This window comes from Rhamphochromis longiceps, linkage group LG3, assembly GCF_057381845.1.
Source record: "Rhamphochromis longiceps isolate RC_006_pf linkage group LG3, R_longiceps_female_GT1.1, whole genome shotgun sequence".
Classification (NCBI taxonomy): Eukaryota; Metazoa; Chordata; class Actinopteri; order Cichliformes; family Cichlidae; genus Rhamphochromis; species Rhamphochromis longiceps.
This window is the reverse complement of record NC_140559.1, coordinates 43,237,846-43,343,243: the sequence shown is the minus strand read 5'-3', so window position 1 is coordinate 43,343,243 and position 105,398 is coordinate 43,237,846. Positions and strand designations below refer to the sequence as shown.

At 39.5% G+C, this 105,398-nt stretch overlaps 2 protein-coding genes across 2 annotated transcripts; both read right to left on the bottom strand.

Moving 5' to 3' along the window:
• Nucleotides 1-7,087: 7,087 nt before the first annotated feature.
• On the bottom strand, nucleotides 7,088-91,350 carry LOC146674914 (Fc receptor-like protein 5). Its single transcript, XM_085401119.1, has 22 exons — nucleotides 91,223-91,350; nucleotides 85,804-85,967; nucleotides 84,605-84,871; nucleotides 81,787-82,065; nucleotides 78,417-78,683; nucleotides 77,184-77,447; nucleotides 72,146-72,436; nucleotides 71,768-72,043; nucleotides 71,313-71,621; nucleotides 70,042-70,296; nucleotides 16,429-16,728; nucleotides 13,514-13,786; nucleotides 12,723-12,959; nucleotides 11,419-11,526; nucleotides 11,244-11,259; nucleotides 11,073-11,164; nucleotides 10,793-10,840; nucleotides 10,013-10,028; nucleotides 9,343-9,434; nucleotides 8,647-8,694; nucleotides 8,463-8,525; nucleotides 7,088-7,113 (listed from the first exon to the last, which is right to left on the bottom strand). Exons 1-22 carry the CDS (start codon nucleotides 91,348-91,350, stop codon nucleotides 7,088-7,090), a joined length of 3,819 nt encoding a protein of 1,272 aa, XP_085257245.1.
• On the bottom strand, nucleotides 37,814-44,480 carry LOC146674915 (Fc receptor-like B). The gene is made up of 4 exons (XM_085385341.1): nucleotides 44,444-44,480; nucleotides 43,735-43,767; nucleotides 40,438-40,719; nucleotides 37,814-38,109 (listed from the first exon to the last, which is right to left on the bottom strand). The coding sequence occupies exons 1-4, from the start codon at nucleotides 44,478-44,480 to the stop codon at nucleotides 37,814-37,816; spliced, it is 648 nt and encodes a 215-aa protein (XP_085241467.1).
• Nucleotides 91,351-105,398: the final 14,048 nt, after the last annotated feature.

Here is a 105,398-nt window from a genome sequence, read left to right as displayed (position 1 = left end):
TTATCCCCACCATAGTCTTAGTACTTCATAGTATTTGTTTCTTAGTGGGGTTTTTTTTTTTTTGTTTGCTTAGGTTTCCTTGTTTAACCCCTGCAATCATCCAAATAAAGGATCGCTTTCTGTTTAAACCTGCAACACCTCGTCCACATCTGCTTTTGGGTCCTGTTTCAAAAAACACACCGGCGCACCCCGCCGTGACAGAAGTAAGTAGTAATGTAACTAAGTTACTAATTTAAAGTAACTTACCCAACACTGCAGATAACTGATCACAGGAACACAGAGACTTACCTGTGGGTCATCACAAAATCTCTGTTGAGATCACAAAAGTGTCAACTTACACTTTCCAGTCAACATAAATAAATAAGTGAGACTTAAACACTGTGTGATTCCACAAATGTTAATCTGTCCAAATGATTCAGTGATGTGTAGACTAATAGATCAGAAGATACTGTGGTGTATTACCTACAACATGACTGTAGACGGATCTTATCATAATTATTCCAGAAAGACTTTTACCTTTATTTTTACTCATGTTGCCATAGTAACTTTAACCTCCGAAGACCTGAACTCTTTCATAGCATTTTTTTTTCTCTTTGCTATTTGGGCTGATTGGGACCTGATGAATGTAAAAACAAAGAATTACTTTGTACTTGATTTTGCTGTACAAGGGCCTGATATCCACATATGGGGACATTCGATTGAAAATTTGATAGAGCAGTGGCAGAATAATGTGCTCGTGAGTGGATATCAGGTCCTGTGGAGTACTGTGGTCTAGACAAGACAAAATGTGATGTCCACATATGTGGACGCCACAGGTTAAATCTTGAAAGCATGCTGAGAAAATGCACAAAGCACTGCAACAAACCATTATTGAACTGTTCACTTATAACTGGACCAAGCTTCCAGTTCCTCTTTACACTTACTGAGGTTTGATAACAAGAATAAGACAACACCACATTCACACCAGAGTTTTTGAAGTGTTTTAGAGCAGTGGGTTGATGTGGATGGTGGTTTGTCCTTGTATATTATGTGCATGTGATCACAGCTCTGGGCCCTGTCCTCAGCCCTCCGTCTTCCTTCTGCTCTCTTTCAGGTGCTGTTTGTTTTCTGTGTCATTTCCTCTTTTTTCTTTTTTTAAATCTCTTTCCTTTTTCTAATTTCTTCTTCCTAATCTGGACCTCCCCACCTGTCAGCTCTGGCACTGTTACAGTAAAGATGTGTAACCTTTTTTAATTTTACTTTAATACCTGCAAATAGTTAATGTAGCAGTTAAAGCACAGTTTCTATAGTAAATGTTCTTCCTCATTTTAACTCTGCAGGCTGATGAAGGAAACAACAAAAGATCATTGAGGTTTGTTTCAGTGCAGAGATGGTGCAGATAAGACTGCAGCTCTGTGTGAACTTGCAGTTATACAAATAACAATGTTTACACAATATTTTCCATCATTCACGTCTTTTTGAGAAGTGATCCTTCCTGTCACAGTCTGATCTACAGGTCAGAGTCTAAACACTTTCTGCATATGTTCATGGTCTCAATCATTAAACCTTTACATCTTACTGACATGTTAATATTCTAAAGTATTTTCCTCATCGGGGTATGAAGAGGACAATAAAGTGCAGTGTGCTTTAGGACCTTATGTTTGCTGGATACTGATGGCTTAAAATAAGACACTGCTACACACAAAACTGTTGTCTCAAACCACAGGCTGCATTTCCTCTTTTGTATGTGGCCGAGACGAAAATGAGGCCGTTCAGTAGATTAAAAATAAACCTGTGGCAGAACAGACAGTAACCACCAACAACCCTTCACACACATATCGGCACTGTAGCTATTCTGTATTGTCATTTTTGCGGTTTGATCTTAATGCCTTTAAATTTAATACACAAACAGATGTCATGGTCCTCCAGTCCTCTCTGACTTCCTGTCAGTGCTGTTGTTGTTCCTCTCTCTCTCTCTCCTGCTGTCCTCTCCACCTGGGTGGTGCACCATTCCAGGTTCCTGCCTTTGGCCAAAGCAACTGCTGCTCATCATCCTCATCCGATGCTTAAGGTGGTGGCTGAGCTTTAGGCTTTGCTGGATTGTTGTACTTAGTTTAGTTACTGTAACCAAGACACAGAATAACTCCAGCTTTGTGTCGTTTTCATTGTAGCTGAAGTCCGGGACAAACTGTTCCTTTTCACCTCAACACGAAACGTGTAATATTTTCTCTGAATACGAGATGATTCAGTTTTTAGGGGACGGTTGGCAACTCTACTAATTAACCTTATGAACAAAATAAAGTCCAACATCAGTAACTTCATAGCACCCACCCAGCTGTAGAAACTCCATCGTGCTAGCTAGTACGCAGTACGAAAAGGTCAGCATAACGAAAATAAACTCCACCTAAACTTGGTTCATATCTGACCCAGATAGACTGCAGGTCATAACTTCTTACCTGAAGTTCAGTTCACACTTGGACCGGCGGCCGCCACGGGTCTCTGCTCCTCCTGCCTCACCTTAGTTAGTTTGTTGTCTTGTGTAGTTAGTGTGTAGTGTAGTTGTTGTTTTGTTTTGTGTGTCAGTTCTACTAGTGAACGTCACAGTTGCTGTCTTAAAGCCACCAAAGGCAGACTGCAGTGTAAATGCTGAGTGACACACCTGCTGTCAGACCTGCAGGATTTATCCCTGTGCTGTTCTCATCTGTGTTATAGTGACAGAAACTATTTTTTGGAGTTGCATAAATAATTTGTTCTCTTCTTATTTGATGCAGAACACCTGATTGTTCTGTAAACAGTTTTAAATGGTTATATAAAAAACGTCTGAGCCTTGGCTGCATTTTTAGGTAAATAGTACCATATAACTTTGTTGTTTGCAAAACTTGTGCATATTTTTTAAAAATGTACAATTTGTATTTGCATTTCAAGTTATGAAAATGATTCATTAAACATGCTTTTGGTTTTTACAGTCAAAAATATCACTTTGTCTGAATTTAGATAAATTGTGCTGATACATTATATCAAAATGGGTAAATAACAGATTGGCAAGATAAACAGTTTTTAAAGGTGAAATATAGAGGCCGAATCAAAAGTAGTCAAAAACGGCCAGTTATACCCTGGACCCCAGAGGGTTAAAGGCTAAAAGCAAAGTTGTCACCGAGTACTGTTTATATTTGTGTGTATTGCTGCAGCTTCTTTGAGTATTAGCTTGGTGCCTTTGGGTGAAATAATGGTAATATGACTGATCCATATGCTCACAAAGAATAGCCACTTGTTTCTGTGCTACCAAAAGTTCCCCGGCTTTCATTCAAAATGTGTTTATCGTCAGCACCGACACATTAAACTAGTTAAACATTATAAATGTGTTCAAGCTCACACTGAGGCCTGTGGGGCACAATCAGCCACTGAGACAGTTCACACATTTATATATATTTGTATATGGATATTTCATACTTTAAGGGTGCCTGTTTATTTAAGGAAGATGAACAAAGTACATTGGAATTGTACATAATAATATCATAGATGATAAATTAAATAGATTTTAAGTAGATGCTTGTGCATTCTTAAAGTCTCATATGTTGAATTGAACCATGTGATCTGTTCAAAGCCTCCCAGTCAGTGCTGTTCTCCATGACTGTCTGACTGTGCATGATGTTATCAGCACAAACACTTTAAAAGTGATCATTTAGGACTTCAGCAATAATACAGACAGCAATGTAGTTAGCAACAAAACAGTTAGTTTTAATGGGAATTAACTTAAAAAACAAACAAACATCAGTCTCCTATTTTCTATCACACAGGAAAGAAGCATCAATATCTGATAAGGCGTATTTATTTATTTATTTATTTATTTATTTTTTTGGGGGGGGGGGGGGGGGGGGGGGGTTTCAACAGGAGAAGAATATCTCTAACAAGTTTTGTTCACATCTTAATTTTTAAGTGAAATGTGCATTTTGAGTTTATACACCATGTATATAAGGCGACCGTCCTTTTGCAGTATTTTTGTGTGCTGCGTTTTTCTGTCTTAACAAAAGGGGAACAAATGTTTTTAAGTTCACCCAGGATGATTTGTTTTAATTTTCACATGGTCTTACTGAGGTAATGCGAAAAGACTATGTGCACCTTAGCATATGCTACTTCCGGTGGCACCCAAAATGCACACAGATGGAAGCAAAAGGTGAACTTAAATACAGCTTTAATGCTGGACGACAAAACAGAAAACTGGCTGAAGTAAAATACAAAATAAACTTACGCAGGCAGACAGAACACACAACATGAATGAGGGTAGATCGCAACACTTTTGCACTTTTGCAAATATGTAATGTCCTGATAAATCGAGCAGATATTTGAAGTTTACACAGCTACATTCTCGACTGAAAATATCTTAAACATTTATTTTGTGACCAAGAAAGAGTAATATTAAAACAAAGTAGCTGCCGCCATTGTTGGAAACTAGAATTGGCTGGGCCGCGCTATGAATTCTGGGTTAGATCGGGCCACAAAGAATACACCCGACCCATCCTTCCAATCTAGGGAAAAGGACACATTCGGAGGAGTCTTCGAGGTTGGACAGTCTTCGTTGCGTTGCTGTAACGTTATCTTCCTACAAATGCGGCCTGCAAAGGATGCAGCCCCTGAATTTGGACACATCAATGATACTGGAGACGGCTTCTTCTTGTTTTTGTGTTGAACACTAGCTGACCTGATCGTGACTAGTCAACGAATCGTGGCAACCCCAGTTGTTATTATTGGATGACTCTACACAGGTTTAGCTGAGAGGTCGGTGACAGAAAGTGATTATAGGGTTGTAGCTTACACCATCCCGATCATTGTGTTCTTATTTCTTAGAGCAAAAGAAGTGTCAGTCTGGACAAATGAACAGAAAAACTAAACAGAGGCAGATTCTGTTGGCATTGATATTTTTTATATTGTCATTTGTGCTAAAATATATAGATATAGAATCATCGCCTTTATCTGTCCTAATATGGCTATAATTATGAAGAAGGCAGACAGTCAGAGGATTTATTTTCAACCTTCTACTATTTCCTTTATCTGTGTCTGTGCTGACAAAATGTGCTTTCTTTATTTAGAGTGCAGCTTAGTCCAGAGATGAGCTATGTTATACATTAGGAAAGCACCATGTTCTGTTTCTTCTAAAGTGCAAGACTTCACACCTTTAAATGTTTGTTTGAGACATGACTTATTACAAGTTCCTGTTTTTATAGTTTAGCAAAGTGCTTGTTTCTGCTTTTCTGCATACCTCATACACACGGTTTAAGTTCATTGAAAGGTCGCGTGTCTATGTATGGTATAGCTGGAAACACACACACGCGTGCACACACACACACACACACACGCGCGTGCACACACACACACACACACACACACACACACACACACACGCACATGCAGTCTGAGCAGAAGAAAAGCTGCTCTGGAAACATGAGCAACAGTTTGACAGGTGACCAGAAAGATGGTGAAGCTCAGCAAACACGAAGCAATTTGATACCAGAACAAAAGAGAAATGTCTCCCAAGAACAGCAACGACTTCACAGTTTAAAGAAGAGCGATGATTCATAACCATCAAAGAGCAACTCAGAGGATAAACAGAAGAAAAGTGATTTGAGAGGAGAGTGATTCTCAGAGACGGTCACTGAACAGGAGACGTGACGACTTTCAGGACGCCTCACTGACATTCATTGATGCAGATGATGATTTGACTGTGACTAACCCGAAGATAACAGTTATATTTGTTCCCATTTATGATATTTTGACTCTAAATGATGTATTTTTTATTATCGTAAAGCATTTCTAAAACGAGTAACACTGAGATTTTATCCACTTCTGTCTGTAGTTTTGTGTCATGGTCACAAGTCTGTGAAAACAAAGTGAGTGTAATCTCTAAGAGTTCAAACTTAAGTGCAAATTAAAATATTTTGATGAAAATAAAACCATCAGAAATGTTTACATGAACCAAATCACAAAAATTGGAAGATGGAGGATGGAAAACATGGAAAACAATCAGGTACTGAGCAGAATTAATATGTGGAAATGTCACATCAGGTGTTCAGCATTAAAGGGGACATGAAACACTACATGTATAAATGCTGATGTACATCATGGAGCCCAGCTCTCAAAAACTGACACAGATGTAACTCTGACTGTGAGGCTTAATTTAAGAAATAAGTGCTTAGAGTTATAAAAAGATGTTCAGCGCCATCTTCTGTCAGTACAGAGCATCACATCACCAGGTCAGTTGGCTCGTTTCAGTCAAAGACTCACATCAGTTTATGTTAAGTAACTAATAGCAGAACCAATAACTCAGTGAAAATAAGGACACTTAAACTAAACATCAGTTTAATGGGGTCACTGTTGTGCTGCTGTCAGCTGCAACAATGAGTTTTATGTTAAAACGGAGGATATACTGTCTGCTTTCACCGTCTGTCTCTTTAGCAGTAAGAGGTTCTGCGCTGTTTGGTTAGCTGCACTGACACAGGAAAATCCAGCTGTTAGCTGTAATGTTCAGGTCTGTGAAGCACTTTATGAACGAGGACTTCATGAAGGAGAGTCTGTTTGACATGTTTTGTGAACTTTAAGTTCTTATTTCTTAAATCCAGTTTCACAGACAGTTACATCTGAGTCAGTGTTTGAGAGCAGGGCTCTAAGATGTAAATTATCATTTATACATGTGGTGTTTTTTAATGTCCACTATAAAGGACAAATGTAATTTCATGCATTTGAACCTGCTTTACATACAAGAACATGTTTGAGTAAATATTTAACTATTTTTCACGCAGAACCACTTAACAGTGTCCCAGCTGTAGATCTTCTGTTGTGAGCTGAGAAAAGAAGTGTTTCTATAATCTGCTGCAGAGGACTGTGGAAATGTTTGCTGCATAAATCAGCAGCTACAAACACTGAGAACCTGCCTGGATATCAGCATAAGGACGTGTGTGAGGGGTCACTGGCTGCCCCTGTGTCTGTCCCACCTGTGTTGGAGAACAATAAAGTTTATTATAAAAGCATTGTCTCCCCTTGATGCAAAGTGAAGTTCTGTTTTGTGTTTGAGTCTTTACAGGTGTGTAATGTTGCTGTACCTTATAGGATTTGTTTAGAAGGCGGAGACAGACTCTGTATCTGTGTGGACGAGGAAATCATCTGGTTTTACTTTCATGTAAACATCTGGCCTCAGACACATAACTTATCATTTGTAATTTGTTCTGTGTTGTAAAGATTTTTTTGCAAAACATGTGAAGCTGAAACACTTCTCTATCTTCTTCTGTATCAGTAAAAAAACATTAAGACCTCTCCTGGGAACTGACAGTGACTTGAAGAAGTATTCATACCCTTTGAACGTTTATACATTTTGTCACCTTACAACCGCCAACTTAAATGTTTTTATTAGGATGTTCTGTGATAGACCAACACAAATAGTGCAGAACTGTGAAGTGGTATGAAAATGATACATGGATTTCAAAATTTTAAGCAAATAAAACTCTGAAAAGTGTGGCATGCATTTGTTTTCAACCCACCTTCGTCAATACTTTGTAGAGACACTGCTCGCTGCATTTACAGCTGCAAGTCTTTACCAGCTTTGCACATCTACAGACTGAAATGTTTGCCAATTATTTGTTGCAAAATGGCTCAAGCTCAGCCAGACTGTGAACAGCAATTTTCCAATCTTGCCACAGATGCTCAGTGGGATTTAGGTCTGGACTTTGACTGAGCCATTCTAACACAAGAATATTCTTTGATCTAAACCAGGGGTCAGCTGGTGTCCTGCAGGTTTTAGAGATCACCCTGGGTTTGCAGTTGTAGCATGCTTTTTCCATTTTTGGATGATGGATTGAACAATACTCCTTGAGATGTTCAAAGCTTGGGATATTTTTTTTATTACCTAACCCTGCTTTAAACTTATCTCCAACTTTATCCCTGACCTGTCTGGTGAGTTCCTTGGTCTTCATGATGCTGTTTGTTCACTAATGTTCTCTAACAAACCACTGAGGCCTCCACAGAGCAGCTAAATAGGTGACTTCTGAAGGTAAATGAATGCACTGGATTTTAATGAGGGATATCAGAGTACAGGTGGCTGAAAACAAATGCACGCCACACCTTTCAGATTTTTACTTGTTTAAAATTTTGAAAACCATGTATCATTTTCATACCACTTCACAAATATGTTCTACGTTGTGTTGGTCTTTCACAGAAAATCTCAATTAAAAAAAGGTGTCAAAATGTGTAGAAGTGCAACAGGTATGAATACTTTTTCAAGGTACTGTAAGCTCATGCTTTGTTCAGATTGATCAGAACTAAATACACAGATTAAAAAAGATGAAAAGAACAAAATAATACATTTCAATAAATGTATTATTCAAATGGGGGGGAATAAATGTCCCCCCTCCCAGCCCCAAAATTAATTTCATACTAATTAAAAAAACTTTCCAAACCAGGTTTTCTTTTTATAAAATTAACTTTGGTGTACTCACTCTTAGTTCTAAGATCTTTAAACTCAATAAGAGAGGAGGTGACGTCATCGTATTCATCTGAACCTGCAATGTTCATATTTTTATTTACAGGATTGTAAAAACATATCACATGAAATTAGTTTCATTAAATCAAAAACAAGTTTCATCTCTAACTGCTCTGTGATTTCCAGCACATATACTGTACCATTTCTGTTTTTCACTTGTGTGACTGATTCATAGACGTCAGCAGTACCTAAAGAAAAAAACAAGCCAGGCTCACATTAATCATTTTATTACAGTTACACTAAAGATCAGAGCAAACACAGAAACACTGTGTGAGTCAAAACCAGGACTGTAAGATCTTTAAATGTTCTTTGAAAAACTGCTGAACACAAACTGAACCTGATAAATGTTCGTGTTAATGGAGGCTTAATAAAAGTCAGCATCCATCCATCCATTCGCTTCTGCTTATCCTTTTCAGGGGCGCTGGAGTCTATCCCAGCTGTCATAGGTCGAGAGGCAGGCTACACCCTTAATGTGTGTGTGTGTGTTAGTCCCCATAGGGAAATAGATCCTCTGCATTTAACCCATTCACCCAGTGAAGCAGTGGGCAGCCACCAATGCAGCGCCCGGGGAGCAGTGTGTAGGGACGGTACCTTGCTCAGGGGTACCTCAGCCGTTCAGTGGAGTTGAACTCCCAACCTTCCAATCATGGGGCCACCACTCTACCTACTGAGCTATCCCTGGACAGGTCGCCAGTCTGTCGCAGGGCTCACACACAGGGACAGACAACCATTCCCTCGCACATTCACACCTATGGGCAATTTAGATTGATCAATTAGCCTTTCCCCACTAAAAGTCAATATTAATAATGATAATAAAGATTGTTTTAAATGCTGACCATGTTGAAGAGAGCCGTACACATGAGTTTCATCCTGGTTGACTCCATGATTTGTGGAGGAGCCCGGACTGTGACTCTCAGACTGGATCGACCTAAAACAGGAAATAAACATAACCTGTCATGGTCCTCGGTCTTTTGTGTTTTTCATTATTATGATCTTGTGTTTGTTCTGTTTGTGTACTGGGGTTTAGACTTTTTAGTTCCTAGAGTTTGGTTTCTGTGTTCCCTCTGTTTAGTGTCTGTACCGTGTCTCTGTGCATTTCCTGTTTTATTGTGAAGATCCATGTCTTCTGTTAGTGTGTTCAGTTTATGTTTTCCCCTGTCTCGTCAGTTCGATTTGGTTCAGCTGTGTCTTCCTCCTGTTTGCTATTCCACGTTTCCCTCTGTGTGTATTTATAGTGTGTGTCCTCGTGTGCTTGTTGCTGGTTCGTCTGTGTTCTTTCCCTGCATCATTCTGTGTCGTCCCCAGTGTCTCCCTGCATCACCATTTTGCCTTTGCTGTTTCTGTTTGTTTCACCTCTTTATGAATAAAACTTATTTGCATCTCAGCTGCCTGCATCTTAGGTCCTAATTCTCAGCCTCCACTCATCTGCCACGGCAGACCTGACAACAATAAACTCAAAAGTAACTGATGTTTGTTTAAAATAATAATAAAAAGTATTTTACCAACCTGGTGAAGCAGGAATCTGTAAGATAAGATAAGAAAACTTTATTAATCTCAGAGGAAACCAAGCGGTCACAGTGGCTCAAAGACAGTAAGAACAGTAACTGACTAAACTAAATAATATAATATATCACAAAGTATGAATAATAATGCACACCACAAAAAGTAGAGAATTTCAATTCTGTTGTACCAGCTGCAAATGGCAGCATTTCATCGTGCAGTCGATGGATGTTAGTAGCAGCAGGTATAGAGTATTGCACATTGAGATATTTACAGACACCAGTGTGTGCATGTGTGCTTTCACATGATGATGTATGTTGTAGAGTCTGACAGCAGCTGGAAGGAAAGATCTCCTAAATCTCTCCTTCACACTGTGGGTGCAGCAGCCTGTCACTGCAGGAGCTGCTCAGTGCTGTCAGAGTGACCTGCGTGGGGTGGGAGGTGTTATCTAACAGGGGTTACAGCTGAGCCACCATCCTGTCACTGACTGCCTCCACTGGGTCATGAGGACGTCCCAGAACAGAGCTGGTCTTCTTCATCAGACTGTTCAGATTCTCTCATTTACAATTATTATGTTTAATTGTTTCACTGATATTTTGTGTCATCAGATCAGAATGAATGTTTGAATATTTAAAGTGAATGTAGTAAATAAACTCTGTAAAACTATCTAATAGTGAAATGTTCATATTTTATTTACAGGTTTGTTAAAACATGAAATTAGTTTCATTAAATCAAAAACAAGTTTCATCTCTAACTGCTCTGTGCTTTCCAGCACATATACTGTACCATTTCTGTTTTTCACTTGTGTGACTGATTCATAGACGTCAGCAGTACCTAAAGAAAAAAACAAGCCAGGCTCACATTAATCATTTTATTACAGTTACACTAAAGATCAGAGCAAACACAGAAACACTGTGTGAGTCAAAACCAGGACTGTAAGATCTTTAAATGTTATTTAAAAAACTCGTGAACGCAAACTGAACCTCTTAAATGTTCATGCTAATGGAGGCTTAATAAAAGTCAATATTAATAATGATAATATTATTTAAATGGTTTAAATACTGACCATGTTGAAGAGAGCCGTACTCATGAGTTTCATTCTGGTTGACTCCATGATTTGTGGAGGAGCCCGGACTGTGACTCTCAGACTGGATCGACCTAAAACAGGAAATAAACACAATAAACTCAAAAGTAACTGATGTTTGTTTCAAATAATAATAAAAAGTATTTTACCAACCTGGTGAAGCAGGAATCTGTGAAAGAGACAAATGTTATTACACATATTTGTCATGTATAAATTGTTCCACTGATATTTAGTGTCATGAGATCAGAATACATGTATATGTGTGAATAATTAAAGTGTATGTAGTAAATAAACTCTCTAATACAGCATGAAAAGAAGAGGCTCTTACACTTGAACTGTCTGCAGCGATACAACAAGAGCAGGAGAATAATAATGAGAGAGACTCCACAAACCAGTCCAACCATCAACCACACAGGAGATGAACTACGTCCAGTTACTGTAACAACAAACAATAATTAATTATTAATAAAGTATAAAACAAACACTGAGAGCACAAATCTCTGCTAAGGCAGCTCACTCTGTTGACAGTATTTGCTTTCAAAGAAAAAACATATTGTATTTTCAGTGTATTTTTTTGTTTGTACTGTGAGAAGTTTGTAGTTCAGTAAAAATAAGTCCAAAGGCAGATTTTTTCAACATGACAACAAGAGCAGATGTGAAATGTAAAAGTGAGGTCAGAGGTCAAACAAATTATAATTTAAATCTTTATACAGTATTTTCTATATGTTGACAAGACACAACACCTTTGTAAGAATCATAGTTTCTGTGTTATAAGGATTTCTTTTTAGTCATAAAGTTGACCTTGAAGACCTCGGTGGCTGTAAGCCAAATGTTAATGGATAGTTAACATGACTGCAGCTCGTCAGTAACCAGGCAGGTCTGCTGGGATCCTTTCTAGGAAAATAAGGTTTGTATGCTAACAGATTTTCCCCTTGTTTCAGTTTCTTCCTGCTTCAAGATTCGTTTTCATGCCATCATTCACCTCCAGTCAGACGCCTGCCACCTTGGATCATTACCCCCCTATTCACCACCACTGCTGCCCCTCGGAGCCTCTTCCTCACTTGCCTGCCTGCCCATCGTTCAGCAGTTTCCACAGACCTCTGCTTTATCCTTTACTACCACCTAGTCTGGACTCCAAGTAAGGCATTGTTGCAGCCACTTTATGAACACTCTCTGTCTTGTCACATTCTCTCAGATTTCCTGCCCTAACTGCTCTCTCCTCTCCCACAGATCTGCCGCCCTCACGCTGTTATGTCCGCTCCTCTGGCCTGTCTCTCTCACCTCAGTTAAGATGTTTTTGTAGGACTCGCTCATTAATTTTAAGTTCATTTATGTTTTGTTCTTGTTGACTGAGTCAAAGCTCACAATCTGTTGTGTTAAATAAATTATCCTTTGTTTGATAAAGAAACTTTCACTCATTACTTCCTCTGCTGTTTTCACCTGAGTCCCACACATGAGTCCTGAAACTCACTGATATTAAACCTGACAATATAGAGATATTACATAATAGTTTTATAAAAGTTCTGACAAAATAGATCCAGGTGGCTTCAAACATTAAAAGAGATAATATGATGTTATTTCTCAGTCATGAAACTCATTTACAGAAAGACACACTGTTTTGATCCTGCTCACCTTTAACTGACATCCAGCTCTGTGCTGACTCTCTTCCTGAGTACTGACACTTGTAGAAACCTTCATCAGACTTTGACACTGCAGAGATCTTCAGCTCCCCTCGGGGATCATTTTGAATAAGTTTGTCATTGTGATAGAAAAACACATTGGAAAGTATTTTTTGTGTTCTCAAACTGCAGCTCAGACTAACAGAAGCTCCCTCAGTCACAGGATGAACAGGACTCACCAGGATAGGACCATTACCATCATCTGTGAAACAATCACACACAATTGTTTCAGTCAGACCAGCTGGTGCACACTTTTAGAAAAAGCTGTGAGTCGTGTCTCATGATCTACATGCAGACCTGGTTTTCTGAGTGATTATGAGGACTGGAAATATAGTTGGGATGTTCCCTGCAGGAGTCAAATTATTGACGGTGACATTATTGAATGGTTGAAGGTGAAATTGTAAATGTTTGTATGTTTGTGTTATTTTGCATGACGTGTTTCCTAAATTTCTCTGAATTGAGACATTAAAGGTTCATCTAATGTGACGACAGAGATGTTGAGCTTTGTTGAGTTTTATTCTGACAGAGAAAATAAAAAATACTGTTGGCAAATTATGACAAACTGGATTATAAAAGGATGAAGAGAAATTAGACCAACAACCAAGAATATTTTGATGCTTTGTTGCCTGAAATTGTCTGAAATTCTCATTTTTGTTTGTTTTGCCACATAGAATTACTTCACATAGAGCAAAGCTGAGACAAATGTTCATGTGACGTCTAAATCATTCAGATCTAAGAAGTAAATGTATAATAACATACTCTGTACAGTGATGTTGACTGCACTGCTGAACTCTCCTGATCCAGACTCACACCAGTACACTCCAGTATCTGACTTTGATGTGTTGATGTCACATGTGGATCCAGTCATTCTCCTACAGTCAGAGAGTCGGCCGTCCTCAGAGAACTTCCTCACTCTCCACTCAGTGAAGTTTCCCTCACAGGTCAGTGAGACAGAGTCAGAGGTGAAGTGTTGCACTCTGTCAGGACTCACTGTGAGAGACGCTGCTGAATGAACATCTGGAAACAACATTCAGTGAAGACACAAAGCTCACAGATGTTAGGATTCAAAATATCACAGTGAAAATATTTGTTTCTTTGAAGCTTTTGAGATGATTACATTGATAGACTCAATGTAAAAGAATTAAAAGAAAAAAACCAAAAATATTTAAAATATTAAACAAAATACAAACAATATAAACACAAATCAGTGCCATGTTTAGATTTAAAGCCAAGCTGGTTATCAGTGGAGTTAATAAACATGTTTAATCTGTCAGCAGAATTCTTTCTAAAACTTTTCATATTATACTGGTTGAAGTTAAAGACAGATAATTATCAGGACTTTACCAGCTTTAATAGTTCAAAATGATAAAGTGTTTGTTTGGTGAGACAACACTGAGTCTGACAACAAGCCCTGAATCACACAGACAGTCAAATCAATGGAAAACAAAGGAGCCGAATACTGACATGTTTAAGATGATCTAACCCACATGCTTTATCTGCTGGCAGCTCATGTAGAGCTTGGTACACGTCATGTGACATCATGAGCTTTGAGTCATCACTCTCAGCATCATCCACCTGATACAGATCACTCTGAACACACTTCAGTCATTTGCTGTAATGTTTCTGTCATAATTCTGTGATATTGTCTGTTTCACAGATTCCTTCTACAGTGAGATATTTTGCAGCAGCAGGACCAAAACTAAAAACCTTTGAAGTATATTTTAATTGGTAGAACCTCAAAATCCCATCCTTTCGTGAACCTCGGGACCAAAAAATGGTCCCGCCCCAAAAGTGCTCTAAAAATGTTATATATCAATATTTTTTTCTACTTCAAATTAGTCAATCTTTTAAAACTACTTCTGCTTAAAATATCCATGTCAAGTTTTAATTATATTTTCATTGTTTTAACCCTTTAAATCCCAGTTTTATTACATGAGCGCCCTGTTTTTTTAGCCCCAAAAAACAAAAAAACTAAATATTTTCCAAAAAAAACATTTGAAGTAATATTTGTTTGTTATTATAATTAGGCCTTTAGATGGACTAAAGATTGGCACCAACAGTCATTTCGATCGCCTTTTATTTTTTTTTCCAGGAGCGCATTTCATAAAATGCACACTATCGACCACGCCCAAAAAGTGCTATAAAAAATTTATATATTAATATTTTATTCCACTTTAAATTAGCCAATCTTTTAGACCTACTTCTCCTTGAAATATTCATGTCAAGTTTTAATTACATTTCGCGGATTTTAACCCTTTATATCCCGGTTTCGTCACATGAGCGCACTGCTTTTTTTGCCCCAAAAACATAAAACATAAAACATAAAATATTTTCCAAAAAAAACATTTGAAGTAATATTTTATTGTTATTATAATTAGGCCTTTAGATGGACAAAAGATTGGCACGAACATTAATTTCGATCCGGTTTTAATTTTTTTTCCAGAAGCCAAAAATGTCCCCAGGCGGCGCTGCTGCTCCTGCTCCCCCGGGGAGGAGTGCCTCTGCCGCGGGTGTGTTTCGCGCAGCGCCGGAGCATATGGTTCGGTTCCCGTGTCTGCAGCACACACTTCCGCTACCACGTGAAAACAAATACGTCATTTCCTGTTGATTAAAAAAAAAAAAAAAAAAATCAAACGAACCTAAGGTCATAAAATGGTCCGGAACGAGCAGCGGGCCAAGCTGCTGCTGTGGTACGCGGGAAATTAGTGTGCCTTTTCCGGGTATCTGTCTCGAGCAGGCCGCTGGAGAACATGTGTATGTTCCAGCAGGCGTCACATGTGGAGCAAGGGCGCCACCCGGTGGACAAATAAAAAAATTACAACTCTAAGGCCTGTAGTCCAAAACGAAACCTAAGCTGGAAACCTGACGATCGATTTGACCGTAATTTTTCTGGCGTGAAAAATAGCGTTTATAATGGGTTTCAATGGGGCACAAATCGGCCACGAGGTTCGGTAGTGGATGTATGCCTTTTATTCAGCCATTTAAGCTCATTTAAAAAACTCAGACTGAAATTTTAAAATAAAATGGGAAAAAAATACATGTTTGAAAATTTGGCTATACTCCATTAAACACAGTGGAAATGGCGTGGAATTAAAAAACGCAAAGGCCACGAAATGGTCCCAGGTTCTACCAAGGGTTTTAAATGAACAATAACAGCAGCTGTTATTTGTGACGTCTTCTTCTAGCGTCCATCTGTAGTCAGTGTTTCTCTTGTATTTGTCAGAGCTGTTAACCTGCCTGCTGACATCTTTGTTTCTTCATTAACTATATTTGACTTTTTATCTGAGCACCTACCTGAGCACTAAACAAAGAGTCTTAACTGTGTAAATCCTGTCTGTGCACTAAGTAAAAATAATCAGTACAAACAGTAACATGAGTTTAAATATCAAAACATTTAAAATCTCATAGATGTCTTTTGTTTTTCATGTTATCTCATTAAATAAAAACTGAAAAATAAGAAAAGTAAACGAAGAAATTCAGTTTGGTTTGATCACAGAGAGAAAGGAAAACATTCAGTTCAGTTCTTCTTTTGGGGAGTTTTAATATAAACGGAGATAAATGATTGTCATGGAGATGAGATTTTAATGGTCTAAATGTTGTTGCATAAAAATGATGAGCTAACATGAGCTCATTGAAAGGACAGAGAGAAACAAACTGACCTGCAGACCAGACAAACTTTGGTTGACTGTGATCAGTGTGATACTCTGGGTCTCCTCTTCCAGCTCTGCACACATATCCTGCTGTGTGTGTCTGTCCATGAATGATGTAGGAGTTGTTTGCAGTCCTATTGCCATCAGGTAGCAGCTCATAACTGGAGGATTCCTCTGATAGATCAGGAACAGCTTTATACCAGTAGAAGCTCCATCCTGCAGACGGATGTTCAACCTCACAGTTCAGAGTTACTGAGGCTCCAGGACTCAGCCATGATGGAGACACAGTGAGGACAGGACGGGGTTCATCTGTTCAACAAAGATTTTCTCTCAGTGAACATGTAGTACAGTCTCTGAACAGTGAGCTCAGTTTATACAAAGAATAATAATCTCAGTCTATATGAACAGAAACACATTTTACAAAGTGTTCAAACAGCTTAAAGCAAACATGACTTACTGTCAGAAACTGTCAGTGTGACTGAATCACTCCACTCTGTTGTTTCATGCTGTGAACTTTTCATTCTGCCCTTACAGCGATAGTTTTCACTGTTGGATGATGAAGCAGATCTAATCCTGTATTCATTTAGATTTGGAGGTTTTCTGATGCTGTTTGTTTCCCACTCATAATCCCACTCAGTGTCTCCTCCATGGATCTCACATCTGACAGTGATCGTCTCTCCTCTGTATATCTCAGACCAGTTTGGATACAGAGTCACAACAGGCCTGTTTGAGACTGTTAATGTTCAAGAAAGTACAATAAAAACACATAAAAGACAAAAGGTTCAGTTACCATCAGATGTAGTGTTTTGTAGGAAGTTACATTTAAACTCACCAGTTGTGTCAATCCTGACTGACTGGCTCCACTCTGTGTAGTAAACTGGTTCTCCTCTTCCTCCTCTGCAGCTGTAGCGTCCTCCCTCTGAGACACTGATTTGTCCATTTGTCACAGGTTGATAAGATTTCCCATCTCTGTACCAGTAGTATTTCCATCCAGATGATGATGATGGGCTCACAGAGCAGGTCAGGGTCACACTGCCCCCTACTGGAACAGCTGTCCTATCAGCTCTCAGTTCAGCCTTTGGTTTGGCTGCAGTTCAGTTTAGAACAAGAACATAAAAGTAAAAATGACTGAATCAGAACAATTTAAAGATGGAAAAATGTAAATGATCAAATATCACAAAACCATAGTTGAGATAAAACAAACTGTGCCACACAAAATATTCTGTATTTCTGTTTTGATCAAAACAGTGAATTTGTTTTATTTACTTTTGTGTATTTTAATTTATTACGTACATGCACATTTCAAATAATTAATTTGAAGCTTGACTGAGTTTATTGATCAATAATGAGGAAGCAACCCAGGTCAATATGATCTGATTGTATTTTGAACATGTGAGAATTGCTCCTAAATGAGTGTGAGCACTTATCATTTCATTGGTGTTGTTTTTTACTTTTGTTTTTGGTGTATTGGGATTTGGTGAGTAACAGTTAGTTTTCTTTGGTGTCAGTTAGCACGTTATGTCCTTGTGTTCTTTACTAAATCTGATGTTGAAGCCTCTGATAGCTAAGATGAGACCTAGTAAGTGTGTTTTATATTCTTTTGCCGTGGAAGCTGACATTTCCTGTCGCACAGATGTCTTTAGACCACACTAATACGCACAGTCAACTCTACCGCTGACATTACAGGGAGCAGTTTGGATGTGATTTCCAGCTGAGCTGTTAGGAATGCTGGAATAAGACTCCAGTGTTTGTGTTGCAAAACAGATCAGGTTTATCAGCCGAGAGCAGATCTTAGAACTGAAATCTGAGACTGTTGAATCTTGACGGTGATCCACGCCTAGGAGATCTGAACTTCCACTGAAATCATCTGTTCCTGCTGGATCAACTCATATTCCAGAGATCAGGAAACTGACTCACACTTCTGAACTGTGATACGACTCCACCAGTCCACTGAGTCGACTCATATTGATCAAAGTTTGAAGAGCAGCTGAAAGAAAGCTGCCCTGTAGGAGCTAACACAGGTTAACTTGTAGTTCACACAGGTAAGAGTTCAAACTAACCTGAACTAGACAGAGAGAGAGATTTTTACATATTGTTGTTTAATTTTATTTAAATATTTTATTCTGGTTTTCAGATGCATAAATTAATGTAAACTGGAAACTGTTGTATATTTATGTGTCTTCTGTTTCCGACCTACAAGTTCAAAGTTCACCCTGGTCCTGGTATGTATTATTGGTTATTGGTTGTTATTTTATTTTAATTTTGTTTTATCTTTAGTGAAGTATTGAGTTTTCCCATGTACCATGAATGCACCGCTGCACTGCTCATGTTAACTTTCTTTCACTGCAGCTCTCTGCATGCTGCAAGGTAAATTTTTTTGTATATTGCACTGTGTTTAAAGGGTAAAAGAACCCCATGAAACATAGTTTTGAGCACTGATTTTGTTTTGCAGATGCACAAAACTGCTGTGGTGGGGTGGCTGTAGCTCAGAAGGGTTGGTGGTTCGATCCCTGGCTCCCCTAGTTTGCATGCCAAATATCATTGGGCAAGATACTTATGGCGTATGAATGCGTATGATTGATAGTTAGAAAGCACTTAAAGTATAGATAGTAATGCCTGTGTGAATGGGTGTCAGGCCCGGCCCTAACCAATCTGGCGCCCTAGGCAAGATTTTAGGTGGCGCCCCCCTACATCGGCAGTGTAGTGTATGTACTCAGAAGAAACCGAATAGCTTTGTCTTTGACCTTTTTTTTTTTTACTTAAAGAAAGCAAATTCACAATCAGAATAATTAACAAGATAAAAAAATATATGAATAAATAAATGAATACAAAAAATAAAAAATGAATATATGAAATACAATAAATTTTACATACATAAACACAATAAAACGTGTCAACAAGTTGGATAAAATAAATTAAAAATACAATATAAATAAGGCACTGCACAAAACAAGATATTAAATAAACCAGTATGACTTTAACAACTATATTACAAAAAAGGGGATCCTACAGAGTTCTCTAGTTGTGCTTTTTAATACTGCATTAACTAGAATGACTTACAAATTACTGTACACCACCCCCTCATCAACCTCACATCACCTGCTACAGCCTTACTCTCCTAGTCTTTCTTGCAGCAAAGTCATCTACAACATCATCATATGACAACTGATTTGAGACCACATGATTTATGCTTATGATGGAAAGTCCACTGAGACGTTCTTGCATCATAGTAGATCTCAGGTAGGTTTTAATGAGTTTGAGCTTAGAGAAGCTTCTTTCAGCAGCAGCCACTGTAACAGGAAGAGTGGCAAAGATTCTCAGAGCAACCCACATGTTGGGGTAAATTTCTGCCAGCTTCTTCTCATGCAGGAAGGTCAAGAGTTCCATGTTTGTCATGTTCTTTGATGGCAATGGTGGGAAATTCTGCATTTCCATTGCAAGCTCTGTGCCATTAATGTCCGGCTGGCTGTCATGGGTCAGAGTAGTACTCAGTGTTTGGCACTGCTGTAGCAGCTCTTCTATTTGTAAGTTGTGGAAATTGAGGAGTACTCCAAACTTGTCATTCACCTCTCCAAGGTTCTGAAATCTCTCATCAAGTGAAGAGATGGCTGTATCCACTACCACATTAAAAAATGTGGTTTCCATTTTTTTTAAGGGCATCTTGTATGGGCTCATCTGGAGACTCATAACCGAAGTGCCTTTTGGTGGTTCTCAATCGCTTTTGTTTGAGTTCAGCCTCCACATTCATTTCTTCACACATCTCCTTTGCCGTTGTCTGTGCATCAGAAAATCCAGTGTTTCTGTAGCTGGTGAGGGAATCTTTGGTTTTCTTCAGCAAGTCGACAGCCACATCTAGCTGCATGGAGGGCGACTGCACCGCTTGATGCTGCTGCAAAACTGGTGGGTTGTGCTGCTGAGGTGGAGGCAACAGGAAGACCGCTTGATGCTGCTGCATCATGGCTGGGTTGTGCTGCTGATGCTGCATCACTGGTGGGTTGTGCTGCTGAAGTGGAGGCAGCAGCGGTAGATGTGGTAGATGGCCCAGGGGTGGGATTTAGAAACTTCAACAGTGCATCTGAAGAGAGGAGTATGTGACACCACTGAGTATTAAAGTCTAATAATAAAAACATATGATTCCAGGAATAAAATGAAATGATATAATATAAATGAAAAACCAAAGAGATATATGTATGATGTTAACTGATATGCAAATTAGATTAGATTCAATTCATTGTCATCATTACAGTGAAATGCTGAATGGCAGAATGCAAAGTAACAGTATAATATCATATGAGAATGTTATTTTATGATTATCTTTGACCGAATCACAGCAGTGTTCATATTAAAAAACAGCATTCCCTCTCATGTGATATTGCTTAACATTAATGATGTGCACTTTAACAACTAGGCTTAGAACTATAATATATACAGGGGTGGAAAAGTGACTATTACCTGCAGGGTAAACGTTAGCTAACCAGAAGGCAATAACAATGTAAACAAAAAACACCTGCTTAAAAGATGAATACAAATGAGGAATGGTGGGAAAGGTGGGAGTACTGTAATTACCTAACGTTACATTATTATTTTCCATAACAATTTAGCCCCCTCCACAATATTAACTGACGTTAAAACAGTTAACTAGCTATTTATTGATTAGCAATTAGCTAATCATGTAACATTAGCTTAATGCTAAAAATTTAGGTTACTATCACATTCAGACAAATAATTTCATGTAGGCTAACGTTACCTACCTCTGTCTTTTTCTCGTTTCTCCTCCTCTTCTTTTCTCTTTTTTCTTCCCTGGGCACCTGACAGTTTTGGCCGTTTTGACATCTTGTGTTGATTTTTTGATGTGGTGACGTCCAAAAGGAACCATGATACGGGAAGGGAGGGGGCGCACCGTGCGGGGAGGGGGGGGGGGGGGGGGGGGGCGTAATGTTGTAACAAATAATATTTCTATTAAATAAGCTTTACTTTGCATTTTAATTAACGTGGGATTATTTTTTGTATTTAGAAATAATAGTAAATAATAAAATGTGCCATTAATAATAGCACCAACTTTTTTTTTTTTTTCAACATTTGTGGCACTGGCGTGGCGCCCCCTGATGGACGGCGCCCTTAGCATTTGCCTATACGGCCTATGCCACGGGCCGGCCCTGATGGGTGTGTTGTATAGAGCGCTTTGAGTACTCCAGGAGAGTAGAAAGAACCAGTCCATTTACCCTGTGGAACTTGCAATCCTGTAACGTGTTGAGCTACAGAGTTCATGTATTGTGTGAGCAATACATTAACTCCGGTGAGTCTCGAATTGTGCAAATTAAATTTGATTCACAGTCCGGTTTCTAATTTATAAAATTTATAAAACTTTATAAAACAGCTTCTATGTGATTGTAGAAGCTGTTAACGATGTCTTCGATGTGTTAGCCCTGTGAAAAGTGTGCTAGTGTACCCACATGTGCTACCTTTGCAGGTGCAAGTGTTGCATTTTGAGAAGAATTTGATTTTGAGGAAAGAAAAGCTAAATTTGAGTGAACAAAATGAATTGCTGTGTGCAAAAATGTATTTCAGTGTTTGCTGTTATCCACACACACACCAATGGCAGCCCCTTTTGCTCTGTTTTTGCATTTGCGTTTGCTCGCAATGTGTTGCTTGCGCTTCTCATTTCTGCCCAGCGCGTTCAGCTCTTTCTGTTAGTGGTGGGCGGATCGATCCAAATATCGATAGTATCGATCCCAAGTCGGCATCGGATCGATACTAGCCTGGTGAGATCGATTCTTTACTTTGAGTTCTGCTTGTTTGCTATGCTGTGCTTTCGATAAAAACGAAACAACCAGGTCACTGGACTCACCACTCCTGTGACAGCGGAGAGCACTTTGCTCCCTCTTCCCCCACTCTTATGTTTCGGTGTTGCACTGACACGTCATGTGACTTAGACACTTTGGGGGTTGTTAAGTTGTTTACATATTAATTATATTTTTTTGTTTTTGTTGTTGAGAATTTTAATTGTAATTTTTGTATTAGTTTATCAACAGTATTTGTTTTAATTTGTTTACTGGTTTGCCTGCACTTAAGATTAAAAAAAAAAAAAAAAGATCGCCACCACGGCAGACCCGATGGCATTTTCATGCTTTGCAGCATCATTTATTCTTACAATAATCACACAGTTGCTGTAACAGTACATTCAACGGCTGCAGCTCTCCCGCTGGCAGCCGGACACATCATAGGGTTGCCAACCGTCCCTTAAAAAACGGAATCGTCCCGTATTTCGAAACAAAAGTACACGTCCCGTATTGAGCTAATAAGGGACGCACTTTGTCCCGTAATACAGTGAGAATCAAAAGTAGTCTATAAATGTTTATGGAATTAACGCTTTGTTTGAAAACATAATTCCCAGCCCCTCTCCTGCTTTGTGACCAATGAGCTGACAGCACACTTACGAGTATGACAATTCAGATTACCGCTCATCTCATTGGTCGAGGAAAGGTCGCTTACGGAGAAAATACCGGAAGACAACAGATGACCACAACAAGAAGCATGGCCAACAGGGAAACAAACGCCGACACTGTGGTGCAAGTCTCGGACGACAGTACACCTAAAGCTGGGCAGACACTGTGCGATTTTTTCAGTCACGTTATTCAGCTCCTGCTCAAACTGCACGATTGACTCGCAGGGGTTAGAAGTTGGTAGGTCACGATGCAGGGTCTTACACTATACCGCCCGATGCTCTGATGCGACCCGAGTGCTCACACTGTGCCTCCATAACATGAAGGTTATAACAGAAAATCTGTCGCTCGCTCTCTCTGTCTTTCACTCACACAGACACACCACCACCATCAACTTTGCTAAATTGCTAATGAAAAACATGATCAGGCAGCTGTGAATGAGCAGCAGTGTAAATCCACCTATTTTCACGGTTGTTGTGGTCGTGAAAATTTTGTGAGGCCACATCGAAAAGGCTCGGATGAGCTTTCCAAAGTTCTACCAGTTGTGCCTCCATCGCTTGTGTCCAGATCACACGCCGCACAGCCGTGCTGCTCCGTCTTTTTCACCGACGTTTACCTGTTTGCGCGTGAGCAGTGTGAGCGGCTCACGAGCGATTGATGATCGGGAGCTGCTCGAAGTGTTAATCACTTCTCGTTACCCCACGTATACTACACGACGCACGATGAAGGCCAAAATCGGGCCGATCACCAAAACGGTCGCACGACTCATAAATCGTCTCAAAATGGGCCAAAAATCGCACAGTGTGAGCCCAGCATTAGAGCAGCAATGTTTGTTCGCCCAGAGAAAGAAAAAAAGGCTGCGAAAGTACAGGGAGGAATGGGAAAAGGAAAACACTGGGCTGGGAAAATGCACGATAACGCCTATAAAGCGCACTGCACTGTGCCGGAGCACTTTTTCCATAGGCATGCTTCTAGTGGTGGGCACATGAAGAACATGAGGGGCGTGAAAGCTCGGGGAACCCTTAACCAATTTCTTGTCCACCAGGCCACGGCAGAAGCAGATATGGTATGTAAACACTGGTTTGTTTTTTTAAACCCTCTGGTTAAGGTTAAAATGGGCATGTGCAGTGAATATCAGCGCTATGTGGCCAGAAGTGTGATAATATAATTTATTTTGTGTAATAAACAACTGCAAGGATAGATGATTACAACAAATAGATCACTAATACATAAAAGTAATACATAGATTAATAATGATGATGAGTTAAGATGCGTAATCATGGGAACAAACGGGAGCAAAAGCTGAAATAATGCCTCTACTGAAGCCAATTGTACTAAATGCTGTTACATGTTACATGAATATTTTTCATTCTATTGTTTTCTATTAATTTATATAATTTTAAGTTAAGCAGGACAGAGTTCTTTTAAAGAAAGATTTACTTATATTCTCAAAAGTTAAGCATGACAGGCTTCTGTTTAAGAAAGAGACCTGTTTTACTGTGTTAATGTTGTCATTGTGAGCTAAAAATAAATGGCTAAATGATCATTTGTTTCCCATATGGTCATATCACAAAGAATATGCATCTGCTTAAATCAAATTCAAGTCAAATGGTTAAAAAAATAATTTCACACACAAAAAAAAAGAGCTACAAAATTCACCACACTGGGAAGGGTGAACTGGGTTGCCCGGCCCTGGCCACGAGGTGTCCCTTATTTATTTTTCAGGGAGTTGGCAACCCTAACACATCACCACCACCTAGGGTTGCCAACTCCCTGAAAAATAAATAAGTGTGGTGAACATTAAAATGTCCTGTCATGTGATCAACTTACATGATACAGTCAGTCTGATGATATCACTCCACTCTGTTAACAAATAGTCCCTTCTGCCCCGGCAGCTGTATTCTCTTCTGTGAGACTCAGTAACTGTGATTCTGTAGGCACTGGATGTTGGAGGTGTGTTTAACTTGGCAGGAGTCCATTCATACGTCCACTGAGCTCTTTCACCTCCCTGAATCTCACATCTGACAGTGATTGTCTCACCGCTGTATATCTGAGTCCAGGATGGCTGCAGGGTCACAGTGGGCTTACTGGGAACTGTTCACATAAGAATGATCCAGTTAGAAGAGAAACATAAAAACTCTGCTGTTTATAACATAAGAGTAGAGTCATTACAAAACAGCTGATTCACAGAGAAACAAGTTAAACACAACAAAAAGTCACAACATAAAAGTTTCAAACTGTAACACAATATTTTCAGTAAAATGTAAAAGGTAAAGTCTTTACTTTGCACAGTTTTTGTTCAGATTCCAAAAAGTTACAGATTATTTTTCATGAGTTTACAGCAGATTAAGAAGACTGGAAGAAATCATCATTTGAGAAACATTTTCTAAAAGTTGTGATGAGGTCATCATGTGAAACTGGTGCAGTTGCTGATTTGGGACACACTTGTCACACTTGTAGTTATTGTATAACAAACAGGTTCTTGTGGCTCTGACTGATTTTCCATGAACTGAACCACAAACCACTGATCCACTAATGCATCTGTTCTACACTGGAGGTTCTTCTAGCTGTCGTATCATTAAACATATTATGACACTCATGAACACCTTTATTTTTCATTAATTAAAATAAATAAATAAATAAATAAACAAATGCCATTAACAACAATTACAGGAAAGAATCTAAGTGGAACCTGTAATGTAGCAGAACAGTCTCTAATAAAATGTCACGGCCAGGGGATCAGCAGGCCGCTGACTAGTAGTGTTCTCTCTCTCGCTCTCTCGCCAGGGCGGAACTCATGGTGGGTTCACGCCCTCGGCCCACGCCCCCTCTGAAGAGGAAACACCTGGGCCTCATCAGCGCAGCCAGCATTTAAGACAGGGAGTGGCTTCTACTCATCGCTGGATCGTTGTGTGTGACTCGTGTCAGTGCAGCCCGGCTCTGAGCAAGTTCTCTTTTGCTGCCCTGTGCAAAACGTCTAACGTGTGTTTCCTTCTGTACATAGATCCCCTGGACCCGACCCTCCATTCCCCGAGTGGATTCCCTTTTGTGTGAGTGTTTGGAGAGAGAGCCAGAAGAGGAGCAAGTGTCTTTTCCCTACCTGGATTTCCCCGGAGCCCTTTCCCTGTCACCGCTTTGTATATAGCACTATCCCCTGCACTGTTTGTATATACACCTGGTGGAACTGTAATAAATACTGACTGTGCCTCTGAGTCCTGCGTGTGAGTCCTCAAGCGAACCGTGACATAAAATGAGGTTATATTGTAGCCAAACCTGAAACGTCGAGGAATTAATGTAAAAATGCTAAAAACAAAGGAAGTAACTGATCTGCAGTGATAAACTCCACATGTGCAGCCATGAGGTCAAGATGGGAGCGACTGGGATTATTACATTTGGACTGAATTCTTTCATCAAACTAACAAAATATTTTCCAGATGTTTCACTGAGTGATTATTAAATATCTTTATAATGACACTAAAAGATATTTTAAACTACTTTTGATCCTAAACACAAAATAAACCTACAGTGCTGTTGAGTTGATGAAACATTGTTCAGTACAAATTAAAATATTTGAAATATGTCCAACTTACCTATTACTTTCAATGAGGTGCTGTCACTCCACTCTGTCCAGGAAGAGCTTCTTCTGCCCCGACAGCTGTATTCTCCACCATCAGACTCAGTAACTCTGTTGATTGTATATACACTGGATGTTTCAGGTATGTTTTTCTGGCCTCCTCTCCATTCATACATCCACTGAGCTCTTTCCCCTCCATGAATCTCACATCTGACAGTGACTGAGGTATCTTTGTATATTTCTCCTCCATATATCTGAGTGTAGGATGACTGCAGGGTCACAGTGGGCTTAGGAGGAGCTGTTCAAAGAGAAAATATCCCATCATCAGACTTATAGAAATATAAAACGATCATTGACGCTTTCCTGGTTTTATTGCTCTTGTTAGGGGTAATAACATTTTTTTCACCCCAGTGACAATTTGACTGAAAATCAACAATAAAAAGGTAATAAAAAAAAATCAGATTAAACCTTAAACCTAATTTGCTGATATTAAGAATCTACCAGCAAAGTGACGGAAACAACCAGGTGTGCACAAATCTGTGCGACTGAACATCAACACACAATATCATGTAAACAACTTCAGTCTCTCAGATTGTACATTGTAAAGTTTTATACTCAAACATCGCACTATTTACTTATTTCTACATCTTTACATTTGCATATTTATGAGCATATAATCCAGAGTTGTCGGTGGGCTGTTATTCTTCTGAATAACCTGAGACCTTACTTTCCTGTCAGGTATAAAATCCCTAACATATTATACACAATATCAGTTTTACTTTAACTGTTTTTAACAAATTTAATTTTTACTTTTCTTTTTCACTGTTGTAAATATAAAAGTTCCTGCGCCGTCTCATAGTGTAAGGCCCTATTTTCACTTTTTATCATGCTGCTCTAACACAATTTGCTTTGTGGATCAATAAAGTATCTATCTATCTATCTATCTATCTATCTATCTATCTATCTATCTATCTATCTATCTATCTATCTATCTATCTATCTATCTATCTATCTATCTATCTATCTATCTATCTATCTATCTATCTATCTATCTATCAGTATTGACCTGTTTAATATGTGTCCTATGTTGTAAACTGGCTGTGCTGGATTATTCACTCACATTAGGAACACCATGTAGAAAGAATTTAACGACTGTTACGCCCCTCAAAACAGAAACGCAAAACAACACGGGAAAAGTGTGTAACGCACGCAAAAACCACACAGCTGCTGCTGAATTGACGAGGTTTATTTTTACAAAGCTGAAAAAAAAGGAAAAGACTCGCAATAAACACAGCTGAGCCAGGAAGCTAAAAGCATCAGGCTCTCCAAGGCCAAAATAACAAACAAAAACTCTCCCCCTTCCTAGAAACAAAACACAGGGTAAAACTTCCCTGATCAAGAAAAGGAAGATGCAATGCCTGACCTCCCTGGCTGTCCACAAAACAGGAGAAAACTGGGTTAAACAAAAGTGGGTTAAACCACTGCCTGCTTCCACTCTGCTGAAAACTGGTGAAAAATCCGCATGTGCAACAACTGAGCTGAATAAACTGGGATCATTACATTTGTGTTTCATTTTTTATGAAATGTACTGAATATGTCTTTCAACTCCACATGCTTCTGTCACAGTCCTGGGTCTGTGAACCAGTGTTTTGATTTTGTATTACAGTGGTCTCTCCCTCGCTACAATGCAATTCACCTTTCGCGGCCTCGCCGGGACCGTGAGTCATTTGGTACCGGGCAGCGAGAGTTGAGGCTGGAGTGTGAAATTTATGGTTTGCAGAGTTTTTATTGTTAACTCGGTTTCCCTGGATCTTTTCCTGGTTGTTATGAGTAAATTATGAGCTTTGCCGGTGTCGCCCAAGAATACCCCGAGATTGCCACAACAGCACTAAAAACCCTGTTGCCATTTCCGACATCATAACTGTGTGAAGCGGAGTTTTCTGCAGTTACAGCTTCCAAAACCAAATTGCGGCGCAGACTGAGCAAAAGCAACACACTTCAGGTGTCACTGTCCCCCATTATGCCCAGGTGGGACCGGCTCGTTGCAGAGAAACAAGCACAGGGCTCTCACTGATTCAGCGTTATGGTGAATTATATATTTTCATGTACTTTATTTTTATCTTTTTGTAGTTTTGTCTCTTATTTTGAAAGAAATTTTTACGTGTTACCATAGCGATCAGCGAGCATCAGGGAGAGAGGAGGAGGATCTTACTCTCAATGTTGTTCGCGCATTTCAGGAGGACGCTGCTATTAAAGTTACACAAGTACACAGTGAATTCATGCTTATTATTAAATTTACAAAACACCACAGTTTTTGTCTTGGTCGTATCATTTTAATTTGATGTATTTATCCGTGACACCTTAAAGGTCGGTCCGTGAAAATACTGTCTGACATTATCCGGTCCGTAGCACAAGAAAGCCTGCGATAAAGGACCGCTGCTGTCCAGTACAGAATGCGTTCAGCTTGTCAAATTTACATAAATCTTTGATCGCTAGCAGTGTGACTCTGAAGTGCTGCACTGTATGTTTGTAAGTTTTCTCCCCAACAAACACAACACTGGCGACAAAACGTGTTGCACCGTCAAAGGCAACCGCGGGTGCCTTTGGTTTCATTCTTTAATTTTGGACTTATTTTTCTAGAAGGTTTGAACTTTGAGAGTTTAAACAAGAGAGAAAACTGTGAAAATGTTCGTGCCTGTCTGAGAAAAGTGAATAAGTGTGTAGTGAGGTGTTTAACAGCCTTAAAACATCTATAATAATTGTAAAAAATAAAGTTGGCTACTTCGCAGATTTCACCTATCGTGGATTACTTTTAGAATTTAACTCCCGACATAAACGAGGGGACACTGTATTTTCTTGTTCCCCAGTCAGTCGTGTCCAGGGTTGGGTATCGTCACTGATTTCTAGAAGTCGATTCGATTTGAATGTGGGAAATTTTGCCTCAGACAGTCAGAAATATTATAATTCTGATCACTTATCAGTACATATCCATATTTTTATATCTATAAAAGTTGAGACTTTATCAAAGGTGTGAGCATCACAGCAGATGCCTGCTCTCATTTACTGTTTTAGCTGGTTGGTGGCTGTTGAAATCTTGTGGTTTAACCTGAGATTCTGGCGTTTCGGGCAAAATACATTTATATTTAGAAAATCGATTCAGGATTTTATTGAATAAATATCACGTTATTCAAGCTAGAATCGATTTTAATCGGAAAATAGATAATCAAAACCCACCCTAGTCGTGTCTTTTGTCTCTCTGGTCTCTGTGCTCCGTGTTCCCTATGTTCAGTGTCTCGTCCGTGTTATACTTGCTGTTTTACTTTGACGGTCTCTTGTCCTTTGTCACTGTTTCTAGTTTTGCTTCACCCTGGTCTCGACTGTTCTCCCCTCATGTGTCTCATTCCCTCGTTTCACTCAGTGTATTTCAGACCCGTGTTTCTCTCTGTCAGTGTCACGTCGTCCCCTCACCATGCTGCGTGTTTCCGTGCTCCCTGAGATCAGTGTCACTCGTTGACAGGTTTCCCAGTGTTTTTGTTTTTAGTTCCCAGTTTTTTGTTTCATTTTGTTTTTGCAAGTTTTTTTCTTTTCGTGAAAATTATACCACTGCAATAAAGCAGCCTTTTAAGTTCATTGCTCTGATGATTGTTTTGCGTTTGTGTCCTACATCCTCCCTGCCACACAGCCGTATCATAACAGTTTCACTGTGAGTGATTGCTGTGGATTTTATGTAAAACTTTATGTTGCATCTTCAAAAAATAGAAATAAAATAACTGAGACTAACAATGAAGTATCGTTGACACTGGTTTACTGAACCTTCTTTTCAGTGCATGTACAGAACATGAGTATCCATTTTCTACTGCCTCCTACAGGACACACTCTTCTTCCACTTCCTTACAACATTAATGTAACACAGAACCACTACTGGCTCTCCTGGCATTACCATTGTAACGACACACTCATTCTTTTTCTTTCAGATGAATAACAGGAACTTAGGATGTAGGTATCTATGAATAATAACTATTATGCATACTCATATATTTATATAACCAACTAATTTCTTGCGATACCACACTTTAAAACTTGTTTTACGCTACTTTTGATACTAAAATGAGAAGAAAGCCTGCAGTTTTATTGAAAGACGTGATATTTTCTTGTTTTTGCATTCAACGTTGTGCAATAGAATTTTTTTTAAAAAAAAGGTGAAATATGCCCAACTTACATGACACAGTCAGTGTGATGATGTCACTCCACTGTGTTAACAAATACCCCAGAAACCACAGTACTGATGAAATTATTTTGTTTTGTTTTTGAAATTAAAATGAAAGAAATATGTTCAACTTACATAAGACAGTCAATGTAATGACATCACTCCACTCTGTCCAGAAAGAACCTCGTCTACCCCGGCAGCTGTATTCTCCTCTGTCAGACTCAGTAGCTGTGAAGATTTTGTAGTCATTGGATGTTGGAGGTGTGTTTAACTTGGCTGGACTCCATTCATACGTCCACTGAGCTCCTTCACCTCCCTGAATCTCACATCTGACAGTGACTGTCTCACCGCTGTATATCTGAGTCCAGGATGGCTGCAGGGTCACAGTGGGCTTAGGAGGAGCTGTTCAAATAAACAGATATCATTAGCAGACTGATAATTTGACTCGAAAATCAACAATAAAATGTTTTGTTTTTATTAAATAAATTAAACCAGGTAATTTACTGATCTTTATATTTGACTGTTTACTTATTTCTACATATTTGCATTTATTTATACATTTATGAACATGTAACCTATGAGCTGTAAGTTAGCTGTTGTTTGCAAACAATGCTGTTAAACCTCCAATATATCCAAATAATCACACAAAATTAAAAACAAAACCTGTTGTGTTGTTGCAATACAAAGAATTTTGTTGTGTTTTTGGATGAAACATTGTGCAGTATAAATTAAAATGTGTGAAACGTGTCCAACTTACATAATACTCTGAATGCGATGATGTCACTCCACTCTGTCCAGGAAAAGCTTCTTCTGCCCCGGCAGCTGTATTCTTCATTGTCAGACTCAGCAGCTCTGATGATTGTGTATTCACTGGATGTTTCAGGTATGTTAACCTGGCCTCGTCTCCATTCATACGTCCACTGAGCTCCTTCACCTCCCTGAATCTCACATCTGACAGTGACTGTCTCACCGCTGTATATCTGAGTCCAGGATGGCTGCAGGGTCACAGTGGGCTTACTGGGAACTGTTCACATAAGAATGATCCAGTTAGAAGAGAAACATGAAAACTCTGCTGTTTATAACGTAAGAGTAGAGTGACTGCAAAGCAAATGATTCACAGACAGTTTGAAGTCTGAAAATCAAAACAAAGTCACAATAAAACAATTTATAGCTTTCACACTGTAACACAATATTTTAATATAAAATGTATTAGAATTTACTTTGTAAAGTTATATTTTATTTATACTCCAAAACTCACAGTTTTTTCTGCTTTACATTTACTTTGAGGTTAAAATCAGCGTGAAGCTGGGAGCCAGTATGAAAAATGGGAGTGCTGGGATCCTATGTGATGTGTTTGAGCTCAAAGCCTGGCAGCTTAAATCTGTTTGGTCTGCAGTCATTCAGCTGATTGTTTGCTTAGACTGTTGCAGTAATCTAGGCAGGGGCACCGTAAGAGGAAGAAAAGTGATAAAAATTATTAACCTATCACCACAAAATAATGTTTGCTTCACACTGTACTTTTAAATGTTTATGTTTCATAGCGTTAGTTTTGTTTTTTTCAACAAAGAAGAGGCTAGAGCAGCACCTCTGCAGGACAAAGAGACTGTAGGATGGGTCTGTTAGAAGTAAGGACTGTTTTTTTTTTTAAATAGAAAAGTGAGACAGGTGGAAATTAAACTCAGAGGAAGTCTGCATGAAAAGCTTTTCTACTATTAGTCAACTTACTTCACTTCTAACAGAAAACAATGTGTTTGTGTGTTTTTTAGTCAACATGCAGTTAGTTGGTGCAGTCAGACCCTTTGTACATATATATGCTAAATCACTTATCTGCTAACCTGCTGGCAAGACAAACAGATCAAACCTCTGGCTCAGGCTTAGCTGTCCCACTGCCTCTGCACCCACACTCCTGAAATTGAACCAGCCCACTGATATCTGAAGGAGGAGGTGAGTCTTTTATGTCAAATGTGTCCAGTTGAGGGAGGCCCCTTGGGAATTGTATTTTTTTTTTCTGCACACTATTTATTTGGTAATCAAAGAGTAATTTGAAGGGCAAACTGTGCCAAAAGTTCAGGCAAAACAATCACAAAGGCCCAGTCTTAGTCTTAGCCTGTGTTTTAGTCTGCTTCTAGGAACAAATAGAAGCAACTTTTCAGCTGACCTTAGAGTTCTGTTTGGAGTTTGTTTATTTAAAAGATCAGAGAGCTACGAGGGAGTGAATCCATTCAGAGACTTAAAAACAAACAATTAAATAATCATTATAGCCTGACTGCTACCAAAATAAAGCATATTACACAAGAATGGATGAAATAAATGCATGAATTACTTTCTTAAAGTGAGCAGATGACATAACGAACGTCATTTTTGCAAATGCCCGAACCCTTTTACAACACAATTTATTTATTTCTCAAATGAGAAACTGTCATCAAAGATCACCTGCAGATTTTTTTCAAAGAGAGTTCTGAACTTTTTCAGAGGAACAAGGTTACACGAGCAAAACGAGGGTCTGAAGGTTCAAATAATACAATTTTTTTGATCGTTTACATTCAAAAAAATGAATTGCCAACCATGATTTTATGTCATCACAGCAGTCTAGCAAAACTTTTAAATAGACTGTAAAACTCATGTCATCTGTTGGAAGGGTGTTTTATAGGAGTTTGATGGGCAGCAAACATTAAAATCCCCAAGAGTTAGAATGCTGTCAAATCTTTATATGATTCCAAAGAAAAGGGTGGAAATAAAATCCTTGTTTAACTTGAGGGGATGATAAACAAGCACAGGAGGAGACAGATCCACCATAAATAATTATAGTTCAGAGCTGCCATAAATATCAGCAGTGAGGTGTTGGCATATAAAAGGGTTCAAATAGATGCAAGACCTCTGCTGTGACCAGGTTCCTGCAGGAAGCTGCCTGTGACTGTTGCAGGTGGTGAGAGCTTTCAGTCAGCTGAACGAATTAAAACCTTTTTGAATTCCACCAGGTCTCAGCACAGAGACACATTTTAATTTGTTTTACTTTGTTTAAAAATGTATATCCAAAGAATTACTTATGTTATAATTGCCACTATTTAATAGCATAATTACAAACAGTAATTTAAGAAGTAAGAAATGTCTTCTACACTATTTTATAGATAAGAAATTCAACATTAAAAATATAAAAATATTATAACATATAACAATATAACAAAATCTTTTTCATACTTCAGATGTTTAACTTTGAGTCTTTACTGTTAATTTTTATCAAAGCCATTTTTGCTACTTTTGATAATAAACAACAAATAAACAAAAAAGCCTTCGGTGTGTTACAATATAAATTAAAAACACATAGTGTGAGTGAAATATCTCCAACTTACGTTTTACATTCAGTGTGATGACATCACTCCACTCTGTCCAGGAGGAGCCTCTTGTGGCCCGACAGCTGTATCCTCCACCATCAGACTCACTAACACTGCTGATTGTGTATTCATTGGATGTTGGAGATGTGTTTAACTTGGCTAGACTCCATTCATACGTCCACTGAGCTCCTTCACCTCCCTGAATCTCACATCTGACAGTGACTGTCTCACCGCTGTATATCACACCGCTGTATATCTGAGGCCAAGGTGGCTGAAGGGTCACAGTGGGCTTAGGAGGAGCTGATCAAATAAACAGATATCATTAGCAGACTGATAATTTGACTTGAAAATCAACAATAAAATGTTTTGTTTTTATTAAATAAATTAAACCAGGTAATTTACTGATCTTTATATTTGATTGTTTACTTATTTCTACATATTTGCATTTATTTATACATTTATGAACATGTAACCTATGAGCTGTAAGTTAGCTGTTGTTTGCAAACAATGCTGTTAAACCTCCAATATATCCAAATAATCACACAAAATTAAAAACAAAACCTGTTGTGTTGTCGCAATACAAAGAATTTTGTTGTGTTTTTGGATGAAACATTGTAATTAAAATGTGTGAAACGTGTCCAACTTACATAATACTCTGAATGTGATGATGTCACTCCACTCTGTCCAGGAAAAGCTTCTTCTGCCCCGACAGCTGTATTCTTCATTGTCAGACTCAGTAGCTCTGATGATTCTGTATTCACTGGATGTATGACCTATGTTTACTTGGCCTCGTCTCCATTCATACATCCACTGAGCTCCTTCACCTCCATGAATCTCACATCTGACAGTGACTGTCTCACCGCTGTATATCTGAGTCCAGGATGGCTGCAGGGTCACAGTGGGCTTAGTGGGAACTGTTCACATAATAATGATCCAGTTAGAAGAGAAACATGAAAACTCTGCTCTTTATAACGTAAGAGTAGAGTGACTGCAAAGCAAATGATTCACAGACAGTTTGAAGTCTGAAAATCAAAACAAAGTCACAATAAAACAATTTATAGCTTTCACACTGTAACACAACATTTTAATATAAAATGTATTAGAATTTACTTTGTAAAGTTATATTTTATTTATACTCCAAAACTCACAGATTTTTCTGCTTTACATTTACTTTGAGGTTAAAATCAGCGTGAAGCTGGGAGCCAGTATGAAAAATGGGAGTGCTGGGATCCTATGTGATGTGTTTGAGCTCAAAGCCTGGCAGCTTAAATCTGTTTGGTCTGCAGTCATTCAGCTGATTGTTTGCTTAGACTGTTGCAGTAATCTAGGCAGGGGCACCGTAAGAGGAAGAAAAGTGATAAAAATTATTAACCTGTCACCACAAAATATTGTTTGCTTCACACTGTACTTTTAAATGTTTATGTTTCATAGCGTTAGTTTTGTTTTTTTCAACAAAGAAGACGCTAGAGCAGCACCTCTGCAGGACAAAGAGACTGTAGGATGGGTCTGTTAGAAGTAAGGACTGTTTTTTTTTAAATAGAAAAGTGAGACAGGTGGAAATTAAACTCAGAGGAAGTCTGCATGAAAAGCTTTCCTACTATTAGTCAACTTACTTCACTTCTAACAGAAAACAATGTGTTTGTGTGTTTTTTAGTCAACATGCAGTTAGTTGGTGCAGTCAGACCCTTTGTACATATATATGCTAAATCACTTATCTGCTAACCTGCTGGCAAGACAAACAGATCAAACCACTGGCTCAGGCTTAGCTGTCCCACTGCCTCTGCACCCACACTCCTGAAATTGAACCAGCCCACTGATATCTGAAGGAGGAGGTGAGTCTTTTATGTCAAATGTGTCCAGTTGAGGGAGGCCCCTTGGGAATTGTATTTTTTTTTTCTGCACACTATTTATTTGGTAATCAAAGAGTAATTTGAAGGGCAAACTGTGCCAAAAGTTCAGGCAAAACAATCACAAAGGCCCAGTCTTAGTCTTAGCCTGTGTTTTAGTCTGCTTCTAGGAACAAATAGAAGCAACTTTTCAGCTGACCTTAGAGTTCTGTTTGGAGTTTGTTTATTTAAAAGATCAGAGAGCTACGAGGGAGTAAATCCATTCAGAGACTTAAAAACAAACAATTAAATAATCATTATAGCCTGACTGCTACCAAAATAAAGCATATTACACAAGAATGGATGAAATAAATGCATGAATTACTTTCTTAAAGTGAGCAGATGACATAACGAACGTCATTTTTGCAAATGCCCGAACCCTTTTACAACACAATTTATTTATTTCTCAAATGAGAAACTGTCATCAAAGATCACCTGCAGATTTTTTTCAAAGAGAGTTCTGAACTTTTTCAGAGGAACAAGGTTACACGAGCAAAACGAGGGTCTGAAGGTTCAAATAATACAATTTTTTTGATCGTTTACATTCAAAAAAATGAATTGCCAACCATGATTTTATGTCATCACAGCAGTCTAGCAAAACTTTTAAATAGACTGTAAAACTCATGTCATCTGTTGGAAGGGTGTTTTATAGGAGTTTGATGGGCAGCAAACATTAAAATCCCCAAGAGTTAGAATGCTGTCAAATCTTTATATGATTCCAAAGAAAAGGGTGGAAATAAAATCCTTGTTTAACTTGAGGGGATGATAAACAAGCACAGGAGGAGACAGATCCACCATAAATAATTATAGTTCAGAGCTGCCATAAATATCAGCAGTGAGGTGTTGGCATATAAAAGGGTTCAAATAGATGCAAGACCTCTGCTGTGACCAGGTTCCTGCAGGAAGCTGCCTGTGACTGTTGCAGGTGGTGAGAGCTTTCAGTCAGCTGAACGAATTAAAACCTTTTTGAATTCCACCAGGTCTCAGCACAGAGACACATTTTAATTTGTTTTACTTTGTTTAAAAATGTATATCCAAAGAATTACTTATGTTATAATTGCCACTATTTAATAGCATAATTACAAACAGTAATTTAAGAAGTAAGAAATGTCTTCTACACTATTTTATAGATAAGAAATTCAACATTAAAAATATAAAAATATTATAACATATAACAATATAACAAAATCTTTTTCATACTTCAGATGTTTAACTTTGAGTCTTTACTGTTAATTTTTATCAAAGCCATTTTTGCTACTTTTGATAATAAACAACAAATAAACAAAAAAGCCTTCGGTGTGTTACAATATAAATTAAAAACACATAGTGTGAGTGAAATATCTCCAACTTACGTTTTACATTCAGTGTGATGACATCACTCCACTCTGTCCAGGAGGAGCCTCTTGTGGCCCGACAGCTGTATCCTCCACCATCAGACTCACTAACACTGCTGATTGTGTATTCATTGGATGTTGGAGATGTGTTTAACTTGGCTAGACTCCATTCATACGTCCACTGAGCTCCTTCACCTCCCTGAATCTCACATCTGACAGTGACTGTCTCACCGCTGTATATCACACCGCTGTATATCTGAGGCCAAGGTGGCTGAAGGGTCACAGTGGGCTTAGGAGGAGCTGATCAAATAAACAGATATCATTAGCAGACTGATAATTTGACTTGAAAATCAACAATAAAATGTTTTGTTTTTATTAAATAAATTAAACCAGGTAATTTACTGATCTTTATATTTGATTGTTTACTTATTTCTACATATTTGCATTTATTTATACATTTATGAACATGTAACCTATGAGCTGTAAGTTAGCTGTTGTTTGCAAACAATGCTGTTAAACCTCCAATATATCCAAATAATCACACAAAATTAAAAACAAAACCTGTTGTGTTGTCGCAATACAAAGAATTTTGTTGTGTTTTTGGATGAAACATTGTAATTAAAATGTGTGAAACGTGTCCAACTTACATAATACTCTGAATGCGATGATGTCACTCCACTCTGTCCAGGAAAAGCTTCTTCTGCCCCGGCAGCTGTATTCTTCATTGTCAGACTCAGCAGCGCTGCTGATTCTGTATTCACTGGATGTTTCAGGTATGTTAACCTGGCCTCGTCTCCATTCATACGTCCACTGAGCTCCTTCACCTCCCTGAATCTCACATCTGACAGTGACTGTCTCACCGCTGTATATCTGAGTCCAGGATGGCTGCAGGGTCACAGTGGGCTTAGTGGGAACTGTTCACATAAGAATGATCCAGTTAGAAGAGAAACATGAAAACTCTGCTCTTTATAACGTAAGAGTAGAGTGAATGCAAAGCAAATGATTCACAGACAGTTTGAAGTCTGAAAATCAAAACAAAGTCACAATAAAACAATTTATAGCTTTCACACTGTAACACAACATTTTAATATAAAATGTATTAGAATTTACTTTGTAAAGTTATATTTTATTTATACTCCAAAACTCACAGATTTTTCTGCTTTACATTTACTTTGAGGTTAAAATCAGCGTGAAGCTGGGAGCCAGTATGAAAAATGGGAGTGCTGGGATCCTATGTGATGTGTTTGAGCTCAAAGCCTGGCAGCTTAAATCTGTTTGGTCTGCAGTCATTCAGCTGATTGTTTGCTTAGACTGTTGCAGTAATCTAGGCAGGGGCACCGTAAGAGGAAGAAAAGTGATAAAAATTATTAACCTATCACCACAAAATATTGTTTGCTTCACACTGTACTTTTAAATGTTTATGTTTCATAGCGTTAGTTTTGTTTTTTTCAACAAAGAAGAGGCTAGAGCAGCACCTCTGCAGGACAAAGAGACTGTAGGATGGGTCTGTTAGAAGTAAGGACTGTTTTTTTTTAAATAGGAAAGTGAGACAGGTGGAAATTAAACTCAGAGGAAGTCTGCATGAAAAGCTTTCCTACTATTAGTCAACTTACTTCACTTCTAACAGAAAACAATGTGTTTGTGTGTTTTTTAGTCAACATGCAGTTAGTTGGTGCAGTCAGACCCTTTGTACATATATATGCTAAATCACTTATCTGCTGACCTGCTGGCAAGACAAACAGATCAAACCACTGGCTCAGGCTTAGCTGTCCCACTGCCTCTGCCCACACCCACACTCCTGAAATTGAACCAGCCCACTGATATCTGAAGGAGGAGCTGAGTCTTTTATGTCAAATGTGTCCAGTTGAGGGAGGCCCCTTGGGAATTGTATTTTTTTTTCTGCACACTATTTATTTGGTAATCAAAGAGTAATTTGAAGGGCAAACTGTGCCAAAGTTCAGGCAAAACAATCACAAAGGCCCAGTCTTAGTCTTAACCTGTGTTTTAGTCTGCTTCTAGGAACAAATAGAAGCAACTTTTCAGCTGACCTTAGAGTTCTGTTTGGAGTTTGTTTATTTAAAAGATCAGAGAGCTACGAGGGAGTGAATCCATTCAGAGACTTAAAAACAAACAATTAAATAATCATTATAGCCTGACTGCTACCAAAATAAAGCATATTACACAAGAATGGATGAAATAAATGCATGAATTACTTTCTTAAAGTGAGCAGATGACATAACGAACGTCATTTTTGCAAATGCCCGAACCCTTTTACAACACAATTTATTTATTTCTCAAATGAGAAACTGTCATCAAGGATCACCTGCAGATTTTTTTCAAAGAGAGTTCTGAACTTTTTCAGAGGAACAAGGTTACACGAGCAAAACGAGGGTCTGAAGGTTCAAATAATACAATTTTTTTGATCGTTTACATTCAAAAAAATGAATTGCCAACCATGATTTTATGTCATCACAGCAGTCTAGCAAAACTTTTAAATAGACTGTAAAACTCATGTCATCTGTTGGAAGGGTGTTTTATAGGAGTTTGATGGGCAGCAAACATTAAAATCCCCAAGAGTTAGAATGCTGTCAAATCTTTATATGATTCCAAATAAAAGGGTGGAAATAAAATCCTTGTTTAGCTTGAGGGGATGATAAACAAGCACAGGAGAAGACAGATCCACCATAAATAATTATAGTTCAGAGCTGCCATAAATATCAGCAGTGAGGTGTTGGCATATAAAAGGGTTCAAATAGATGCAAGACCTCTGCTGTGACCAGGTTCCTGCAGGAAGCTGCCTGTGACTGTTGCAGGTGGTGAGAGCTTTCAGTCAGCTGAAAGAATTAAAACCTTTTTGAGTTCCACCAGGTCTCAGCACAGAGACACATTTTAATTTGTTTTACTTTGTTTAAAAATGTATATCCAAAGAATTACTTATGTTATAATTGCCACTATTTAATAGCATAATTACAAACAGTAATTTAAGAAGTAAGAAATGTCTTCTACACTATTTTATAGATAAGAAATTCAACATTAAAAATATAAAAATATTATAACATATGACAATATAACAAAATCTTTTTTTCATACTTCAGATGTTTAACTTTGAGTCTTTACTGTTAATTTTTATCAAAGCCATTTTTGCTACTTTTGATAATAAACAACAAATAAACAAAAAAGCCTTCGGTGTGTTACAATATAAATTAAAAAAACATAGTGTGAGTGAAATATCTCCAACTTACGTTTTACATTCAGTGTGATGACATCACTCCACTCTGTCCAGGAGGAGCCTCTTGTGGCCCGACAGCTGTATCCTCCACCATCAGACTCACTAACACTGCTGATTGTGTATTCATTGGATGTTGGAGGTGTGTTTAACTTGGCTGGATTCCATTCATACGTCCACTGAGCTCCTTCACCTCCCTGAATCTCACATCTGACAGTGACTGTCTCACCGCTGTATATCTCACCGCTGTATATCTGAGTCCAGGATGGCTGCAGTGTCACAGTGGGCTTAGGCAAAGCTGTTCAAACAAAAATATATCATTAGCACACTGATAATTGGACTTGAAAATCAAAAAGTTCTTTCTTTTAAATAAATAAATTAAATCAGGTAATTAACGGATCTTTATATTCAACAGTTTGCATTTATTTCTACATATTTACATTTCCATATTTATACATTTATGAACATATAATCAATGAGTCATCAGTTAGCTGTTGTTTCCTAACAATGTTGTTAAACCTCCAGTGATGGATTCAAAGCTGGAGGCTGCTCTGCTCTCATAAACTGTTCATAAAATGTGAAATACAAAGTTTTTATGTGGCACCAAAGTCAAAACTGGCAAAGAAAAACTAAGAGTAAAGGTTCAGTAACCAGGAAAGGAGCACAAACTGTTTTTTAAATCACTCTAAAAAGACAAAACAGCACCATGAACTCCTCTGTGTCTGTAAGTGATCTGAAGACTGAACAAAGGTGAAACAATGTACTGAGCCTAATAATTAATAATTTGACAGATTTAGTGGTTTAAGTACTGGTGATTAGTGAATATTGATTTCCATTACAATTTGGAGAAGACGTTTTTCAACTCTCAAAATTTTTTAAACTCATCAGTTTCCTGAATAATGACTGAATCGCTTTTAGTTGTGACTAAATTCGTGTTTCTTCTCCTTCCTCTGCAGGTGTAGACGCCTCCATCAGAGACAGAGATTGCACTCTTAGAGCTAAAAGAGATGATCTCATTTTCAGATGAGGTTTTTCTGAACAGAGTAATTCACCTCACAGGTCAGTGTCACACTGCCCCCTGCTGGTGTGGTTGTGCTGTCTGCTGTCAGAATGGCCTTGACTTTAAGTTCTGTAACTTAGACAAATATGAGGCTATAATTGTGGTCCTTTTAGTGGAAGAAGGAGAAACCCACCACATCTGCCACACAGATGTTCCAGCTGGTTTTATTTCCTACTGCAACTGAGACTCAAATACAAGGTGAAGAGCAGGTGAGCCTGGCTGAGTAATACGCCACCTGGTGGTTTGTTCTGAGTGTGACAGAAAGCCTGAGCCTGTGAGCCTGAGCTCAGGGTTAATGAACCCTCGATTACAGAAAACCTTCTACACTCATCTGTGGATCTGTCACAGCAGCAGTGCAGCAAAGGTCACAAGTAATAAAAACAGACAACAAAGAGAGTAGGTGAGCTGAAACTTGACCACACGTCTGTATTTTAAGTGCTTCATGCAAAACTTTAAGACTTTCCAGCTGATAATATCTGTGCACACAGATGTTTCGACATATTTACAAACCTGATCACACACAGAGATAATAAAATGCACACGAGGGTTAATATATATACACATGACTTTGCTACAGTAAAATCTCCAAACTAAGCTACTATCATAGAAACACCAAATTAGAGAAAAAGTATTTTGTGTCCATTCTTCCAGTAGAGTCCACACACTTGTAAATATGTGTCTCTGTAACAATGAGTGGAGTGCAGAGGTGTGAACTCAAATGCAGGAAGCAAAATAACTTAAATAAAACTGAACTTTAATACCTAAATAGTCTAAAAATGGAAACATATAAAGAATCAAAACGTAAAACTAGAAATAAATAAACTGTCAATAGAAACAACTAAGAGATGAACACACGTGAGTGTTCACAGATGCTCTGACAAAGACTGACAAGACACAGCAGAACTATTTATATATGAAAGAAACAAACCTTCAAATTAAAGAGGAAATATTTTTTTAAAAAGCTAAACAAAGATGAGGAAGAAGCACTCAGACTAAAATGATGAAAGACCATGACAGTGACAAATGAATAAATCTATATCGATGGCACTTTGTCCAGTTTGTTTTACTTGTTACTCTTGTGTATGTGAAGTCTTATTCATTCATGACTTTAACAACTTTCAGAGGTTTTTTCAAGAGGACACTGAGGCAGACAGCACACCATGACACTATAAATAACTGAGAGTAAAAATTCATAATAAGACTGATTAAAGTCTTCAGGCAGGACTTTAACTGGCTGATCTGTGGTTGAGTCTGTTTTCAGATTTGAGTTACCTGCATTTACCCTAAACTCATCACGCTGTGCTGTAATACATTAGATTGATCCTCCAGTTCATCAGCATCTTGTGAATCATAACTGTGATGTGTGAGGATGGACAGATAAATACTCATGAAAAGGAAATCAGTCAGTTTCAAGGCAACAAACTCTAGTAAATATAAAGTTTGTGTATCGGCTGAGTGAAACATCTGCTCACATGGTTGCACTCTTGATATGATCTTTTAATATTTTAACCAATAAATGCAGTGGAGTGTGAGCTGTATCATATACAATATTTTGTCCCTCAGGTTATTCCTGAAATATAGTTTGTTTCAAGTTTGCTATATGACGGGTCGCATTTATTCATCTGCTTCTTCCTGGTCTGCTCATGTCAAAGTCCGCCAACTAGTGGTTAAATGGAGGAAGTGCCGAGTAATAATGGCCAGAGCTCCGTGTCTGTGATAGTTCTGCATCTGCTGCTCTTGAGATGGGATAAAGTGTAAGTTTGGGGAGATGATGGATTGTTTCTACATATTAGTGCTCTGTCCTTCTTGTGGGTCTGTGAAGTTTGTTACATTACTACTGTAAGCTAACTGTTAGTGCTTTGTTTTGCCTGTTAGCATAAAACATGTCAGTATGTGGTATTTGTATTTACGTCACTTGACAGGCTTTGTCCATTTATTGTTAATGTTATGATCTTGCATTGGTCATGTGACATTTGTGCATCTACACTGAGATTAAATGTACCTGCTCTGTTTTGTTGTTACAGTTTTACAGACTGAAAGTGGTACAAATGGTACATCAGTAAAAGCTCTGAAGAACGCCACAGTCTCCACATGGAGCGCTTACTGAAGCCATTTATGTTTAACTGCACAGGCTGAATAGAAGCATTGAGCCTGTGCAGAAGATAACATGTAAACACAGGGAGGATATTATTGAGCACATTATAGGAGATAACAGCTACATATATGAACAGGAAGAAAATAATCATTTCTTACCTTCAGCATTTCCACAGATGACAGTACTGAGCACTAAAATAATGAATAAAACCTCATCAGCCATTATACAACGATTAAAATCAAAACAAAAATAAATTAAGACTTTATTGAAGATGAACAGTAATAACCAGTAATCTGTTTGACAATAAAATAAAATAAACATAAAAATCCAAACTGTTGTAACACAGTGTGGGGTGGCTGTAGCTCAGGTGGCAGAGCAGGTCATCCACTAATCAGAAGGTCGGTGGTTCGATCCCAGGCTGCATCCTGGCTGCATGGCAAATATCCTTGGGCAAGATACTAACCCCGTGTTTTCCTACTGGTGGTGGTCAGAGGGCCCGGTGGCGCCAGTGTCCGGCAGCCTCGCCTCTGTCAGTGCGCCCCAGGGCAGCTGTGGCTACAATGTAGCTTGCCATCGCCAGTGTGTGAATGTGTGTGTGAATGACTGAATGTAGTGTGAAGCGCTTTGGGGTCCTTACGGACTAGAAAAGCGCTATACAAATGCAGGCCATTTACCATTTTACCATTTAACTATAAGTGATGCAAAAAGCAGCAGTGTATCAAACATTTAAACACTTAAAGAATCACAAGTCTGCTTTGTTCCAGCTCTCAGGTAAACAGGTTAAAGCAGTGACTCACTGTAATTCTCACAGATCAGAAACATTTTCATTAATCGCTGCCATTCAAACAATGCCAGATGTGTACTTACAGAAAAAGCCCATCATGCAGAGCAAAGAGTGCCCCATCGTCACATCCAGCCGGCTGCACTCTGATCCTCAGATAATCAAACAGTTTTAGTTTGCAGAAAAAGGAGAAGTTGTGTTTAATATAGATACAACAAGAGTTTTTCTACAGGCTCTTATTCTGATTGGTCTCTCTGTGCTTCCTGCCCTTTGACATGAAACTTAAACAGCTCGTGTAGCTTTGACCGCAGCAGTTGGTTGACATGTTTATATTTCCTGTCCACTGCAAACATAGAAGCTTGTTTCTTTTGTTGTGTTGTTTCCTTTCTCTATAATATACAAAGCTGTTCTGTTGCTTCATGTCAGGATATTTCTTTTGCCCGTTTGGGGGATTTTTTGGCTGCAATATCCACTAATATTTGTCTCCTGGCAGGTTTCTGCAGACTGGGAGTCACTGAGAGTGAATATAACCAAAACAGCTTTTCTACTTTGGTGCCTGTATTTTCACAAAAGCCTTTTTAAATCATTTTTCTCCTTTTAATTGTTTAACTGCTAAATTAAAATTAAATTCTTACTTTAGGCTGCATTAAAATATGTTTATTTTATTCGACTCTTAGCTGAAACATCATCATGCAGTCATATAGTGAAAAGGCTCCTTTGACCTCAGACCTGTGAAAGTTTTCACCTTGTGGTTAAATTCTGGTTTTAAGTTTTGTGGAGACCCAAACACAGGAAATGACTCAGTGTGTGGCTGACGTGAGACTAAAGACCTTTATGTTTCACCAACTAAAGAACAATTAAATTCATAGATAAATTCAAAGTTATATTTATTATCTGTTGTCATTTCAAAGTAAAGCAGGAACTCATTTATTCTGCAGACTGTTCTTTGTCTTGCTTTGACATGTATGTGCAGATGCACACTGACCTCAGCCTCTGACTACATGTAAACACAATAAAATAAAACAAACTGATGATGTGAAACAATGATTGAAACACTGTAATAATGATGTTTGTGTTGAACACCACATGTTACCAACCAAGATCATGTGATTGTGTTCAGAGTCAGTTCAAAAAGCAGACCCATATCCAGAGCAGGACTCAGAGTACCAAACAAAGGTGACCTTTATTATGAAGCTGATAGTTTCAGGCCTCGATGGTAACAAATGAAGAAAACTGAGTTACAGATAACTGATCACATGAACACAGAGACTTACCTGTGGGTCATCACAAAGTCTTCCAGATCACAGAAGTTTCAACTTACACCCTCCAGTCAACATAAATAAATAACTGAGACTTAAACACTGTGTGATTCCACAAATGTTAATCTGTCCAAATGATTCAGTGATGTGTAGACTAATAGATCAGAAGATACTGTGGTGTATTACCTACAACATGACTGTAGACGGATGTTTTTTTTCTGTGTATCTAATGTTATAATAATTATTCCTGATAGACTTTTGCCCTTATTTTTACTCATGTTGCCATAGTAACTTTGAATCGTAAAAGTCTACTGAGAAAATGCACAAAGCAACAAACCACATGTTGCTTCATTGTGTTAAACAGTTCACTTATAACTCGAGCAAACTTCCACTTCCTCTTTACATTTACTGAAGTTTGCTAACAAGAATAAGTAACCACACCAGACACCACATCCACACCAGAGTTTTTGAAGTGTTTTAGAGCGGTGGTTTGATGTGGATGATTGTTTGTCCTTGTATATTATGTGCATGTGATCACAGCCCTGGGCCTTGTCCTCAGCTTGTGACGGGTCCCTGGACTCTGGGAGGGTCGGCTGCCCGTTGCCTCTGGTTCTCAGAAGCTCTCCTCATGGGGTCTCTGTCTTCCTTCTGCTCTCTTTCAGGTGCTGTTTGTTTTCTGTATCGCTACCTCTTTTTTCTCTTTCTCTCTCTTTCCTTCTCTTTCGTTCTTCTAATTTCTTCTTCCTAGTCTGGACCTCCCCACCTGTCAGCTCTGGCACTGTTACAGTAAAGATGTGTAATCTTTTTTTTTTCTTTTACTTTAATACCTGCAAATAGTTAATGTAGCAGTTAAAGCACAGTTTCTATAGTAAATGTTCTTCCTCATTTTAACTCTGCAGGCTGATGAAGGAAACAACAAAAGATCATTGAGGTTTGTTTCAGTGCAGAGATGGTGCAGATAAGACTGCAGCTCTGTGTGAACTTGCAGTTAAACAAATAACAATGTTTACACAATATTTTCCATCATTTTGAGAAGTGATCCTTCCTGTCACAGTCTGATCTACAGGTCAGAGTTTAAACACTTTCTGCATATGTTCATGGTCTCAATCATTAAAGTTTCACATCTTACTGACATGTTAATATTTTAAAGCAGCGGTCCCCAACCTTTTTTGCGCCACGGACCGGTTTATGCCCAACAATATTTTCACGGACCGGCCTTTAAGGTGTCGTGGATAAATACAACAAAATAAAACTAGTACCGGTACCGAAAAAAGAAGATTTATTCATAACACACGTGAAAAGACCAAGGAAAACTGAGTAAATGATAAAAACGATAACAAAATAACGCTGAAAACCGATAAAAACCCTGAAAACTATACATTTCACACCTGAGCCTCAACTCTCGCGGCCCGGTACCAAACGACTCACGGACCGGTACTGGTCCGAGGCCCGGGGGTTGGGGACCGCTGGTCTAAAGTATTGTCCTCATCAGGGTATAAAGAGGACAATAAAGTGCAGTGTGCTTTAGGACCTTATGTTTGCTGGATACTGGTGGCTTAAAATAAGAGATTGCTACACACAAAACTGTTGTTTCAAACCACAGGCTGCATTTCCTCTTTTCTATGTGGCCCAGTCGAATATGAGGCCGTTCAGTGGATTAAAAATAAACCTGTTGCAGAACAGACAACAACCACCAACAACCCTTCATGCACACTGTAGCTGCCGCCCTGTGTGTCGGCATTATTCTGTATTGTCATGTTTGCAGTTTGATGAATTTATAGATAGAGTTAGAAGAATATATATATTTTTTTCTTATTTTAAACATTTAAATATAACTGAAATAACAAGAGAAAAAAGAAAAAACAAAACGTAAAAATCATCAAGTTTTCATGTAAATATCTATGTCTACAGAATGTGTGTGCTCGAAAAGGAGTAGGATGAAGTTTACACTTTTAATAATAGTTTGCATTTATATAGCGCTTTTCAGGACCCCTCAAAGCGCTTTACAATTCCACTATTCATTCACTCTCACATTCACACACTGGTGGAGTCAGCTACAGTTGTAGCCACAGCTGCCCTGGGGCAGACTGACAGAAGCCAGGCTGCCATATTGCGCCATCAGCCCCTCTGGCCATCACCAGTAGGTGGTAGGTGAAGTGTCTTGCCCAAGGACACAACGACCGAGACTGTCTGAGCCGGGACTCGAACCGGCAACCTTCCAGTTACAAGACGAACACCCAACTCTTGAGCCACGATCGCCCTTTTCCTGTTCCTAGCCTCTTATCTCAAATGTAATTGCTTACAGATCCATAGCTAGAATTCAACATTATTTGATCCATACATGTTTAACTATGTACAAGTCTAACACATGAACATACACAAATAAAACCATTTGCAGCATGTAAACCAAAACAACAACAAACGACATTTTTACATAAACTAAGCATCCTGTGTTTAACATCTGCTTAATCTCTGAGCTTATTTTATGTGACAAACACCTTAATAAACACTTTGGTTAAGCTTTGGTTACTCTGGCCTTGATCTATTAGAATGAGGACACAATGAGACAACTCAGTCACTGAGAGGAAGATTTCCTATATTCATGCAATTTATATTATTAGGCAATTGTGTGAATTTTTGTACTGATGTACTTGTCTTGATTTCATCTGTACAGGTGTTCCACACACTAACTCCTCTGACTGTAATGCTGTGATATTTTACATTTGTCCTTACTATTGGCTTGCTGAACATAAGGATTCCTCTCATGAGTATTTGGTCTTATATGGAACAAGTTCTGAATTTGTGGGGCAAAGATTTATTTGCTGATTTGTACATTGTTTGCACAGTTCTGAGGTCAACCAAATCTTTAAATTTGAGAATATTTAATTTGATAAAAAGTGGATTTAATGGTTCTCTTGAACTAGTTTTATTTCTTATGCTTATTGCTCTTTTTTGCAGAATCTATATTGGATGGGTGTGTGTTTTATACGTCTTTCCCCACACTTCCACACAGTATGTCATGTACAGCAGTATAATAGAACAATAGATAATATAATGATGTTTGATTGATGAGATCCTTAACCTTGTAGAGAATTGCCAGAGAATTTGATATTTTGCCTTTGATATAAGTAGTTTATAGTTTGTGATGTATTATCACACCGATGAATTTTATTTCAGATACTTTGTCTAATTCAATGTTATTTATTGTCAGTTTACTATTGGTAGAATATGTGCGATTCCCAAATATTATGAATTTTGTTTTCTCAGGTTCAATGTTAATTTATTAAGGTCAAACCAGGTCTTCAGATTATTTAATTCACTTTCTAGTTCATTCAGACGTTGCTCCAAGTTACTTCCACAGCACAGTAAGTTTGTATCATCTGCAAATAATATTACTTTAAAAGAGTTTGAAATTGCACATATCTCATTAATGTACAATATGAAAAGCAGCGGCCCCAAAACTGATCCTTGGGGAACCCCTCACACAATTTTGGCATTTATGGCATTTATTTATTTATTTATTTTTACAGTTTTTAAGGTAACTGTTAACCCATGATAATGCCACCCCCCTGATTCCATATGTACATAGTTTGTTAAGTAAAAGGTTGTGATCAACTGTATCAAATACTTTCTTTAAATCTAAAAAAAACTCTGACAGCATATTCTTTGTTTTCAAAACAGTGTTTACTGTACCTATGAACTCCATTAAGGCAAGCGTTGTGGTCCTTTAGGGTCTAAATCAATATTGCTCTTCATATAGTACATTGTTTTTTGTGATAAAGTCATAAAATCTATTGTAAAATATTCTTTCCAGTATCTTAGAGAACTGCAGTAGTAGAGAGATGGGCCGATAGTTTGTGAGAAGATGTTTATCTCCAGCTTTATATATTGGAACTACTTTTGCAATTTTCATCATATCAGGAAATAAACCACTTTGTAATGACAGATTACAAATGTAGGTAAATTGTTTCACAATGCATCCAATAATATCTTTAATTAAGTCCATATCAATGCCATCACAGTCAGTTCATTTCTTGAAGTTAAAGGATGTAACTGCATCAATAATTTCCTCTTCATCTACTCCCCTCATAAACATTGAGTTTGCTACATTAATAGTTTTAGTTTTAGGAGGGTTTCCAGTTTTTACAATTTCTTTTGCCAAGCCAGGACCAACATTAAGAAAAAGGTTATTAAAACGATTTGCATTTTTTTATGTCACTGGTGTCTTTGTCACAAAATTAATATAAATTTAATCCTGTCAGACAGGACAGGATTGGAAGGTTGATGGTTCGCTCCAGTCTGCGTGCCAAATATCCTTGTGGAAGATACTAACCCCAAGCTGCTCTCTGATCCATCTGCTGAAGTGTGAATATGTGACAGAAAGCAAGTAAATAGAAAAAAGTGCTTGGGTAAATTGGGCAAGTTGTGTACAGCGCATTGAGTGCTCAGAATAAAAAAGTGCAGTATAAGAACCAAACCATTTATCAGACATTCCTCAGAGGTTCCTCACACCTCGATGCTCTTCCTGGTTGTGTTGTTTTGTCTTTCTCCAGGTCTTTCCCTGCAGGATGGTGGCCCTCTCTTTTTTTATGTCCACTTCTGCATCACTTATTCTCTGGTGTAGTAGAGAAACATATAATCAGTAGTCAGGGAGTGAATGTTAGTTACAGATGATCTTACACACCACCTCAACATAGTATAGTATAGTTTGTATAGGCGTATAGGTTAGCTTGTAAGCCTCTGTATACACACACAAAAAACAACAAAGTAAAGAATCAACAGCATAATGTAGTGTTTGGGATTTATGAGGTTCAGCAGTGCTGGGAATAGTGGGAGTGTTACTGGGAGGTGCTTGGGTAACAAAAGGCCATGCACAGGTGTAGTTGGCCTCTTTGTCTTAGTTTTGTTGTGTTAATGAAGCTAAGTTTTTCCTCACAAATCAGCTCTGAGCCTGAAGGACTGAAAAGAAACAATTCAAACTTTCACAGCTGCAGAAAAAGATTCAGTGACTTTGTGATTATTTCCTTATTTTCCAACAAAGATCCGAAGTTCAAACTTGTGGCTTCAGACATTTTCACATATCTCAATTCTGTTAAGGAGAGATGCTGACACCATGTGGACAAATGCTATTATTGCTGGTTTGTGGGTTACAAATGTTTTTATCATGGCAAACCATATAAGTAATAGTAATACTGGTCCAGTGTGGAAATATCTGTGTGTCCGTTGTTCCAATAAGTGTTTTTATTCATCATTTCTATGAGGAAAAGAAGAAGGGAAAATGTTTCGACATTAAAGTGGCAAATTTGTGAGAAAAAAGTGGCCCTTTAGTGCCGAACTGCCATCGCCTGCAGTACAGTAACTGATACCCAATGTCTCATTTACAACAGAGACCCGTTTCAGACAAACATATTTAAATTACAACATCAGCATGTTTGTGATATCAGTGTTGTGACCTGTAGATTGTATAATTCAGAAGTGATATGCTCACTCACACAAACAATCACAGACTTTTTCATGTTTTTAATCCTGTAAGGAGACAAAAGTGATCCAGAGGAAATGTTTTAAGCGCACTGGCGTCTGTTGCATCAGCAGTAAGATTATTTCTAAATTGGTGAACCCAAAATCTTCAAGATTTAAGACGAGGATTGTTTCGAAGGCTTAACTGGTGCAAAAGGTCAAAACTCAAGATAAGATTGGGAGATTTGTTAACATATATTTGATTATTTTATTTTTTTAACCTTTTCCTCTATAACATTATTTTTGCTTTTATTTAGGCCAGAAACAAAAGTAGGCTAAATAATTAAATTTGAAAGAGAGATTATTTTGAAGTAAGAAAGTTAAAAAAAAAATCACAAACAAAAAATCACACTTTTAACACTTATTTAAAAGAAAGTAAGATCGATTTAAAAACAAATTGCTATGGTTACTGCAGGATGCTGCCTTTAAGTTTTCTTAGAGGCGTGAAAAACAAAACAAACACCAAAGAACAAAAATGTCAGCTCTTTCAAACAACAAGGATTTTATTTCTCACAGTTTTACTGACAACAAACTGTATTTATATAATTTATTAGACAAAAGAATTTAAACAAAAACAAAGTCAAGCAGTAAATAAATGTTGTTATGAATAAAAAAAAAAGCCACATTCTTCTTTTTCCAAATATCAGATAAAACAGTAAAGAGTGGAGTGTGTTGTAACACATATTCAAAGTGTTGCAGTCATGTTTCTAATCCAGCTCATTACCAAAACTGTCTTTTAATCATTTTACAGAGAGCAGCGGAAAAACAGAACAACACAACCAAAGATTTTACAAAAACATCAGATGATGTCAGGAAACAGACCAGTTTACTGTTGTTTAGTATAATAGTATAATACTGTATAGGGAAAATTATGAATGCATAGTTGTTATTAGGACTGTCACAAATGATTATTTTTATAGTCGACTAGTCACCGATTATTTTTTTGATTAGTCGACTAATCAGATCATCATCCACTGGACGTAAAACGTACAGCTTATTGCACCAGCAGCATCTGCTTTCATATAACTATCACTAGCTTACAGCTTGAAGTGTTTAAGGTATGTGCTCACTATAAAAAGGACCAGATGATAGTTCATTAAACTTTTCATTAAATTTGCAGATTGTGTCGGTGGATTTTAATAAACTCGGCCTTCTGCTCTTTGCTCCCTAAAATGTAACACTACACAGGAGTAAATTCTCGATCATGTCACACTTCTGTTTAATCAGTTTTCTGTTTGACGTTTATTTCGCCGTGTGAAAACTATAACTTTAATCTCCGCTAAACTGATCTACTCAGGAAAAAGTAAAACACTGAAAAAAGCCAAATAAAAACATTTTTAAGTTATCTAAGTTATCTAAACCGGCGAACCGTGGGCAATATGCCAGGTGACACAGCCTGACGGGACACGTCCACAGACAGGGGAGCAGCAAGAGTGAACTCGCGAACGAGTTCTTTCCCTGCATTCTGTGTCTCCCTGCATCGCCATTTAAGGTTTCAGGTTTGTTTGTGTTAGTATTTTCCAGTTTAGGTTTGCTTAGTTTCCATCCTTGCCTTCGCGGTTTCTCTTTATTTCACCACTTTATGAATAAAACTGACTTGCATCTCAGCTGCCTGCATCTTAGGTCCTAACTCTCAATGTCCAGTCATCTGCCACGGCAGACGTGACAACAATGAATTCAAAAGCAACTGATGTTTGTTTAAAATAATAATAAAAAGTATTTTACCAACCTGGTGAAGCAGGAATCTGTGAAAGAGACAAATGTTATTACACATGTTTGTCATGTATAAATTGTTCCAGTGTAATTTTGTGTCATGAGATCAGAATACATGTATATGTGTGAATAATTAAAGTGTGTGTAGTAAATAAACTCTCTAATACAGCATGAAAAGAAGAGGCTCTTACACTTGGACTGTCTGCAGCGATACAACAAGAGCAGGAGAATAATAATGAGAGAGACTCCACAAACCAGTCCAACCATCAACCACACAGGAGATGAAGAGCTGTCAGCTCCTGACACAGTTACTGTAACAACAAACAATAACAAGACATCTGAGAGCACAAACCTCTGCCAAGGCAGCTCACAGGGAACAGTATCGTAGTATCTATGTATTCCATTGTTTTATTTGTACAATGAGAAGTTTGTAGAGAATAAAATACAATCACTTATTTGGTGGTTGTATGTTATATCTGATATTACAAAACATAGTTTAATGACAGTTATTACAAAATAGACCCGGGTGGCTTCAAACATTAAAAGAGATAATATGATGTTATTTCTAAGCCATGAAACTCATTTACAGAAACACATCAAATGTTTTGATCCTGCTCACCTTTAACTGGCATCCAGCTCTGTGCTGACTCTCTTCCTGAGTACTGACACTTGTAGAAACCTTCATCAGACTTTGACACTGCAGAGATCTTCAGCTCCCCTCGGGGATCATTTTGAATAAGTTTGTCATTGTGATAGAAAAACACATTGGAAAGTATTTTTTGTGTTTTCAAACTGCAGCTCAGACTAACAGAAGCTCCCTCAGTCACAGGATGAACAGGACTCACCAGGATAGAAACATTACCATCATCTGTGACACAATCACACACAATTGTTTCAGTCACATCAGCTGGTGCACACTTTTAGAAAAAGGTGACATATAAATTTGAATTTCTAAAAACTAAACAAAAGTTTGATCTGTAAAGAAAAAAAAACATTTAAAGCATTTCAAATTCCAACTTTGAGTCGTGTCTTATGATCTACACAGAGACCTGACTTCAGAGAGATTTTCTGACCCACTGGTTCAGCTAAATGGCCTTTCAAGTGTTTGTATGGACAAAAACTATAAATCAGGTAAAATGAGGAGTGATGGCCTCATCATTGATAATGATGTAAAAGTTTTACGGTTAAGGATACTGTATTTACTCTTGATCTTGAGCTTTTATGTTTAAGTTTAAAACCTTTTCACCAACTGGGAGAATTCAGTAATATTTTTATGTGTGTTGTAAAAATCCCACATAGCGGACTGGAAATATAGTTTCCAGTCCACTCATGATGAAGGGAGTTTGGATGCTCCCTTCATCTTCCTTGCAGGAGTTAAATAATTATCAACACAATTATTGAATGGTTATGAGTGAAATTGTAAATGAGTTCTCTAGCATATCGAGACTCTTCACACCGTTACATATTCCATATGTACCGGGTACCCCCCTTGGTCGTGGTGCATGGATGCTTCTTTAAGACACTGCGGCTTGCCCGGCCACGCCCCACAACTCACGTATAAAACGGCTGTGCAGATGTGACATCGGTGATTGTTTGATCTCCGACTTGTGTGAGTGACTTTTCTTCGAGTGTTCGAGTGCTGTGTCTGTGTGCATCCGTCCATCAGGAGCCTGTTTCGACAGCCTCCCATGGCCCCGCCTCTGTGAGGACTAGGCCGGTGGAGGTTGACTATCAGGAGGCGGATGTTGAAGAAGCTTCCATCCTCTCCTCCAGTGTCGCCCACCTGTCCCTGGGCTGCTCTTGCAGGACCCCAGGCACAGTGTCGGGCAAGATGGGTCCCTTTAGCTCTTGATTGCAGCATGCTTAACAGGGGCGTGAGGGTAACTGATGCTCCGCTGGCGGCCATTTTGTCGCTCCCTTTTTGGCTGCAGGCAGGCTGGGGACACGGAAAGCCCTCCCCCATCCTGTGCTCCTCAGGCTAAAATGGGGATGATGGCTGCAGCATTCCCTCCCATGGCCCTGCCTCTGTGAGGACTGGGCCAGTGGAGGCTAATTATCGTGAGGTAGATGTTGAAGAAGCTTCCATCCCCTCTGGCTGCCACTGGAGTGGGGCCCAGACAGGTGGACCCATGGTCTGGATCGCCTGATTTCTGGGCCCCTCCCGCAGCGTTCCCACCCATGGCCCCGCTTCTGTGAGGCCTGCGCCGGTGGAGAATGATTGTCGGGAAGTTGATGTTTATGACGCTTGGCTGCAGTCAGACGACCAGGGTTGCCCGATGGGACTGCCTGTTTACCTTGCAGCCACCTCGGTGTGCTGAGGGGCCTATGCAGGCGTGTGGGGACGGTCGTGTTCAGGTGAGGTGGTAAGGACTCGGAGCCTAGGCTCATCTGTCCTCCAGCCACCATCCTCCCTCCTGACATCCTTGAGTTGGCCTAGTGGCCAGCACTGGTGCAGGCTGTGTTCCCCTAGCATATTGCCTGTGCTTCGCCGTTTTATAAGCCAGTCAGGCCTCGCTGCGTCTGATGCCTCGGTCAGCAGTTGACAGTTCTCCAGCCTTCAAGGCTGGCTCTCTTTCTGGCAGATTGCTCACATGTTGTGGGTTTACGTGGCCGGCAGGGCCTGCTCAGTGAACTGACACCCCCTGCGAGTCACTTCCCTGGCTGCACTGCAGCTCCAGGCTGTGTTCCCCTGGCGTGTTGCCCGCGTTTCACCGGCTTACGCGCCAGTCAGACCTCGCTGCGGCGAGAGAGCATTATCCAGCCTATTTTAGCCAGGATCTCTCTGGCTAAAATAGGCAGCTGGCATCTCAGCTGTTGCAGCTCCAGGCTGTGTTCCCCTGGCATATTGCCCGTGGTTCGCCAGCTTACATTCCAGTCGTACCTCGCTGTGTCTGATTCCTCATCCAGCGAAAGAGTGTTCTCCAGTGTTCTCTGGCTGGCGATCCTTTGGAGAGCGTGCACACGAGCTTGTCCTAACTCACTGCCCATGCTTTCTGGCATGCTAACCACGTCCGCGGGTTTACACACTTGTCAGACCTCGCATTGTCTGACACTTCGGCCAGTGAGTGCGAGCTCTCCAGCCTGTCTGGTGTGTTTCCTTTGTGTCCCGGCCAGAACAGGCCTGCTCGTCGCCTTGCTCAACCCTCCACTTCAGCAGGCTAGGCTGCCAGCCCCACTCCCTGTCTGTCAACAGCAGGGGGCGGCTTCGGCTCTGTGCATGGACAGGTCTCATCCCTAGCGTGACCTGCTACTGTAGGCTATGCTCCCCTGGCGTGTTGCCCACTTCATCAGTAGTCGGACCTTGCTGTGGTGAGTGAGAGTTCACCAGCCTGTAGCGCTGACTCTCTGTCTGGCATTGCCTGCATGTGATAGACTAATGCGACCTACTTGGCAGCTAGGTGTGCTGTGCTACCTGGTGGTCTGCTTCGCGGTTCCCGGGCTAACCTTGAGCGGCCGATTACTTGCAGTCCTGCGTCCTGCACGACTGGTTCTGGCCTGATATTTTATAACTACAATAAACTGTTTTACACTACTTTTGATACTAAACTATAAAGACACTCATGGTAGAGTAATCAGGAACGACATGCCACGTCTCCCTGTCTGATCTTTTTTTCCTGGTTGCAGGACACTTATAGCTGTCTACAGGTGCTGCCACTCAGTACCTGTAACACATGATTAACCATTAGCAAAATCACATATAGATATAATTAGCACTCTGTGTTACGCTAACCATAAGGAGGTGGATGTTACAGTATGTCCTTTATGTCACTCTTAAGCCAGAGGATTTGAACCTTGTTGAAAAAATAAACATTTAAATACATTTACAACATGTAACAACCAGGAAGAAAACCAAATTGTTCCTACAGAATCTGATGCTCAAATAACAGATGGACCTTCCTCTCCAGTAATCTGGCATAGATCTTCCAGGACAGGCTGCGAGCTGTGATCCTCTAAAGTTGGAATACACTCTCCAGTCTGCCAATCCAAAGGCGCTGTCCCCAACTCCCACACAATATTGCAAGAGTGTGTCAGCCATGAATCCATGAGTCCCATCCACACTATATACAGTGGGGGTACTTAAAGGCTTAAAACCTTCATTTTTGATAAAGCTTATAGTTAAGGCTGGATCACGTGACCCAGAATCCTCCTTTAGTGTAGGCTACTGCAGGGTTCCCATGATGCACTGGGTGTTTCTTGTCCACTCACCTTTTTCACTCATTATGCTGTTTTCTTTCTCCTCTCTCTCCTCCCACCCAACTGGTCACAGTACATGGCAGCCCCCTCCCTGAACAATTCAACTGATAGTCCCCATCAGGCCCGCACACCTCACCTTTCTCAACCTGTGGTGCAACAACTACTCCACTACCTGCCTCATCATCAGAAATTTGATGACGCTGCTCTAGAGTTATTATAGCTGTTTCAAGCAGCCGCACAGCCCGCTCTTCTTCAGTCTCTACCTGCTGGGGAGACTGTTTCATGGGCGGTGACTGCACTCCGCCACAAGCTCCCTCCTCATTAACAAAAGTGGAGCTTTGCTTTATTCTTTCACTCTTCGGGGCTGGAGTGGGTCGTTTGGGCTCTTTAGATATATCACAATCTACATAACCTCCTGTCACTTCTAAAACTTGGCCATTTTCACCAGAGAGACAGCCCTGCTCCACCCTCAGCACAGGGTAAAGGGGGGCGGGGGCCTGATAGGGAGGGGGAAAACCAGTGAGCGATGACTTCACCGGAGAAGCCGGCAGCATCAGCTTCTCAGGCTCCTCCCTTCTCTCCCTCATCCAGTGCTCCACCCCCTGGCATGTCACAGCCCACCTCGTTACGCGGGCTTTCTCCTCCTGCACCTCCTGCAACTGTTTTTTAATCCTCCGCCTTGTCCACAAAGAGGCCTCCTCTAACTGTGTATTAACCTCCTGCTCTTCCTCCTGGAGCTTCTGTGCTATTCCCAGAAGCAATTTTGCCAACGAACCTCTTGTTTCTCCTCTCACTCCTTCCTTATCACACAACTTTTTGACTTTCGCTGCCACAGCTGCAGCCTTTGATTTTTTCTCACCCGCGCTGCCAGGTCACATGACCCTCAGCGCCCGCAACAACTCCTTCACCTGCTCATCAACAGTTTTCCACTCACCCTGCATCACTCCTTTTTCTATGTCAGATTTAAGACCCGACATATTCACACCACCACACACTTCTCACCCTTTCTCTCCTTTTTTTTTACTTTTAATACTTTTTAAAATGTTTACACCACAGAGTAATACACCCAATTATGCCCGTCTATCTCTATGTGGCTCCAAATTCCCTCTTTATTCTAATTTCACACTCGTCAGGGGACAGGCACACAACAATTTTAACCACTGAAACGAGGAATTTTAACCTTTTTATTTCTTAACTAATCTAGACTCAACCTTTGTTCGCAAAATGTGTCTTGTTCTAGTCCGGAATAAATGTGAACCCGCGATTACGCTGCGGTCCCAGTGTTATTCCGTAGCTTTGCGGGGGCCCTCACCTCCCCAAGTCACCACCTCGGCACCCGGACGCCGCCGGTCCTGGCCGCGCGTCCACGAACAGGAGGGTCGCCACTCCTAGGGCAAAATTATTTCCACAGGTACACTAGGCATCAACCTTTGATCCTAAAATGTGTCTTTGCTCTAATGTCCTCCTAATCAAACACATCAACCGTCACTGTCACTGTGTTCACGCTTCACACTTCACACATAAAACACACTCAGAGCGCGCCTCACTCACACTCAAAACAACACCTAGAGCGCGCTTTACACACAAGACAGCACCCAGAGCGCGCTTCGCAGCTTCGCACACACTCTCACTCAGAGCGCGCCTTCACACACACACACAACACTTTTCCTCAGCGGGAATTTTACACAGAAACCTCTGAGCTCAACTATTAGATTTTCTTAAAGCACACTGCACCATAGACCAAAATACCCCTTTCTCTGCGCTTATGACCGCCACAACGGGGCAAAGTCGCATCATAAAAGTGATGCTTGCATCCCCGAAGTTATACCCGACATCATAAACCAGGTTTTGCTCTATGTACTTCTTGGCAAGTAAAATTTTACTTTGTTTTATGACCGCAGCCCTTAAAAAAAAAACTCGACTGACGCCACAAACCACCGTCAAACCTCTGTTCAATGTACTAAAACTAGCACCCACCACTACTGCACTTCACGGCCGCACCACCGGAACACGGCCGTATCATAAACCAAACCTACGGACGTGTTTCGCTCTCGCGTTGCCAGCGTTCAACCGCACCGTGAAGCCAGCATCTGCTTTTCCTTAAATCAACTTCTATTTCATAGCCGGCAAGAGCCAGGACGTAACCGACACCATAAACAAACTTCAAACCTCGACTTCAATGTACTGAACTAATGGCCGCGTCTTCAGAAGAAATTCTAATGTATTATTGCTACAGAAGCCAGTCTTAGACAAAATTAAATGTGGAAGGTAAAGTGGCTGCAACTAGCTCAACGTAGTATCTTATTAGTTTCTCGGTAGAAGCAGTTTACTGCAACTAGCTCAACGTAGTGTCTTATTAGTTTCTCGGTAGAAGCAGTTTATTTAACACACTGGAATTCAGCCTCAACTTATGTTGTTAGTATCTTGCGCCAAAAACCAGACACCGACAAATTTACTGTGAAAATACATGTGACTCAGCGAACAGATTAATTTGGAAAGCCCAATATGCACATTTGGTATACAACAGGCTGTGCTTACCTTTTTGTTGTTAGACCGGTCTTCCGTTCGCCTCGCCCCACGATCTCACCAAAGGCCCAATTTGCACTTCCTCAGCACACCAAAGATCCGGGTCACGGCACCAAGTTGTTGAAATCTCCCAATTCTTTGAATCTTTGGGCTGAAGGAAGGACAATACTCGGTGTATAAATGCTCAATCAACAATCATTTATTTCCATACAATTCAACAGTCAGAGCATTACAACGTCCGGACGGGAGAGATGCTTGCAGAGGTTCGACAGCATGTCTCAAAATGGTAGCAACTTTCACAGACTTTTATAGCTAGTCACAGCCCCCCTCTTTGTCATAAAAGCTGCATCTTCTAATTCTTAGCGAGCCTGGCTCCTGACCTTGCCTCCCTGTCTTTCTGTGTGAAGCAGGAAGGGGGGTAAGGAATGTGGTTTTATCTCTTCTGCCCAGACACCTAGTCTCCCTCTTACAGCCTTCTTCACATGATTCAGCAATAAAACATCTCAAGAAAACAGTGTCAGACATTCACAGCTGATCAAGGATACAGAGTAATGCACACTTTGTCTAATGAACTACAAATGATTATGTTTCTTTTATTCAAGAGTATAATAGAGACTAAACTACATACATAGCACACCATTAGAACTAAAGGATAATATATGGCCTACAGCTGTTAAGCTAATTTACTACATTGACTACTGGTCATAAAATGGCACATGTTTAACTACTAGTCTCAACATACTTCTATATTTAAATTGCAAAAATGTTGACTACAGCCCTCCAGTCAACCTCAATAAATAAATGAAATGTATATACTGTACAAATCTACAAAAAGTAAGCCGCCTGTAAAAGATAAACTATTATTATTCCCAGAGATGGGAAATTCACTTTGTTACAGCAGCAAAGTAAACAGGGCAGAAATGAATAAATGCAGCAAACCTAAAAACAACACTACTATGCAAAATAGAAGAGAATAAACCATTGAATTATGTGAAGAATAATATGTCAGAGTATACTGTGGTGTCCCTACAATATGACTGAATTAACTCACAACCTCACCAGCGTCACCTCATGTGTCACACACAGAGGTGCTGGTTGGACCAACTGAAGCCTTTTGGTTTGTTTGTTTTTGTTTCTCCAGACAGAATATAAAATATTCACATTTTACTTCATTCAAATTGTGCTGTCACTTAAAAAGTAACATTTCATATGTCATGCAAGAAACCTAAACTGTAACGTAAATGTAAAATGAGCAGCTCGTGTCCAGGTTCACCAAAGTCAGTTTTGTGACTGAAAGCTGTCGGCCAAATTAGCACGATGATGTTTCCACAGGAGAGGAGCTGCATTATTATAAACTGTTCCACCACATAAACCTGAAAACTACCTGTGACAGCTGACCTGGGTGATTTGTAGAAGAACATCAAATTTTATTTAGCATCAAATCCGTGTGTTAATGAAGAACATGTTCCTGTGCCATGAGCATAAATACACATCAATCTTGTTTTTGTGTTTTTCCTGTGGGCTTTGTGAGGCTGCAGGTATTTACGAAAGTCTGACAGACTAACACAGTCATGTGACGACACTGTGAAGAGCCGAGAGTTGCTTCTTCATCTGAAACCTGAAATCAGCTTTAATTCTGTTCAATTTCAACAAAATCCATGTATCATTATTAGAATGGACTAACACTGCACCCATATCTCTGAGTCATCCACCCGTGATTTCTCCCTCTTATTGTGTGTTTTGAAAGTGAAAGTCACTGATAAGCCACCACAATATCAGGGTCCAGGATATGAGAGTACACTCATCCAGCTCTGAAACACCACAGATCCCTGTCACATCTGCGACGGACAACATTTAAGCATCTGTCAAACTGCTACAATTAATGCGAATCAGAAAGACCGGAAATATTTAGGCTGGTGTCTGATTTCTACAGTATATAATAGTGTAACGAATGTTAAAGGTTATTTTGCTGTGATAGGTTGAGCATCTCTGTGCACTGTTGCTGGTTCTTTAAGAGACATGTTTGTTTGTGCCGCAGTAAAAGTCAGTGAGTGTGGTTTTAGAGACAGAAGTAATAGTCACTCACCTCAGTGTGACGGCTTTCTTTCCCTTTTTATACTTTTAGGCCACATGTCGAAACTCATAGCCACGAATTTCTCTTTTTTTGGTGAAACCTTGGACTCGTCTCCAAATCTTCCGGCAGAGATCATCCAATCGGATCCTTTTAGGGAATCGGACCTCTAAACTGTCGGTCGTCATGAAACAGGACCACCAACAGATACCTCTTTCCACATTTATCTTCGCCTGTGTTATCACTCCACAACAAATTTGATGAGCTCCAGATATTGTCAGGTTCCCGAAGGAGTAAAACAGCGCCTTTCTGTTTGTTGTAATGGAAACTCGGCTTAAAGAACAATGATGTGTTCATGTTGAAGTCGGAAGTTTCAGCTGGAATGCCCCATCAAGACAGCTACCAAGTCAATAAGCTCCACCTGCCCTGACTTAATGGGAATGGCAGATGAGGAAGTTGGAGGAAGGAGAGATGACTGACTTTTAATTACTTTTATACAAAATGATTGATTACATGGATATAAGAACAAACTAAGCATTTTGTGTTTTATGATCTTGGATTATGTTCCTTTGGACCACCTTACAGGCTAATTATGGCACAGCGGGGAATCAAACTGAAGAAGAAAAGTAGGGTCAAAAGAGCCAAACCACAGAGAGGGATGGCTCTGAGGGCAGGAGTGGGAGTGTTGGTGTTCATGAAATAGTGTCTAAATTTGAGTCAGTGGATTTAAATTTCTTGTTGCATTTAAAGATGTGTGTGAAGAGGCTCAAGATGCACAAACAGCATAAAGATGAGATGAGAAATGTGTTGAATATGAAAATGCTACTGAATGGGAATATTCTTGATTTCTATAAGTCTGAGGTGCAGAGAGTAAAGGCACTGACAGTGATTTGTTCCCAGTCAGGGTAAAAACGGACTGATATGAGCCCTGAGAGTCTGAAAGTGCTGTGTTTAAAGATGTAGAAGCAGCTGAGGTCAAGATTGTAGGTTTAAAGAGTCGGGCACTGCTGTATTGTTGACATTCAGACATGATGCAGTTACAGTGAGCTTGGGGTACATGAGCTATCATGTTAGGCAAATACCAGCAGCCTCCATTGTGATGCAGCGTTTTGGTCCTGTAGCAGCAGTGTGCAGTATTTCCTTAAACAAGTAAAAAAATAAAAGTATAAATCTGTAAGTTTGGTCAGCAGCTGTGGTTCCAGAGGAGATCTTTGGAGTTAGACCAGGATCTCTGAGTTTAGGGTTTCACTACAGTTAAATACAGTATCTCCATAAATTCACCAAGTTACACAGTAAATGGTGGGAAATAACACCAACAACTATATAGTGTATTATGAAGTACTACAAAACAACAACAAAGTAAAACTCCTGTACTGTGGTGTTTCACTGGCTACTTTAAATAAAGGGATATCAAGTATTACTCTGACAGTGTCCTCAGCATCTGTAGCCCACTACACCCCAGATGGTTCAATGATGCCAGTAAACTGAGGACTCATCATCTCCGTCCACAAACATAAGTGTGCAGTCTTCTGGGTTGTAACACTGCTCACATGCTAAACTGCTCCGAAAGTCTTTTTTATAATTCTTCTTTCATTTGGAAACATTTTGACTCGTCTCGACTTATAACATCGACTTATTGATCACAGTCCTGTCAAAGCAGATCAGCAGATTCATTATAATTAAGCTGTTGAATGATCAGCTCATAAAAGTTATGTTCATGTTTTCAGTGTTTTCTCCATCCAAGCTCATCCCAAAGTCCAGACATGCAGGTGATTAGAAAAGACATCTGATCTGAATGTGCTGCTGACTCTTTGAATATTGTGATTTCCTGATAACCAGGAGAAACATGTCTGGAAAACATGCAAGTGTTTAGAATGAAATAGGCTGTGGAAATGTGCAGTGAATGAAGGTTATAGTAGGAGACACCTGGTCCTGGTCAGATGAACCACTTTAACTGGCTCCTTTCTTTTTAGCCCACAATCATCATTTTGATCTGTGTTTTATTCTCATTATTTTAAATGGACTCAGTTAACAAAGGGCCAGTATAGCAGTGAAAAAGCACAATGGCTGTAAACAATAAAGTTCACAGATTAAATTAAGACATCAGCCTAAAGAGCAACATAACAATGAGGTCACATAAAAGAAGCAATTATGAAGCTTTGACTGCAAACTACAGATCTGCTAAAATAAGAAATCAACCAACTAGACTTGATAATTATATTATAACAGCAGGTGGCAGCAGTGTGCTGGTTGGCACTGTCTCCTCACAGCAAGAAGGTCCTGACTGGGTTTTCCCCGGGTCTGCGTGGCCCCTCTCTGGGAACTCCAGCTGCCTCCCACAGCCCAGGGACCTGCATGTTAGATTAACTGGTAATTCTAAAGTGGTCGTAGGTGTGAATGTGAGCCTGAATGCTTGTGTGTCTCTGTCTGATAGTCATATGACACAACTGTGACTTGTCCAGGTGTACACTGCTTCTGGATTGAGGAGTAATAATATTTTAAAAACAAACAGACAAAGAAAGCAGAGCTGCACCTCACAGTTTGTATTGATGATATTTTTGGACCCAGCTGTGTTTTGTTCTTCTAGAAAGCCACATGTGGGACGAGCACAAATGTAAAGGCAGCCAGTGATGCCTCAACATCTTTAAAACTCAAGCCTGCATCATCAACTCACAGAGCTCTGGACACAAATGTCTACTGGGACCTAACCAACTTGTTTTGATGACCAGGCCTTTATTCTTTCTTCAATAATAAGAAATAGTAATAATGTGTACGAGTACTTCTAAATGGAGAGCACCTTATTGAAAAAATAAAAGGTAACATCACAATATAGCTTCAATAAAAACTTTAAAGCAGCCAATCATGAAGAGTTCTGTGGTCCACTTCCAAAGCAGAAAATCTAATCAAGCACAAACAATCTTAAATCTTTACTCTGATGAAAATATAAGAGAAAGTGAAGTCAAGGTTAAGTTTATTCATATATGTTTAAAACAACAGAGCTGATCGCAGTGCTCTACATTTAAAATATATAACCTTAAAAAAAAGTAAAATGTTAAATCCAGAAAAAGTGAGAACAGCAAACAACATTAAATTAAAATTAAATAAAAAATAAAATTCACAGTATCTGACATCAAATGAATCAAGCTCAGCTTTTTCACAAATAATTCATTTTTGCATGATGCAGATCTTTAAACTCAGACAGTAAACGTATTTGTTGGTGTTCATACCAGCACTAATGTGACTCTGCTGACTTTAAGTTGTTGCTTTCAGGTAATAAAAAACACAGACTTAAAACTTTTTTCTCACTTGCTATTGGAACAGGATACATTCAAAATTGTATATCAAAGCTTAAAAATGAATAAAAAAATATCAGCTGAATATAAAGAGCATGGATCTGAAACAGGACACACCTCTGTGTGCTTTATGCTAAAAGATAGTACCAAGTCTATATCATATTATTATTCAATATCATCTTCATAAACACTAAAAAGTGAGCACGTCTGATATTTGGGCAGCAGAGGAGCAACAGTGGAGTCATAAAATGCTCCTTTTTGCTGCTGCAGCTCTCCTCACTGACCTGCAAGACAAACACACAAAGAACAGAAATGTCCAAGTTTCAGGATGTTAGACATTTAATAACTTGAAGAATAACTCATCCTGCATGGCAGCATAATTACCAGGAAAGCTCCCTAACGTGACTTCAGAATAAACTGCTGCATCAGCTGCAGGACTTGATTTTCCTGTGAGTGGAAAGAAGATTTTAAGACCAGATAAACATGTTGAACAACATTCACTGGAGGTGATGGCAGACTTTGTTTACCTGCTTTCTTCTTGGCTTTTCCTTTTTTGGGGCGTTTGACCTCAGCATACATCAGACTGTCCTCTAAAAGAGAAGTCAGAGCTCAGGATGCATTTGATCAGCAGGTTTATGACACAGAGCTGTTGGACACATGTGGATTTAAACTCTGCAGATCAAGTCTGATTTGTCAGCCACAGCCATTAGATTATTACTTAAGCTGCCAAGTAAAGAACAGACTATTTTAAGTGCTAAGAGCAGCATGTAAGAACCATTGACAAGATGTGATACGTCACAAGGTTTCTTTTACTGTTACAAAAAAAGTTAACAATTTAGACTTTTGAACACAGGATATTTTATTTAAGCAAATTAGCAGGGGCAAAACAAAAATCTTAATCAACTAGTAATAATCACTTGATTCATTCACCTGAATTTTATCCAAATGTAACTAATCTACTCAGTGCTATTGCTGATTTCAGATATAGTGTGGAGGTGAGGAGAGGGGTAATCAGTGCTGCACTCCTCTCCATCCTGTGCATGAAAGTCCAAATGAGGAAGCAGTAACACAGTACAAAGTCTTCCAACTCTTTTGTGAGACAAAAAATGATAATTTCACTTCATAAGTCCACAGTGATTGTTCAACTGAAACTTTTGACTGTGAACTCCACAGTGTTTGCTTACGATGTTACTCATCTTTAGCAAACTACAAAAAGAACCTCGAACCTTCCCAAACAGCTCCATTTATACTCATCTGCCCGTCTGCATCTCTCCCTTCTTTCATCCCTTACTCATATTTATATGCCCTACATCTATTTCACACACACTTTCCATGCTATCGGCACATCTGATACTTTCCTGTATCAAAAAACCAGCTTAAACAGTTCTCTGCTGTGCCTCCAGTGATTGAGCACACTCAGATTATGCGTTTTATTTGATGGTGTTTGGTTTTGTGATCGTTGGTCTGGTTCAGAAGCTCTGGATGCTGTGATTCAGTAAATCCAGCTGAAAGGGGACTTTTTTTGCCTCCCAGATTAAAGACTTTGATCAAAGGCCTTAGATTAGAGATTAACCTGTGATCTGATGAAGAGACTGAACGCAAACTGTGGAAGAAGTTTGTTTTGAGTTTTCTTCGTTCTTTGCAAACATTCTGACCTGCTGTGTTTCTGAATCACATCAATAAATCTGTTCACCTTCTCCAGTGTGTCTGTGTTTGAGTGCTTTAAACAACGACAACAACACAACAACACAATATCATGTTAAACAAATACACCTGACTTAATGACTAACCCACCAAAACCTAAATGACTGCAGATTAACTCTGCTGATGTATAGTGGTAGTGTGTAGTAGGTAAGCTTGATAAGTGAATAACTAAACTCCATGTTGACCTATAATTAGCTGCAACATAATGAAATGACACATTTCAGTACAAACACTGAATGAGACTGTTGTGTCTGTACCTGCAGCTCCCGTCTTCACCTCAGAGTAAACAGCACTCTGCTCTGGTTCATGATGCTTCCCTGTGAAGATGATCAGGTTATTTATCATGAGAAAATAATTAACTGTTAGATTTTTAAAAATATTTATTTATTTTATTTTACATTACATTTACATTTAATTGCACATGTTTTATGTACTTACTCTTCTTTTCAACGTTTTTAAGTTCAATAAGAGAGTATGTGACATCTTGATGTTCATCTAATCCTGAAATGTTCATATTTTAGTTACAGGATTGTAAACATGTCATATGGAATTAGTTTCATTAAATCAAAAACAAGTTTCATCTGTAACTGCTCTGTGCTTTTCAGCACATATACTGCACCATTTCTGTTGTCTTCCACTTGGCTAACAGATTCATAGAGGTTATTAGTACCTAAAAAAAGATGAACCAGGGTCACATTAATCATTTTAATAAAAACCTAAAGCAGAGTTTAAAAAATTCTGTTTAAGTCAAAACCAGGACTGTAAGATGTTTTCAGACAATAAAACCATAAAGTTGTTACTGTTTGTGGTGTTCTGATATGAAACAATAACATTATGGATTTTTTCAGTCGAGTTAAAGACACAATCAGGTTTCTAAAATTATTTTTGTTTCTCATTTAATGTGTCAGTTTACTGTTTGGATGTTTGTCCAACTGGATTTTGACAAATATTCTCTTAAAAGCTGCTGAACACAAAGTTAATCTAAAAACTGTTACTGTTAATGAAGACAGATATAAAAGTCAATATTAATAATGATAATATTATTTAAATGGTTTAAATACTGACCATGTTGAAGAGAGTCGTACTCATGAGTTTCATTCAGGTTGACTCCATGATTTGTGGAGGAGCCCGGACTGTGACTCTCAGACTGGATCGACCTGAAACAGGAAATAAACACAATAAACTCAAAAGTAACTGATGTTTGTTTCAAATTATAATAAAAAGTATTTTACCAACCTGGTGAAGCAGGAATCTGTGAAAGAGACAAATGTTATTACACATGTTTGTCATGTATAAATTGTTCCACTGATATTTTGTGTCATGAGATCAGAATACATGTATATGAGTGAATAATTAAAGTGTATGTAGTAAATAAACTCTCTAACACAGCATGAAAAGAAGAGGCTCTTACACTTGGACTGTCTGCAGCGATACAACAAGAGCAGGAGAATAATAATGAGAGAGACTCCACAAACCAGTCCAACCATCAACCACACAGGAGATGAAGAGCTGTCAGCTCCTGACACAGTTACTGCAACAACAAATAATAATTAATTATTAATAAAGTGTAAAAGAAGAACTCTGAGAGCACAAATCTCTGCTAAGGCAGCTCACTCTGTTGACAGCATTTACTTTTAAGGAAACAATATTGTATTTTCAGTGTATTTATTTTGTTTTGTTTGTACTGTGAGAAGTTTGTAGTTCAGTAAAATAAGTTCAAAGGCAGATTTTTTCAACATGACAACAAGAGCAGATGTGAAATGTAAAAGTGAGGTCAGAGGTCAAACGTAACATGATATTTTAAATCTTTATACAGTATTTTCTATATGTTGACAATAAACAGCACCTTTATAAGAATCAGTTTCTATGTTAAAGGATTTCTATTTTTATTTTCCCCTTGTTTCAGTTTCTTCCTGCTTCAAGATTCGTTTTCATGCCATCATTCACCTCCAGTCAGACGCCTGCCACCTTGGATCATTACCCCCCTATTCACCACCACTGCTGCCCCCCTCGGAGCCTCTTCCTCACTTGCCTGCCTGCCCATCGTTCAACAGTTTCCACAGACCTCTGCTTTATCCTTTACCCCCAGCTAGTCTGGACTCCAAGTAAGGCATTGTTGCAGCCACTTTATGAACACTCTCTGTCTTGTCACATTCCCTCAGATTTCCTGCCCTAACTGCTCTCTCCTCTCCCACAGATCTGCCGCCCTCACGCTGTTATGTCCGCTCCTCTGGCCTGTCTCTCTCACCTCAGTTAAGATGTTTTTGTAGGACTCACTCCTTAAGTTTAGGTTCATTTATGTTTTGTTCTTGTTGACTGAGTCAAAGCTCACAATCTGTTGTGTTAAATTATTTATCCTTTGTGTGAATAAAGAAACTTTCACTCATTACTTCCTCTGCTGTTTTCACCTGAGTCCCACACATGAGTCCTGAACCACAACAATATTAAACCTGACAATATAGAGATATTACATAATAGTTTTATAAAGTTCTGACTAAATAGATCCAGGTGGCTTCAAACATTAAAAGAGATAATATGATGTTATTTCTCAGTCATGAAACTCATTTACAGAAAGACACACTGTTTTGATCCTGCTCACCTTTAACTGACATCCAGCTCTGTGCTGACTCTCTTCCTGAGTACTGACACTTGTAGAAACCTTCATCAGACTTTGACACTGCAGAGATCTTCAGCTCCCCTCGGGGATCATTTTGAATAAGTTTGTCATTGTGATAGAAAAACACATTGGAAAGTATTTTTTGTGTTTTCAACCTGCAGCTCAGATTAACAGAAGCTCCCTCAGTCACAGGATGAACAGGACTCACCAGGATAGGAACATTACCATCATCTGTGAAAATAAAATAAACATGTTGTTTCAGTCAGACCAGCTGGTGCAAACCTTAGAGAAAAAGCTGTGAGTCGTGTCTCATGATCTACATGCAGACCTGGTTTTCTGAGTGATTATGAGGACTGGAAATATAGTTGGGTTGTTCCCTGCAGGAGTCAAATTATTGACGGTGACATTATTGAATGGTTGAAGGTGAAATTGTAAATGTTTGTATGTTTGTGTTATTTTGCATGATGTGTTTCACAAATTTCTCTGAAATGAGACATTAAAGGTTCATCTAATGTGACGACAGCGATGTTGAGCTTTGTTGAGTTTTATTCTGACAGAGAAAATAAAAAATACTGTTGGCAAATTATGACAAACTGGATTATGAAAGGATGAAGAGAAATTAGACCAACAACCAAGAATATTTTGATGCTTTGTTGCCTGAAATTGTCTGAAATTCTCAGTTTTGTTTGTGTTGCCACATAGAATTACTTCACATAGAGCAAAGCTGAGACAAATGTTCATGTGACGTCTAAATCATTCAGATCCAAGAAGTAAATGTATAATAACATACTCTGTACAGTGATGTTGACTGCACTGCTGAACTCTCCTGATCCAGACTCACACCAGTACACTCCAGTATGTGACTTTGATGTGTAGATGTTACATGTGGATCCAGTCATTCTCCTACAGTCAGAGAGTCGGCCATCAGAGAACTTCCTCACTCTCCACTCAGTGAAGTTTCCCTCACAGGTCAGTGAGACAGAGTCAGAGGTGAAGTGTTGCACTCTGTCAGGACTCACTGTGAGAGACGCTGCTGAATGAACATCTGGAAACAACATGCAGTGAAGAGACAAAGCTCACAGATGTTAGGATTCAAAATATCACAGTGGAAATATTTGTTTGTTTGAAGCTTTTGTTTTGAAAATCAAATTTAATAGTTCAATATGATAAAGTGTTTGTTTGGTGAGACAACACTGAGTCTGACAACAAGCCCTGAATCACACAGACAGTCAAATCAGTGGAAAACAAAGGAGCCGAATACTGACATGTTTAAGATGATCTAACCCACATGCTTTATCTGCTGGCAGCTCATGTAGAGCTTGGTACACGTCATGTGACATCATGAGCTTTGAGTCATCACTCTCAGCATCATCCACCTGATACAGATCACTCTGAACACACTTCAGTCATTTGCTGTAATGTTTCTGTCATAATTCTGTGATATTGTCTGTTTCACAGATTCCTTCTACAGTGAGATATTTTGCAGCAGCAGCAGGACCAAAACTAAAAACCTTTGAAGTATATTTTAAATGAACAATAACAGCAGCTGTTATTTGTGACGTCTTCTTCTAGCGTCCATCTGTAGTCAGTGTTTCTCTTGTATTTGTCAGAGCTGTTAACCTGCCTGCTGACATCTTTGTTTCTTTATTAACTATATTTGACTTTTTTATCTGAACACCTACCTGAGCACTAAACAAAGAGTCTTAACTGTGTAAATCCTGTCTGCGCACTAAGTAAAAATAATCAGTGCAAACAGAAACATGAGTTTAAGTATAAAAGTAAAAGTATTCAAATAGAAAACATTTAAAACCTCATAGAGGTCTTTTTTTCATGTTATCACATTAAATAAAACTGAAAAATAAGAAAAGGAAAATAAATTCAGTTTGGTTTGATCACAGAGAGAAAGGAAAACATTCAGTTCAGTTCTTCTTTTGGGGAGTTTTAATATAAACGGAGATAAATGGTTGTCATGGAGATGAGATTTTAATGGTCTAAATCCTGGTGAATAAAAATGATGAGCTAACATGAGCTTATTGAAAGGACAGAGAGAAACAAACTGACCTGCAGACCAGACAAACTTTGGTTGACTGTGATCAGTGTGATACTCTGGGTCTCCTCTTCCAGCTCTGCACACATATCCTGCTGTGTGTGTCTGTCCATGAATGATGTAGGAGTCCTGTGCAGTCCCACTGCCATCAGGTAGCAGCTCATAACTGGAGGATTTATAGTTGAATGTTTTCAGATCAGGAACAGCTTTATACCAGTAGAAGCTCCATCCTGCAGACGGATGTTCAACCTCACAGTTCAGATTTACTGAGGCTCCAGGACTCAGCCATGATGGAGACACAGTGAGGACAGGACGGGGTTTATCTGTTCAACAAAGATTTTCTCTCAGTGAACATGTAGTACAGTCTCTGAACAGTGAGCTCAGTTTATACAAAGAATAATAATCTCAGTCTATGAACAGAAACACATTTTACAAAGTGTTCAAACAGCTTAAAGCAAACATGACTTACTGTCAGAAACTGTCAGTGTGACTGAATCACTCCACTCTGTTGTTTCATGCTGTGAACTTTTCATTCTGCCCTTACAGCGATAGTTTCCACTGATCAATGATGAAGCAGAAATAATCCTGTATTCATTTAGATTTGGAGGTTTTCTGTTGCTGTTTGTTTTCCACTCATAATCCCACTCAGTGTCTCCTCCATGGATCTCACATCTGACAGTGATCGTCTCTCCTCTGTATATCTCAGACCAGTTTGGATACAGAGTCACAACAGGCCTGATTGACACTGTTAATGTTCAAGAAAGTACAATAAAAACACATGAAAGACAAAAGGTTCAGTTACCATCAGATGTAGTGCTTTTTGGGGAAATTTAAAGTTTAAACTCACCAGTTGTGTCAATCCTGACTGGCTGACTGTCCTCTGTGTAGTAAACTGGTTCTCCTCTTCCTCCTCTGCAGCTGTAGCGTCCTCCCTCTGAGACACTGATTTGTCCATTTGTCACAGGTTGATAAGATTTCCCATCTCTGTACCAGTAGTATTTCCATCCAGATGATGATGATGATGATGATGATGATGATGATGATGATGATGATGATGGGGTCACAGAGCAGGTCAGGGTCACACTGCCCCCTACTGGAACAGCTGTCCTATCAGCTCTCAGTTCAGCCTTTGGTTTCGCTGCAGTTCCGTTTAGAACAAGAACATAAAAGTAAAAATGACTGAATCAGAACAATTTAAAGATGGAAATATGTAAATGATCAAATATCACAAAACCATAGTTGAGATAAAACAAAGTGTGTCACACAAAATATTCTGTAATACTCTTTTGATCAAAACAGTGAATTTGTTTTATTTACTTTTGTGTATTTTCATTTATTACATACATGCACATTTCAAATAATTAATTTGAAGCATGACTGAGTTTATTGATCAATAATGAGGAAGTAACCCAGGTTAATATGATCTGATTGTATTTTGAACATGTGAGAATTGCTCCTAAATGAGTGTGAGCAGTTATCATTTCATTGGTGTTGTTCTTTACTTTTGTTTTTGGTGTATTGGAATTTGGTGAGTAACAGTTAGTTTTCTTTGGTGTCAGTTAGCACGTTATGTCCTTGTGTTCTTCACTCAATCTGATGTTGAAGCCTCTGATAGCTAAGATGAGACCTAGTAAGGTTGTTTTATATTCTTTTGCTGTGGAAGCTGACATTTCCTGTCGCACAGATGTCTTTAGACCACACTAATACGCACAGTCAACTCCAGAGGTGTGGACTCGAGTCACATGACTTGGACTCGAGTCAGACTCGAGTCATTAATTTTATGACTTTAGACTTGACTTGAAAAAATGTTCTAAGACTTGTGACTTGACTTGGACTTTTACACCAATGACCTGGGACTTGAATTGGACTTGAACCGGTTTACTTGAAAAGACTTGATATTTCACCCCAAATATAAAATTTAACATGCATATTATATAGAGATTGAAAATGTGACGTCATTCAGGGGTAGAACCACAAAGGATTCTGGGAACTCGTGGCAAGAGGTACTAGCGCACGCAGGCTTTCAATTGAAATCAGTCACACAGCGATAAAAAGAAACACAAAAATGGCAAGAAGCTGTTGTGTTATTAACTGCAATAGCCGGTCGCATGACAGCCACGGGAAGCCGACGGGTAAAGAGATCGGTTGTTATCGGATTACGTCGTTGAAGAGAAATTGTTCGAGCCATGTTTCCGAAGTAACAAAGACGCGACGGGTGGCCTGGATTGCAGCCATTCAAAGATCAAATATAACGTCCCAGAACACTCCAGCTCACAGGTTAGTCTGCTCCAAGCATTTACACGAAGGTCAGTCTGCTGTTGTAGTTAATGCGTCATTTTCTTAACATAATTGGTGATATAGGTTACAAGCAAGTCTGGCACTGAACAGAAATTGTCGCTCCTTTGTTTATTGTGCATAAATAGTAAATTGTCCTGACACAATATTGCGTTTCACTTCTGTTATTATGGTACATTGACAAAAACATATACTTTTATTCACAGGATAAAACAGTTGTTTTGTATCACTAATTGCCCAGTACGATTACAGCATACAGTATTATTGTCACTGCTACATTTCTGTGATGCTACCAGAAATTATTTCCACTGCTAATTAATTACCGTTGAGCTCAAAGGTCCTATTAATAAACGGTTAACGAATGTGTATTTATGACGACGATTTGTGAGACTGGTAAACTTATGATACGTACGATGGTCTTTCGTTCTACACGGTGCATTTCAAGGTCCTGTACCCATCTGTCGGTAAACTGTACCTGGGCTTGTTGCAGTGACCTGAAGTTACTAAACTTCATGAGTGTATGCGCTCACTCCAAGAACCGTATAATTATAAATATGCATATAAATATGCTACGATGAGATAGCTGACTTCATCTAACTAGCAAATGTTTTCCAGGCTACGTTGGTGATACAGTTTTTTTTTAATATGTATGATATTTTTGTCATGCGATTTTAAAGCCGGTCCTACAACCGCATCCAAGAATAACATGCAGCTTATCTCAGAACTGTCGGTGAAAATTATTCTTGGAGCTAGGTTTAATTGAGCTGCATTTTAAAGAGGTGCAATTTCACAATTTGTGTATATTTTCTAAGTTCACTATTTTGTCATGTGTTGAGAAAAACACAGATTTAAAAATTACATGGTCTAATATTTACATTTAACATATAACTGCAACATGCTTTTTTCGTTTTTTTTTTTTAAAGACTCAAAAGGACTTGAAATTCAAAATTTCAGACTTGTGACTTTACTTGGACTTTTACACCAGTGACTTGAGACTCGACTCTGACTTGCCTGACATTACTTGAGACTTGACTTGTGACTTGAGGATAAAGACTTGAGACTTACTTGAGACTTGCAAAACAATGACTTGGTCCCACCTCTGGTCAACTCTACTGCTGACATTGCAGGGAGCAGTTTGGATGTGATTTCCAGCTGAGCTGTTAGGAATGCTGGAATAAGACTCCAGTGTTTGTGTTGCAAAACAGATCAGGTTAATTAGCCGAGAGCAGATCTCAGAACTGAAATCTGAGACTGTTGAATCTTGACGGTTCTGTTCCTGATGGATCAACTCATATTCCAGAGATCAGGAAACTGACTCACACTTCTGAACTGTGACACGACTCCACCATAAACTCTGTTACTGCGACACACAGAGGATTTAATCCAAGAACTGATTCCACACCAGACTGTGACTGTGAAAGTTTTCTCTGTAAATCTGTGGACAGCTAATTTTGTGCGTTCAGTGTTGTAATTCCATTCATTGTGTTGGTGTTGTACTGGTGACTCACTGTGTTACTGATTATAACTAACCAGCCACTCTGCAGGTCTAGTGAGTGAACTGAGCCGACTTATATTGATCAAAGTTTGAAGAGCAGCTGAAAGAAAGCTGGTTAACCCTGAAGGAGCTAACACAGGTTAACAAGTAGTTAACACAGATAAGAGTCAAACTAACCTGAACTAGACAGAGAGAGATATTTTTACATATTGTTGTTTAATTTTATTTAAATATTTTATTCTGGTTTTCGGATGCATAACTTAATGTAAACTGGAAATTGTTGTATATTTCCGTCTTCTGTTTCTCACCTACAAGTTCAAAGTTCACCCTGGTCCTGACTCTTTAACTCAAACCTTAAACCTCTAAGATTGATTTCAACAATGGGCAACATGTACGGGCTCAAATTGTGGTCATAAATATTTTGTACTTGTAAATCAAATGTGTATTTGTGAACTGAGGTTTGTTTTGTAACCTTGTAAACCAAAATATGTGAAAATTGTATGTTTGTGCATCTACAGATGAGAATGTGTGTGTGTGTGTGTGTGTGTGTGTGTGTGTGTGTGTGTGTGTGTGTGTGTGTGTGTGTGTGTGTGTGTGTGTAAAAAAGATTTGTGTTTGTATAAAAATATTTACACGAGTTACAATTTTTTTTGTTAAGGTCTGCTTACTGAAACAAAGCAAAAACTATTTGTGATTTTATACTACACACAGTAATTTTGACCTGATTTTTCTTCGTTTCAGCTGATTGGTTAATGTCATATCAATCACAAATGTAACAATCCAATCAGAAAACAGATTTGGCTGCTTGTCGTGCTTTACTGAGCTTCAGGTCCTGGAAGGGTAATACAGTTTAGTGATGTGCGATACCACTGATTTCCTTTCCGATCCGATACCAAGTAAAGTTACGGGTGGTATCGATGATACTGATCCGATACTGATACTTTGTACAAAAACTTAATGTTTCATTGTATTTCATAATACAGTATTTAATTGTATTATGTAATTGTAATAATACTATTAAGATATAGCTTCATAGTGATTACAGGACATCAGACTACTTGTACTTATTGCTTAATATTGCAGAATAATCATATAGAAATTTAAAAAAACTTGAAGTTGTGCGCTATTATTACATATGACTATGAAAGGCATAAGAGGAAGTAATTCCTTCCAATTTAGACGATCCAAATCATATAGAAATATATATCATATATCATATCAATATCATATTTAAAATATCGATATTTTAATATGAGAATCGATTTTAGAACATAAATTACAGGTATCGGAAGAATTGATATTTCAATATCGATCCGCACACCACTAATAAAGTTTAAAGCTGGAGGATCTCTATATAAATATCCCATACAAGCTAGGTCCAGAAACTTTCGGATGCTGTTGAAATAATAAAGTTGTGGTATGTCAGTGGTTAGAAATACCATTATTACTTTAGGATTAGTTTAACACAAAGTCAGTGCTGACCCGGGACTATTGCTGTGAGTCACAGAGCGCAGCATAAAGGCCCTTTCACAGCGGACGCAGCATGCGCTACTAATGCTAAATGCTAACTAAAAGCAAAGGATCCAGAATTTGTTGTGCTGGCCACTGAGCTCTACCTGTACTAAATGCACCTGCTCCTTGTAGTTTCTATCTTTGACTTCATGTCCTCTACTAGAGTTTGTGGTGTTTTATCTTTAATTGTTTAATAAAAACATGTAACGAAGAAAGCTTTGTAACTCTCCCCACTAGTGAAGACTGTCATTTCCACAGCACTGCTTTCCCCCCGAGGTCCGCAGCACTGTTGAAAAGGCTCTGGAGGTCCCTGTGTAAGCACGTAAACCTGTCACACAAAAATCACCGAACTGGGACAAACACTGTTTTCCTGTTCTGTAGAGCTGCACAGCAGAGACGATACTCTGATATGTTTTTTGTCTTCACTGTGAGTAAAAAGTTGCTTTTCATGTTTTTTGTTGTCAAACTGAAACCAAAATATTTTAGTGAGCAGCACAAAAGAATCAGCTACAAATCTGCAAGAAAGCGAGTTTTCACTTATTTTAACAAAATGAATTATCTGTACGGAACATCTTCAACTTACATGATACAGTCAGTCCAGTAACTTTACTCCAATATGTTAACAAATAGTCCCTTCTGCCCCGGCAGCTGTATCCTCCACTGTCAAATTCAGTAACTGTGATTGTGTATTCACTGGATGTTTCAGGTATGTTTTTCTGGCCTTGTCTCCATTCATACGTCCACTGAGCTCCTTCACGTCTCTGAATCTCACATCTGACAGTGACTGTCTCACCGCTGTATATCTGAGTCCAGGATGGCTGCAGGGTCACAGTGGGCGTAATGGGAACTGTTCACATAAGAATGATCCAGTTAGAAGAGAAACATAAAAACTCTGCTGTTTATAACATAAGAGTAGAGTGACTGCAAAACAGCTGGTTCACAGAGAAACAAGTTAAACATAACAAAAAGTCACAACATAAAAGTTTCAAACTGTAACACAATATTTTCAGTAAAATGTAAAAGGTAAAGTCTTTACTTTAGTTTTTGTTTAGATTCCAAAAAATTACAGATTATTTTTCATGAGTTGACAGCAGATTAAGAAGACTGGAAGAAATTATGTGAGAAATGTTTTCTAAAAGTTGTGATGAGGTCATCATGTGAAACTGGTGCAGTTGCTGATTTGGGACATTGGAGAGTGTCACACTTGTAGTTATTGTATAACAAACAGGTTATTGTGGCTCTGACTGATTTTTCATGAACTGAACCTTAAACCACTGATCCACTAATGCATCTGTTCTACAATGGAGGTTCTTCTAGCTGTCGTATCATTAAAGATATTATGACACTCATGAACACCTTTATTTTTCATTAATTAAAATAACTGAATGCCATTAACAGTAATTACAGGAAAGAATCTAAGTGGAACCTGTAATGTAGCAGAACAGTCTCTAATAAAATGAGGTTATATTGTAGTCAAACCTGAAACGTCGAGGAATTAATGTAAAAATGCTAAAAACAAAGGAAGTAACTGATCTGCAGTGATAAACTCCACATGTGCAGCCATGAGGTCAAGATGGGAGCGACTGGGATTATTACATTTGGACTGAAATCTTTCATCAAACTAACAAAATATTTTCCAGATGTTTCACTGAGTGATTATTAAATATCTTTATAATGATACGAAAAGATATTTGAAATTACTTTTGATCCTAAACACAAAATAAACCTACAGTGCTGTTGAAAGACAAAACGTTTGGTTGAGTTGATGAAACATTGTTCAGTACAAATTAAAATATGTGAAATATGTCCAACTCACCTGTTACTCTCAATGAGGTGCTGTCACTCCACTCTGTCCAGGAAGAGCTTCTTGTGGCCCGACAGCTGTATCCTCCACCATCAGACTCATTAACACTGTTGATTGTATATACACTTGATGTTTCACGTATGTTTTTCTGGCCTCCTCTCCATTCATACTTCCACTGAACTCTTTCCCCTCCATGAATCTCACATCTGACAGTGACTGTATCACCGCTGTATGTCTGAGTCCAGGATGGCTGCAGGGTCACAGTGGGCTTAGGAGGAGCTGATCAAAGAGAAAATATCCCATCATCAGACTTATAGAAATATAAAATGATCATTAATGCTTTCCTGGTTTTATTGCTTTTGTTAGTGGTAATCAAAATTTTTTCATCCCAGTGACAATTTGACTGAAAATCAACAATAAAAAGGTAATAAAAAAAAAATCAGATTAAACCTGGTAATTTGCTGATATTTAGAATCTACCAGCAGAGTGACTGAAAACAACCAGGTGTGCACAAAACTAAACTGTGCGACTGAACATCAACACATCAACACACAATATCATGTAAACAACTTCAGTCTCTCAGATTGTACATTGTAAAAAAGAAGTTTTATACTCAAACATCGCACTATTTACTTATTTCTACATCTTTACATTTGCATATTTATACATTTATGAGCATATAATCCAGAGTTGTCGGTGGGCTGTTATTCTTCTGAATAACCTGAGACCTTACTTTCCTGTCAGGTATAAAATCCCTAACATATTATACACAATATCCGTTTTACTTTAACTGTTTTCAACTAGGGCTGCCACAAACGATTATTTTGATAGTCGACTAGTCAGCGATTACTTTTGCGATTAGTCGACTAATCAGATCATCATCCATTGAACATAAAACGTACAGCTTATTGCACCAGCAGCATCTGCTCTTATATAACTATCATTAGCTTATAGCTTTAAGTGTTTAAGGTATGTGCTAACTAAAAATAAAGACAAGATGATAGTTTATTAAATTTTAATGAAATTTGCAGATTGTTTCGGTGGAGTTTAATAAACTCCTTGCTATCTAAAATATAACAGGACACCGGAGTAGATTCTCACACTTCTGATAATCAGCTGTCTGCTTGATGTTTATTCAGCTGTGTAAAAACTATAACTTTCCTCTCAGCCAAACCGATTTACTCAGGAACAAATAAAACACTGAAAAAAGCCAAACAACATTTTGAAGTTATCTAAGTGACTTATATATCATGTTTAACCTGAGTAGTGAAAGACGGCGGTGGGTTTGAAAATGATCTGCCAGGAGTCCGTGTTCTCACGGCTCTAGTGAGCCCTGCCCCCGGCTAGCTATCGAGCTAGTGGGTAACAGATGCCTCCGAAAACGTCGGAGCGCTTTTGAAAATATGTGGTGTCCTGATAAACTGAGCAGATATTTGAGGTTTACACAGCTACATTCTCGCCTGAAAATATGTTAAACGTTTATTTTGTGACCCAGAAAGAATAATAAGAATAATATTAAAACTAACCAGCTGCTGCCATTGTTGGAAACTAAGCAGGGCCGCGATGGGCCGCGCTATGAATTCTGGGACACAGTTTCTTCTTCTTTGGTGTTTAACGGCAGCTGGCATCCTTGAACATGCAGTGCTGCCATCTTCTGTTTCAGTCCATTATTACACTCTTAAATCCTGCTACTTATTCCTGCGTCTTTTGTGATCTTACAAAGCTTCAAACGATGCGTCGACTATTAAATTAGTCGTCGACGTTTTTGATAGTCGACTAATCGTGGCAGCCCTATTTTCAACAAATTTAATTTTTACTTTTCTTTTTCACTGTTGTAAATATAAAAATTCCTGCGCTGTCTCATAGAGTAAGGCCCTATTTTCACTTTTTATCATGCTGCTCTAACACAACAATTTGCTTTGTGGATCAATAAAGTATCTATCTATCAGTATTGACCTGTTTAATATGTGTCCTATGTTGTAAACTGGCTGTGCTAACAGCTGGATTATTCACTCACATTAAGAACACCATGTAGAAAGAATTTAACGACTGTTACGCCCCTCAAAACAGAAACGCAAAACAACACGGGAAAAGTGTGTAACCACACAGCTGCTGCTGAATTGACGAGGTTTATTTTTACAAAGCTGGAAAAAAAGGAAGACTCGCAATAAACACAGCTGAGCCAGGAAGCTAAAAGCATCAGGGTCTCCGAGGCCAAAATAACAAACAAAAACTCTCCCCCTTCCTAGAAACAAAACACAGGGTAAAGCTTCCCTGATCAAGAAAAGGAAGATGCAATGCCTGACCTTCCTGGCTGTCCACAAAACAGGAGAAAACTGAGTTAAACAAAAGTGGGTTAAACCACTGCCTGCTTCCTGCTGCCTGCTTCCACTTTGCTGAAAACTGGTGAAAAATCCACATGTGCAACAACTGAGCTGAATAAACTGGGATCATTACATTTGTGTTTCATTTTTTATGAAATGTACTGAATATGTTTTTCAACTCCACATGCTTCTGTCACAGTCCTGGGTCTGTGAACCAGTGTTTTGATTTTGTATTACAGTGGTCCCTCCCTCGATATAACACGGTTCACCTTTCGTGCCCTCACCGGGACCGTGAGTCATTTGGTACCGGGCAGCGAGAGTTGAGGCTGGAGTGTGAAATTTATGGTTTTCAGAGTTTTTATTGTTAACTCGGTTTCCCTGGATCTTTTCCTGGTTGTCCTTTGTCACTGTTTCTAGCTTTGCTTCACCCTGGTCTCGACTGTTCTCCCCTCATGTGTCTCATTCCCTCATTTCGGTCAGTGTATTTCAGACCCGTGTTTCTCTCTGTCAGTGTCACGTCGTCCCCTCACCATGCTGCGTGTTTCCGTGCTCCCTGAGATCAGTGTCACTCGTTTACAGGTTTCGAAGTGTTTTTGTTTTTAGTTCCCAGTTTTTAGTTTCATTTTGTTTTTGCAAGTTTTTTTCTTTTCGTGAAAATTATACCACTGCAATAAAGCAGCATTTTAAGTTCATTGCTCTGATGATTGTTTTGCGTTTGTGTCCTACATCCTCCCTGCCACACAGCCGTATCATAACAGTTTCACTGTTGCTGTGGATTTTATGTAAAACTTTAAAAATTGTTTTACGCTACTTTTGATATTAAAATAGGTACAAATCCTGCAGTTTTATTGACAGACATGATATTTTGTTGTTTTTGCATTAAACATTGTGCAATAGAATTTTTTTTAAAAAAGGTGAAATATGCCCAACTTACATGACACAGTCAGTGTGATGATGTCACTCCACTGTGTTAACAAATACCCCAGAAACCCACAGTACTGACGAAATTATTTTGTTTTGTTTTTGAAATTAAAATGAGAGAAATATGTTCAACTTACATAAGACAGTCAATGTAATGACGTCACTCCACACTGTCCAGAAAGAACCTCGTCTACCCCGGCAGCTGTACAATCCACTGTCAGACTCAGTAACTGTGATTCTGTATTCACTGGATGTTGCAGGTGTTTTTAACTGGCCTCTTCTCCATTCATACGTCCACTGAGCTCCTTCACCTCCATGAATCTCACATCTGACAGTGACTGTCTCACCGCTGTATATCACACCGCTGTTTAACTGAGTCTTGGATGGCTGCAGGGTCACAGTGGGCTTAGGAGGAGCTGTTCAAATAAACAGATATCATTAGCAGACTGATAATTTGACTTGAAAATCAACAATAAAATGTTTTGTTTTTATTAAATAAGGGTTTTTGGCTGAAGCAAATGCTTCAGCCAATACCTTTTGATTAGCCTTGTCTCATGCTTTCTTGCTTTGTGGTAGATCTTTGTTCTGTATTCATTGAGATATTTGAATGCTAATCAATAAAATCAAATCAAATCAATCAATCAAATCAATTAAATAAATTAAACCAGGTAATTTACTGATCTTCATATTTGACTGTTTACTTATTTCTACATATTTGCATTTACATATTTATACATTTATGAACATGTAACCTATGAGCTGTAAGTTAGCTGTTGTTTGCAAACAATGCTGTTAAACCTCCAATATATCCAAATAATCTTCATTCAGAAAAAAATTGAATTCTTTCTTTGCCATAAATTCATGATATTTAATTTGGGAATTACAAGATGATCAAATCAAAAAACTGCTGCTATGAGTAAACATACCAACAGTTAGAGAAAGGCTAACGTAGCAGAGCAGTCTCTCCTAAAATGAGACCAAATTGTAGTCAAATGGAAACTTTGAGGAATTGGAAAAAATAAAAATGCTAAAACAAAAGATCTGCATCATGACGCTGAGCTGCAGTGATGAAAAGCAACTGAGCTGAATAAACTGGGATAATTAAATCTGAATTTACAGGGTGGGCCATTTATATGGATACACCGTAATAACATGGGAATGGTTGGTGATATTAAAGTCCTGTTTGTGGCACATTAGTATATGTGAGGGGGCAAACTCCTCTAGATGGGTGGTGACCATGGTGGCCATTTAGAAGTCGGCCATCTTGGATACAACTTTTGTTTTTTCAATAGGAAGAGGGCCATGTGACACATCAAACTTATTGGTAATGTCACAAGAAAAACAATGGTGTGCTTGGTTTCAACGTAACTTTATTCTTTCATGAGTTATTTACAAGTTTCTCTTTGTTCACAGCCATTGACATGTTGAAGAGGTTAACACATGAGGAGCGGATCAAAATTGTGTTGATATCTGGTGAACGCAGTAACCGGGTCATTGCAGCAGATTTCAATGCAAGACACCCTACGAGTCCACCCATCTCCCATGTTACAGTCAGCAAACTGCTCGCTAAGTTTCGTGAACTTGGTTCAGTGTTGGATTTGCCAAAATGTGGAAGCAAGAAAACTGTCACTAATGAAGAAACATCAGTGGCTGTCCTAGCTTCATTCAGCAAGAGCCCACAGCGTAGCACTCGCTGCATGTCACTGGAAAGTGGCATTAGTCGAACATCCCTTCAGCAGATATTAACTACTCACAAATGGCACCCTTACAAACTCCAGCTACTGCAGCATCTCAACGAGCATGACCCAGATCGGCACACAGAATTTGCAGAATGGGCAAAACAAAAATTGGAACAGAACCCTCAGTTCACGCAGAAGATTTTGTTCAGTGATGAGGCAAACCTTTATGTGAATGGTGAAGTTAACAAACAAAACCACCCCTATTGGTCTGACACTAACCCACATTGGATGGATCCTCCAAGACTGTTGGAACAACAAAAGTGATGGTTTGGTGTGGTATATGGGGTACAACGATAGTGGGTCCATTCTTCATCAATGGAAACCTCAAGGCCACTGGATATTTGAAATTGCTACATGATGATGTGTTTCCCTCTTTATGCACTGAAGCTGGCACGTTCCCTGAGTTTTTCCAGCAAGATGGTGCACCACCACATTATGGGTGCCAGGTCCGAGCATTCCTAGCTGAACAGTTTCCTGGAAAGTGGATTGGTCATCGTGGGCCAGTTGAATGGCCCCCAAGGTCTCCCGATCTGACCCCATTAGACTTTCATCTTTGGGGTCATCTGAAGGCAATTGTCTGTGGTGTGAAGATACGAGATGTGCAGCACCTGAAACTACGAATACTGGATGCCTGTGCTGGCATTTCTCCTGCGGTGTTGCTATCAGTGTGTGAAGAGTGGGAGAAGAGGGTTGCATTGACAATCCAACACAATGGGCAGCACATTGAACACATTTTATAAGTGGTCAGAAACTTGTAAATAACTCATGAAAGAATAAAGTTACGTTGAAACCAAGCACACCATTGTTTTTCTTGTGACATTACCAATAAGTTTGATGTGTCACATGGCCCTCTTCCTATTGAAAAAACAAAAGTTGTATCCAAGATGGCCGACTTCTAAATGGCCACCATGGTCACCACCCATCTTGATGAGTTTGCCCCCTCACATATACTAATGTGCCACAAACAGGACTTTAATATCACCAACCATTCCCATGTTATTACAGTGTATCCATATAAATAGCCCACCCTGTAGTTTTTCAACAAATGTACTGAATATGTTTTTTCTTACCCAGATGTTTCACTGTCAGTGATCACTGTATGTTGTTATAATTAAACAAAACCCGTAGTGTTGTTGAAATACAAAGTATTTTGTTGTGTTTTTGGATGAAACATTGTGTAGTATAAATTATAATGAGTGAAATGTGTCCAACTTACATAATACTCTGAATATGATGGTATCACTCCACTCTGTTAACAAATAGGTCCCTGTGCCCCGGCAGCTGTATTCTCCACCATCAGACTCAGTAACGCTTCTAAATGTGTATTCTCTGGATGCTGAACGTATGCTTGACTGGCCTCGTCTCCATTCATACGTCCACTGAGCTCCTTCACCTCCATGAATCTCACATCTGACAGTGACTGTCTCACCGCTGTATATCTGAGTCCAGGATGGCTGCAGGGTCACAGTGGGCTTAGGAGGAGCTGATCAAATAAAAATATATCATTAGCAGACTGATAATTTTGACTTGAATACATTTTAAAAAATAAATTAAACCAGGTAATTTAATGATCTTTATGTTTCACTATTTACTTTTTTCTACATCTTTACATTTACATATTACACATTTCTAAACATATAATCCATGAGTCATCAGTTAGCTGTTGTTTCCTAACAATGCTGTTAAACCTCCAGTGATGGATTCAAAGCTGGAGGCTGCTCTGCTCTCATAAAGTGATTAATAGTTCATAAATGGTGAAATACAAAGTTTTCATGTGGCACCAAAGTCAAAACAGACTGGCAAAGAAAAATAAGAGTAAAGGTTCAGTAACCAGGAAAGGAGCACAAACTGTTTTTTAAATCACTCTAAAAATACAAAACAGCACCATGAACTCCTCTGTGTCTGTAAGTGATCTGAAGACTGAACAAAGGTGAAACGATGTACTGAGCCTAATAATTATTAATCTGACAGATTTAGTGGTTTAAGTGCTGGTGATTAGTGAATATTGACTTCCATTACAATTTGGAGAAGACGTTTTTCAACTCTCAAAATTTTTTAAACTCATTAGTTTCCTGAATAATGACTGAATCGCTTTTAGTTGTGAGTAAATTCGTGTTTCTTCTCCTTCCTCTGCAGGTGTAGATGCCTCCATCAGAGACAGAGATTGCACTCTTAGAGCTAAAAGAGATTATCTCATTTTTTAGATGAGGTTTTTCTGAACAGAGTAATTCACATCACAGATCAGTGTCACACTGCCCCCTGCTGGTGTGGTTGTGCTGTGTGCTGTCAGAATGGCCTTGATTTTAAGTTCTGTAACTTAGACAAATATGAGGCTATAATTGTGGTCCTTTTAGTGGAAGAAGGAGAACACCACATCTGCCACACAGATGTTCCAGCTGCAGTTTTATTTCCTACTGCAACTGTGACTCAAATACAAGGTGAAGAGCAGGTGAGCCTGGCTGAGTAATACGCCACCTGGTGGTTTGTTCTGAGTGTGACAGAAAGCCTGAGCCTGTGAGTCTGAGCTCAGGGTTAATGAACCCTCGATTACAGAAACCCTTCCACACTCATCTGTGGATCTGTCACAGCAGAAGTGCAGCAAAGGTCACAAGTAATAAAACAGACAACAAAGAGAGCAGGTGAGCTGAAACGTGATCACTTGTCTGTATTTTAAGTGCTTTATGCAAAACTTTAAGACTTTCCAGCTGATAATATCTGTGCACACAGATGTTTTGACATATTTACAAACCTGATCACACACACAGAGATAATAAAATGCATACGAGGGTTAATATATATACACACACTTGTAAATATGTGTCTCTGTAACAATGAGTGGAGTGCAGAGGTGTGAACTTAAATGCAGGAAGCAAAATAACTTAAATAAAACTGAACTTTAATACCTAAATAGTCTAAAAATGGAAACATACAAAGAATCAAAACGTAAAACTAGAAATAAATAAACTGTCAATAGAAACAACTAAGAGATGAACACACGTGAGTGTTCACAGATGCTCTGACAAAGACTGAGGAAAAGATACAGCAGGACTATTTAAACATGACTGGGAATGAGAAACAGTTAAAAACAAACAGGAAAATCATAAAGGAGGAAGAAAAATAACACAAAGGAGGAAAGAAAACAAACCTTTAAATTAAAGAGACAATAATTTTTAAAAAAAACTAAACAAAGATGAGGAAGAAGCACTCAGACTAAAATGATGAAATCATGACAGTCATAAATGAGTGAATCTATATCGACGGCACTTTGTCCAGTTTGTTTTACTTGTTACTCTTGTGAAGTCTTATTCATTTATGACTTTAACAACTTTTAGAGGTTTTTTCAAGAGGACACTGAGGCAGACAGCACACCATGACACTATAAATAACTGAAAGTAAAAACTCATAATAAGACTGATTAAAGTCTTCAGGCAGGACTTTAACTGACTGATCTGTGGTTGAGTCTGTTTTCAGATTTGAGTTACCTGCATTAACCCTCATCACGCTGTGCTGTAATAAATTAGATTGATCCTCCAGTTCATCAGCATCTTGTGAATCATAACTGTGATCTGTGAGGATGGACAGATAAATACTCATGAAAAGGAAATCAGTCAGTTTCAAGGCAACAAACTCTAGTAAATGTAAAGTTTGTGTAGCAGCTGAGTGAAACATCTGCTCACATGGTTGCACTCTTGATATGATCTTTTAATATTTTAACCAATAAATGCAGTGGAGTGTGAGCTGTATCATATACAATATTTTGTCCCTCAGGTTATTGACTATGTGCACGTTAGCATATGCTACTTCCGGTGCGGAAACTCCTGTGGGGAGCTTTGTTTCCGGTGTCCTGTTCACGCCCTGTTTACGGTCCAAAACAAGTTAAGCAAATGAATGAATCAAGCGGCGATTTACATTTCTATAGATGTCTTGGGCATTTACCCAATATATCTGTAAATGATGTTCATCGACTTGTCGATATTTTCCCCCTGCGCCTCAGAGCAAAAGAGAAAAGGGATTCAAATGTTATATTTCTCAGCTGTCCCTCGTTTATCGCGGGTGTTATGTTCTAAAAATAACCAGCGATAGGTGAAATCAAGTAGCCAATTTTATTTTTTGACGGTGCAAAACGTTTGGTGGACATCGTCGACATACAGTACTGCACTTCAGAGTCACACTGCTAGCGATCCATGCAGCGATTCTGTACTGTACAGGAGAGACGTCACGGAGGAGATCGTCTGCAGCGATCAGGACGCAGGACACAATGTGACGTAAAAAAAAAGGTGCAAACTTGCACTAAAAAATCCTCAAAACAGCGAGGTGAAAGGTGAACCGTGTTATTGCGAGGGACCGCTGTAATTTTGAAGGTAAGTCACAACATACCCTTCCTACATACTAACGTATCGAAACCGTTACCAGCAATCATTCATTTTTTGTGTGGCTTTTTTCACGGTTTGTTAACATGCTGTGTAGGTGTGTACTTGACTAGCTGATATCGACATAACGGGGAAACATCTGGTTTGACTATTCTTCACCTGTAGTTTGAATGCTGAACATTTGCCTGTTTAAATCATAAGACCAGTCACTATACAGAGATACTTCTGAATGTGGACGATGTGTCTTCTGCTGCAGTAATGCAGTTCTGCTTGTGTTGAGTGATGTAAACAACTGATCGATCTAAACTCTTTAAACGTCAAAATTGATCATTAGATTTTTTTTATGACATAACAGTGGTGAGTGTTTCCACCTTCTGCTCTTTGTAACTTAATGCGATCTTTCCGTTTTCGAGTTTTGGACATGATTTTGGAGTATATCTTCGCAGTAGCGATTGACCACAAAGTAAAGCTACTGGAAATGTACAACCCTACATCCGTTGGGTTGTTCAGTGATGACGCGACGAATCCTACTTCCGGGTCTAAAGTAGTCTGCGTTTAATAGAGATTGAAAATGTGACGTCACTCAGGGGTAAAACCGCAAAGAATTCTGGGAACTCGTGGCAAGAGGTACTAGCGCACGCAGGCTTTCAATTGAAATCAGTTATACAGCGATAAAAAGAAACACAAAAATGGCAAGAAGCTGTTGTATTATTAACTGCAATAGCTGGTCGCATGACAGCCACGGGAAGCCGACGGGTAAAGAGATCGTTTTTATCGGATTACGTCGTTGAAGAGAAATTGTTCGAGCCATGTTTCCGAAGTAACAAAGAGGCGACGGGTGGCCTGGATTGCAGCCATTCAAAGACAAAATATAACGTCCCAGAACACTCCAGCTCACAGGTTAGTCTGCGCCAAGCATTTACACACAGGTCAGTCTGCTGTTGTAGTTAATGCGTCATTTTTCATAACATAATTGGTGATATAGGTTACAAGCAAGTCTGGCACTGAACAGAAATTGTCGCGCTATGCTCCTTTGTTTATTGTGCATAAATAGTAAATTGTCCTGACACAATATTGTGTTTCGCTTCTGTTATTGCCATGGTACACTGACAAAAACATATACTTTTATTCACAGGATAAAACAGTTGTTTTATATCACTAATTGCCCAGTACGATTACAGCATATAATATCACTGTCACTGCTACATTTCTGTGATGGGTACCAGAAATTATTTCTACTACTAATTAATTACCGTTGAGCTCAAAGGTCCTATTAATAAACTGTTAACGAATGTGTATTTATGAAGACGATTTGTGAGACTGGTAAACTTACCTTTGTTCGTAGGATGGTCTTTACTTTCTACACGGTGCATTTCAAGGTCCTGTACCCATCCGTCGGTAAACTGTACCTGGGCTTGTTGCAGTGACCGGAAGTTACTAAACTTCACGAGTGTATGCACTCACTCCAAGAACCGTATAATTATAAATCTGAGCGTGGTGAAAGTTGGGCAGCACGCTAACGTATTTTGTCCCTCTGTGTGCTCGTAAGGGTCTAACACTTTCACTGGTTTGATTTTTTTCCTCGTATCTTTTCTTTGACTTTTCATTAAGACTGTCTTTGTACGGACCGGCATTGTTCTCCTTCGTTTTGTACATACCTTTTTGGGGGGCAAAGAAAAAGCAAGAATTTATTGGAACCGAAGAATGAACGTTTTGCGGTGCTGCAAATGCTTGCATTTGATGCGGTACTTGGATTGTTTTGCCACGAGTTACCGGCATGCAATGCGCGAAAGTCACGTGGTCTGTCAATCTCTATATGGCTTTTGTGTTGTTAACATGTTTAATGTTATGTATTTTCTTTTATTTGATCTCAAAAAGCTCCTAAAACAGTCAGTGATCCCTGTTGACCTCCCTCGGCTTTTATTACCGCTAATCATTTATTTAAGCTCAGTTTTTAAAACCTTAGGATGTAACTACAGCCCAGCCCATGCAGCAGTATATGAATGACTAACCTCGTATTGTGGATGGATTATCTCAGTTGTTCTCCTGGCTGAAGTTTGGTCCTTTTACAGCATCCTGCCATGCGATTACATTTGTTTCTGACCACCGAGAACACTCACGTTAACTTTTATCGAGTGGAAAAAAGTTAGCTTGTTTATATTATGCTAACGTAGCTGTGTCGCTAGCGGTCACGTAGCACATCATTATATACCAGCTAGCCAAACTTCAGTAACCCTACAAACGTCACTGCTGTTTAGTTTTCTGTCTTCATTTATGCTGGAAGTGATAACAGAGCTGTACGTTTGAATTTGTTTCCAAAACCCCGCAGTCAGGACATGCTATATTGTATTTAGATAGAAGCTAGCGAGCTAACTCCCTGCTAACTTCTAACTCCATTAAATGTCATAAATTCCGTTTTCATGGATGCTTGGATGTTAAACTCAATTGTTACACCTGGTAGAGCAGAACGCTGATCATTTTATTAAAGATGAAAGACTTTATACAGTTTTTCAACTCTCAGTAATGCCATAGTGATCGTTTGATATATGGACCTGCAGCGGAGTTTAGACCCAGACACGGCTAGTGACGTCAGACTGAACAACCGGATATCTTCGCAGTAGTGATTGACCACAAAGTAAAGCTACTGGAAATGTACAACCCTACATCCGGTCTCAAACCAGGAAGTTAGCATTGTCTCGTGCACATAGTCAATCCCTGAAATATAGTTTGTTTCAAGTTTGTTATATGACGGGTCACATTTATTCATCCGCTTCTTCCTGGTCCGCTCATGTCAAAGTCCGCCATCTAGTGGTTAAATGGAGGAAGTGCGGAGTAATAATGGCTAGAGCTCCGTGTCTGTGATAGTTCTGCATCTGCTGCTCTTGAGATGGGATGTCACTACCCGATCCGTACCGGAAACCCGATCGGTACCCCGCATGCGCGAAAGGTTTCTACTTCCGGTCGTAGCGTTTTACGATAGTTATGGGTCAGAGTATCTGTTAAAATGTTAAGAATAACAAGTATATCTTAAAATGTTTGCAATAATGAAGCATTTCAGTACAATGTAGACAAAAACGAAAAATAAAAAGAAAGTTACAGATCAGGACTCTCCGATCCTTACTGCGTGTAAATGACCCAGATTATTTGTTTATTTGATATTTTTCAAATAGTTAAATCCCTGAACGAATTATACCTTATAATATAGATTAAACTCTTATTTTGAAATTCGTAACGGGCAACTTGCGGGAAGGAAGATCGTACCGCAACTGCTTGCCGCAGAAAGGATTAAATGAGAAGGTTATCGTTTTCCATCCATCTTAAAATTAGCATCTAGCTGGAAGGCGAACAGCTCTTACGATGTGTCTATGGCAATTTGTGAATAAATGGGTTGGAATACCCCACCATGGTCCATCCGTAATGATCATTGAGTGCATCGTCTGAATAAAGTCCGGCTGGAATGCTACAGTAAGAGCTGATCCCCCGCATCATCCTGCTGCCATCCTGCACCACAGAACCACGAGGACGAGTCACGGAGCTGTGTTGCTATTCGTCTGGGATTGACAAGACATTTCACGGAGCAACTCAGTGCCATTCTATGGGTCTTCTAGACAGAGACTTTATAATCATCATGCAGCTGGCTTAATGGTTTGATGTGACGGTCAGAAAAGGTATGGAACATTTCATTCTAATCGACAAGGAAAGGACATTCATTCTCATCAGTGGTGGTTAAAGGGAGAGAGAAGGTCGTCAACTACTGTGGACATCTGCTGCATTAAGACACGACGGACATGAAGTAATAACAAGTGAAGTAATTTTGTTTATTGGTATTTACCACCACTACTGTATATTTATCATTCTTTCTACTGACTCAAAAGGGGGTGAAAGAGGGGCATTTAGTTCAATTTGTAACTGTACAATAGTAATGGTGTATTGATCTGTGTTTAGCATAAGAGGTTTACTTTACCACATCAGTTTGCAACAGCTAGCAGGTTGCATTCATTATTTTATACATTTCTTCTCAATGTTGTGTTGGTTATCCGCTTCTATTTCAACTTGGTTTAAAGTGCAAAGATTCTCCTCCCTTCTGTTAATGCAGCCTGTAAGTTATAGTAACCACAAGCAGCTCATTAACTAAAGCCTGCAAATTAGATAAGTAAATAACATAAACACGAAGGAAATGGAGACTCCCTCCTCACAAACAGAACTAGAGCATCAGATAGTCGACCTGCAGAATAAAATCAAAGGGCTTAAAGCGTCTCTTGAAGACACATCAGAAACTACGGAAATAGAACTTTTGGAGAAGGAAATTCAACGCAGAGAAGAAACGTTGAACAACTTACAAGGTGAGCTTAAGGAAGGCCTCCGACGTTCCACTCGAACAAAATTCCCAACTCCAAAGGCGCTCGAAATGCAACAGGAGGAAGCAAGAAAAAGGGAAAGAAAGTTCATCTCAACGTACGAAAGATGGAAGATTCGAGCCCGAGAGTCAAGAGAGCAGCTCAAGTCAGACATTAGTAAAGGCGAGCTGGCATCTTTGATGGATTCTTTGGAGAAAGAGAAAGAAACTGTGTTAAACACTTACCTTGAAATACGAAGTCACATTACACCTTCTCCAGAATTAAGACGTCACGTTGACAGTTGTGAGGCAGTTACAGCCGAAATTATGAAAGTTACCTACGAGAGAATGTCAGATCTCGATGGTGATTATGATGCAGAACAAGTACATTGCCGTCTCAGGGAGCTGCTTAAGAACAGCTACGCACGCTCCATCTATGGATCCACTGCATCTAGAGTGACAAAGTCAATCCGTAGTCACAAAGGCACTACTCTAACACTCAAACAGGCGGATGCAGCAGCAGAGCTAGCTGCTAAGGAAGTCGAATTTGAAGGGTTGCTGGAAGAAGAGAGAGAAATGGAGAAGATAGAGGAACAGCACAGAAAAATGGAAGTAGAAAAGCGCAGACTTGAACGCCTCCAAGCAGAAAAGAATTCGAGGGCCGCTCGGGCCAAACTGCAAGTCTACAGCCAGGTAGCCTCGCAGGAAGGCAGTCTCCATTCCTCTAATAGTTCAGTGGGAAACCATCATGTTCCCCCTGCTATCAACCCTCCAACTCCCACCGTCACAGCATCGCCACCCGACCTAAACGTGTCATCCCTTGCCCAAGCCCTACAAGACAGTATGGCTCTAAATAGACTTCCAGTTCCAGAGCCGTCTGTATTTAGTGGGGACCCCATTCAGTTCATCGAGTGGAAAACTTCATTCATGTCACTTATTGACAAAAAGGCCATCTCCCCAGCAGACAAACTTTATTACTTGAGGAAGTATGTAGGCGGCCCAGCTCGTAAAACATTAGAAGGAACTTTCTATAGGAATGACAGCGACGCTTATAAGGATGCGTGGAACAAACTGGATAACAGATATGGCCAAACCTTTATTATACAGAAAGCCTTCAGAGATAAGCTCACAGATTGGCCAAAGATCCAACCAAGAGATGCAGAAGGATTAAGAGACTTCTCAGATTTCTTAAACGCTTGCCAAGATGCAATGACACATGTGAAGAGCCTCGAAATACTGAACGACTGTGAAGAGAATAAGAAGCTAATCCTTAAACTACCAGAGTGGATAGCATCTCACTGGAACAGGAAGGTTACTGAAGCCTTAAAGGGCAATAAGGAATTCCCCAGTTTTAAGGACTTCGCCGCATTTATGGCGACAGAGGCAGAGATTGCTTGCAATCCAATCACCTCAGCTTATGCCCTCCGCAGCTCTGAGTCGAGCACTGCAAAACAAGGCAGCAGAGACCCTAAGAGGAACAAGGCAAGCGTTCTAAACACACAGACTGAGGCTGACACCGAGAGGCTCAAGCCAGTTAAAGGAAAGGAAAGGTCTCCTTGTGCCTTCTGTCAAAATAATCAACACAGACTACATGGATGTCCCAAGTTTATTGCTAAAACTCTGGAGGAGCGTCGAGATTTTGTCAGAGAACATAAGCTCTGCTATGGTTGCACCAAACCTGGACATAGTGCAAAAGACTGTCGACATCGACACTCATGCAACACGTGCAAGGGTAAACATCCCACTTGTTTACACGATGACAACTATTTAAAGAAGGAAAGAGTTCTGCCACAGGAAACCACTATCCTGAGCAATGCCGGCCAAACGGAGGCTGCTGCAACTTCAATGTCAGTGATTACCGGACAGCCAACTAACACATCAATGATTGTGCCTGTGTGGGTGTCAAAAAAGGATACAGGAACTGAGAAACTGGTTTACGCCTTGCTGGACACGCAAAGCGACACGACGTTTGTTGACCAGGAACTGAGTGATGTATTAAAGGCAGATTCCTGTCCAGTTAAGCTGAAGTTAACTACTATGATTGGACGCGACGTGATCGTAAAGAGCCAAAGAGTCTCAGGGCTTTGTGTTCGGGGTTATCGCTCTTCCCTCCTCATCGACCTTCCTCCTGCTTATACCAAGGATTGCATACCAGTAAACAGAGCCCATATCCCAACATGCGAGACAGCTAAAAGGTGGAATCATCTCTCCAAGGTCATAGAAGAGATTCCACCTCTACAGGACTGTGAGGTTGGTTTATTGATAGGCTATAACTGCGCACGAGCAATGGCATCAAGAGACGTCATAACGGGAGGAGACGATGAGCCTTATGCAATTCGTACCGACTTAGGATGGAGCATAGTTGGTGGTACGTCGACATGCCCCGACACCTCAAGTACGGCGGGACAGTGCTTCCAAGTTGCAGTCAGGGAGCTCCCACCAGTCACTCCGGCAGATGCCATTCGCATTCTAGAGTCTGACTTTAAGGATGCTAAGGAAGACGGCAAACCAGTGTCTCAGGAGGACATCCTGTTCCTGGACAAACTCAAGAACCACATCGAAAAGAATAGTCTAGGTCACTACGAGATGCCGTTGCCCTTTAAGGAGAGACCTACCTTACCTGACAACAAACAGCTTGCAGTCATACGTCTGAGCCATCTAAAGAGGAAGCTGTTAAAGGATGAAGGGTACAAAGAACAGTATATCAAGTTCATGGAGGAGGTCATAGAAAGGGGTGATGCAGAGGAAGTCCACGATGATGGGAAAGAGGGCGAAAAATGGTACATACCTCATCACGGTGTATTCCACGACAAGAAGCCAGGCAAACTGCGCGTGGTGTTCGACTGCTCTGCCAAGTACAAGGGAACCAGTTTGAATGATCATCTGCTCACTGGTCCTGACCTGATGAACAATCTCAACGGTGTACTTCTTCGCTTCCGGTTGCACTCCACTGCATTGATGTGCGACATAGAGAAAATGTTTCACCAATTTCATGTGAAGAAGTCAGACCAGGATTACCTGCGCTTCCTTTGGTGGAAGAAAGGAGATCTCGGTGCACAGCCCCAAGAATACCGTATGAGGGTGCATATCTTTGGCGCAGCGTCATCGCCTGGCTGTGCAAACTACGGATTGAAGCATTTGGCTACAGAAAATAAAGACCGGTACCCATTAGGCTCTCAGTTCATTCTGAGAAATTTCTATGTCGACGATGGAGTCACAAGTACAGACAGCTCAGAGAAGGCTATCAAGTTAGCAGAAGAAGCCAGAAAACTTTGTGCCCTGGGTGGTCTTAGGCTCCACAAGTTTGTGTCCAATGACAAAGCTGTCCTGGTAAGCATACCAGCAACTGAACGTGCATCAGACATTAAAGACCTCAACCTTGCCTTTGATAACTTACCTTCAGAGAGAGCGTTGGGTATCCAATGGCACGTCGAATCAGACTGCCTGAAGATCAGCACCAACCTTAAGGAACAGCCTGCAACACGTCGAGGCATATTGTCCATTGTTGCATCCCTGTACGATCCCTTGGGTCTCATAGCCCCCTTTTTGCTCATTGGAAAGGAAGTGCTGCAGCAGATGTGCTGCCATGGAACAGGTTGGGACGACCCTCTAACCAACGAACTTCGTCCACGGTGGGAGAAATGGAAAAACGACCTCAACAACTTGGAGAGGATAAATATACCCCGAAGTTATGCCCCGGCAGATTTCGGAAGGGTTATTAAACGTGAGTTACATCACTTCTCCGACGCAAGCACTACTGGCTATGGACAGTGTTCATATCTGAGGCTTAGCAATGAAGAAGGAGACATCCACTGTGCTTTAGTCATGGCCAAATCTCGCGTCGCCCCAACAAAGGTCACCACGATCCCAAGATTAGAGTTGACGGCTGCAGTCATCTCTGTGAAAACCAGCAATGTTTTGAAGGAAGAACTTGGATATGCGGACATTGAAGAGCATTTTTGGACCGATTCCAAGGTTGTACTAGGGTACATCAATAATGAGGCTCGACGTTTTCATACATTCGTAGCCAACCGTATCCAGAAGATACATCTCTACACGAATCAAAGGCAATGGAGATACGTCCCTACTGACCAGAATCCTGCGGATCGTGCTTCTAGAGGTTGTTTTGTCCATGAGCTAATATCATCGGACTGGTTTACCGGCCCTGCATTTCTATGGGAAAAGGGAGTTGACCTCTCAGAAGAGGTGGCTCCGGAACTGTCAGTCGGAGATCCAGAAGTTAAGGAAACACGGACTCTAAACACGGAAACTGTAGAACAAGATTCTCTTACTTATCGGCTGGCAAAGTTCTCATCCTGGACTCGCGCCATCTGTGCAGTGGCTCGCATTCTTCGAAGGATCAACAAGGATAAGTCAATCGGCCTCTCTACAGTGCAGGAAAGAGAAGAAGCCGAGCGCCTCATCATCAAAGATCTGCAGAGACAAACATATTCGGAGGAAGTGCGGCTACTGAAGAAAGGTTGTCAGCTGCCACCTCATAACAAGCTACATCACCTCAACCCCTTCTTGGACAACAATGGTGTGATTAAGGTGGGAGGTCGACTCCGTGATTCAAACCTTCCTCTCTCAGTTAAACACCCTACCATCATTCCAAAGGAACATCATGTTACAAGGATGATCATAGCATACTGTCATGAAGAAGTCAAACATCAAGGCAAGGGGATGACTCTCAGTGCAATTAGGACAAGAGGTTACTGGATACCAGGAATTGGCAGGACGGTTGCATCCTATCTTCGCCGATGTGTAGTTTGTCGGAAGCTTCGGAGACGGACAGAAGAACAGAAAATGGCCGATCTCCCTCCAGAGCGAGTAAATCCATCTCCACCCTTTACCTACTGTGGAATGGATTGCTTTGGACCCTTCTATAGCAAGCAAGGACGTAGTGTGCGAAAACGATATGGTCTCCTTTTCACCTGCTTCTCCTCCAGAGCCATCCATATTGAAATGCTGGAGGATCTATCTACAGACTCATTCATAATTGGACTGCGCTGCTTCATTGCTATACGTGGAGCCGTACGCCAGATCAAATCTGACCAAGGCAGTAACTTCCTAGGAGCCAAGAATGAACTGCAGGAAGCCCTCACGGAATTAGATGGTGATAAACTGACGAACTTCCTTTCTAAGAAGCAGTGTGACTTCATCCTAAATGCTCCTGGATCAAGTCATGTTGGTGGAGTGTGGGAGCGTCAAATTAGAACAGTCAGGAGTGTTCTCAACGCGACCCTTGGACTCTCACCTGGAAACCTACCTGATGCTTCCCTCCGAGCATTCTTCTATGAAGCAATGACGATAGTTAATAGTCGTCCTCTCACTATTGAAAACCTACATGATCCCAACAGTCTTGAGCCACTGACACCAAACCACTTACTTACCCTGAAGTCTACCATGGCCCTTCCTCCCCCCGGCAAGTTCATAAGGGAAGATATGTATGCGAGAAAGAGATGGCGCCATATACAATATTTGGCCGAGCAGTTCTGGAGCTGTTGGCAGAAAGAGTACTTAGCCAACATTGTCTTTAGACAACGCTGGCGCACCCCAAAGAGAAACCTGCAGATCGGGGATATAGTCATAATGAAGGATGAAGACTTGCCCAGAAATGAATGGAGGTTGGGAAGAGTCGTAGAGACTACAATGGACAGAGATGGACTGGTTAGGAGAGTGAAGCTCTGTCTAGGTGACAGGAAACTTGGCAAAAATGGTGAACGTCTTACTAAGCGGTCAGTGCTCGAACGGCCAGTTCAAAAACTAGTCTTATTGTTGGAAGGTGACTAGTCCATTCCTTGCATACTATGCTTCTGTTGTTTGGTCATTATTTGTATTATGAAATCATTGTGTTCTTTCTTCCTATGTTTATGGAGTGATGTTTTTGAACACTAATGATTTGGTGGGAGTGTAAATGACCCAGATTATTTGTTTATTTGATATTTTTCAAATAGTTAAATCCCTGAACGAATTATACCTTATAATATAGATTAAACTCTTATTTTGAAATTCGTAACGGGCAACTTGCGGGAAGGAAGATCGTACCGCAACTGCTTGCCGCAGAAAGGATTAAATGAGAAGGTTATCGTTTTCCATCCATCTTAAAATTAGCATCTAGCTGGAAGGCGAACAGCTCTTACGATGTGTCTATGGCAATTTGTGAATAAATGGGTTGGAATACCCCACCATGGTCCATCCGTAATGATCATTGAGTGCATCGTCTGAATAAAGTCCGGCTGGAATGCTACACTGCGCATGTGTAAAGTCTGACCGTACAAATCGGGTCTACCCGATCCGTACCGCGCATGTGCAGATGTTTTCTTCTTCTTCTGTTCGTTTAATGGCAGTTTACTCCCCAGTGTACGAGGATACCGCCACCTGCTGACCGAGCGAATAAACCCTATTATAAACTGAATTATCGTCATTACAAACGTGTGTTAAATCTGATTTAGCGATAGTCGAGTGTGTTTATGCTTGTCTGTGAGGAGAGGATTGCTGGAATAGTGATGATGATGTGCGCTATCACTGTCAATTGTCAGTAAACACTTAATCCGGCTGATGAATCTACACGTGAGATATTACAAAGTCTGCATTATTAACTCTGTAATTAGGCGCCATTCTTCTTATTTTACGGCGCTGTTGCTCAATCGGGGGACGCTCTCTGTTGAGGAGAAAAGCATGAATTTGTTTGTACACGGATTATCCATTGTTTAAATGTCCCGGGCAGTCGAAAATGAGGCAGAGCTGTTGAGAAATGCTAGGAGCTAACTGGGCGCTAACCGTACCATTCAAATATATTGAATGTCGCAATGTTGGCAAAGAGAGGAAGTGACGTAAGATTTGCGCATGCGGGGTACCGATCGGGTTTCCGGTACGGATCGGGTAGTGACATGGGATAAAGTGTAAGTTTGGGCAGATGATGGATTGTTTCTACATATTAGTGCTCTGTCCTTCTTGTGGGTCTGTGAAGTTTGTTACATTACTACTGTAAGCTAACTGTTAGTGCTTTGTTTTGCCTGTTAGCATAAAACATGTCAGCATGTAGTATTTGTATTTACGTCACTTGACAGGCTTTGTCCATTTATTGTTAATGTTGTGATCTTGCATTGGTCATGTGACATTTGTGCATCTACACTGAGATTAAATGTACCTGCTCTGTTTTGTTGTTACAGTTTTACAGACTGAAAGTGGTACAAATGGTACATCAGTAAAAGCTCTGAAGAACGCCACAGTCTCCACATGGAGCGCTTACTGAAGCCATTTATGTTTAACTGCACAGGCTGAATAGAAGCATTGAGTCTGTGCAGAAGATAACATGTAAACACAGGGAGGATATTATTGAGCACATTATAGGAGATAACAGCTACATATATGAACAGGAAGAAAATAATCATTTCTTACCTTCAGCATTTCCACAGATGACAGTACTGAGCACTAAAATAATGAATAAAACCTCATCAGACATTATACAACTGACAAGATCAAAAACAATATAAAGTAAGACTTTCTAAAGATACATCCAGATGAACAGCAATCACCAAATTTCTGTGCTTCTGTTTGTCAAACAGGCTCAAACATAATAACTCAAACTGTTGTAACACAGTGTGTAACTATAAGTGATGCAAAAAGCAGCAGCGTATCAAACATTTAAACACTTAAAGAATCACAAGTCTGCTTTGTTCCAGCTCTCAGGTAAACAGGTTAAAGCAGTGACTCACTGTAATTCTCATAGCTCAGAAACATTTTCATTAATCGCTGCCGTTCAAACAATGTCAGACGTGTACTTACAGAAAAAGCCCATCATGCAGAGCAAAGAGTGCCCCATCATCACATCCAGCCTGCTGCACTCTGATCCACAGATAATCAAACAGTTTTACTTTGCAGATAAAGAGAAGTTGTGTTTAATATAGATACAACAAGAGTTTTTCTACAGGCTCTTATTCTGATTGGTCTCTCTGTGCTTCCTGCCGTTACACACAAAACTCAAACAGCTCCTGTAGCTTTGACCGCAGCAGTTGGTTGATATGTTTATATTTCCTGTCCACTGCAAACATAGAAGCTTGTTTCTTTTGTTGTGTTGTTTCCTTTTTCTATAATATACAAAGTTGTTGTGTTGCTTCATGTCAGGATATTTCTTTTGCCCGTTTGGGGTATTTTTTGGGTGCAATATCCACTAATATTTGTCTCCTGGCAGGTTTCTGCAGACTGGGAGTCACTGAGAGTGAATATACCAAAACAGCTTTTCTACTTTGGTGCCTGTATTTTCACTAAAGCCTTTAAAAAAAAAAAAAAAAATTCTCCTTTTGATTGTTTTAAATTAAATTATTGCTTTAGGCTGCATTAAAATGTCTTTATTTTATTTGACTCTTAGCTGAAACATCATCATGCAGTAATATAGTGAAAAGGCTCCTTTGACCTCAGACCTGTGAAAGTTTCCACCTTGTGGTTAAATTCTGGTTTTAAGTTTTGTGGAGACCCAAACACAGGAAATGACTCAGTGTGTGGCTGAAGTGAGACTAAAGACCTTTATGTTTCACCAACTAAAGAACAATTAAATTCATAGATAAATTCAAAGTTATATTTATTATCTGTTGTCATTTCAAAGTAAAGCAGGAACTCATTTATTCTGCAGACTGTTCTTTGTCTTGCTTTGACATGTATGTGCAGATGCACACTGACCTCAGCCTCTGACTACATGTAAACACAATAAAATAAAACAAACTGATGTGAAACAATGATTGAAACACTGTAATAATGATGTTTGTGTTGAACACCACATGTTACCAACACAGATCATGTGATTGTGTCCAGAGTCAGTTCAAAAAGCAGACCCACATGCTAAATGGTTCTTATACAGCACTTTTTTTACTCTTCTGAGCGCTTCACACAACTCGTGCATTCACCCATTCACACTAGCACATTTTTCTTAGTGCTTTCTGACAAACATTCACACACACATCCATACTCCGATGGATGCCTCGGAGAGCAATTTGGGGTTAGTATCTTGCCCAAGAATATGTGAGAATTAGACTAGGGGAAGCCAGGAATTGAACCAGCAACCCTCTGATCAGTAGATGTTCAGCTCTACTGCCTGAGCTACAGCCACCCATGCAAAGCAGGACTCAGAGTACCAAACAAAGGTGACCTTTATTATGAAGGTTTCAGGCCTCGATGGTAACAAACGAAGAAAACTGAGTTACAGATAACCAGTGTTGGGACTAACGCGTTATTAAGTAACGCGTTACAGTAACTACATTTTTATTGTGGTAACGAGCACAGTAACTAGTTGTGTCCTTGGGCAAGACACTTCACCCGTTGCCTACTGGTGGTGGTCAGAGGGCCCGGTGGCGCCAGTGTCCGGCAGCCTCGCCTCTGTCATTGCACCCCAGGGTGGCTGTGGCTACAATGTAGCTTGCCATCACCTGTGTTTGAATGAGTGGATGACAGGTTGTGTAAAGCGCTTTGGGGTCCTTAGGGACTAGAAAAGCGCTATATAAATACAGGCCATTTATTATGCCAAAATCAGGAACGCGTTAATCGTTACTGGGATTTAGATAGGCTCGTTACTCGTTACTTCGTGTGGTGGCTCTCGCAGAGCTTCCACAGATTCAGTAACATTAGCAAGTGGTGGAGGCAGCAGGTGGATGAGGGAAAGGGGAGGCAGGAGGAGGAGCAGAAACCCGAGGCAGCTGCTGGTCCGAGTGTCAGGTGAACTGAACTTCAGGTAAGAAGTTATGACCTGCAGTCTATCTGAGTCAGATATAAACCAAGTTTAGGTGGAGTTTATTTTCCTTATTCTGACTTTTTCCGTACTGCGTACTAGCTAGCATGACGGAGTTTCTATACAGCTTGGTGGGTGCTATGATGTTACTGATGTTGAATTTTATTTTGTTCATAAGGTTAATTATTAGAGTTGCCAACCGTCCCGTAAAAAACAGAATCGTCTCGTATTCAGAGAAGATATTACGCGTTTCGTATTGAGGTGAAAAGACACACAGCTTGTCCCGGACTGCAGTTTTTGTGTTGGATGTAAAAAGCGCACATGATGCTGTGACGTGGGCTGGAATCATGGCTGCGGTCAACGACGGTCCAGGCGTGGGATTTCTCTTGTGGAAATATGCACATTATTATTATTTTTTCTATTGGTAGGTGGCACAGTGCACTTGTTGCAAGTAAGGAAGCTAGAAGACTGTAAAAGTTATGGAAGCAACACATTAACAAGAGAATTCTGCGTAAACCAAAGTTACTTTCCCTAGTAACTAGTTACTTTGAAAGTAACGAGTAACTTGAAGTAACTGAGTTACTTTTGATAGAAGTTGTCATGGTCCTGGGTCGAGCGACCCAGTGTTTGAGTTTATGTATCTTTTGTATTTATTTGTGCCTTAGCTTAGTTCACCTAGTTAATTTCTAGATTACTGTGTAGTCCTGTTTCTTAGTTATGTCATCTCCCCTGTACTAAGTCTCCCTGGTTCATGCGTCATGTCTGTGTGGTTATGTTCGGTTCCTTGTCTAGTCTGTCATGTGTGTTAGGCCTGTTAAGTTGTGTTGTCGTGTCTAAGTCTGCATGTTTCCTGTTTTATTTTGAAAAGGGTCTTGTATTCTGTGTTCATGTGGTTAGTTTTACTCTTGCCTGTGCATCATTATGTTTATCCTAGTCAGCTGTTTCCTCATGTGTCTCCACTTCCCCTGATCACCTCATGTGTGTATTTAAGTCCTTTGTTTTCTGAATGTCATCGTCGGGTTGTCTGTTATCCCCACCATAGTCTTAGTACTTCATAGTATTTGTTTCTTAGTGGGTTTTTTTTTTTTTTGTTTGCTTAGGTTTCCTTGTTTAACCCCTGCAATCATCGAAATAAAGGATCGCTTTCTGTTTAAACCTGCAACACCTCGTCCACATCTGCTTTTGGGTCCTGTTTCAAAAAACACACCGGCGCACCCCGCCGTGACAGAAGTAAGTAGTAATGTAACTAAGTTACTAATTTAAAGTAACTTACCCAACACTGCAGATAACTGATCACAGGAACACAGAGACTTACCTGTGGGTCATCACAAAATCTCTGTTGAGATCACAAAAGTGTCAACTTACACTTTCCAGTCAACATAAATAAATAAGTGAGACTTAAACACTGTGTGATTCCACAAATGTTAATCTGTCCAAATGATTCAGTGATGTGTAGACTAATAGATCAGAAGATACTGTGGTGTATTACCTACAACATGACTGTAGACGGATCTTATCATAATTATTCCAGAAAGACTTTTACCTTTATTTTTACTCATGTTGCCATAGTAACTTTAACCTCCGAAGACCTGAACTCTTTCATAGCATTTTTATTTCTCTTTGCTATTTGAGCTGATTGGGACCTGATGAATGTAAAAACAAAGAATTACTTTGTACTTGATTTTGCTGTACAAGGGCCTGATATCCACATATGGGGACATTCGATTGAAAATTTGATAGAGCAGTGGCAGAATAATGTGCTCGTGAGTGGATATCAGGTCCTGTGGAGTACTGTGGTCTAGACAAGACAAAATGTGATGTCCACATTTGTGGACGCCACAGGTTAAATCTTGAAAGCATGCTGAGAAAATGCACAAAGCACTGCAACAAACCATTATTGAACTGTTCACTTATAACTGGACCAAGCTTCCAGTTCCTCTTTACACTTACTGAGGTTTGATAACAAGAATAAGACAACACCACATTCACACCAGAGTTTTTGAAGTGTTTTAGAGCAGTGGGTTGATGTGGATGGTGGTTTGTCCTTGTATATTATGTGCATGTGATCACAGCTCTGGGCCCTGTCCTCAGCCCTCCGTCTTCCTTCTGCTCTCTTTCAGGTTCTGTTTGTTTTCTGTGTCATTTCCTCTTTTTTCTTTTTTTAAATCTCTTTCCTTTTTCTAATTTCTTCTTCCTAATCTGGACCTCCCCACCTGTCAGCTCTGGCACTGTTACAGTAAAGATGTGTAATTTTTTTTTATTTTACTTTAGTTAATGTAGCAGTTAAAGCACAGTTTCTATAGTAAATGTTCTTCCTCATTTTAACTCTGCAGGCTGATGAAGGAAACAACAAAAGATCATTGAGGTTTGTTTCAGTGCAGAGATGGTGCACATAAGACTGCAGCTCCGTGTGAACTTGCAGTTATACAAATAACAATGTTTACACAATATTTTCCATCATTCACGTCTTTTTGAGAAGTGATCCTTCCTGTCACAGTCTGATCTACAGGTCAGAGTCTAAACACTTTCTGCATATGTTCATGGTCTCAATCATTAAACCTTTACATCTTACTGACATGTTAATATTCTAAAGTATTTTCCTCATCGGGGTATGAAGAGGACAATAAAGTGCAGTGTGCTTTAGGACCTTATGTTTGCTGGATACTGATGGCTTAAAATAAGACACTGCTACACACAAAACTGTTGTCTCAAACCACAGGCTGCATTTCCTCTTTTGTATGTGGCCGAGACGAAAATGAGGCCGTTCAGTAGATTAAAAATAAACCTGTGGCAGAACAGACAGTAACCACCAACAACCCTTCACACACATATCGGCACTGTAGCTATTCTGTATTGTCATTTTTGCGGTTTGATCTTAATACCTTTAAATTTAATACACAAACAGATGTCATGGTCCTCCAGTCCTCTCTGACTTCCTGTCAGTGCTGTTGTTGTTCCTCTCTCTCTCTCTCCTGCTGTCCTCTCCACCTGGGTGGTGCACCATTCCAGGTTCCTGCCTTTGGCCAAAGCAACTGCTGCTCATCATCCTCATCCGATGCTTAAGGTGGTGGCTGAGCTTTAGGCTTTGCTGGATTGTTGTACTTAGTTTAGTTACTGTAACCAAGACACAGAATAACTCCAGCTTTGTGTCGTTTTCATTGTAGCTGAAGTCCGGGACAAACTGTTCCTTTTCACCTCAACACGAAACGTGTAATATTTTCTCTGAATACGAGATGATTCAGTTTTTAGGGGACGGTTGGCATCTCTACTAATTAACCTTATGAACAAAATAAAGTCCAACATCAGTAACTTCATAGCACCCACCCAGCTGTAGAAACTCCATCGTGCTAGCTAGTACGCAGTACGAAAAGGTCAGCATAACGAAAATAAACTCCACCTAAACTTGGTTCATATCTGACCCAGATAGACTGCAGGTCATAACTTCTTACCCGAAGTTCAGTTCACACTTGGACCGGCGGCCGCCACGGGTCTCTGCTCCTCCTGCCTCACCTTAGTTAGTTTGTTGTCTTGTGTAGTTAGTGTGTAGTGTAGTTGTTGTTTTGTTTTGTGTGTCAGTTCT

Bases quoted from the DNA above. Each gene is read 5' to 3' on its own strand.
- LOC146674915 (XM_085385341.1), bottom strand. From the start codon at position 44,480: ATGGGGCACTCTTTGCTCTGCATGATGGGCTTTTTCT. The intron at 40,720-43,734 runs GTAAGAAATGAT...TTGTTTGAACAG, and splicing joins CATCTGTGGAAATGCTGAAG to CTTTGCCTAAGCCCACTGTG. The intron at 38,110-40,437 runs GTAAGTTGGAGA...TTATGTGAACAG, and splicing joins CATCACACTGAATGTAAAAC to TTCCCACTAAGCCCACTGTG.
- LOC146674914 (XM_085401119.1), bottom strand. From the start codon at position 91,350: ATGGCACTGAGTTGCTCCGTGAAATGTCTTGTCAATCCCAGACGAATA. The intron at 77,448-78,416 runs GTGAGTTGGACA...TTATGTGAACAG, and splicing joins CACCTCATTGAGAGTAACAG to TTCCCATTACGCCCACTGTG. The intron at 7,114-8,462 runs GTGAGTACACCA...TCGTCCACACAG, and splicing joins TAAAGATCTTAGAACTAAGA to ATACAGAGTCTGTCTCCGCC.